Here is a 121,896-nt window from a genome sequence, read left to right as displayed (position 1 = left end):
AGTTTAGATCGTGGCCTTTCAAAACAGTGTGATTTATCAAAGTTATGTCACTGAAACCAATGTAAGGAAACACAAACATTGCACAAATAAGTTTAAATATTTTTTTCTTTCTTACTTCAGTCAGGAGATTAGGAGAAGGAGCAAGGGAGGGGTAGTATATGAACATGATGCTACGTGCTTTCAAATTATAGCTGAAGTTCAAAGGGAATTTAACAGAAAATCACAACAACGATGAAACTCATCTTTCTGTTTGTATTTCACCTTTTACCTTGTTTTGTTAGACACACACACACACACACACACACACACACACACACACACACACACACACACACACACACACAAGGAAAATCCATATCGTGTAGCGCTTGACTAGAACTCATAGGTTAAAGAAACTGTATGCATTACAGGATCCGAGTCATTTGACTTTACTTATTTTCTCTTTCATGTCTTTTTCATTTCATTTCACTGGCATTTCCAGGTTGGCTGCATATATAATGTCCTGTTACCAATCCTCTGTATAAGATGCTGACAGCTCATTGGTCATGCGCCAGAAGGTGACGCCGTCGTGTGTGAACATCTCATTTTAATTGTGCATTTATAGAGAGAGAGGAAGTGCTGGCAGAGGAAGAGGGTGATGAGCTCTGAAGTCACACGTCCTCTGACTCTGGGTAAATAATGTTCCCGGCTTGCACCTATCATTATTCCTCTCTCTCTTTAACACTTACTGTTTGTCAGTGGAAACTGGCCTCGCTCCTTTTGATCTCTCGCTCCTCTGCCCATTCAGCCTGCTCACTAAAAAACAAAACAAAACAATAAAACTTTCCCTTCCTTCAGGTCTGTACAGAGAGACAGAGAAAGCGCTCTGCATCAGGAACTGAGGTTATAACATACCCAGCAGACAGTGGGGCCCGGTTCAGGTAATCCACCCGGAAATATCTGTTGATATTTACTAATGTCTTTCAAGGCCTCTCAGCACAGCCGAAGTCCATCCCTCTTCATGTCAGACGGAGATAGGCTACAGCGTAACCTCACACAGAGTCTGCTGGTATTATGTGTTTGTGTGCCCGTGGGTGCATGTGCACACAGCTGGGGGCTGCAGCAAGGAGATTTAACTGTGTTTTTTCACACATTGGTGTCTGCTGAACTCAGCTGCCCATATTTGCATCAAGCAACCCCGATCACGCTGGAGAAAAGAAACCTTCGAGAACCTTCAAGAAAATCTGCTTGCTTGTCAGCTGGAGCTGAAAAATACACTTGATAACTCGACAGAGTAGAGCTGGAAACAAGCCAAATCACTGAGCGCATTTAAATGTTAACAAGATTTATTTCTAGAAAGTTAATGAAAGGGCAAAAAACTCTGTGTGATTGCTAAATTTTACTCTGTTGTTTGTTAATCCTGGATGAGGGGCCCCAAATTTCTGATTTTGAATGAATGAATGAAGTTTCTCCTTTGGATGGCAGATTCATGACAGCGTAAACAGCTGTGTCAATGCTCCAGTAAAGATTCAAATCAAACTAGCCATTGAGACTTTACAAATAGTCTGTTTGCTAAATCATTAAATAGAAAAATGTATGTGTGCTCTTTTTCCTTGCTGCTGTAAGTTGAAGGACTCGTCCTGCAGATATTTTTTATGTAATGTGTCCTAAAGAAACGTAATCCCAAATGAAATCACGTCTAGTTGTTTGTGTTTTCATTATATAAAAGAAGGATTAATCTGGGAAAAGGCAAAAAAGTATTTTATTAAGAAATACTTCAGGCTTTATCAGTTATTAGTTTATCAGATATGTAAAAGCTCAGTATGTAGCCATAAGAAACTGTGATTCCTGTGGTCAGCACTTCTCCTTCAAATTCGGTTGGGTCAGTTCCTGTAGTGTCAAAGCTCAGTCGCTTATCATTAGCATGCCAAAGGTCTCAAGATCTACTTTGGGGCACCTAGATGAAGGCTGGCTAGGCTGGGGGTGGAGGGTAGTGGGGTAGGGGGACATTTACTGTCCCCACTAATTCTTTTTATCCCCTTCAAAGGGACGGGTGATTAGGAGAGGAAAGTTTAGATTTCCTGAACTTGAAGTGGAAACGCAAAAGTGACAGACGGAGCTCAGGGCTCAATCCACATCTAGATAGCAGGGGACTAGTGTGTGTGTGTGTGTGTGTGTGTGTGGGGGGGGGGGGGGGGGGGGTTGTGTGCTGGGGGGTTGCTCACTCTTTGCTGGTTTGAGGTTTAAGGAAACAGCAGTTGGAAGTTGTCTTACTTGCAGCTTTTTCTTCTGTCTTTGTAACGCTACAGTGGAAATCAAAGAGAGACGTGAATATAATAAAGTTCACAGAGTTTCAGTCTACTCCACCAATGTAGGATGTTCAGTTGTACTGTACTGTATCAGTGGATTGTATTGTATCGTAGGTATTGTATTATGTCATATCGTATAGTTGCATTCATCACATTGAATGTATCGTTTTGTAAATATAGTATCATGCTGCATTGAATTGTGTTGTAAACCTCTAGATAAAAAAAACAAAACGGATAATTCATCCCAAGTTAATAAACTCTCACTGAGGACTGAGACACATTTCATTCTGTGTCTCTGTTCAGTTAGATCTACTAAAGGCCCAGTTTTTATGATTTGTAGCTTTAATTACTTCCTTTTAATCTTATTATTGATCATTTTAGTTGCTGCCATTAAATTATTGTCTGTGCACGCTGTGCTGTGTTGGTTATCAGAGTAAGAATTTATTTTGCTGTGCACCAAAAAAAATGCATCACACTTAGGTTTTGTAGTATAGATGCACTGCACTTTACTTAGGTACAGTATCGACAGTCTGTACTACTTTATACTATTAAAATTTTCCAAAAAGAAAATCAAATATATTTGTTTTCACTTTATTTATTTATGTATTGAGCAGCATTGTGCTTTCAGTTTTACACAGAAAGGACACGTTACTCAAACAGTTACTCAAACAAATTGATTAAACTAGTTTGTTCCAGCTTTTTACAGCTTTATGCATCTGGACCAGCTTTAAGTATGTGACTATATTTTCCACATGTGGAAAAACTTTATCAGTTAAGTTAATATAATAAGACGTTTTGCTGCCTCAACCTCATGGCTGGTTTAGACTTGATGAATCTTTCTAAAGGCTGTGACATGACTACATAAGTAGCTGATGCTGTTGCCATAGTGCCAGTCACAATAGAAACAGGTAAAATCTTGGAAGATTTTTCCCAGAACATGGCACATAACCCAGCATCATGTCAAATACTCACACTAATCCAGAAGCAGAAGGACAATTTAACAGTGTTCACAATTAAGAACAATTCTGCTTGTTTTAAGCAATCTATCTATGGTAGATATACATGTATACTGCTCACTGCCCCCTGGGAGTGGTATATGTGTTTTTATCAAGTTCAGGTCGTCTGCCAGAGGCCTGAGAGTTTGAGGGTTCTGTGCAGTATCTCAGCTGTTCCTGGGACTGCGCTCTTCTGGACAGAGACCTTTGAGGTTGTGCCTGAGTTCTGCTGGAACAACTCCTACAGACCACGTTGGTTCTTACCTTCCACATCTGGCTCAGTTGTGCCTTCAGCCTGTGGTACAGCTTAATTATCTTGTGCTCATTCTTTCTAATGTTGCTGTTTGTTGGGATTACAACATCTATCACAGCTGCACTCTTTTGCCCTCTGACCAGTCACAGAACACCCCACCCCCATAACAAACAAACAAAAAACATTTTATGTATTTGTATATGAGAGAGACAAAGAGAGATAAAGAAGGACACTGTATGTTTTCTCTTCCCAGAGCTGACTCATATGCCTGCCTGTGTTTACTTCTTTAGGCCAGTGCAGTCCTCTGGAAAATATGCATCCATATAACTGTCTCTTTGTGAAGCACCAGACCTCTGTAATATTTCTCACCTAGGTGAGTGTGTGCTGATGCCAGAGCAAGGCCTGAATCAGTTAACCCTCAGCTGTCTGCGCTGCACAGTGTGTGTGTGTGTGTGTGTGTGTGTGTGTGTGTGTGTGTGTGTGTGTGTGTGTGTGTGTGTTTAGAGAGAGAAAAGCGGTGAGAAACCTCAGGTAACTTTTCAAGCAAACTTCATATCTTGGAGCAGACGTTTGCTCACCTGCTCCTCATCCACACTCTGCCCGTCACCCGGGGAGGATGTTTTCGTCTTGTTTTATGTATCCACCTTCTCACTGGGCAACACATGACAACTGCGTGTTCTGGTGCTGCTACAGAACGCTCACACACGACGCTTGTCAAATGAAATCTTAATTAGGCGGCTCCCTGTGACGTGTGTGTGTCTGAAGGGGGTTAGCGGAGCCCGAAGGCCCGGTCGGTGGGGGATCTGTTCTGTATGCAGCCTCTTTTTAACGCTCTCTGTGTCTTTCTATCAGCCTTCTGAAATAAAAAGAAAGCGACTGTTGAATGATACGGGATGGAAAGGTGTGAGAGAACCCCTTTACATTTATGGCCTCTGTAGAACTGGAGGAAGTGGTGTAGTAAAGTGGAGTCACACTCCAAAGCCCTCACTCAATTCCAAGTACATCACAGACTGAGGACTCAGAGGCAATGAAGAAACAAACGAAAAGAAAAACCCCAAAAGGCTGAGCTCTACAGCAATCAACTGTGTTTTATTATTTTATATGTTAGAAACTGTTACCATAGGTTTTTCCTCACACCTCAAATACTAAAGATAAAACACTTTTTTTTGTTTCGCTTCAGTTGCTTTTGGATCTTTATGCAAATTATTGTTTTTTTTTAATTAGCTAATATATCATTTGTATGCTTAGCTGCAAATGCAATTGAAAAAATAATTTCAGTGTAAGTTTATGGGAATATCGATCCAAGCTGACAGTACAGTAAAAAACATTTTCTTAAAATGTGTTTTTAAAAACAAAACATCAAACGTTCCAGTTTTGTTCTTGCCTCTTCACTGAGGTCATTTATTTGATTCACCTGTGATCCTTACAGCACTGAGACAGTCAGCTTTATCTGTCTGTTGATGTTATTTTCTAAATGTAAAGCTGTCCTAAACACACCTGTAAAACCCTTTGAGACTAGTGTGTCAACAAAATGAAACAAACATTTTGAACCTGACCTTAATGACATTGTTCACTGTTTAATTTCAAGCTTCTGTTCTGTAAACGTGAATTGTTGCATTTTTACAGAGAAAATACCTCATTTAGTACTAAAGTACCTCAGATCATGCATTGAGTAATCTGTTTCACTTTCCCACCATTGAAAGCCACAGACACAGACACAGAAAAGTGGCAAAAATAAACCAGTATAAGTATAAGTACGGCTTTTTCGTATTATATTATTACACAGCAGAGATTATAATACTTAACCTCTTAATGCCCAGTTCATCATATTTGGTTTGTACAGTTTTTGTGAGTTTTTTTTTTAGATTTCTCTATTCTCTCTAATTCCCCCCCCCCCCAAATACTAAACAAATTGCATGAATAAATAAATAATAAAACGTGAATAAAAAATAAATAAAATATGATACAAATCAAAACGCATGCAAATTAACATTAATTTTTAAAAACATGTGTCAGAAGTTTAATAAATCATTTTCCAGCTGTAATGTTTATTATTTCATGGTTCAGGCATTAGAGGGTTAACAATGTGCATGTAGTACAACTGCGTGGTGCATCTTTTTATGTCGTATAACTAAAATATTATTTTGATTCTCATTAAAACGATTGTTAATTTTTTTCTGATTTAACTGTATTTAGTGTAAAAAAAAAATCAGAACGATGTCTTGTTGTTTAACAATTTTATGGCACCCATTGCATCATAGCAGCACACGTATAATTTTGCTATAATGCTATAATATTAATACTGAGTTTAAAAAAACTTTCTAATTAACAGAAATACAATTAGAATGAAAATAGTGGAGACCATCTATAATTATTTCCTGTTTTTTTGTTTGTTTGTTGTTATCTCGCGCTCACTCTCTCTCTCTTCCATGCACAGTTTGACTCCATGTATGTCAGAACAGAAAAACAAAAGTAAAGGAGCAATTCTAAAACTGCACTAACTTAATTACCTTTTCCCCATTTTTGTGCTCAAATTTTGCGTTGGGTGTAAATCTTGTGGTTTAAAATACATTACACAGTGTTTATTAAATAAGTATTTAACATCTAGGCCTTCTGAAATATTTAATATCACTGCCATGAAAAGAGTTTCCACGGCCCATTATGCAAATTCAGGCATCACTTGTTGGGCCATCCACACTTTTGCACGACAGCAGCGCAGAGTCTCCCCTAATGGTCCTCACTCAGTAAACACCGGTCCCCATGTGGATTTGAGACAACAAAAGATTAGCACTATTTGCAAATATGCAACTGAGTTCAAAGGCACGGCTCCCTCTCCTCGCTTCCCTTCTTTTGTTTTGCATGCACAGCTTTGAATGTGTAAGGCTTCAGCTGCAACAAGCTGCAAGATATTTTTGGGGGTTAAAGTAAAAATACCAAACTTTACCCATTAAGTTTTTCTTTTCTGACAGCGGAGTTATTTCGTTGAATTCGATGATCCAATAAATTTAATAAATAGATTTTTTACGTGGACTTTGGTTGAAAGAAATATGTGTTTCACGTGTTTCTCTTTCACAAGAAAGAAAAGAAACTGATAAATTATAAAGAAGTTCGGTGTGAAGTGGGGCGGCGTTTAGAGACGGAGAAGTCCGCTAATAAACCACGCCCCACATCCCCATGAGGTCCCTGAGGGCCCTTAAATGAGGAGGCCTGGAGGTATAGAAACCAATATCTACTCGGGCCTGTCTCGCAGTCTTTGAGACCCTTCCCTTCGGATTTAGGTCTGTTGACACACCTTGGAAATATGACTTCTTCCAACCCTGACCAGCGTCTGGAACATCTCCTCAGCGCCGTGGAGAGCGAGTTCCAGAAGGGCAGCGAGAAGGGAGACGCGTCCGAGAGGGATATTAAACTGACGCTGGAGGACGCAGACTTATGGAACAAGTTTAAAGAATTGACCAACGAGATGATTGTCACCAAGACGGGAAGGTAGGCCCAGCGTGTGGGGAGACCTGGTGGTGTTCTGTGGGAACGGGGCCGGGCGCATTTTACGCGCGGCGTTTTAAATGTGTTTGCAAATTTGAAATTAAATTGAAAATGTATAAAAACACGATTTTAAATCTGACACGTCAGCACGGGAGCGCTGTTTGTGTTGTTTCGGAGGCCTTTGCAGGTTTAAAAGATGTTAATTAAACTTGTGTTTCTGTAAACTGTAAATTCACAAACCACATAAATTCTTATTTTTCTTTTTTCAGGAGAATGTTTCCGGTTCTGAGGGCCAGCGTAACAGGTCTGGACCCAAACGCCATGTACTCGGTACTGCTGGATTTCGTCGCCGCAGACAATAACCGCTGGAAGTACGTGAACGGGGAGTGGGTTCCCGGAGGCAAACCGGAACCCCAGAGCCCGAGCTGCGTCTACATCCATCCGGATTCCCCAAACTTCGGAGCGCACTGGATGAAAGCGCCGGTGTCCTTCAGCAAAGTCAAACTCTCCAATAAACTTAACGGCGGCGGTCAGGTGAGAGAGAAACGCACAGCTAAAATTATTAGTTACAATAACAGTAACTTAAAAAAACAAAACTTTTCTTTTAAGAAACAATCATAGGATATGTTTAAAGATTTAATGATGTTCTGGTTTAGACACACCAAAATGGAGTTTAGTGCTTTTGTCAGAATGTTGGATTACTCTGGAGTTATTTCATGGCATCATAATGTAGATGATTTGTTTTAATATACGTAATTCAGTGAATGTTATTACTTTCACTTGACATCATTTGTTGTCTTCTCTTGAGTGCAAAAAAGATGAAATAGTGACATCAGTTCCTTTACAGATCATGCTGAATTCTCTGCACAAATATGAGCCGAGGATACACATCGTGAAGGTGGGAGGCATCCAGAAGATGATCAGCAGCCAGTCCTTCCCAGAAACACAGTTCATTGCAGTCACTGCTTATCAAAATGAGGAGGTCAGTGGTGTTAGAGTAGCCTGAGGATAAATCTCCATCTGAAACTGTTATCAGTGCTTACGTGTTTTACATATTGACTGAAATGCTAACAGCCGTTTGCTTCTTTCAGATCACAGCTCTGAAGATAAAGCACAATCCCTTTGCTAAAGCCTTCCTGGATGCCAAGGAGAGGTTAAGGCCGAGAACTCAGCTTACTCCTCAATGAGTCAAGTTAGCATGCTCTCATGTAGCATCTAATCCTGTCTTTTTGATTGCAGGAGTGACCATAAAGAAGTGTCCGATCATAGCACGGACAGTCAACAGTCTGGATATTCTCAACGTGAGTACTGGATGGCATCTTTGCATCAAGGCTGATGCTGGTTGTTACATGTATATATTTTAATTCTGACAGCTTCCATGCGTGACTCAGTTGTACACGTTTTTCCTCCACAGTTGGAGGTTGGTTCATTCCAGGCCAGAGTCCCATCTGCCCCAGCAGTAGCCCCCCTCAGTTCAGCAGCACAACAGGCCACTCTTCTGGATCCTACTGCGAGCGCTACTCCAGCCTGAGGAGCCACAGAGCGGCCCCGTACCCCAGCCACTACCCCCACCGCACCACCAGTACAAGTAAGACTCCTAGTCAACGTACTATATTGATGAAATAAATAAATGGAAGAACTGGAATTTGATTTGTGGTGCATTAATTTTAATTTCAGATAACTACATGGACAACACTTCAGGGACTCTGCCAACTCATGACAGCTGGTCTGCTCTTCAGATCCCCAACTCCACAGGCATGGGCACTCTGTCCCACACCACCAACTCCACATCCAATTCTAGGTGAGCTTATTTGGTTTTATGCTGCACTTTAGGCTGGGAAATTAGCACTGAAGCAATAAGTCACTCCAACCCTCTTCTTTCTCTGGTCCACAGTCAGTACCCTAGCCTCTGGTCAGTAGCTGGCACCACGCTCACCCCTTCAGGCTCGGCTTCGGGCTCCATACCTGGAGGTCTGACCTCCCAGTTCCTTAGGGGCTCTTCATACACAGGCCTGACCTCCTCGCTGCCTGTCTCCTCACCTTCCCCAATGTACGACCCCAGCCTGGGTGAGGTTGGGGTCGGGGAAGCCCAGTTTGAGAGTTCCATTGCCAGGCTGACTGCTAGCTGGACGCCTGTAGCTCAGACCTACTGAGCAGCTGAAGCTACCTGGCCATCGTCTACAGGGGTCGGAGGGATTTGGAGTAGGACCACAGACATGAACGCAGCTCCTGGAGAATATGTGGAAATTTCACCACGTCTAAAAGGATTTTGTGAAACAGCTTAGAGCAGAGGAGGGCATATAATTTCCCCAAGGAGCCACATGAGAAACTGGGACTGTTGTGGAGAGCCACACCGATTTGCGTATAGAGTGCGGCTCTCCACAACAGTCCCAGTTTCTAATCCAGCTCATTGGGAAATAATAATTGCCCACCCCTAGAGATATTTGAACAAGATGACTTGAATAAAGCTGAGAGAACTTTGAAATTGAAGACAATCAGTTTCCCTCTAAGAGATAAGCTTTAGAATAGCTGCACAGACAGAAATTATTGCTCTTAGTAAATCCTCTATGCTTATTTCATATTTGTTACATGGTTGTGCTGCATCACCACCTTGCTGACATCACACAGCTAAAGTGAACTGAAGAGTATCTTGATGCACGCTAATCATCCAGGTAAGGAAATCTCCCAAACTTGTATCCCTTCATCTGGATGGAGCGTTGCAAAGGTTTCGTCACTCATCCCAGTGACTTCTTCAGTCGTTTCACTTTTATTATTAACTGTATAAGAGGAAAGGTTCTGCTAATATTAATGTGTATATGAGTGTATATAGAATAAATTAATGTCCTGTGTTTTTTCATATAAATGTGCCTTTTGTGAGTCCAATATAAATGTTCTGTGTTCAGACTGAGCGACATGTGCCTTCTCTTCTACATCTTGTAAGGGAATAAAAAGATGCCCCCTACACAAGAGTCTGTATATATAAATCTATCTTATTTGTATCTGGTGAACTCTCTTGAGTTTTATTTATGTCATTTAATAATAAATTATAAATGTTTGTTTTCTCAAATATTTCTTCCTTTTGTATTCTTGGCACCTCATGTTAATGTAAAACAATATAATATATATATTCAGATTCACATTTCAGCACAGAGAGAAGACTATGAACAAATCCTAAGATGCAAACTCTTTCAATGGCTGCATTTTTAATTTCTCTTGGCTATTTGGGCTGATTGGGACCTAATGAATGTAAAAACAAAGAATTACATGAATTTTTTCATGTATTTATTTATTTTTTTTACCTGATTTTTGTTTCTGAGAAAAATGAGATCCACATATGAGGACATTCGCTTTAAATTTCAATAGACCAGTGGCAATATAATGTCCTTGTAAGTGGATATCAGGCCCTTGTAGAGCAAAATTTAGTATTTTGGTCTAGACAACCCAAAATGTGATGTCCACATATGTGGACGTCAGGTCCTAGGAGGCTTATGTAAACCATAAACCAAACATAAACCAGGCTTATGTTTGGTTTATGTAAACTACATAAACCAAACAAGTGCCATTGGCTGAATTGCTTTTTTATTGTTCATTACAGTGATTGATTAAAACACTGGTTTAATTAACAGAAACACTTTCCTAATGTACCAAACACCTGTTCTTATTTTAGACCCTACAGGTTTTGTTCTTGAGGTGTAACTTTGTGTCGCTTTGCCCTCAACTTTAAACCTTTGGCCCTGCAACACAACCTCTCTTTAAATATCACCGACCACATGCTTGTACTAAAAGTGAATGTGGCTTCTCTGGCGTGACTGAAATGATGACTTGATGGTCCAATTTCAGAAATTTATAAGGGGTATTTACCATCACTGGCACCCTTTTGTCATAATCTGCATCAATGTGCGACGTACAGTTAGCACGTTCAGAACTGCATGCGAGGAAAGTCAAAGAACATGGACCCAATATGCTAACACCTGAATGAAATACACTGGGATATGCTAATTAATGGAACCATTCATTCAAAGTTAGCTATGTAATACTAGCAGGGACACGGTGGAACAAAACCAGAATCTATTCACTGTACCAAGCTTTTCATTTGGCAGCATAATCTGAACCATCATGTTATAATAATGTGCATTGTGCACTATCGTCAGTTGATCCCACAAAGGTGGGTAACTGTAAATGAAAAAACGGCTTTCATAGTTTATAAATTATTCACATAGTGAATGAATTTGTGTTTATAAACAATAAGCAGTTTGTTAAATTTCCATAATTGAGTAAATACTCAAAAGTATTTTATGTATAAAATTATATACAGAGAGTCTCAAAATTAACAATAACTGGAAAACTGGATCTGAATAACAGCTGGGACCACAGCTTACATCAGAGTGTAAATTAAAAAAGAAGAAGAAGAACAGAAAGAAGAAAAACAATTACAGCTTCAGTGAACTCACACAAGAAAACCAATTATGATTCAGGTTTCTGGTTGAATCAACCCAATTCCAGGTTCGAGGGGCTTGCACACTCATGTCAGTGGTGTGTGTGTGTGCGTGTGTGTGTGTGTGTGCGTGCGTGTGTGTGTCAGGCCCATGGAGGTTTTGGCCACAGTACAGTGATGGAGTGGTCCTCACCGAGGTGCAAATGAAGGCTGGCGGGTCACGGGGCCACAGGCAAACAGCAATGAAGCAGCAATGTGACCCACAGCTGGTGGGGCAGATCGCAGCAGCAAAGGTCCTGTCATAAAATGTTGATGTCTCCCAACCCTCCACTTTACTGCTGTTCCAAATCCAGGGCCATACGGGCTTACTGCATGCAACAAATGGACACAGATGGACTTTTTCCAATTTTATTATTTATACTTGAATTCAATTCAATTCAATTTTATTTATATAGCGCCAAATCACAACAAAAGTCGCCTCAAGGCGCTTCATAGAGACAGAGAAAAACCCAACAATCATATGACCCCCTATGAGCAAGCACTTTGGCGACGGTGGGAAGGAAAAACTCCCTTTTAACAGGAAGAAACCTCCGGCAGAACCAGGCTCAGGGAGGGGCGGGGCCATCTGCTGCGACCGGTTGGGGTGAGAGAAGGAAAACAGGATAAAAGACATGCTGTGGAAGAAAGACAGAGGTTAATAACAGATATGATTCAATGCAGAGAGGTCTATTAACACATAGTGAGTGAGAAAGGTGACTGGAAAGGAAAAACTCAATGCATCATGGGAATCCCCGGCAGCCTACGTCTATTGCAGCATAACTAAGGGAGGATTCAGGGTCACCTGGTCCAGCCCTAACTATATGCTTTAGCAAAAAGGAAAGTTTTAAGCTTAATCTTGAAAGTAGAGATAGTGTCTGTCTCCCGAATCCAAACTGGAAGCTGGTTCCCCAGAAGAGGGGCCTGAAAACTGAAGGCTCTGCCTCCCATTCTACTTTTAAATACTCTAGGAACAACAAGTAGGCCTGCAGAGCGAGAGTGAAGTGCTCTAATAGGGTGATATGGTACTACAAGGTCATTAAGATAAGATGGGCCCTGATTATTTAAGACCTTGTATGTGAGGAGCAGGATTTTGAATTCAATTCTGGATTTAACAGGAAGCCAATGAAGGGAAGCCAAAACAGGAGAAATATGCTCTCTCTTTCTAGTCCCTGTCAGGACTCTTGCTGCAGCATTTTGGATTAGCTGAAGGCTTTTCAGTGAGTTTTTTGGACATCCTGATAATAATGAATTACAGTCGTCCAGCCTGGAAGTAATAAATGCATGAACTAGTTGTTCAGCGTCACTCTGAGACAGGATATTTCTAACTTTAGAGATGTTGCGCAAATGGAAGAAAGCAGTCTTACATATTTGTTTAATATGTGCATTGAAGGACATGTCCTGGTCAAAAATGACTCCAAGGTTCCTCACAGCGTTAGTGGGGGCCAAGGTAATGCCATCCAGAGTAAGAATCTGGTTAGATAACATATTTCTAAGATTTTCAGGGCCGAGTACAATAACCTCAGTTTTATCTGAATTAAGAAGCAGAAAGTAAGCGGCCATCCAGGTCTTTATGTCTTTAAGACATTCCTGCAGTTTAACTAATTGGTGTGTGCTATCTGGCTTCATGGACAGATAGAGCTGGGTGTCATCAGCATAGCAGTGAAAATGTATGCTATGTCTTCTAATGATGCTGCCTAAGGGAAGCATGTATAATGTAAACAGAATTGGTCCTAGCATTGAACCCTGTGGAACTCCATAATTAACCTCAGTGTGTGAAGAGGACTCTCCATTTACATAAACAAATTGGAGTCTATTAGATAGATATGATACAAACCACTGCAGTGCAGTACCTGTAATACCTACAGCATGTTCTAATCGCTCTAATAGGATATCATGGTCGACAGTATCGAATGCTGCACTGAGGTCTAGCAGGACAAGCACAGAGATGAGTCCACTGTCAGAGGCCATAAGAAGATCATTTGTAACCTTCACTAAAGCTGTTTCTGTGCTGTGATGAGCTCTGAAACCTGACTGAAACTCTTCAAATAAACCATTCCTCTGCAGATGATCTGTTAGCTGTTTGACAACTACTCTTTCAAGGATTTTTGATATGAAAGGAAGGTTGGAGATTGGCCTATAATTAGCTAAGACTGCTGGGTCTAGAGATGGCTTTTTGAGTAAAGGTTTAACTACAGCTAGGCCTTCAAGCCTGTGGTACATAGCTGATCATTAGAGATAGGTTGATCATATTTAAGATCGAAGAATTAATTAATGGCAGGACTTCTTTGAGCAGTTTTGTAGGAATGGGGTCTAAAAGACATGTTGATGGCTTGGAGGAAGTAATTACTGAAGTTAACTCAGGAAGATCAATTGGAGAAAAAGAGTCTAACTTAACATCAATGGTACTAAGAGTAGCTGTAGATAATATTACATCTGTGGGATGATTACTGGTAATTTTTTCTCTAATGATTAAAATTGTATTGGTTGGCTCAATAGAGCTCTGACTGTTTGTCAGCCTGGCTACAGTGCTGAAGAGAAATCTGGGGTTGTTCTTATTTTCTTCAATCAGTGACGAATAGTAAGATGTTCTGGCTTTGTGGAGGGCTTTCTTATAAAGCAATACATAAATAATACCCAATAATGTATAGACGGTTTTTGGTACATACCATAAATGTCACCTTTGCTTTTTTAAAGACAAGATAGATAATTTTTTTGTTTGTAGAAGTCAATATCATTTAGATGTAACGGCATGAATGCTATTTAGAAATGATCCAGCTTTCCGTCCATATTCAAATACTTCAAGGTCACAGAACTTAAGTTGTGTATCTGAAATACCTGATGCCAGACTCAGAATCAGAGAGACTTTATTCATCGCAGAGGGAAATTGAGTTGTCATAGCAGCAGCTCTCATATAATATGAAGTGTGGAAATAAATCCAGATCAAATTTGACTTCTGTATACGTACGCATAAAACTGTTACAAAGTTTACTGTCTGCAGTAGATTATTTACGTTCATGCATCTTCATCTCTTGGCTATATTTCATAAATGCCCACTTAATCCTGCTCTCTTATTTTATTTAAACACACACTCTCACATTAGCTGCACTTCTCATTTACACTGAACTTAGAGGAACTGAGTTCAGTGATTCTGCTGCCTACAAATTTAACAAGCTACAAACATATAAAGCTGTTTTCTCTTATTTCATTATAGTATTTAAAGGGTTATGTTTATGATCACAAATACTTCTTGAACATTTCCTTAATACTGAAAATCTATTGTGTATTTATTGTATTATCTATTTTAAAGCTGTATTTGTTGTACACAGAGCTCTCTTGAAAGAAAATACAGATTTCATTTCATTGACTGATTTTTAAATGAAGGATTTAATACTACGACTAATACTAATTTTACTACCACTACAACTATTACTAATAAAATTAATAATAATAACAGTCCTCCAAGCCTTTGCACATCCTCCTACGCTGTGTCCATGAATACACAATATCTGTGTTTCTGTGTGTTTGTTTGTTTCTTTGACCGTGAACTTTCAGGAACGATCAGGAACTGAGCAACCAAACTTAGCACATCTTAGGTCTCTGAAGGTTCTCATCTGTATCAAATCTCATTATGTTGCCTTGCAATTACCGAGCAACGTGCTAAAATTAGATGTTTCATACCTTTATGCACCTATAACATCTAAGAAAGGCATTGTATAATTTTTATTTGACAGTTTATAGTTATGCACAATATATTATGACATCATCAAGTTGCCTATCAGCCACATTGGAATGGGCTAAAAGTGTAAAGTAAGCTCCTAGAGGAGACAAGAACTTTACTGGTCTTATAAATATGTTATATTCCAGCAGCAGGTGATCAGACATCTGGAGAAGCTGAGCTGGTGGAGTCGGAAAACCAAAGAAAGAAGGTAAAAGACATTAAAAGACTGTAGCGCTACAGGATCAGGTGATATTTCTCTTCAGGTGAGACACAACGAGCCACTTCCTGGACAGAATGCATACATGTTTAAGCCGACTTTAGTATATGCAACAGATCATATTGATTTATAAAGCTGTAAATTAGCTTTGTCAAAATGTCATTTGACACTTTGACATGTTTTTAGACATTTTTCTCACTGGAGCAGTAAAAAACAGACATTTTGTGAGGATTTATGGTTATATTTGGCAACACTAGCATGAAACACACTCTGACTCTTATCTGTGTACAGTATTTATATATTTTCAAACAAAACAAATTAAACAAACAAATAAAAAAATAGCAAAAATTCACTGCACCCTTATTTTCATCTTCAGTGTGTGTGTGTCTGTGTGTTTATGAGCAGTTGGAGGATGTTTGCTGTTGGTCTTTGCTCAGTCTGAGTGGTAAACAGGTCCTGCTGGGCTCAGTGGCCCTCTCTGCCTTCTCAGTTAAGGTGTGTGTGTTTGTGTGTGTGTGTTGGCCAGAGGACCCTCTGCTGACTGAAGCCTTTGTCCTCCACGATGGCTGATCTGCTCTGTACACCCGAGCCTGCAGCCTGTGTTGGCCTTTGCTAATTGACAATTGGAGTTTGACTTTGCACATCAGCCTCCTCGCCGTCCCTGGAAGTGTGTGCTCCAAATACGCTTTACAGAGTGTGCTCAGCACCCAGGTGTGGAGGATGGAGAACTCTAAGTAACACATCCACATGCTGGATTGGCTCGGAGAGGTCTAATAATCTGTAACTTCTGTCAGTGCTGTGCTTTTTTGGAAATCGAATTTCCCAGAGGAACCCACCCGAGGGATTAATAAAGTTCTATCTTATCTTATCTTATCTTGATTATAAGGTTTTATTCGTGTAGAGTCTGATCCAACTAAGATTTATCAGAAAGAAGCTGGATGCAGACAAGAGGCAAAGTCAAACTTGTTTTTATCATCTATGAATGCACCATGAGCATCAAAATCTGACAGCCTCTCCTAATCCCATCCAATCTTTGTCCTGGTGTACCCTCACATATCCATCCTCCACTTCCAGGAATAATTCCACCAATTAGCCTTACGGAAGAAGGTGAAACAGTGCTCACAAACACCATGACTACAACGGTGAGTCACATTGTGCTACGGGCCTTGTGGGTGATTTACGAGAGGCTGCTGCCAAAAAAACAAGTCGCCAAGTCTGGAACAGCGAGTCAGTGCAGCGGTGAGGAGGTGTGTTTGCAGAACGCCCGCCTCGCCCACCCCAGAACCCCAACCCCGTCCCTCTGATGTCTGTGTGTCTTTGTTAATGAAGAAATTCTGGTACCTTGGTGAGACATTGCTGTCAGCTGAGCAGATTCTGGCTCCTCCGTGCCCTCAGCCCCTGCACAGTCCTACCGCCGCCCCACCCAACCACAATCCCATCAGGCTTCAGGGTGACTTTCTTTGACCAGGATGGAGCTACTTCAAAAACTAAAATGCTAATATTTAATATATATTTATATAAATATTGAATATACAAAGACAAGCAGAGGCAAAAATATGTAAATGAATCAGGATAATAATAATTTTCATACAATTATGAGCTCTGGCAGCTGATTAATAGACCGCACTGTATTATATAGGCTTCATTTTTAAAAATTTGATTGGTGAATCCAGTGCAAATAGGTGTAATACAAATTTTCAATAATAAAAACTGGGACCTGGCCAGCGACCAAAGTGACCTGAAGCTTTGTGAATCCCACACTTCACTGGTCACAGTGAGCTTTCCAGATTAATTATGTTTCTTCTTCTTCGTCTATAGTTTGACTGAGCTCAGACGTCACTTGGCTTAGATAGAAAGAAGAAGAGAGACATTTCTCACTAAAATATATGGCACCAATCGAATTCAACCTGCTACTATGTCAGGGTGTAAACTAACAATGGAGAGAGTGGAGACATAAAGCTGGGAACAGAATAAAAATGGCATTTAAAGCACAAATGAATATTTGACTGTTATTAATAATGAGGAGGTCTAGTTACCAAAAACTATTTAACTTGTCTAAAGTTCTCTTCAATCAGCCTCAAAGCTGAAAAGGTTATCACAGTTGGTGTAAGTGTTAAACAAGCCTGGTGCTTTGTAATTCAAGCTGGCCACTTTGTGATTTTGTGATTGCTACTTTAACACCATCCAGTCAACCATTGGACAGCCGTGACAGAATAAATGAAAGCCCAGCGCCCTGTAATTTTCCTACAGGGCACCGAGCTTGCAGGAAAAATACTGACAAAAATGTAAGCTCCGACATAGTTACCTGTGGTCCGCAGACAGCAGGCCTGATGAGGCTGCTGACTGCACAGTGTTTTTGAACTACATGAGCTATTTCACACATTAGGAGGAGCTGCTAACCAGCATAAGCTAATGTATGTTCCCTCTGGTAGCTGTAGTGATATTGACAGCCTCTCACCATCCTGACAGCCCAGTCCAGTTAGCTGTGGACAGTCACACAAGCTGAAGAGTCTTGTAAGCAAACTGGTCCTGAGGGAAGGAACATTTAGCAGAGGCGCATGATATCCAGCGTGGTCTCAGTAAGACAGCCTGCCTTTGACTTGTTGGTTATAGCCTGGCTAATAGTCCTCAGAGAGCAATGTGGTTTAATGAATGCATTTAATATGTTTAATTATTGCTCACTGCTATCAGCAGCACCGTTTGCATCCCAACAACTTCAGAAGTGCAACTTGGCAGATTGGTTAGATGATGGATTGCTGCAGTTCAGAGACACAAGAGTGGAAACACTTTTTTTTAGCTGCTCTGTAACATCTGTAACTGATCAGAACTTGCAAACACAATCACTCAGAATATAATTAGGGTGGCTGTAGCTCAGCAGAGAGCAGGTCATCTAATACTCAGGGAGTTTAGTTAGAATAATTATATGTATATATGGCTGCTCCAGTCTGCATGCCGAATACCCGTGGGTAAGATACTGACCCCAAGTTGCTCTCTGATGCATCCATCCGAGTGTGAACGTGAGAATGTTAGACAGCACGTCAGCACAGAAAAAAAGTTGCTTGTGTGAGTGAGGCATCGTGAATAAAATGCAATATAAGAGCCAGTCCAATTATTTTATCTTACAAGATGAAAGAGTTGATTTTTAAACATTTTTTAGCTCAAGCACACAGACGCTTATTTTTGCACCGGCTGCAAACAACAAACAAATATGAGCATTGACTGAATCATTTATTTAAAGAATTCTCTACCTTTTCATCACAGTGTGAATTCCCGGTTCATTAATCAGTATGTGGTCACAGATATAGTCGATATTTATGTGTCATTTACTACAAGTATAATGGGGTAGAATAAAGCTAACTTTAAAACATTTTATTATTAAAAAACCTTGCATGTAATTGGCTACACCTGCCCTTATTCACCGTTACCTCAGAATTAAGATTTTAACTATTTAGTGACTCTGTTGTAACAGTTAAAGCTAAAATCTAACGTGCCATCTTCTTCTGTTTCCTATCAGATTGATAGGATTTGTCCTCTATTCAAAAACTACCTAACACTCTTAACGCCTTTGATAGCGCTCCTGATGTTTCAGGAAGACACTGCCCTCTTGTGGCTGAAAATGAAACATCTTATTCAACCTTTGCATGATGTCGCTGCATTTCACTAGCTGGGACCACATCCTCATTTTAGGTTCATTTTAGAGAAGTGAATGAATTGAAAGAGGGGGTGAGGGTGGGGTACGAAGCAAAACGAACAGCTTGTAGCGCTTGGGGTTCCGAGATGTGGTCCCGCCCCTTAAATTCAGATAAATTAGCTCCAATAATTCATGCACTGGAACTGCAGCGTTACGTTTGGCTTTTCCAAGCTCACGAGCTTCTGCAAGCTCGTGAGCGTCCAAAATCTGCACAGCAGGAGGAGGAAAAGGCTTCCTGGCTTTATGATTGCACTTCTTCAGACTGATGGTTCAGAACTCAATTACATTTTAAATCCATTTATTAAAAAAAAAAAAAATCCAGACACATCTTTAAATATGGAAACAACATGCAAAGGAAGAACACTGCTGTTACATTTATCAAACTCTTGGATTTAAACATGAATCTATGCACTTCAGACATGCACGTCAGCACAAGCATGTCCAGCAGAGAGATGAAGGGGGAGTTGGTTGGTGCCTGATGTCAGCTCTGGTGTCATTTACATGAACCGTGAATCTAAAACCTCTGACAACAGAAAGCCTCAGCTGAATTTGGCTTTAGAGAAATCCATCTCTGGGTGCTGAGCCATGAACCTGCAGAGACAGAAGGTGTCAGAGTCAGAAACAAAGGGAAGGTGAGAAGGCGAGGTGCAGTCAGCCTGTGAAGTCAGTGAATGGGAGATTCGTTCATTTATGGATCATGACGGTTGGTTAAACTTTCTGGGAAGGAACAGAGCAGGTTACATCTGTTTTCTCACATTTCTATGAAGTGAAATTATTCTAAAAACCTTCTGTATTCCAGGCTGGTCAGAGGAAAAGCCTTTGTTTTCTGCTGCAAAGCGAATGTTTATTTTAATTCTGCTAAGAATGAAAAGCTGTACGCTTCGTCTGAGATGACACCTTCACACAACATGTTTGATTGGACAGACACAATTTGACCTTTGTGTCACTAAAGAAACTCTGAGACCAATTACCTCCACAGCGCTCCCTATGGTACTATTGTTTAACCTTTATAAAATTAAACAAGATCCTCAGAGGCAGCTTTAACAAGCTAGAAGAGGAAGTGGGCTCCAGCAGACAGCAGAGGAGCGAAAGGGGTCATTCCCAACAAACAGTAATAAGCTGCACATGAACCACTGACTCATACAGTCATTGAAACATCAGTCTGAAGTTTGTTTGTTTCCCCCCCACTCAGGAAAATTCCTACATATAATTTTTATAAGAGGAAAATTAGCAGTACACAATCTATTTCTTTTAAGTTAATTTTAAACAGAGTAACAGGAAATTGTGTCATGTTAATTGTTACCATCCACTGTTTGCCTAAAACAAAGTTTCCATTTATTAAACCGATTGCTGTGAAATTTAAAGCTTCATATATCATTATTATTTGTGTACAAAAACAAAACTGGGTTCATGCACTCATAAATCAATGAGCTCTTTGTGGTTAATCATCATGACACAATGACAAAAATCAACACAACTGAATTCATTTTATATTCAAAATGAGCCGAAATGTGTGACAGAGCACATAAAGATCAAGCCTGGGGGCCATATTTCCATAGACAAGTATCGCCCTCTGGTGGCCATTACAAAGATTGCAGGTTTAAGGCTTAATTTTTAAGATCCAGAAGCTAAGTCTATCTTTTATAGTGTCTGCGGCTTAAGTTTTGTTTTTCCTCTAAACACAGCAAGTGCAACTTCATGGATTGTCTCTCTCACCAGCAGAAGTAAGGCTGTGCCATTTTTTTGTGTTGGAGAGTGGAGGTGGATAAAGCTCCAAGTGCATGTTAACTTCCCTAATGTACGGATTCAAACGTGATAGACTCTTGATCTTTACCATACCACACATGGACCTGCAGCCTACTGGGATACATACTGTTTAAATATTACTGCCTCAAGAAAGACACCGTGTTACTTCAGCTCTCCATTTGTAACATTGTTTCTAGGCAATTTCACTGACTGGGATATACTTACTTATATTTTATTGCTAATTTCCAAAGTATACTACAAACTTTTTTACTCAGTGGTATCAGTTCATTTCACTACACTATCAAAACATGCCTGCAGGAGAAACATCTTTGCAATTTCACATGAAGGGAACCGATTCTTTTCCCATCTTTTTTCCAATTTTTTCGCCATCTTTAAAATGTGATTAACTTAGTTTCATGATATTTCATTTTTTATCATCTCTCCTGCAGCTTTGTTTGGATTCTTCTTTAATTTTAAAAACTGGTGCCCATTTTACCCACAGAGTGGCTCAAAAGTAGACGGCTCCATTATTCAGGTGTTTATTAGCGTCTACTGTAGCCTTCAGACACAAAATCTGCACCAACACTGAAACCTACTTTTTAAGAATATCTTGTTTCTTCTGCTCTTCAGATGTAGGTAGGCCCATTGATTTTTGCCTTTGGTCGTACATCATCTTCTCCACCATACCACGCGTCTCTCCATCCAGATCTGACAGCTGTTCAACAGGAAGCGCGCACAGTGAGGAAGGAGCAGAAACAACCACACGTGTCAGTAATCTTTTAGTTCCTTCTACAATAAACAGTTCGTGTGAATGTTTACCTTTGAGTTCTCAGGACAGACTTTCTTGGTGTTAATTTCAGGATCTGTAGTGACGATCTTGCTCCACCACTCCATTTTGTTAATCTGAAATCAAAATACGATTTGACGCACTCTCTCTCTCTCTCCAGTTGACTGAGTAATTCCACAGTGTGCCACACATCTACATGTCTTCTTACCTTTTCCAAGTGGACAGTAACCACCTTGCCATCATCGATGAGCCAGGAGCTCTCCTCTACCTTCACCTCGTTGTAGAGCTGGCCATCAATAACTGGAGGATGTCCTTTCAGGCCCACTTTGATGGAGCGCCGCTGGATGTCCACCACCACATCTTTGCCCTTAATGCGGAAGTTCACGCTAAAGGGCACTGCCACCTGTGGGAGGAGTTTAATTATTAATATTTTAATTATACACGCGCACATGTGTTCTTATAAGCTTATAAAACTCTCGTCTGCACAGAAAAAAAAGAAAAGAAATTCCACTGCTCTCCAATAAAACCTTTTTCCACTCAAAACTGTCAGGCTCAACTTGAATTTTAGGCTTTTCCAATAAGTGGTAGTACCTGGTAACAAGCACTTTTTTTAGTACCTAATGAGCTGGAGTGATCTCGGTAGATCTGATAATGTGATTTCAACAGATTGCATGCCACTGATTGGCTAGTCAGTGGTACCGCACGATCACTTATGACCGTGTCGCCTTATGAAAATTAAAACTGCCCTTGAAACCCAGCAACGAGGAATATGGCCACACAAGAAACAACACCGTGCTGTCTGAGTCACGCACCGAGCAGGAAGTATAAGATTACGTCGACGCCCTCCATTTCTGCGCTTGTGTCGCGTACAAATAATGCCCCAGAACTTTCTCGCATGTTGCTATAACAACCCCAAACACATTAGGTGGTACTCAAATGTAATGGCAATGTTAAAAGATATTTAAGACAACTTCCAGCACTTTTATTTATCCAGTGTTCTGTATGCATTCTGACTCTTTCCACAACACTCTTGGCATATCTGAATAAAGCTGGAAGGAATAATAATGTAGAATTCACATAACAAGTGTCATGATCTTCCCCTTCTGCAAAGGCCGATGAAAAACAAATACAAATGTGTTCTGGCGCATGCTGTTTAAGGAAACACATCGCCTGAAAGAAAGAGGCGCAGGGCAATGCACAGGAAACATTAAGAGGGTTTTAATATGCATCGTATTGTGCTATCCAACTGGCAAACTCAGGCAAAGGTGACATTCGTGAGCTGTAATAACAACATTATGATGGAGCTGTTACGTATGGTGAGAATACAACTGAAAGCTGAGAGGTGAGAGATGTTCAAAGAACCATTCAGATGTTCAGTAAACACAAGCTGAGAAGAGGTGAAGTCCAGCATGATGCTGAAACCAGAAAGAACTCACATCGACTTCAGACAGGGACTGCGTCCACTTGTAGTTGGGCAGGTCAGCTCCATTTCCTGAATTAGGCTTCAGTTTATCTTTGTCCTTCTCATCCTCCTCTCCTTCAGAGTCAGACTGAAGGAAAAGAAAATGAACATGAATGAGAGTTAATTAAACAAAACATTAAGCGCACCCCATTTTACTGCTCAGTCAACACTAAGTAATAAGGTACATGTCAAACTCCTCACTCACGCCTTTCTCTTTCTCGGCTTTGTCAGATGACATCTCTGCTGCTGCTGCTGTATTCTCTTCTTCCTTCTTTTTCTAGCATAAAAAATCCGGACATAAATTAACAGACATAACAGTTCAGAGTGTAATTGACCGTTTCAGAGACACACTGATGACAGAAAATTTTGAAATCAGCATTTCACCTTGTCAAGCTCAGTCTGAAGCTTCTCTGCTTCCTCGTCTGTCAGCTCCTGGATTCTTGGACCGTCGTCATTCTTCTTTTTCTTCTCCTCCTCTGCAAGCTTGGCCGCTCTTTCAGCTTTCTCTCTCTTTTCTTTCTCTTGTTTCATCTGCTTCTCTTTCTGGGCCTTCAGTGCTAGCTTGCTGTGGTGAGCAAAGGCATCCTTGACGAGCTGAAGAACACAAGGGATTTCATTTAAAACTGAGGGACGGGTGGAGTTGTGTGCTTATCACTGAACTCTTGAATGTGACACGAGGTATAGATCGAACAGCAATGCTCACCTTCTCTGCTGCACCTGAATCTCCACCAGTGAAGAAATCAGTTTTGCGGCGGAGGAAGCTGAAAAATGTGTTTACTAACTGTTGATAGAAAATAGGTCAAGAATAAGTTACAAAATCCATATAACAGATTACAGCTTTGGACTTTATGTCTGAAATAAATTACTGCTTGGATGGGAGAGCCTTCCTTTTCTGTGCTGGGTGTCTGCCTGTTCACGACTCTTAAAATACACCATTGTTACCAAACATTCGTTGCGCTTTAGCTTATGCATCTGTTTCCAGATCACATCCTTCACCTTTTCCTCATAACAGCAGATCTCTTTTAGCAAATACATTTTCTTCCAGAACCTTCACTCATCCGGGACACAACGTCACGTTACTACAGTAAGAAAATTACTTGTAACGAACATTACTTTTAACAGCTTCTATCAGGACCATGGAGCATCTAATAGACATGCTCAAACAGAACTAAGTTCATTTTTTGCTAAGTTGTGCTGTCTCCTTAGTCACATGTATGCCAAATTCACCAGAACACTCCGCAGGCAGTAGCTAAGATAGTCCACGAAAGCCATGATTATTAATAACAAAATCATTTTCTAAACTTTGCAAAACAGTTTAAAACATTATTTTTTGTTCGTGTTTGTGACTGTTTATAGGCATGGTGTACATACTAGCTTACAGGCTAACCACGTTAGCGTTAGTACAGTAGCTTTAGCATGTTAGCACGGCGATGCACTGCTTTACCTCTTGCACCCCTCCTTCGTGTTGCTGCGCCATAACAAGCAACATGCCGTCATATTTTTCTTCATCTTCACCCATGCTGACTGACTGAGATGCGGAATCAGGACCGACGCAAAAATCAAGCAAAACAAGTTCTGTTAGAAAGAAAGCAAAGCTGTTCTGTGAGAGTCACGCTGAACACTTCCTGGAAACAACCCCCTTCTTGCTCTTGTTTCGACCAATTGGAGCAATACACTGTTACTGATAGCTAAAACACCCAATAAATGGAAGGCGCTGTTTTAGGGCGGGACTCGGGCTTATTTGAAGAATAAGAATATTCTAGAGAAGAGAACGGAGCCATGATTGAAACTTTAAATTTATGCAGTTGAATGCTAATCGTCATGTTCATTCAACATATTGGATTAAAATAATAATAAAATCTAGCCTGCTGCCGTGTTATAGCGGATAGATAGAAATAATAGGTGCAATTTGCTGGAAAATGGAGGTTTAAGCAGGTACTTGTTCTTCTTTTTTTTAAAAACAATCACAGACATAAACAAGTATGAAATATCCCATAAAAAGCAAGATGAAAATATAAAAAGTCAAATTTCCAACCTTAGTTGTTAAGACAAAGTTACACTGTGATTTTGGTTATGCAACCTGTTCTATGATAAAGAACCACCTCATCACTAACATTCCATAAACGCTATTATTTTTCTGGACAGTGTAGTTAATAATCCAGCCATCCATACACCCATTTACTTTCTTCCACTTATTCTTGGCTGGGTCATGAGGGCAAAAGCCTGAGCAGAGAAGCCCAGATTTCCCTCTCCGGGGCCACCCCCTCCACCTTATCCAGGGGCATTCCCAGGCGAGCTGAAAAAATAATCTCTCTAGGGTGTCTTGGGTCTACTGGGGCCTGCTCCTGGTAGGATATGCTTGCCTGTAACACTACCCAGGCACCCTCGGCACACTGGAGTATCAGCTCTACTGTGAAGCCTGCTTGAATAACCAAACTCCTTATCCTATCTCTAAGGAAGAAGTCAGACAACTTTTTAAGAAAGCTTACTTGTGTCACTTGTATCTGCGATCTCATTCTTTCTGTCACTACCCAAAGCTTGTAATCTTAGGTAAGAGTAGGGATGTAGATCCCCTGTTAATCAACAGCTTTGCCTGTTGCCTTATCACAACAGACCAGTTTACATCACTGCACCTGCACTACTCATCTTACTCATGAAAAAGATCCTGATATACTTAAACCCCTCCACTTGGGGCAGAATCTTGTCCCTCACCTGGAGTGGGCACTCCACCCTTTTCCAGCTGAGGAGAATGGCAAACTTGCCCCCAGTGATGGATCAATCATCCCGCTCGACTTTACTTCCTCTACAGAAAATGTGTAAATGGTATTAAGGAGGTCCTTAATACCTATATCAGTTGAAGTTGGCACCACTCCACTTGCATTATTCACATGTGAGCAGAGTAATGATTTCCCCTCCTGAATGTTTGTCAGAATCACTTCACCGCAGACTGAAAGTCTTTTTCCATGGCCTCACTGAACTCCTTCCACACGGCGTCAAGGTGTGGTTAGCTCACTAATGCGTTGACGCCGTGCAGCCCCACGCATGGGCCGATCTGCGTTAATCGCTAACGGAGATTTGCCACGTTAATGCGGTTATGATGTTAACGTCATTTTAACGAGATTAATGCTGACAGCACTAGTGTAGACACAGCAGTGGTTTCCAATAGTGGTTCATCTCTTAAATGCCTTTTTCTATGCTAGAATGATTCATAGGTTAGCCTTAAGTAACTTAACAAAAACAAAACAAACAAACAAAGAAACAAAAAAACCCACTGAATGAAACAATGAAAAACTAGAACTATAGCTCAGGACCACTTTAAAAGTTTGCAGCAAAGGCTGGCATAGCAAAAACAGCATCAGTAGTGCTAAGATAGGTCAATATAATATAATATAATATAATATAATATAATATAATATAATATAATATATTTATAGGCTCATGTGATTATTGGTTGAATAATTTTATGAATTCCCCTCTTGTATATTCAGTAGCTTTTCAATACATATAGAAGAACATAGCACATAGCCGACAGTGCATACTGTCATTTTGTCTTGTTTCAGTGTTTTCCATAGGTTTTCTTTTTTCTGTAGGTAAGCACCATACAGCACACCTCATCTTCAAAGTATAGTAGGTAGCTAAAAAGTGGTGCATAGACTACATAACGGTGTCTTGGCAGCGATAATTTCGCCTTAATGGAGACATAAGTCCAGACATACTTGACAGCTAATGAGGTTGATCCCCGGTTGTTTGCTTCATATTGCTAGGTGACTGTGATCTCAAGAGCAATCCATTATTTGAAGACAACAGAGGAGGAAATGTTACAGATGGGGGAGTAGGACCACAGCACATTAGATTCAAAATATAGAGTGTGCCTATTCCCGTTAATCATAGCTTTTAGCATAGTCAGATGTCACATTTAATGTTAAATGCACATATCCTATTAGACACTATTTGTTTTGTTTTCTGTCTTTTCACTACCTAAGCAATTACCTGGTTGCCAAGAAGGGGGCTCTTGGCAACCATGTGTACTCACCTTCCCCTAGCTGTGCTTACATCACTCCTTCCTTTCGTAAGTTAGCTGTGTTTTCCTGTCAATTTCTTGTATGAAATTGTTATTATTTTTAGTTTCTCTCTACTTTGATTTTCTTGTGTCTGATATCTGTTAGATCTGTTTTATGTTGCTCCCTTTTGGATTTATTTGATATGATTAGTGAACATCTGTGCATGATCTTAGGGCTTAAAGATACAGTGTGTAAAATACCACTGCTAGATGTCAGTAGGTTGCAGATTGCAGTCAAGTGAATTTTAACTTCTTACCCTTCGCAATGTAAGTGCATAATCCTTGCTACAGTGTAGGGGAAACAACTGCTGTTCATCTGTGGTCAGCGTAGGCTGTCTGTCTGCTGTTTACCTCAGCTGTCAGTATGCTGACTGTCCACACCTATTTATTGTGGTGGAGGCTGTAAAACATTCTGAAAGGAATCTAAAAGGAGTTGATGAGTCAGTGAAGCTCATTTCTGTCTGATGACAGTGATACAAGCAATGTTACTTTTGCTGCTATTCACTGGCGTTACTGAGACTTTCTCTGAAGTGGATATAACATTAATGTGCACTTAATGAATAAACTCTCATAATATGTGTAAATGTTATCAAACTGTTAACTTGAGGGAAAGTGTGATTTTTAGGACACTCGAGCCTAACATTAGGTGGCATAGTGTTAGCTTATAACCAGCTGTGGTTATTGTTTAGACAACCTTTTTATTAGCTGTCTGGAGATGGGAGTGTCACATGCCTAAATGAGTTGGCAAGAAGTTTTATTACCTGCGCCAATATCAGGATAATGCATGTTTTCATGTGCTGGTGCCCTGACTTTAGTTCTGGAGATGAGGCTTGAGGTAAGGATTAAGAGGATGAGGTTGAAATGAGGAAGGAAAGAGAGCAGTGGTGGAGAAGGAAAAAGACCTAAAGAGAAAGAGATGATGAAAATATACACGCACAAATGTTAAAGGGTCATACGGAGTTTTAAAGCGTTATTTGTGATCTTTTGTGTCTAGTTACATAAAACGCGATTAGATGGAAATGCTAAGTCTCATCCACTGTTTTTATGAGGGTGGTGAACAATTTGTTGGAAGACATAATTATACACTAATCATTGTATATTTATGAGTACAACATTTTTTTTTCTACGAAATAAGCAAATCTTGTAAGCAATACAAAAATGTTACATTTATTAAGAGAGCTGCTTTTTGTCCACAAAGACTGTTCCTGAATGTAGTGTTCATCCAAGTGTCACGAAAATCACAAAAAATAAACCCATTATTACTGTCAATGGCTGCTTATGTCAATATTATACTTAAACAAATAAACAACAAATGTGAAAACACATGATCTTATTCTTAGCTAGGATTATGCAGGAACTCCAGCAGAAAAAGAAAGAGAGGAAATACTGTCAAAAATAATGCACGCTCTGACTCCCTCATGTGGCCATACTCTCAGTGACAAACAAAACGTCTGTTTTTGTTCCACTTCATAATCTTTATTGGTTTAAAAAAAGCCACATCTGATATCAGAGATTAGTTCCTGATACAACATATTTCTGCTGAAAAAAAAGAAAAACAAAGAGAAACACCTAAACATTCGATCTGCTACAGCTATAATGTGTCATTAGCAACAAAATGCAAAAGACTTCACCAAACAATTCAACCCTTTCAGTAAAGTAAGAAGTATAGTTCGATAGATATAGTCAGCAATTCATTACTTCTTTTAAATTTTGGTCTTCGTGGTCCAAACCAGAACAAGTTTCCCATCATTCCATTCTAACCATGCTGGGGTTGGGCACTACAAAAACCTCAAGTATTCTGGAAGATTTTACAGAAAGATTACAAAAAAACTTTATTCTTTACACATGTAAGTAAAACAGATCGTGGGTGACACATTGCAGAATACGTGAACTAGTTTACCATTTGTATTAAGTTACTACAGTTATGTTCCTTAACAACTGTAACCATAAACTGATAATGCTAAAGGGCAAAAAAAAAAAATGGATTGAGTGACTCAGCTGGGAAAATCCCCGTCAGGACCCGAGGGTAAATACAGCAAGTACATTTGTTGTCATGAAAACACACCTTCACTTCATGAGTCAGCTTGAGATAAACATCGCTAATAAGTTACAGCGCACGATACAACCTACAGTGTCACTGCAGATCACGCTGGCTCACATAATATTTGAGAATTGAAAGCAAACGGTAAAACAGTCACAATCAAAATGTATCCAGCACACAGTTAAGATACGAGCTTAAGAGTTATCAGCTTTGTATGAACTTCATGTTTTGAAACAAATAATAAACTGATTTGAAAAAACACATTCCATGTTGTCTGAATATTAACTAATGATATGAACTATTTAAAAAAACAACACCTGAAGGCTTTTTTTTTTGCAGCCTTCAACTTGTATTTCCAATTGGACGTAACGAAACACAATACAATTACAATGAAAAATCTACTTTTCCTCTACATAGAAAGTATGCAGTGACACCAACCAGGTGCTTCACTTAGAAAATTATTCAAATTCCGGAAACTATCAGAACTTTATGTAGACTCATTAACTAAATATTTGCGACATAGCCACAAAACTGAAAGCAAACACATACTCATCAAATCAACAATAATGAAGGCATTTGAAATGTGCAAAACAACAGAAACAACACCAACGACAAACTTTAAATCTAAGAGTAAAATCAGAGCAAGCTCGTAGGATCCTAACTCCTTCAAGGACGAGGGGACGGTTATACAACATGTATGATACAACACCTAAGAGCTGCTGATGACGTCTGCCTGCAGGACAAGCTCCCCATTAAGCAATCCTTCAAACACAAACATAACATTTATGAACCAGAAATATCTACACACAGAGCCCTGAGTTCACTGAAGTCCTTCAGACAATGTGAAATTTCACATTTTCCTTTTGCCACAGCAAAGCCACGGTCTCTGCAAACAGCTTGGCTCAGCAAGGCACTCGTGTGCAAGTAGGGTCTCCTTTCGACGTCCCGTATGTCACCTTTTGGACACAGTTTGACAAATAAAGAAAAATGTGGTGAGTGAATCATGTTCTCACATAGGTGCGGATCAGCGGGACACCTGAAGAATTTGTCTCTGTGTGTGAAGTGGAGTATGATGTCGGGGAACTAGAAGTGTGACCTGCAAGAACACAGAAAGAAAAGCTATCATGAGCATGAACATGCAAACGTGGCAGACTCATTTTGCTTCCTTGCATATCATACAGACAATACACATAATGTTTGTGTGGCAGTAAGAGTAAAGTCACCAAAGCTGATACTTTCAATACCGATCCAAGCAAACAACAGTACTTGTTTTTTGACACACAAGAGTAAAGTTCGCTGTGTGGTTTCCTGTTGTTTGTTTTGCTTCACATACAAATGGAAGAGGATGCACTTAAACCACTGTACGGGTTATGCAAAACACAAACCTGACTATGTTTCATACTGTTCCACTCATTTACAGGCAGCACTCACACTGCAGGGAAGGACACAATCAAATAACAACACTGGCAACCACCAGTGCTACCCTTCAGCTTCCTAGTAGACATACCAGTTTCAAAATGCTACGTCACCTTGTTTGTGAGTTATTGCATTCGCAAGGTTTTCAGAAAATTGGACCTCCGACCTTGAGCTCAAGGTTGCTGAGATTCAAACTCATCCAAGATTTTTAATAGATGCACCTATTGTATCAATTTGAAGGTCCTACATCGCTTGTTTTCAGGTTATTGCATTCACGAACGTAGGTGTCCACGCCACCTGCTCACCCAGAGCGGTGCCTTTCACAGGTTAAAGACCACTTGCTGTTAAAGGTCTTAATAACTGCTTAGTTTTGTAGATTGTTGTTAGTTCCTTTTCTCATTTCTCAGATCAGGTGTGAATCACCATCTACTTAGAAACATGAGTTCTTGGTGTCAAAAGGCCTGTGTTCACTTTATGGCTATAGAAATCTCTAAAATTTCACAGAAGTCATATTTTCAATAAACTACTCTGCTACTCTTGGTGTAGTGGTGTAAGCTTTCTACACAGGAGTGGAAATATATGTATGTGAATGTTTCAATATCTCAGCAAGTGCTACTACTGCTTAGTTCCACATGTGACGGTGTCGGACCCTTCCATGGTTCTGTCATCTGTACATTGTAACGCACTTTTGTTAAAATTTTGTTGAAATTTTTAGATGGATGGTCCTTTAAAAATTTCGACCGTGGTTCAGGGGGTTGGGAAGCTCATCTTGTAACCGGAAGGTTGCCGGTTCGATCCCCAGCTCTGTCTGTCCTGGTCGTTGTGTTCTTGGGCAAGACACTTCACCTACTGCCTACTGGTGATGGCCAGAGGGGCCGATGGCGCGATATGGCAGGCGTGCTTCTGTCAGTCTGCCCCAGGGCAGCTGTGGCTACAACCACCAGTGTGTGAATGTGAGAGTGAATGAAAAGCGCTATATAAATGCAATCCATTATTATTATTAAATGTGAACCTCTTCCAAATGTTCTTGAATTGTGTTTCTTACCTACTTAATACTTGTATGTATATTTTTTTATATAAAAGATGAAAATTGCTTGCTATTGTTATACAGATAAGCATAACTTCATGATATGTTTTGTAGTTTTGCTTCCGGCTCAAACAACCAAGATATGATTGAAGTGCAAACTTTCAGTTTTAATTCAAAAGGTTTAACAGAAGTGCTGAATTAACAGTTCAGAATTTACAGCTATTTTTATAGGACCTCATTTTTAGAAGCATGAAAATAACTGCAATTGACTAACAGTCAGTTTCATCGTCATGTGAAGCCTGTTTTCTTGTTGTTTCATGATCAATCACACAGATAAAAGACTGGATCTTTTTCACTGGATCTGTCAATATGACATCCAAAGAGCTTCGGAAGACCACAGAATATATGTGATTTCAGAACAAGTAACCAAGTCAAAAACACTCAAGGTCTTACAAACGAGAGATGTCTTCATGAATGGAAATGCAGATAATTTACAATAAGGTGCAAACCACTGGTTACATTCAAGAACAGAAGTGCTAATTAGACATTAAAAACCTAATAAAAATTTAAAAAAGGACAGACGAAACCAAGATTAACTTGCACCAGAATGATGAGGAAAGTATTAAAAAGGAGAGAATCGACTCATGATCTAGTGATCCAAGGTATACCACATTATCTAACATTGTGGAGGCAACATTTTGCCATTGCCATGAATGGCTGCCAGTGGAACCAGAGTTTATTGATGATGTGAGTACTGATAGAAGTAGCAGGACGAATTCTTAATTGTACAGGGCTATGCTCTCTGCGCAGATTCAAATTCTGCAAAACATACACATACTCTGTGTTGCTTAATAAACTTTATTTAAATGTTTCAGATGAAGCCAGCTAAAAGATCTAAAAAACCAAAAACAAAACAACACATCATGCCACGATCTGAAGTTACTTTAAGAACAGATAAGAAACACAGTCATGGACATTTATCATCTATCAGTCTGGAAAGGGTGACAAAGGCCTTTTTAAGACTTTGATACTCCAAGTTCCACAAAAGGAGAAAAATTGCAAAAGTGGTGATCCTTCCCAGGAGTGGCCAGCCAATCAAAATTACTCCAAGATTGACTCACAAAAGAAAAAAGTTTAAAAAACTGAAAGTCAGTGTTCATGATTCCACAATATAAAAAAGAGAAAGGACATCAAGTTTTGGTCCGCAGACTGAAAAGAACACAAAGACTTGTTTCACATTTACTAAAAAAATATCCCGATGATCCCTAAGACCACCACCAGGCCCTGGCTAGGTGGTGGAATCGAACTCAGGCCCTTCTTGCTGTGAGGCAACAGTGCTAATAACCGTGCTACACCTTTTAAACCAAAATCTGTTAAAACCAGCGCCGCTCAACAAAAAGTAGACCATGACTACAGAAGAGCTGTACAACATATCATGATCAGACCCTTATTTAAAGTCAAAATATATTTTTGTGCAATTTTTCCAACATTACTATTATTAAGAATTAATTTGTAAAACACAATGGAGGCTCTGTCATGGTATGGGACTGCATTTAAGCCTGTGGTGCTAAGAATTTTATCAAAATTGTAGGAATTATGAACACTTAAAAGTACCTAAGATACCGCCATGTAAAACCATCTGAAAATCATCTAACAGGTCATGACTTTATTTTTTGTTTTTAGCACACCAACAATCACAAACCCACTGCTAATGCAGTAAAAGCATTAATGGAGTCACTGTCAGTCATGGATTGGCCTCCTCAGAATTCAACATTATTAAAGCAGCGTGAGATCAAGTTGATAAGAAAAAATTGAATAACCAATAATAATCCAAATATGAGCTTTGGAATGTTTTTCAAGAATCCTGTAGATTAAAAATGACAAGAACAGAGTTTAGGCTGTTTTAAAGAATAAAGACAGTCATTCCAAACTTGTTAGAAGGGTACACTCTGCTTTTGCTTTCCATAGGGTATTTGCATTTACCCATGTTTCAATAAATCGCTGCACCTATTTTCCTCAAAAATATAAAGAAATATGAGAAAAGCTAAAGCAGTGCTACACAGTACTGCAGTTCAGATTTTAATTATTTTTAACTGTGTTTTAATTGTTTTTAAATATTCTTTTGTAAGTATAAGTGACATGATGCATCATAAACCGCTTTTCGGGGCATTCATACGGTAATTTAAATCCCATACATCAAACAGGAACTTTTGGCTGTAACGAACCAAGTTGGTTGAAATGTTTGTTGTGAGTTTACCATGATTATAAGTTAGTTATTTGTTATCAGTTATTAGCTAGTTATTTGAATTAAAGGAAATTAAGGGAATCACAATCACAATCTGCTGCAAATCTCATTCCACCTAATCAATGTACAGCACAAAGCTACTGTATTATGTGCAATTTTATCTTCTTTGTAAGAAAAAAACAAGACTATTAAAATACTGAAATAAGTTCAGTCCAGAACCACTTTTGCCATTTATCTCCATTCACTCCAATCAGTTCATAGTGGATAGTCTGAGCCAATAGCGTGAACCCCTTGTTGGTAAACTGTGGTCATTTTGGGCAAAAGATTATTAGAACTCTTTAGGATCCATATTATTTTATGTTCTCATCACACTCATTGCTGATGCCAGCAAATTTGCCACTCTGGCTAGAGCTACAAAAAACAAACAAGCATAGGTGGAGTAATATTTATCAATGGCAGCCATCTGGAAATGTTTCCAACAGCCCAGCACCAAACACAAACAGTTCCACAATATGTAGTACAGCGGCTATATTTTCAAGGATACAAATATGCAATAAGCTCACTCTCAAAGATGGAAAGAATGGTAAGAAAGAGAAGACAGGAGAGGAATATAAGGGAACATTTTCAAAGTGCTCAGTGACATCTAATAAATCTGAAATGTAATGTTTAGGTACGGTTCTGAAGTATGCTGGAGTTTTAAAATTAGATATTGGATCAAACATGATGTATAGCTGTAGCATACATTTTTATTATAAGGCTGGATCAAAATATAGACCGTTCAGTGCAGTTCAGTGCAGGCTAAAGTACCTAGTTTGCAGTGTTGTGGTAAAGTTTACAGTAATGCATGTTGTACTGGTGCAGGGCAAGCTATGGTTTTGATGGTCAATGTTACACCAAGCCAAGTGAAACTGTGCTTATCTCTTTAAGCTTATCTGTGCGATTATGTTACTGAATTCAGTTAACACTACAGAGAGCAATAAAGCTTAGAGCTTACAGCACAGCTCAGGTGATCACAGCCTGTATGCAAAAAGAACAAATCTACTGTAGCTTACAAAACAAATTTTTACACGTCTTCTTTCTAGTGAATTCCCCCCATTCTTCATTTTTACACTGTACCCCGCACGTAGAATCTCACATTAACCCATGAATAAAGCAATTAGTACAACTTTGATACAATTTAGGATGTTTTATTTAGATATTGACTATGTGCACGTTAGCATATGCTACTTCCGGTGCAGAAACTCCTGTGGGGAGCTTTGTTTCCGGTGTCTTATTCGCGCCTGGTTTACGGTCCAAAACAAGTTAAGCAAATGAATGAATCAAGCGGCGATTTACATTTCTATAGATGTCTTGGGCATTTACCCAATATATCTGTAAATGATGTTCATCGACTTGTCGATATTTTTTCCCCGCGGCTCAGAGCAAAAGAGAAAATGGATTCAAATGTTATATTTCTCAGCTGTCCCTCGTTTATCGCGGGTGTTATGTTCTAAAAATAACCAGCGATAGGTGAAATCAAGTAGCCAATTTTATTTTTTGACGGTGCAAAACGTTTCGTGGACATCCAGTACTGCACTTCAGAGTCACACTGCTAGCGATCGATGCAGTGATTCTGTACTGTACAGGAGAGACGTCACGGAGGAGATCGTCTGCAGCGATCAGGACGCAGGACACAATGTGACGTAAAAAAAAATAAGCATGCAAACTTGCACTAAAAAATCTGCGAAACAGCGAGGTGAAAGGTGAACCGCGTTACAGCGAGGGACCACTGTAATTTTTAAGGTAAGTCACAACATACCCTTCGTACATACTAATGTATAGAAACCCTTACCAGCAATCATTCATTTTTTGTGTGGCTTTTTTCACGGTTTGTTAACATGCTGTGTAGGTGTGTACTTGACTAGCTGATATCGACATAACGGGAAACATCTGGTTTGACTATTGTTCACCTGTAGTTTGAATGCTGAACATTTGCCTGTTTAAATCATAATAACTGTCACTATACAGAGATGTGCTTCTGAATGTGGACGATGTGTCTTCTGCTGCAGTGATGCAGTTCTGCTTGTGTTGAGTGATGTAAACAACTGATCGATCAAAACTCATTAAACGTCAAAATTGATCATTAGATTTTTTTATGACACAACAGTGGTGAGTGTTCCCACCTTCTCCTCTTTGTAACTTAACACGATCTTTCCGTTTTTGAGTTTTGGACATGATTTTGGAGTATATCTTCGCAGTAGCGATTGACCGCAAAGTAAAGCTACCGGAAATGTACAACCCCACATCCGGTCTCAAACCAGGAAGTTAGCATTTTCTCGTGCACAGGGTCAATTGTAATTCCCACTGATTCCCTTTTATTTGATTTGTGATAACAAACTTAATTACATATGAATTAGGTCGTGAAAAAAAGAGAATGAAAGGAAACAAAGGTGTGAGAAAATGTCAATCTTAGTTTTGCCAATTGCTAAATGCTTTTAGAAAAAACAAAAACAAAAAAACAACGTATTCCTTAGTCTTCGTAAATATTTAACTTAGTGCTAACCTATTTCTAAACAAATCTTTTCTATTGCCTGAACTCAGTTATCAGTTAATGACAAAAACACATAATTGTGAAAGACAGATCATGAAAAACATTGATTAGTCAAAAATCACAAATGTTAGCTTTCTTTTTTTTGGTTATCTAAATAATCCAACCACACTGCCAGTGTAATTTATGTTTGGTAGCTTGTAGTTTGATATGATTTGTTTTTAAATTTACTTCAGTCATAAAGTGCACAGATGAACTGTTAGTGTGAAGCAGTGGTTCTCAAACCTGTTCTGGCATGTCCTGCTTCAAAACATTCATGCCCCAATAATATTTTTTTATGAATCATTAACAATAAAAACGGTTCAAAATGAATTGTAAAATCACTTAAATACTGACCTAATTTCACTTCATACTGTTTACCTAGCTGTCAGTGCCCCACCTGCAGGGGCTCCACGCTCACTGAAATTGAGTGAAGCAACTCAATAGAAATGACGCAACTGCTCCAAAAGCTACTTTTTGACTGGTGCAAAACAGCAGATGTCTGTTCCTGACTTACTGAGAGATGAAACTGCACAGCTGCTCACACATATGTGACAAAGTGTGACTGTAACATTCACTGATGCACATTATTTTTTTAATCCATAAAGGCTCTAAAACAGAAAAGTTACAGAAAGTATAAATGTAAAGAAAACTTGAATGGTTGAATTGAATCCTGTGCCCCTCCCACATCCCACTTCTAGTATATAGTAAGTAGTACATAGAAGAGCCTTAGCAGGCCTCATCTATGTAACCTCATGGTGACTGAAGCATCTATAATCAGTCTTGAAAATGAATAAACCACTCTGAATGTTATGTAACACCATGACTGCAATGTCTGTCAGCAGAGTGGCGGATTTTACTTGCAGTTTCTATTTACTGGCACTGAATGGCTTATATCGTCTATTGTACAGTGAAGCTAGTCTAATAAATTGACTTTATCAGAATAGCTCGTTTAGGACAGACTTTCAACAAAGCAGAATAGTGCAGATTTCTTACCTCCATTGTTCCTCCAAATCTCCCTGGCACACTGATCAGAGGAGGTCAAATCTGATATTTGGATATTGGGATTTGATTTGTAGTCATCTTAGATAAACAGAGAAAATGAGATTGTTACTTGATGGCACTGAAGCATTTCCTAGATGCCGGCAGGAACACTGATATTTCTGTAGTAAAGGAGTCGGTCAGGACTTACTGTTGTTGCTCAATGAAAAGGACTCGCTCTCCCTCATCGTCTCGTTTCCGCTGTCCGACAGTGTCCTCTCATTCCTGGAGATGTGCGGCCTCTTCTTCGTACTCTTCCGAGTGCTAATGCGGATGATTCCACGCACTAGCCGACACTCGGCCTCCTGCTCATCCATTTTATGTTCCTCAGCCAGTGAGTTGATGAGCTGGTTGATGGCCTTGCTCTTTTTCAGGAACACCGAGTCTGAGGTGCACCGGGCCAGTTCTTCAATCTGATATTCAGAGTAGAGCTCCAGCAGCTTCTTAGTAATCAGGGAGTCCACATTCTCCTCCCCATCCTCCCAGTCATCAATCCTTATAGACTCATGCAGCGACTGGTGGCTCGGCAGTGTCTGAACACCAGGAGGTGGCACGTATGGCAAAGTGGGAGGATTGGTTTTAGCACCTAAATACTCTATTGTGCTGTCCACTTTGACTCCAGCAATGTGGAGATCCTCCAACCAGGGTTCTTCTGCAGTGTACTCTTCTTTGTTGTCTCTTGAGTTCATAGCTTGGAGACTCAACCTCTCTGGTTCATCTGGTGAACTCTCCTTTGGTGCCAGGCATGGAGCGAGGATGGAGTTCTGGCAGACCCTGTACAGGCCGCAAGTAAGTATGCTACATATAAAAGTCCTACAGCTTCTCGGAGAAGCGCATGGATTGCAGGTTTGGGTTGCAGTGGATGGCTCAGCTGAGCCAGGAATGAAGCCAATGGTCTCATACTGTCTGCCATTAGCATCCTTCAGGTCAGCTTTGTGGACTCCTTTCGGCTCTGGGTTTTGTGCTCTGTCTTCAACTGGGTCCACACAACGTTCTTCATAGGACGACCCCTGGCTGTTGCTCCGGCTGGACCGAAGCCTGTGGCCTGCGCCACGTCCTGAACCATGCGTAAGGCTGCTGGAGGTGCCAGCAGACATGATTGACTGCATCAGAAAATCCAAGAACAAAAATGAGAAAAACATTGAGGTCATCTGAGGTTCAATTAAATGATGAGACAGGGTTGAAATAGTACAGCTAAACAAAACGCTTCTTATAAATCCACATTGTCAAGCAGGAAATAAGTGTGCTCCTAAGCACCTGAGGGCATTTCTCGTCAAAACAATCGTGAAACTAATATCCGCAGGTGGCAGGTAATGCAGCCCAACAGGTTTTACGGAGTATGTGTACACACAGTCAAACACAATTACCCGTTCTTATATCAAATATACTGCATGACATCATGGAGATCACAAAATACTCATTGAAACTCCAATGAGTACACTTTCTGGTGATTCACACCTATGTTCATTTCAGAATTATATAGTTTTATTTCCTTTTACTCATTAAGAACACATAACAATGATGAAGGCTACTCTGTGGATATGGATATGGATCATTAAAACAACCTGAGTAAAGACGAATTATTTCCCTTATTTAAAAAAAAAAAGTGTAATTATAAATTATAATTATTTTACATTTGTATTTATTTATTTATTACATGAATCTTATTAGAAAACGACAATGTTGCAATTCTTCAGTAGTGTTTGGCAACCTGTGTTGTGACGATATACGCCTGGACATTTATCAACAGTATGACTTAGCTTTTAAAAAAACAAGTCAAACGGGACTATAGTATTGCGGTTTTGTCTTTATCTAATCACAAACTCGATTTGACGGTAACTTTAGGAACATATGAGCTCGAATTTCGTCTCAAATACAAATATTATTTTCACTTTCATGGCGACTTGTCATTGCGGCAGTTTCCTCCATTTGAGGACTTTCTCACCTAACATTACTCACAGTTTACACGGTGCGTCCACCGGCCGTCTCCCGAATTAATGCTAGATTCTCCACTTTATGGTACGCATTTATTTATTGTAATCCATTTCGAACGTTTCGTGTATGAATTTCGCCCCAAAACGCCAGTTTCAACAAAGTTTTCGACCAAATCTGTGTACCTGAGCGTCAAGGTAGAAGAGGCGCACCAGGTAGCTACAGCCAGAGGTTGGTCTTCCGGTTGTAAGTGACTCACAAAATAAAATGTACATCAAATTGCCAATGTAATTTTGTATCGTGCACGATAATAGCGCATCACGGGCGTCTTAACTTTTCTCAGGAAGGCAATGATAAAAAAAAACAACAACAGTTAAAACACAGTTATACCCAGCCTACCATTATAAAAGGTAATTTTTACAGTTTTATTTTTTTAACAGATTTCCGGTGGTTATTGTCCTTATCTGTGAACCAGCGTCAAGTCACCTACACTGGTCATTGAATTACCGGATATTCCACATGAAAGTATACTGATATTTTTTTTTACATATATTTGAGAGAACAATTTAGTAACAACAGTGCGAGTAAATAAAGTACATCTTTAACCAATATTTTCGTATGACTTTTATTATTATGGTACATAAAATATAATATTGAATGTTGTAGTTTATTTAGAAAGAAAACCAACCGGAAATACTACATTTCTTTGCGTTTACTTTGACAACACGGCTCGTTTTATGGCAACGTAGCTAAACAGCAGGTAGTCACGAATGTGTCAGGACTCCTCCTAGTAGAGCGATATGCATTAAAAATAACAAAGTTTTTGTGTTACATGTCATTTACTCATAAAGGACCGCCGGAGCTTAGCATAAAGGCCGGCAATAATCTATAAGTCGAGGAAGCTAACAAGCTAGCAGTGGTAATAGCACTTTGGATTTACTGTTGTTAAATAACTCCGCAGCTGGATGAGCTTGCTAGGATGAATGGGAAAGCTAAGAAGCTAACGATGGTCATTGTGTTATAGGTTGGATTTGTGCTGTCTTTTTGGAGATAAACTTTTATAAATAATAAATTAGGAGTTATGAGAATAAACAGATATGTAATTTCGAGCACGGGGTCTCGTGGTTATTTACAGCTGGATATCCTCGGTGTGGGATTAGCTTATTTTCTCCTTGGAAAGACGACATTCGCTCCTTTCAGCTACCTCAAAATACACGGGAGTCGGTGATGCTGTCGGTCGCTGGACAAATGCACCGGGTGTCCGAACTAGGACAGAGCGGCCAGACTCCGTTATAAACAATGAAAAACTGCGAGTATCAACAAATAGACCCGCAAGCACTTCCGACGCCCACCCCGACCCCTCAGCCTCATCATGGGAATGACACGGAGAAGAAGAAGGAGCCGAGAAGACCCAGGAGAAAGTGGGAAGTTTTCCCCGGAAAGAATCGCTTCTACTGCGATGGACGGATCATAGTGGCCCGACAGAGTGGGGTCCTTCCCCTTACCCTGGGTCTCATCCTCGTCACAAGTGGTTTATTTTTTATATTTGAGTGAGTTCGTCTTATATTATATGGTTCTGTAATACTGATTGCGAGTTCCGTTCAAAAGTTGTCCACAGATGATACAAAGCTGCTTTTTAATCGATATTTTAATGAACTGAGCCCTGTCTGGCGCATCAAATCTGTTTTATTTATTTATATTGTTTGTCTGTTTGTTTGTTTTTTCCAAAAGCAAGAGACTCGCTAACATACAGTTGGACTTAGCAGGATGATATTTAATGATGCAGATTGCTCAAAAAAACAAAGCAAAACAAAAAAAAAAAATACTGACCAAAGCGCATTTTTGACCCTGCACTGTATCGATATTTGTTTTAACCTGTGTGTTGCAATTATGTTTATTTTTAATGTTTTTTTTCTTAATATTTGAAGCTAAGTGCACATTTTTAAGAAGTAGTGCTTAATAATAGAAACAGGATTCTTTCTGCCACAGTAGAGTGAAAATGTGTTCAGTCTTCTGGGAGTTTTATGGCAATTAAAAGAGTTGAATGTTAATTAAAATTAGATCCATCAGTGAGTTAAAGAAAAGAAGAAGGTAGGCTCAGTTATATGTGACAGAACATTGTCTGCATCTTTTCCCAGTGTGCCTTGGTAATTACCCCTGCCTGTGTTTGTTTCTCAGTTGTCCATTCCTGGTCAAACACCTGACCAGCTGCATACCTGTTATTGGAGGAGTCCTCTTTGTGTTTGTGCTCATCACCTTGCTCCAGACCAGCTTCACCGACCCCGGCATCCTGCCCAGAGCAACACCAGATGAGGCTGCAGACATTGAGAAACAGATTGGTAATGTCTAACAGCTGCACTAGTAACTATGAGGTTGTCTGCAAGGCCTTTGAATTTGACGTCCCGAATTGTTTCCTACAGACTGACATTCTGTTGGAAACACTGCTGGATAATAGGAGGAGTGGGGCTATATGCACTTGAGTGTACTGTGCGCTAAACATCAGTCTCTGGGGCTGAAAAGGCTTAAATGCCCAATATCTGCAGTTCCTCAAATAGCCACTGGAGGCAAACTCCAAAAACAAGCCAACCCAATGGTGGCACTGAGAGGTCAAATGGACTGCAACTCAAGAAAAAGCCTGCATATAGAAAAATGCAGTAAAAGCACTCAAAATAAAACACAAGTGTTTCTGAGAAGGTGATAACGTGACAGACTAGCTGTGGCTGTAACGAAAACCAAAACATGCGATTTATACACATGAATCATGTGATTAGATAGCAAGATACATTTAAAATTGCCTCTATAGTTCCCCCCCTCATAATAACTCCATGGTGGATGGTTTTTTGTATACAGTGCTTAACAAATGTATTAGACCAGCTGTCATAAAAACAGAAAACACAAATATTTTAGAAATTTGTCAAAAACTTGTTAAAAAAAGTAAAAACATAATATTATTTATTATCCATATTTTTATATCCAAATCAGAGAAGAAGTCAGAAGTGAATCAAACATTAGATTCAACCATTAAAACAATTTTTTTTTCTGTTCAGGAATTCAACTAAATAGCTAATTTGGCATCTCAATAAAAAAGAATAAAGGTGGATTAACATTGCAGAAATACAAAAAGGGATTTTGGTAAGCAGCTGTGAGGCATCTGTAGCATAAACCTTACACTGGGTGGTGTAAGGCTTTCTAATTATCAGCATACTGGTGGTGGAGACATGACCCTCTTGATTGATATGTCTTCTGATACAGAGAACTGTAGTCGATACATCTCGCCTTCACTACCTTTTGGTGTGTTTTCTGGTTGTTTCATATGATTGTTTGATAAATAATGTGCCTTCTTGTAAAGTACAGCCCGTCTAAGAAGTTTGTGCTTCGGATTGGGTGAGTAATATTTTAGTCTGTGCTGTGCTAGCAGATATAAGTGTGTTTGTTGTACGCGTGCAGTTTATGTAAGTAGCCTGCTAATCAAGCATGCTAGCATTAGTTGGTAACCTAGCACCCTGTTATACAGATTTTGTCAAACAAGAATGATAAGAATTGTTCTTAATAAATCAGCCATGTTGGTAATGATGGTGCTCACTGACACATATGGAAAAGGAAAAATTAGTCACCAAATATACTTGGTTGGCCTAAAATCTGTGTGCAGGAAATGCTGTCCAGTGTTGTCACATTTTTTCTCTTTTGGGATATTTCTGCACTGTGTTTTGGCTCTAAAGTTTCGTATAGGACGGGGAATCTTACCCATAAACCAGTACTGCTTAAACACAGGTTATTTTATTCCAAGTTATTGAAGAGTCAGTGGCCTTGACTTTGTTTTGATTAAAACACCATTCATAGTTTCAAGAGAATGAAAGCGCTGTTCTCGTGTGGCTAATTATTTATTCTGGAATCACACATGCGTGTACATTTTAATGGCTCAGTCACAATTTAAAATTCTTCAGGTCATTTTAATGATGCGGAAGTCATCAAGACATAAAAGAACACAAGTGGAATTTGCTGTGTAATAAACGTCATGTTGGCACGTTGAAAAGTGTCTGCTGCCTTCTAATTTTGGAGTGAAGTTTTCACTAGATTTTATACAGATTTATTTTCCCCAATCTTTCACACCTCAGACCTGTTCAAAGCTCATCAGTTATGTTCACTGTCAGTTTTATGCCATGCCAATATTATTTTTACTTTCCATATGACTTGCATCGTTATAATGACCTGCATGTCTAAAGCTGGCTTTCTGTGCACTTTGGAAACTCCTACTCATGACCAGAGTTTAGGCAGTGGTGATGTAAGATCCACATGTTATCCAACTGAACTGTACTACAGCTATTTTTGAAATGAAGATTCTGGCGTGACTGTTGAACATTTATTTGGGCCCCAATGTTTCAGGAAAGATTCTGGAAAGCTCTCTTGTGTAGCTTCTTAGTTTGAATTAGCGCACGGTTTAGTATGGTATGGAATGGATGACACCGACTATTGTAAAAATAAAAATAAATAAAAAAAACCCCCATAAGGAACCATCTGTAAGTTGCGCAAAAAGAATAGTGGGTATTTCTTTTCTTTTTTTTTCTATTATTTTTCTCATGTTGGTCAACCTCTCAGGCACAGTGTCCAAGTTACTGGGAGAGAGTTTTTGCAGGTTAGTCATTTTGTGAAAGATGACACATCATTTTCCATCTGCTGTTACGAGCTGCACACCTGACACCAGATGTCTTTCTGCTCAGGCTATTATTGGGCTATAATCCACCCCTCGCCCTGAGTAAGAGTGGATAAAAGCGCAAGTTGTTACAACCCAGTGAAGTGGTCAGACCTGATTTTACAAGGATGTGAAGTGTGACAGAAAATGATTATAGGTTGAAATTGTGTACATTAAAACAGGATTCATATGTACACTATGCTTCATTGATTGACAGTGGGAGTACCTGACATCTGGGGTGTCTTTGCTAGTGGGATAGTCAAAGCAGTAACAGCTAGCCATTAACAAGGCAAGCTAATTGAGCTTTAATGATCACTTAGCATGAGTCACACTAACTGCCTGTTGCTAATGTTCTCCATTTTGATGCTGAATTACACAAACTTCCTTTATATTTTAATAACACGATGTGATGGATGGATTTGATTAGCTGCCATGGTGCTGGCATTGGAGAACTTTCTCAACTTTTAAGTGCAAGCACTGAAAGCAAAACAAAGGTCCAGATTCACAGTTTAGTTGTGCACTGCATTTAAAGTCAATGAGAGGTGTGGGGATTGAAGTTTGAAATGCAAATGTGTAAATCCCTGTTTTGTGTGCATGGAGACTCTCCAGGCACTCCAGGTTCTTCAAACTGCCCATAGACACAAGCAGTGTTCAGGTTCATTTGTGTTTCAAAATTGGCTTTAGGTTTGAATATGAGTATGAATGTTTGGCTCCATGTTCTAGCCCTGCGACACACTGGCCACCTGTCCAGGGTGCACTCCCCCTTTCCCTGTGGGTTCAAGTCTGTAGCAGTGATTGAGGGAAAACTTTCTGAAATGATCTTTTAGAGCAATCTTCAAAAGGTTTTTAATGAGAAGCTCAAAGTACTGACCAGAGATGCGTGCAGCCCTAATGATGTGCACACATTGCTGATAATGTGATGGTATCCATTCACACTTTTATCGTGCTTTAAAGTGGTTTGTGAATGTGACACTTGTAAGTTTGCTGCCATGACTTTGATGGAAGTGGAAACTCGATGCTTACTGCAGCAATAACTGCACACCTACCTTAGATTTAAAGCACAACACTGTGTCCCTATTTTCACTGTTCTTCTCTGTAGACAACACTGGAAACACCAGCTATCGACCTCCGCCTCGCACCAAGGAAGTGCTAATCAATCAGCAGGTGGTGAAGCTCAAGTACTGCTTCACCTGCAAGATGTTCCGCCCTCCGCGCACCTCCCACTGCAGCCTGTGTGACAACTGTGTGGGTGAGCTGTGAACACACAGCGACACTGACATTTACAACCCATAAATAATAAAAAGAGGCTTCACAGAGCTGCAGAGAGCGCACTTTTATATAGCTCAGTGCTCTAGAGTTTTTTTTAACATTCCTAAAATGTGAGTTGATCACTGTCTTTCAGAGAGATTCGACCATCACTGCCCCTGGGTTGGGAACTGTGTAGGGAAACGTAACTACCGGTTTTTCTACACCTTCATCGTGTCGCTCTCCTTCCTGACGGCGTTCATCTTCGGCTGTGTGACCACACACCTAGCACTGAGTATGTGGTTTTGCTCTGATCTGCAGGTGTTTCATGCTTGGGAAGTAGCCGGCTTCAAATAGCGCCTGCTTGTTTGTTTTGTTTCATTTGGACTGCCAGGCGCGGTTCACAACAGCAGAGCAGTTTAATGTCTGACAAAAGCCATATACGTGGATCAGCTCGGTCATTTCCCACACGAATTAAATTTTATCATCCTGAAATCCTGCTCACTTTCCTCTTTTTCAGGAGCTCAGGGCGGGAAGGGCCTAGTGTTTGCGCTTCAGGAGAGTCCGGGGAGATATCCTGTACCGAATAAGATTTTTTTACTCAAAAAACACAGTCAGTGACAGAAGTCGGATGAAAATCAGTCAGCTTGCATATGTATATATAACATATACATAGACACCATTGCCATCTGTGATCATTTTTCTTATTTGTACTGTTTTTAACCGTGTTTTTCTTCACTTTATATTAGGAAACAAAAATTACTGTAATCCGTAGGGAAGTACAGACTGAGGCTTTCTGGGCTGATATCAGGTTCTAAATAACAATTTGGCAAATATCCAGTGCTCGAATGGGGATATGTTTTAGTTGATTAGCTGTTGTTATGTCTTATATATTTCTTGGATCGTGCCAGTGAAACAAATTTGGCACAATTTTCAAGCCTTTTGTTTTTTCTTATGTAGCCAGTGTTTTGATAACTTTCCTTTCCTTGACTCAGTCTTTCACTGCAGTGGAGCTGGTGATATGTTTCTTTTCAGTTTGGTCCATTTTGGGCCTCTCAGGCTTCCATACATACCTGGTTGCTTCCAATCTTACCACTAACGAAGACGTGAGTACCCAAAGCTGCTTTTATGACTCAGTTTGTTAGACGACATCATGTTATTTTGTTCATTTTGTGATGCTTGTTAACTCAAAGAAAATATATTCTGTATGTAATTTGTAAATATATTTAATATTAATTTTCTGTTAGTGTGGAAGTATATTTAACATTAGAATACTTTTAATTAACAATAACAATAGTAACAACAACACAAATATTAATACTAATATTTTGTTAGTAGTAAGGGAAATCTTGCAGATACTTTTGTATTCACAAAGTGAACAAACTCTACTTCCAAAATAATGTTTGGGGAAAAACATGTCATATGTTTTATATCAGAATCAGATCAGAATCAGAAAGACTTTATTTATCCCCAAGGGGCAATTATATGTGATTTGTTTTTATTTTTTATATTTATATTTTTTTAGATTAAAGGCTCCTGGTCAGGGAAGAGTGGAGAAGATGTTACAAACCCATACAGTCATAAAAACATCTTTATCAACTGTTGCTCGGTGCTTTGTGCGCCCATGCCGCCAAGGTTGGTCCTCTTTATGAATTACTCCTTCCATCATTAAATCTTTAATATCGAGTCCAAGTAACAAAGAGAGATGCTTGTGAGGATCCTTGTATATTAGTTTTAGCTATTTTATTACTAATGGGCTGTTTAAGATGGTGCATATTTCATTTGCAAGCATGCATACTTTATGAAAGAAGCAATCACTGATAATTTTAAATAAGTTTGTATGAGTTGATAAAGAGAGCGCAGTACTAATAAACCTGTAGCAATAGCAATCAGCTGGATTGTGGCTATTTTTGAATTACAGAGCTTCAGTTCATTGTTTAATTGCAATTTAGTTTTATGTGTGTAAGTAGCAGCAGTTTAGTTGTCTCAACCACTTACTATTACAAGATAAAGAGTCTCAGATGGAAAACCAGACAGCCAAGAGAGTAAGTAGTTGGAGATGGCGGGGAGGAAGAATTCCTAATTCTTAATCTGTGATGTGCGTTCTGCATTCATGACAAAGATGACAAGATATTGGTATTAATGGAGGAACATCCTCGCCTCATAACCTGAACATTCGTATCTTTCTGTGCCATTTCAGCTTGATTGACAGACGGGGTTTCCTGCCGGCAGATGAGTCTGCCCAGACTGGCAGTGCTGACATCGAGCTGCCCACCCTGGCCGCTAAAAGCGAGATAAATGTGGTAGGAGCTGCTTTTGCATTGCAGAAATCCCCCTCTCCCGTGCCTGCACCCTGTGACTGCCACCAAAACTCTTTCTGTGCCTGAGAGAAACCTCGTTGCCTGCTGTAGCCCCAACCCAGCATCTGTCTGCTGCCTGTTGTTGACTGTCATGTAAAGGTTTGGTGTATTAACACTCTAGTCAGAGGTTTATCGCACAGTATTATGCCTCTTATTGGAAGTTAAAGGGATAGTTGAACGTTATGGCGCATTTGTTTGGTTTGGTTGGTGGAGTTTAAAAAAATGTTTTTTCTATTATTCTATTTCCTATTCTAGTAAAGAGCTGCAATGTTTTTAGCTCAGTTTTACTTATTAATTTATTATGATTATGAAAAACAGATAGGGTACTAGTTAGGAGTACTTACTTGCCACTCAACACCTGTTTTGGTTTTAAACCGAAAGCTGAAGGACCTAGAAGAACATCAAATGAAGAGAATGTATTTGGGGGCTTTTGAAGCAGTACAATCACAGTTTGAAGACTGCTTAAACTGGGTTACTTTATACATTTTTAATATTTTATGACATTATTACATATCAACATTATTTTGAAACTGAGTTGTCCTATCTTTAAGAACTCCTTATTAACTAAATATAAAAAAAAATTAGAGAAGTCTGTTTATGGTCTGTGTGTTTGAAAGATGAGAGCAGTAGTGGTAGACAAGTATTTTGGATTTTTAAATTGCTAACTGTCATTATTGGTGTTCCTATACTGGTTAGACTCTACAAAGGACAAACTGTTCTATTTGTTATATTCTACTAATTCTAATGGTTGCCAAACCATGTTTGTATTGATATATACTGAGGTGTCAAAACTCATCATTAAGGGTAGAGGGGGATGTCATCAAATGCAAGAGTTAAAGGAAGAGTCGGGGGAGGGATATAATATTTTTATAAATGATCGAGGGGGCACAACCACACATGGACAACCATTCACACCTATGGGAAATTTAGAGTTTCCAGTTAACCTATCCCTACTAAGTGCATGTCTTTGGACTGCGGGAGGAAGCCGGAGTACACGGAGAACACCCACGGAAACACAGGGAGAACATGCAAACTCCACACAGAAAGACCCTGGGCCCGATCTTCTTGCTGTGAGGCAACAGTGCTAACCGCTGTGCCACCGTGCTGCTCATACATGATTTATGACTTCGTAGAGTGACCACTAGAGGTATGTTAATTGTCACGAAGTCCCTGCCCTGAGGTCTGCTGCTAGCAGGACTCTTTGAATTGCGCATTACTGAATAATTATTAAGTTGAATTGTCAAAGACGCAGACAATTAAATTAAAAAAAAGAAAAAAACTCATAAAGACCAACAGTAACCAGTCACCCAGTAACACCTCTTAATCTTGTTTGTTTCTTAAAAAAACAAAATGTTAACGTATTGATTTATAATTTTTGTTGAAGGCATATCTTAGAAATATAGATGACAAACATGAAAAAGTAGCTCTAATGTCCAGGTTTAAATAAGAGAACTAATGATGCTTTGGCAGGTGCGTATTTTAATTCAGGAAATAGTCAACTGGGGTCCTGCTGCTGTTTTTTTTTTTTTTTTTTTTTTTAAACTTGAACTACTTTGTTAAAGTGTAATTTAATATGGTGTCTTTAGCTGTTGTTCAGCCATGTCTACCTCATGGAAATGCACACATAAAATTCTTCTTGTGCTATTTTTAATAGAGAGTACTACTCTCTGTATGCACATTTTTCCTCAGTGTTTACTTCTATGCAGTATCGTGTGCCAGCTCCGGGTGTTTAGAGAGCAGGAGATGTAAGAAGTGTTTCCAGCTCCTCCTCACAGAGCATCTCTCTTGCTGTTCTCTCTGACAGCAAGGGATATAAAAAGATACTTGAAGTGTTTTTAAGCCAGTTTTGTTTACAAGACTTGCCCAGAGTTCAGATAGAGTTGCAATCTGAGCCTCAATATATTCACATATCGCGTAGTACAGTGAGAGTCAGTTGAAGCTGGAGTCTTGTGTCTTTGAGTGTGTATAAGCTAGCCTTTTGAAGTCAGTTGAAAAGCTGGTGACGCTGTAAAGAAAGCTATTTCTGTAACAGCGGTTTGTAAATTTGAGTGTGTGCTGTTTGTTTTCTCCTGTCATGTCTGTCTGCATATAAAAGGTTAAAATGCCAAAAGATTTGTGACGAGGGAAGCTCCTCATGTCCTTCATCTCTTGCTTCCCGTCATGCCTTTGTTTCATTTTTACGTGTTTTTTTTTTTTTTTACGACGTTTCAGTTTTTAGTATCTGTAATGTATAACATTAAATTTTTGTCCATGCAGTTCATCATGTGTTGTCATTTTTCATTTTGTTTCCATCCATCATCACCGTTTTCCTATCACAGTACAAGGAGACATACTTTTCTATATTTTTCCTACGAGACAAACCCAGAATCAGTCCCTCCCTGTGTGTCTGCTCACCCAGTGCTGACTCACTGTTCTCTGTGTGGTGTGTCTCTGTGTCTGCGTCCCTCCACCAACACTAGGAGGAGAAGTGTCTGGACTTTGCTCTGTCCTGCACTGGCTGATTAGCCGCTGTTAGAGCAAAGAAAAGCGAGCCTTGAGCTTGGTAAGCCTGTATAGAGAAAGGGAGAGTGAGTGCAGACAGCCTGTGGCCGCCGTTGTCTTTGCATGCCCCTTTGCTGGGCTGCTTTACTCCCGCATGGCTTTAACCATTGCCAATGTTAAATGCATTGAAGTGTATAATTGATCCCAGTAAAGGGTGCATAGTTACGGATCAAACAACTCTCTTGTGCTAACCACCAGACTGTTTAAAGACTGACAAAAACAACTGTAGGAAGATGTTCATTCAGAGGTCAGTGAAACATAATGACAGCCATTAAACCAGCTTCTTAAGGAATGAACTGCAGGGCTTTAACAGTGCTGAGAGACTTCCCATGTGTGTATAATTTTTAGGTTTAGGGGTGGAAACAGTGTTGAAATATACCCATATGGTGACAGCACATTTTCTCGACCCTGAATTATACGTAGCGTATAAACTTTGAATACAAACTAGCATATGGAGAAAAAAAAAAAGGTTTAGCATTTAAATGAAAAATTTTCCAGAGCTTATGCTGTTAAAATTCATTCATTTGTCAGACTAATTTACATTCAAGGCTAAAGACATTTTGAAGCGAATTCGGGTGAATAGTTGCATTTAAAAAGTGCCCAAAGCAACATTTTATACTAAGAAATGATCAGTTCATGTAAAACGGGTTGCTCATAGTATCAAATATTATCACCAAACTGAACTTCCAGTCAGTTCTGTGCAGTTTACCAGCTCCTTTCAGCTCACTCTTTTGGTTTTACTGGTCTTAGTTTGGCCGAGCTAACTGCTACTTTCTATTTTCATTGTGTGTTAAATTGCTTTAGTAATAAAATGTACTTTTTAAAAGTACATTTTATGCTTATAAAGATCCCAGCCAATCTCTGTTTAATTCAGTGTTTTTTTTTTTATTTGGCGTCAGTTTAAAGAAAAGCATCTCAAGGCAGGTATGTTTATAAGGTAAAGGCTGTGTAACGTTACAGAGTGGGATAAAAACATCTGCCAACAAGCAGAAAGAAGTCAGGTTCAGGGTCTGCTGCTGTACTTGTAAACATTTACTGTTTTGAGCTACTGAACCTTTAATCTCAGTTCAGATTGACTTGGATGTGTCAGCTTGAAAATGTAAACTGTTAAATTGCAAAGAACCCACCACACAAATGCACGCTTGATAATGGATGCATTAACAGAGCCAATGCATCCAATCACTTCCTTTTAGCCAGCTTGTCCCAGTGGTCACTCATTGTATTACAGACAAGGGTTTTTCACATAAACCACAATTATAAAAGTTTATAAAGCATTTACTGAAGACCACTGACTGTAAACAATGCTAGGTTTTATCGTTTTGGTCGGGACGTCTTCGTCTGAAGATGGTTTAAAAAGCATAGAAGATGTTTGTTAAACTTCAACATCTCCCAGAAGAATCTTACAGTTTGTTTTCTCAGTGTAAAGCCTGACCTGAGTCTGATCCTTTGGGCAAGCGTGCAGGGATAGTGATATGGAGTTCTCTTTAATGGATCCAGCATGACGCGTAAGAAGCATCCACACTGGAAGAACTAGCAGTGATGATACCGTAAAAGATGGACTTATCTTCCTGTTCTGAGAAATGAAGCCTTTAAGAGGACGTGAAACACTACACGTAAAAAGGCTAATCTACATCACGGAGCCCTGCTCTCAAAAACTGTCTGTGAGTCTAGTCACGTTTGTTAAATTCTTTACAGCTAACGGCCAGATTTTCCCATTTCAGTGCAGGAAGCCAAATAATGAAAAGCCAATTACTGCGAAAGAGACAGACAGTGAAAGTGGACAGTATATCCTCGGTTTCTTAACGTAAAACTCATTGTTGCAGCCAGGGACAGCACAAAAGTGATCCCCTTAAACCACAGCTGTCAAACTCCAGTCCTCAAGGGCTGGTGTCCTGAAACCTTTCTGTGTACCTGCTGCAACACACCTGAATAACATTAGGTCATTAGCAAGACTGTAGAACTTGACTGCACGCTGAGGTGGCAATTCAGCCTTTTGATTCATGTTACAGCAGCATCTTTCAAACACATACACTTATTTAAAATTGCTTGAGTAGGGTTAGGGGTTGCCACCTCAGCATGCACTCAAGTTCTATAGAGTCTTGCTAATGACCTAATGTTATTCAGTTGTGTTGCAGCAGGGACATATTTAAAAGTTTCGGGACACCGGCCCTCAAGGACTGGAGTTTGACACACCTGCCTTAAACTCATTTTTAGTTTTGGTGTTATTTTTCTCTGAGTTATCGATTCTATGGGCTCAGTCACTCATTTTGGGAACTTGTAAATTTTGGTCATAATAAGGGTCAAAAAGCAGGATTATCCAGAGTGCGCTCATTGGCTAAGGACATGTGCTGTTTGAACGTGTTCTCCTCAAGGCTTCATAAAAGAATCTCACAAAACAGTCAGTGATGTCATAGTCACTATGTTCATCTTTTATGATATTTATGACAATAATGTGGGAACCAGAGGTAACAGAATATCAATGACATTCAGCAACTTTAACAGCGACAGGCAAAATAACTGCTGATGACATAAAGTGGGCAGGTTCTGAGTTAGACTTCTCACATTCTACTTGAATGGTGGAAACGACTACCAGCGAGAGTGAAGGATACGGTTGACTGACATATGATGGAATGCTTTTAATGTTCACTAGTGACCAGTCGTCAGTGATGAAGCCACAGGCACCAAGCAAACTGCTTCTTGTGTGGACGCCCTGTTAAAGTCTGAATATTCTGGCAGCTGCTACTTAAACTTCATCAATCCTTTTTTAGAACCAGCTCTTGCAAACTATCACGCTTTGTTTTAGTGCCATTCTAAAAGTTTGGTGTAATAAATAAACAGGCTTCTTGGGCTAAATCAAATATGAAATGTGACTGGCCAGGTTCAATGTGCATGCCTATGCATGTCTGTGGCATGAAATATTTTGGATATCCTGCTTGTTATATTTGCTGAAGTAATTTCAGAGACTGATGTGTTCCCTGTTAATATCACTAGCTTATTTTGTCACTTGTTTTATTACTTTTTTTACTTCCTCTTTCTTGCACTGCCCTTGCAGTGCACACAGGGAACTAAAGGTCTGCTAGAATCGGCTGCGCTTTCTCCGCTCCTGTCCACCTCGTGTCCTCAGGGGAAACCTCAGAATGCTCATTCCTGCCCAGAAACCAGCCCAGCGTTGAACTCTGACCCCACATCGGAGTTCTCTAAAGGCTGCAGGGGTAACCATACGTCCAGCTCCCATGGCGATACTTCTCGTCCACGTCACACCAAAGCTCGCTCAAAGAAATGCAGACGAGAGGCTCTGCATATTCCCAACCCTGCATTTGATGTCCCAGTTTCCCCTACCTCTCCGGACGCTGCCCCTGACTCCAAAGCCAGGAGCCACAAAGGAGGCAGCCTCACCCCGTTGCACTGACTGTCTTGAATGATGTTTTTCACAAGTCAAACACTGTTTGAGGCTTGCATGCTGTAACACAGTCAGATCCAAGCTATATGATTTTTTTTTTGTTTGGTTATTCCTGTTGGTTCTCTGAAACTCCAGGAGCGTTGAAGATGTTTGGTCACTGAGTAAGACAATCACAGTGGAAATAGGACAGATTTGATGAAGAGGATTCTAGATGCAACATAGCGCTGGTGTAGAGAAAAGTTCTAAGAAGGTTTGTGAGCCGTAGATTCTTGTGTAAAAAAACAAATTTACCAGCATGTCAGATTTCACCAAATTTGTGAAACAGCGGCTTTAATGTATCAGGTGGATGGAAGCTCTGAATTGTGTATATCTATAAAGAGAGGATCCTTGAAGGGAAAATCCACCCAAAAATGTTCACATCTCAAGCTGTACAGGCAGTGATTAATGGAACAAGTTGCAGGACTCGTTGACTAAAGCACTGTCCTCAAAACACTTTCATGTGGAATCACCCGTTTAGCTCACTGGGTTAAGCAGGCAACCCATTTGCCTCAAGACATGTCTTCCCCCTGGTTTTCTCCCAGGCTTCCTGTCTTCTCTTTGCTCTCCTATTGCAATATAATCCATATAATCTGGTACAGAATTTATATGGAGTAAATATTTAGTCACCACAGCCACCACAGGTGGGTAAGGTTTGGCCACCCCTTCTGCCCAGTAAGTGTGAAACGGCAATGTCTGCAAATAAGCCTTTACTGTGCAGTGGTTGAAATATCTACTTTATTCATTTGGATTGTTGTAGGGCTTTAGGGGTATGCCTGCTCTGTTCCACCACCTGTCATTGTCTGTTCTGCTAATTTAAATCTCTGAACTGGATCTCTGGGCTGTGTTTGAGGAGGTGATTCTTTTTGGAACATTTTTAATTAATTATTAATACTCTTAATAAGCTTTTGTTTCAGTTTTACTATAGGGAAGTTATTCTTCTGTTACTTGACACTTTTAAAAACTTTTTTTTTTTTAAAGTTTTACATAAAAATGCTTGTTATGCATGAGTCCTCATGGCATACCTTTCTATGGCAGTCATGCCTAAATGATTAGGAATGATTTGGTACATCTGGTAAGCAATCATTTGGTACTACAACAATCTGTAAAATGGGGAAACAAGAACTAGAAATAGGTTCTGAGCTCAACCTGCCCACCTCTTTAAAAACTATCTGGCTCTGTGGCTGCTTCCACTGGGTTTCAGTCTAACAGAACCTGAGGGTACCAAATGCAGAGATGGGGATATAACTGAACTATGCACTTGTTTTTTCCCCCCACATCTATAATAATGCAGGCAAAGATTTGGTCCACTGACCTTAGTGACATTGAATATTGGATTAATCATTCAAATCTATATGTAAAACACCTAATTTTTCACTGAAGGTGATGACTTTGTGTTCTAAAATAAGCAAAATGTGAATGTTGTTGTGTGGATTTTTCCGATGACCTTGCACAAACAGCACAGTGGATAAGATGTAAATCAGTTTAGTGGTGTGTACTGTTGTTCAGATCTTCGTGCTGTAAAAAGGAATTGAGTGCAACTGCATGGTCATGACTAAAAGGTGTATTTTATGATGTTTCTTTAAATGCATTCAAACATTGCACCATCTCAACACACCTTTTTGTAGGAAACCAGTGTTGTGTTTCAAAACTGAAACAGCATTACTGATTCCCGCTTGTATTCTTGTCACCATCACACAATGATTTAAAGCTCCTTTTCACATGTCCACCTCCTGCTCACACACCTTGTGTCAGTAATAGCAATACCTTCTGTCTTCTCCTTTCCCTAAAATTGTTTTTCTTTGTGCACTTTGACAAATCTGAGACTTGTGTGAATGGAGGATGTACTGGTTTGTTCTCAGGTGAAAGCTTTAGGTTAGGTATTCAATATGCAAGTTCAATGTGACATGTGTTCACACACATTGTGACCCGATGGCAATAGCTGCACAAGAGTGCAAAGACCCCAACTATCATGTACACACTGTCCGTCTATAGTTCACCTAAAGAGTGTCTGTGCAGCATCTGCTGTGTCAAAAGTCACCCCAACACCCTCAGTGACATCACTAAGTGAATGCGAGTGATGCATTTATTAGGAGAAACATACTGTACTGTATTTGTACCAACTGTAAGGTAAATTAAGCCAATGCTCCTGTCAAAATAAAGGAAAGAAAAATACAACTCACTGAACAATCTGTGTATTTTTTAAGCTGACCACAAGGTGGCACTGGTGGTCCGTGAGCGTGAACTGGAGTCAGTAAATCAGTCAGTGAGCCACTGTTTGGACAATTTGGTGTTTTGTTTCCTCTTAGATGTTTAATAAAACGGAAAATAATCAAAAGATTTTTCTTTTTTCCTCTTTGCAATGGAAAAAAAAGATCACAGTACCACATCTGTGCAATTAGTAAAAAAATAAATATACTGTAGAGAATTTGGTGTAGAAAACATTAAGTCTGATTTTCAGGTTCATGTGGAGCCATGTGCTACATAAAAGTTTATTCAATACAAAGTATGAAACTTTTTTGTATTGAATGAGTAAGTTCTGTTTTTCAGAATCGTGAAACAAGCATCAGAAGCAAACAAGCTTCTTTTATTTAAGTCACAATTCTACAGAAGGAACACTACAAATATTTTAAAATATGCTTAAAGGGCCAAAAGTAAAATACTCATTTTCAGTTTATTTATTTTATTGGATTATAACTGATTCCTTGATTTAAGTATTACTTTAATGTGTCAGTTGGAGAGGACTGTAATGATATATCCTATATAATCTTCCTGTTAAAAGGGAGTTTTTCCTTCCTACTGTTGCCAAAGTGCTTGCTCATAGGGGGTCATATGATTGTTGAGTTTTTCTCTGTATGTCTTATTGTAGAGTCTACCTTACAACATAAAGCACCTTGAAGCAACTGTTGTTGTAATTTGGCACTATATAAATAAAACTGAAATGAATTGAATATGCTAATGGGTAATTTTCTATACTTATAAATGTCCTAATATCCTGTGATGTGATGCTGTATATTTTAAAATCTGCAAAAAAAGTAAAGAAAAAACTATGCTGTGGAGTACCAAGTAGAATATTTTTCATTTAGTATAGTAGAAGTGGAAAGTAGAATAAGACAAAAAAAAAATGCACAAGTTATTCTGTTTCACTGCCATTCAATGTCTGGTTTAGTCATATAGCAATAAATCACAAAACAATCACCTCAAAGTGCTTTCTACTGCATGGTAACCCTACAGTATTCTGAAGAAAATCCCAACGATTAAATCAGCACTTTGCAATGTAGTAAGAAAAAACTCCCTTTTAGCAGGAAGAAACCTTCGGCAGTCCTAAGCTTGGGGAGGGGAAGTCATCTGCCACTACCATTTGGTGGGTGAGGAGAAAAGGAGAAACAAAAAGTGAGGATAGGGATCCAGAACAAAACACAGACTACAGTAAGAGAGAGTGAAGACAAAAGTTCAATGATGCACTTAACAGCAGAAAGCTCTGCCTCCCATTCTACTTTTAGAACTACGAGTCAGCCGGTAAGTCAGCCGAAGTGGTCTGTTGGGATAATATAGTACAATGAGAAGGATTTTAAATTTCAATTCTGGATTTAACGGGAAGCCAGCAAAGATAAAGTAATTACAGGGGAAATATGATCTCTCTTTCTAGTCCCCGTTAGTACTCTTGCTGCAGCTTTTTGGATTGACCAAAGATTGACTGAGAAAGCGGCATGAACTAGTTTTTCAGCATCACTCTGTGGCAGGATTAAAGAGATTGAACAGATGCAAGAAAGGAACCCTATATATATTTAATGTGTGTGTTGAAGAACATGTTGATTAAAAATGACACCAAGACTCCTCCAGTGTTACTGGAGGCCAAGGTAAGAATCTGGAGAGATACCATATTTCCAAGATCTTTAAGACATGTCTGTTTATCTAACTGATTTGTGTCATTTGGCTTCATAGATAAAGCTGGGGATCATCTGCATAGTGATGACAATGTATGTTGCATTTTCTAAGTTTAGTGAAGTAGAACTGGTCCCAGCATAGAACCCAGTGAAACTCCTTGACTAACTGTCATGTGTCTAGAAGACTCTCCGTCTTCATGCGCAAATTGGAATTTATGAGCTGGATGCAATTTCAACTATTGCAGTGCATTTCCTTTAATACCTGCAATGTGTTTTGTTTAATGTGTTTGAATTATGCCTGGGATTTAAAGCTCGCTGATTTATTGCTTTCTTTTTATCCAGAGTCGTACACAGTAAGGATGTAAAACTATTAACAAGATCATCTATCTCTGTTGGAGTAAAGTTGGATTGTTGCTCTGGTTCACGTTGTTAATAGACCTCTCTGCACTGAATCTTACTTGTTATTAACCCCTGTCTCTCTTCCACAGCATGTTTTTATCCTGTCTTCCTTCTCTCTCCCCCGCCCCACCCCTCCCTGAGCCTGGTTCTGCTGGAGGTTTCTTCCTGTCAAAAGGGAGTTTTTCCTTCCCACTGTCGCCAAAGTGTTTGCTCATAGGGGATCATATGATTGGTGGGTTTTTCTCTGTATGTTTTATAGGGTCCACCTTACAATATAAAGTGCCTTGAGGCGACTGTTGTTGTGATATTCTTTGTGAATATCTGTAACAAATAATTTTTTTTTATAGTAGTTAATCTTTTAGGTGGTCTGGGAGCAGATAGTCTCTAGAAGGGTAGGGTTTTGTGTCTAATGGCCATTATTCTGTTTAAATGAATTAGTCTCTATTAAAATTAATTGTTCAGTTTGTGAGTCCATGCTTATTGTAAGTGGTAACTGACTAAGGAAACAAACCTGAGATTAACTAACTAATTAAGAAATCAAGTGAAGACGTAAAGGCATATTAAATTTATATTGCAGTTCTCTAATTTGCTCTCATGTTATGGTGTTATGCAGTGTAAGATTAACACTGTGAGACATTAGTGTTGGGACACCAGGGAAGGCTGGACACACCTCTGAGCAAAACACAATGAAACAATGCTTAAAAGCCAGATTATCCAGTTGTGTCAGAAAAGGACTGGAGTTGAGTCTAGAGACAGAGAGAGAGAGATGAATGCAATTGTTGCTGTGTCTTCCTCTTTGTCACCAGCTTCCTCTGATCAGCCCTGGCTAACCTGTAGTTATATTTTTCTATTATCTTCAGCAGTTAATTGAATAAGCACATTGTAAGGTAAGGTTATATAGGAGATTTTAATCGCTGATCACTAAGACAATGATTAATTATAAAGGAATGCCACACTAATTATAAATGACAGAAAATATTTAATAGAAGAACAGCAGGTTGAAGCTGTGCTATGAAAGGAACCCAATCCAGATTAGTCAAGTGTGACATGCTTGGAGCAGATACCAATTGACCACTTTAGCCAGGGCCATGCTTGCAGGTACCTGATTGTCAGCACCTGGAGTACCAGAAGGTTAATAGGAGGATAAGCTGTTCATGGGCAAAACCCACAAACTCAACTTTGCTGTTCAACCCAAAAATCTATTTTCCTTTCAAATGTGGCACCATTTATGGTGAAATAAACAGCCTTTCTAACTGAATAAGATTTATTGTAAAGAAGCATTAAGTTTATATTATATTCCAGTCACCTTCAGGTCTTTCTCCCTTTGCATCTGGCCATTTAGTATTGCTAGAAATCGCTCACACTGTTGTGCTGATTCATGGTCAAATTAATTTAGATATTATGTCTGAATGAACATACAAAATCTGTAAGCATGGAGAGTTTTTGAAACAGATTATTTCTATTTACCATTTATAGCCCATTTGTATTCCAAGTTATGTTAACACAGAGAGTATAAAAGATGTGACGTCACCTAATGGAGCTGTCAAGTCCTGTTTTGAAGCCTTAAGATAAGATTTGCGGCGATCACCACCTTGGTTGCTAAAAGCCACATTTGATGAGAAGGAGTGATTCTAACTATGTAACTGCAGGTTATTAGCTAATGACTTTTGACTGACAAGTCAAACAGTGTGTAATTACATACCTCCAAAACCAGTGACTGAGCCCATAACCTTAGCAGGCAAGTATTTATAGAGGTCAAAATTAAAAGCTGTTTTTGCAGACTTTTTGGAAACTTGACATGTTTTTGTCAAAAATTTCCAAAGTGCTTTTTAAAACAAAAACAAAAACAAAGGAAAGATGGATATACAAAGTTCTCACAAACATTTCCAAATGTCAAGAACTGGAGTGAGAAGTATCATCAAGAAATTCAAAGAGAGCCAAACAATACACAACAAGCCTGGCAGAGGTAGGAAGCAAACTATTAGAAAGAATGTGGATAGAAACTTAGTTATAGATGTGAACAACTGCTGAGACACAAGATAACGACTGAGCCAAGTTCGTCTCAAAGATGACAATCAAAAGAACCCTGCACAAAATTGGACTATAAGGTTGCAGAACAAGAAAAACCTCTGCAGATGAACCACCTTCAAGCCCACCTGAAGAATGCTAAAGACAACCTGGAGAAAGATTATGCATACTGGAAGCACACCTTTGGGTCAGGTGAGACAGAACTATAGCTCTTTTGTCACAGAGATGCTGCTTATGTTTGAAAGCAGCATCTCTTTCAAACTATAAGCAGTCAGCTGACAGAAAAGTACAAATGGACATGACAGGACTTTCAGAACGATCTAAAAATAAATGAATGAATAACAGCCACATTGAAAAAGGTCATTGGTGCTTTATGAGATGAACAGTACTGAACTGTAAAATCATTGTCCCTGATCTTTGTAAGAGCTCCCAATCACTGTGATTTCAGCGTGAACGAAAATGCTAACAGAAGACTGATTACTGTTTCTGAATTTTGCAGACATGACCAGACAAACACTATCATCTCTTTAAGCCCTAGGCCAGTTTTAAAAATAGACTTTAACCTGAAAAAAAAAATCCCCTAAATTCATTCAGTAACAGATGCAAAACTGTGAGGGCCACAATGAGCAATCGTGCCAGGCCAGAGTTCATCTAAGGATATTGTTGATGAAAACTATAAATCGGAAATTCAAGAATTTGATGTACGTTGATTTAATGGAAAAGGTAACTCCTAAATTTAGGAAAGGTAAAAAATCTTTTAAAAAATTCTGGGATCCAAAAGTTCCAGACTCGAATGTTAATGGTAAATAGGCTGGTACTGGTACCACAGGCTGAACAGAGGGGACTGTATTTCACTCTCCAAGGCACGAAACAGTGGAGGTTGGTAGCCTTGAGATACTTCCAAAGGAGAAAAGCTTGTTGTAGAGAATATCCATGTTATGCCCAAACTCCAGCCAAAACAACTGGGTGCTCCAGGTGGAAGGGTTGGATGAGACAACACGCTGAAGGGCAGCTTCCACGTCCTGATTCAGGTGTTCTGTCTGGCCATTGGTCTGAAGTTGGAAACCAGAAGATACACTTATTTGTGCCCCCAAAGCTGTACAGAGCACCTTGCAAGTGAACTGATGGCCCCGATCAAAGACATTGTCACAGGGTATACCATGAAGTTAGAATACATGTTTAACTAGGATTGCTGCAGTCTGGAATGCTGTTGGAAGTTTGGGGACTAACTATAAGTTAGCTGCACTTTAGAAGGCTAGTCAAAATCCAACAGTGATCAAGGCAGTGTGAGCACAGGAAAAAGTGTGAATGAACTAGAGGCTGAGCTAACGATTCAGGGATGCATTTCTCCATAGCCTCTCTTTCAGGATGTCACATCCTGTTAAGGCAACTAGTGGAGAATGATACGAGATAGGAGGTCTATGGCACAGTCGCATGCCTGCCAGGAGGGAAAGCATGGTATTAAAGGAAAACTTCTGTTAAGTCATGATCTTCAGGGACAGTGGTGAAAGCTATAGTAGAGCCCTGTGCGGGCCTATTTTTAAATTCTACTTCTGTCAATCCCAATTCAAGTCCAGCTACCACAGGGTGGTATGACAGGTAAGTGTTCACTGTTCTCAATGCATGCAAGGCAGTAAATGTCTTAAAACCAAAGTAATGAGGCTGTTCTTAAAAAGAAAGTATCTGTGTACAAATGTAAGGAGTAAAAGTAAAAAGTTGGTGAAAACATAAATACTGATGTAAAAGATGAAAATAGTGGACATCAGCTGTTTAATATCTACATGATAATGTCTCTGCACTCCAACTCATAGGTAACCTGTTCGTCCTACATGTGTTCAACTTATGAGGGAAGCAGGGCTCCCCTCTCACGCTGTCCTCTGAAGAATGTCAAGACAAATTAGGTTACCCTCGGATAAAAGAAGCTGCCTTGTTTAATGAGTTCCTCGGAAGAACAAATAAATGTTTATGGAGAATCTCCCCCTCCTGTGTCGTGTATGGCAACATCATGAAAACACTTAACTGTTGCCAAGGAGATCCCATCACTTTTCCTAATGAGTGTGGCCTTTGTGTGTTGCAGGTTAAAACATTTCATCACCCTTTACTATGAATTCACTTCTTGGCTCTGATAACATCTAATCACCCTCTTTGGCTGACTTAATTAACTGTATGCTGTGTGGTCAAATATTTATGCTTGTTTGAGGTATGTCCTTTCTATGTTGTGATCAGTGTTGGGATTGTTATAAAAAAAACAACAACACCCACGCACTTTTCTTTACGACATTACTTAATTATTTCCAGAAAAATGTAATACATACATTACCTTCTCGTTTCTCCGTAAAATGATCTGAAACACACAACAACAATATAAACATATAGGTTGTAGTTACACACAACAACACAAATCCTAATGAGGAAACACATATGATATTTCTCTATTAATATTTAGGTATGAGTATAAATGTGACAGCAAAAAGTAAAGAAGAAAACCAGAACAAAGAGACATCACAGCGATCGGCACGGCGATTCTACCTAAGAAACATGAACAGGAGAACAGGAGAAATCGAGGGTGCAGCCTGACTGCTCATCCGTTTGTAAGCAGTTCAGGGTCTGACTGCTGGGCTGGCGTCAGCATTCGCTCGCTTTTAACACCACTCTGGGTTCTTGGCTAGCTTAACGTTAGCATGTGAAGTTGCGTTAGCAGCATAATGAAGCTTGCACTTTACCATTGCACTCTTGTTCTTTTGTGCAATAAAAATAAAGTAATGCTTAATACACACTGTAGACTGCACCACTATCTGGTACATGAACTGAAAACAGCTGACTGTAATGGAAGTTCAAGTGGAACAGATGAACCGAATCAACAAACAATTCCAAGGAACTGAGCTACTGGGAACTGGTTATCTGCAAGAACCAGTTCTTGATTCCCATCCGTAGCCTCAGAAGAGTAAAATAACTGGTAACTCATATTCACCAAGTTCTCAGAAACACGAGTTTGAGATTTCAGGTTAAGGTTCATCTGTAGGCCTGTATTGAGTCCCATATAGCTACAACCTGTGTCAGGGAAGTCTTGTTTGCATTCATACTGTTGCACTGATGTGTCTACGTTGCAGTGCCATTACGAGTAAAGTTACCCATATGGAAAAGAAATAGAACAAACTTATAAAAGACTTGCATAAGATGTGGCCTACTTCATATAGTGTAGCGGTCCCCAACCTTTTTTCGCGCCATGGACCGGTTTATGCCCGACATTATTTTCACGGACCGGCCTTTAAGGTGTCGCGGATAAATACAACAAAATAAAACTAGTACCGGTACCGAAAAAAAGAAGATTTATTCATAACACACGTGAAAAGACCCAGGAAAACTGAGTTAATGATAAAAACGATAACAAAATAACGCTGAAAACCGATAAAAACCCTGAAAACCATACATTTCACACCTGAGCATCAACTCTCGCGGCCCGGTACCGGTCCGAGGCCCGGGGGTTGAGGACCGCTGATATAGTGAATCATATAAGACTTATATGATTTACTCATGAAAGTGGCCACTTTCTCATTACTTTCATATATTGTTTTAGTAAGTATCCAAAACATACAAGTCTCATTTATATAAATTTTAAATAAAATAAGTAAGGGATGTTATATCTGTTTTCACTCTTGTATGCTTTTCATACAAGTTTCACACAAGACAGATACAAACTTTATGAGATTTATATATATCTTTTCCATATGGGTAGGCTCATCATTTTGGATTTGGAGGTGATAAATATTGACTTTCCTATAATAAATACAGCACAGAAAGATAACTTTAGAAAACATTAAGTTTGGAACTTCATCTGAGAAATCCACTGTTCATTTAATCCCATTGTAGACTGACTGACTGAATCTCTTATTTAGTGTTTCTTCATTGATTGGCAGACTGACAGCAGGCAAATGGAAACTGTGAACCTTGAGAATACGTGCTAAATAAAAACTCAAAAAAACTTGAAGCATTTGTGACCATGTAGAAGAGAACAAGAGCCATGTGTTTTATTTCTCAATTCGAACTCATGGTTTACTTCCCTCTGAATAACCCCCACCCCCAAACATTTCTCTCTCTCTCAAGTTTCCCCCTCACTGAAACAGAATTACTGTGTCAGGTTTTTTCGTGATGCAATTAGTATAAAGTGTGGGCATTTTTACAGCATGGGTTGGCATTGCCTCACCCACCTCACCACCAACCTTTCAGCTTCTAACACTGTGTGGGGTCCACCAGCGTGAAATCCTGGTGAAAGGGTTGGACTGTGTGTGTGTGTATTTTTTCAGGGAAAGGTTCCTTCTTCTCTGCTGTAAGGTTTCTGCTTATACATACATAGATGCAAACAAATATATGTATATATACAAATTAAATCTGTAGAGAGAAATGTTTAAAGTTAAATTAACATTTTATATAAAAGTGATGCTAGTAATGCAGCAATTATGACAGTGGAGTACCCCTCTATATAATCATCATCATATCATATCAGCTGAGAAAAAAATTAAAGGTATGTTTTTTGCGTGCACAATAATGAAAGAAATCATTCTGCTGAGCTTTTTTTTGAACTCGGAAGGTTGTTGGGATGGTTTCTGCAATGGAAGCTCTAAATGGACCTGAGCTTGGGTCAGGCCTTTCGTGCAAGCTCAGCCAAGAAGCAGAAAATAAGAGCCTTAAAATAGAGAAAGCACTGCAATTCTGTCAATGGGCCGTGTTGTGTAAGTAAAAATAAATCAGTGGGAAAATATAATCAAAGGGCTCACCGCTCTTTATTCATTTTTGACTCCATGCAAGTCAAAATAAAGCAACATTGAGAGTGAATTGTTGGATTTCTCACAGTGTTCACGGTGCTAAACTCACAGCTGACTTGCTGAAAGAAGAGCTTGTTAAAGCCAAGCTAAAAACTGAGAAAAGGTAGGAGGACATAATAATGACCAGTTATTGAAGTGACCAAATTAACACTTACTCTTTATTTAACTTCATTAAAATGGCCAAAGTTGCTAACAAACGTACAATCTAATAGAAATCTAATCTTTCTGTTAGACTGACTCCAGTCTAAAAATGTTACCTTACTTTTAATAAAGTGAGAAAAATCTAAATTAAGGACAACGTCTATGAGTCACTGTTGGCCATCTGCCATGGAAATAGCAGGTTGGAAAGTACACCATGTGTTGTGGTGAAGGTGGCAAATGGACAAAGGCATTGGGCTTTAAATGATTCATTACACGCTGTGAGTCACATTTTAATTTGAGTAAAAGGTTTTGTTGTTTCACCATAACCAAAGCCTCTCCCTAACCCTACCCAACATTGTTTTAGTTGTCTAAGCATAACCCTAACCTCGCCCAAGCTGCAAATTCTGTTGCTTTAGTTGCTCAACTTAACCCCAAGACTGACGTGTTTTACTCAAACTAGCATTGTACTTGCTTGCAGTCATCAAACAGCAAATGTCATGGAGATAAATCTGTTCACATGAATTAGACCTAAGCTTTGAGGAAGATTACAGACTACTCTCATGGTACACATTGGCAAGCACTATCTAACCAGTAAAATGTTACAACTAAATGCAATAGTGTTGGCAAGGTTAAAAATCACTCCACTTTTAAATTAAATTTTGATCTACTGTGGAGCAGTGCATTGTTCTCAGCTGTAACAAAGACATGTACTGAACTCTCTTGCACTGTGATCTCTTACTCTTATGGGAATTTTAGCTATTGCAATATTCTTACCATTAAGCCACACCAGGATCTAAGGATCAAGTTTGTGTACACCTGGAAGTCCTTTTGCAACCAAAGGAATCACGCTTTGTTTGTCTTGACAAAGAATAGAGGTTTAAGACAATACACACATAGGCTTCACTTTTCAGGCTAGTCTTTCTTTAACACACAACCTAAAGTTTATGCAATATTCACTTTATTCAAGAACATTAATTTACCCTTCACATATGACATAATATAAAAGAAAGAATTTGCACTCAGAGAACTTTTTTCTAAGCTCCATAAGACGGTCCTCTGAGTTACTGCTACTTGGGGAGGTCTTTATGACATTATTCTCCACGTTACTGTTCACACAGTTGGGTGCCATGTGTTCTGCCCACAAGAGTGTACCTATGGAGCATAACTATGGAGCCCTAATGATAGAGGACCACCCCTGAAAGATGCTGCTGTGCCATTAAGTCATGTTCCATATGCAAAACAGCATAAAGGTATATTGTTGTAAGGAACATTTAATAAATTCTCTTTCAAATTAAACACTCTTATTACATTTACAGTGTTTCCTTGGCTTATAAAATCTCCAAGGTTGGTTACATTAATTGCTCGTTAAAGTGCACACAGGGGTACATTTTAGTGTCGTTGAAGGAAATAACTGTAGTATGCAATTGTAAAGTTTCATCATTTCCTATTTGGAAAGATAATTCAAAAAAGTTTGTTAAGAATGAGAAACTTCTGATTTTAACTGACCGTCACAATCTAAGTTTTGTAGCTCTGATTTCATCCAGTAACCCTTCAAAATATCTGGATTACCAGTGCAAGACTTCAAAGATCCACAGTTTGTCAATCCTGTGACGTATATGGCTCGCCTGCAAGCCAAGTCCAACATCAAACGAACGGACTCCAATGAATTTATGTGCCTGTAAAAGAGGTTTTTGGGTTGAACGTAAACGGCCTGACATCTGTGTTCAATCTTCACTGTGGCATGTAATGAGGATCACGGTGCCTTTGTTCTCTTCTAGAGGAGAAAGGAAGCCAGGTTGGGGGGCTGAAGCTCAGGTAAGCCTGCATATGTGCCTCAAAGCTAATGGAAAACATTAGTTAAGGGGTGTGGAGAATCGAGGCTTTGCGCCTGAACCGGGGACCTTACCAGAGGCCTTTAAAGCCATGTGGCTAAATCATCAGGACTTGGTTCTGAAGGAAGGTTTGGGCACAGACCACATATAAAAACAACATGTGACTTTCACATATATACTGAAAGTTTGACCTGCTAGCAGCTAAAACTGTAATGTGCTACAAGTTTAAGGTCAGTAGGTCAATCTCAATTAGTACACCTTGTGAACAGGACTGAGCCAAAGTAGGAGCTAACGAAATGTCAAGAGTGTTTATTTTTCCTCACAAAGCTTTTATGAAAAGCCTTCCTTTATGCTCTCACATACATGAGCCCGGTCTAAAAGCCAAATATGAAATGGTCACAGAAAACGCTCTGTACCTTTTCATGGACCGTAGATATTTTACATCTACAGATTTTCTCGAAACAAAGTGGGGATGCCAATAGTTACCATGGTAACTAAGAAAACAGCTCTTAAAAAATTTAAGCATTATATTTTAACTCAAACTTTTATCTTTTTTTAAACTTAATGCAGTAGTTTTAATGCTTAAGTAACATTTTCAGTGTCTTTTAAAAAAAATAATACATATGAGCTGTGAAGTAATTTGCTCCATCATTAACCTCTCCAATCTCTAAATTCAGGTTTGTCACCCTTTAAAAATGGAAAATATTATTATTTTTTTTAATAAATAGCTATGAATCAGAATGTATGAGATACAACAGATACCCAAATACCAATACGCTGTTTCAGATTTCTCCCACCTGCTGATGAGAACTTTTGTTTGCAAGCCACTGATCCCAGCTGGCATTGAGGTGCAAGTCTATCACAGACAGGAAAGAAACCATTCACACTCACATTTACATCTACTGCACGTGTGATTCTGTCAGTTTGAACTGTGCGAGGAAATCAAAACGCACAGTGGGACTATATAAAATCGATGCCACTCAGCATGTTCAATTCAAAAAGCGTCTTGCTGTGAGCTGACAATACTAACCTCTGCACCACTGTGCTGCCTCTAAGCCTCAGTTACAGAAAGCTTGCACATGAAAGCTGAGAGAGCGACTTTCATGTGCAAATCAAAATCAATTCCAAAACGAGTAAAATCTAGTGGGAGAAACCTTTTGACAGATACAACAACTTTTTCGGGGATATATGAGACACACTAAATGTGGAAATTATTGAGTTTTAGGGGGATGGTTTGGGGATTTGGTTACTGGCTGCTGAAAATACCAGCAAAAATGAGAATTTGACATTTGTCAAAGTGTGTTAAGATTCACTGAGGTGTACCCTCAGTTTTTACCACTAACATCCACTGGATCTTAATTTGTCAGATTGCTCTTTTTATTGTGACTTTAGTAGTTTTAGAATCCTTTTCATGTGGTAGCTCTGCTATTTTGTCCAGACCACATATAATTTCATATGCAAGTGCAGTCTTCAATTGCAGCTGCATAAATAAAACTGAGATGCTCTGGATCACCTTTTCACTAAAGGGAAATCGGCACTTGGGTGGCTGTCGGTCAGCGGTTCTATATGCTGACCAACAGCCAGGACTCTGAATTTGCACTGTGTCCTTATAAAAAGAACCACTTATGGCCTATGGCTCCGAGAAACATTGAAAGGCTGTCTTTTTTCAATTGCGGACAGAAGGGACTTAACATAGCAAGACCTTCATATTCATTTAGAAAAGTGCATATATTAAAAATAAAGTAAGAGGATGCTTGGCGTTTTCTTACAAAGAGTTGCTTTTAACTAATACACTGTGAAAGTTGTGGGATTATAATATTATTTTATGCCATGTTAGACCCCTAATTAAAGATTGTGAATTATTAGGTAGTTTTAGTTTGCATTATTCTCCTGAATTAGAAGAAGCTGATAACTATTGCATTTGTTAAACTGATATGCATTACATTAGACTGCTGATTTATTGTGAATGAATGATATTGTTTTATGATGCATTATACTGCTGAGTTATAAGAAATACTGTTCGCAGAAAGTCATCGCCTTATTTGTCTGATTAGAAGAGAACAGAACATACTGGAGTTTTCTGCCCCATCTCAGCAGGAGCAGATAAACAGGGAGCCAAGGTCGTAGCTTAGGCGCTGTGTGAGAGAAAGAATGTGAATGTGTCCATCTCCCACGCGTGTGATCATTAAAATCATCGTTTGACTTGACCCGGCCGGACCAGTGTTGTTATTTTGGTTTTTCCTCTTGTATCCATCCCAATATTTGAATCCGTAACAAAGTGTATGCATAGTTTTATCTAGAGGCTGACCGATATTTGACTTAAAAAAGATACCAAAATTCAATGATTTCAAAATCACATCATCTGATACATCAGCAATTATGCTTCATATATTTATTTCTTTATTTGTTTACACTCTGCCGAATTCTGCTCAAATCATTAAACATATTTGAAGGTTTCTTCTTCTTTCCGTTTTAGGTTTTGATTTATCGGTCACCATAATTACCAGTACTCTTACGGTAGTTGTTATTAATCTCTGTCTCTCTTCCACAGCATGTCTTTTATCCTGTCTTCCTTCTCTCTCCCCGACCGGTCGCAGCAGATGGCCCCGCCCCTCCCTGAGCCTGGTTCTGTCGGAGGTTTCTTCCTGTTAAAAGGGAGTTTTTCCTTCCCACTGTTGCCAACGTGCTTGCTCACAGGGGGTCATTTGATTGTTGTATTTTTCTCTGTATGTACTGAGCAAATTTGTATGTGAAATATGAACTGGTTCAGCTAACTCTTAACAAACAAAAAATTACTTACTTTTTAAAAGCAATCTGTTTAATATAAGGTCAGGTCAAGTCAGACACAGAAGACAGTGAATGACAAGCTTGTAGTTTTGTGATTTGTTGAATTATCTTCTCTTGTAAGCCAACTGTCTAATAAAGCTTGCTGTCAAGCTCCACGTAATTTTTGTTTTCAAGCTCTTTGGGTTAAATCTATTCAGTTCAATTCAGTTTTATTTATGCAGCGCCAAATCACAACAACAGTCACCTCAAGGTCTTTATATTGTAAGGTAGACCCTATAATAATAGATACAGAGAAAAACCCAACAATCGTATGATCCCCTATGAGCAAGCACTTTGGCAACAGTGGGAAGGAAAAACTCCCTTTTAACAGGAAGAAACCTCTGGCAGAACCAGGCTCAGGGAGGGGCGGGGCCATCTGCTGCGACCGGTTGGGGTGAGAGAAGGAAGACAGGATAAAAGATCAAATCTACCTGTTATAAATATCTACCAATATTTGAATGAAGCACTTTTGACACTATTGTCAAAGCTTCCCCCTATTGGATGAATGACAGCCAGTCTTATACACCTTTGGGAAATTTTCTTCCTCCTACTGTATAAACACTTTCAATAAGAAACTACGCAAAGCTATTTGTGATAGGCTGTATTTAAACAGAATTAGGACAATAAGAAAAACAGGAATTCTGAAATGCAATGCGTTATGTGAGTGCTATCATGCACATTATTATGTACCAAATAAAGCAGCTGCCCTTTCAAGACAGCTCTTGAATTACAATCAGTTATGGTACATGTTAAATGGCCTGTATTTGTATAGCGCTTTACTAGTCCCTAAGGACCCCAAAGTGTTTTACACATCCAGTCATCATCATAATGATCACGTTGCTCCATCTGCCACTATAAAGTTAATCCCATCTGAATAGGGTTTTAATGTGATAGAAAGCCCTAAAAACCAGGATGTAACCACCCCACAGGTGGTTATAATATCAAACTCTAGGTGTTTTGAGTAATTGGGTGGGAATACTGGTGCAAGCCACAAATACTATACTCCTGGAGATGGGACCAGAAGCAGCAGTCTTCCTTCTTCAAAGGCTTTGGCAGGTGTGCCCAGATCAGCCTCCAGCATCAGCTACTGAGCACTGGGGTGAAACTGTAGCTGCAAGAGGCCAAAGTAGACCTCCTGGTTGTTTGATGCTATAGGGAAAATTGGTTTACCTCTAATGGAGCATTCATTAGTTTTTACTGGCATATGGCACCTCATAAAGCATGTTTTGATCTCTACTCATCATGTGGTGTGAAGGGAATTCTCTGCGTTTTGCCCGTTTTCAATTATTCTGGATTTACCTTGGACATTTATACATATTTTAATTGAATAAAATTAAGAGATATTTTAATTAACTTCATACATTTGTGTATGTTTGTGAATCTACAGAATGCTTTAAACCTGCCTGGTGAACAAATAGAACTGGGTCCACTCTCAGACATAGACGTGTGGTACTTTTTTGACCCATCACTTGATAATTTATTTTATTAGATTTTAAGGTGGGATTAGTTAAATTAAAAGAAAAATTATTGTTACATAACGACAGGTTTTTATTCCTTATCTGCCTGTGCCTTGGTAAAGAAGTTAGCTCAGTCATCTCACAGTAATAAGGTTAAAGTTTTCATTGGGCCTTTATTCTCTCTGGTCTTGTCTGAGTGGTAATTCTCTAGATGCTGGTGATGGCGACAAGATTAAAGAAAGCATGTATGTTTAAATTGGGAAGCAAATAAAAACTGATAGCTCAAGGCTCAAGTTTCTACTTTAATGTCATATTTCACATCATAATAAAACTCTAAGTTTATCTGTATAATATAAACTCCATTAGAGCCATAAAAGGATTGGCTAGATTACAAGATAAAAATAACCTTTTCATATGTTTTCAATTATGTTTCAAAAAAACTTTACTTTCTCCTGGAAAAGTAGCAGCGCAACTTTATCCCAAACCTGCACTCTAAAAAATATTCGTTGTGTTTGTCGGTAGAACTTAACAAAAAAAGCATTTTTCTGCTAAAAAAAGTAAGTTGCCTACATGTACACGTTTTAGTGAGTTGAATAATCAATGTTAGAAGTCAGTGCAACACAAAAATTAAAAAACAGCTCCTTAACTTAAATGTTTGAGTATATTGAATAAAATACTTTTGTCATCAATCAACAACAGAAAATATTAAGTTTGTGTAACATGTAAAAATGAGTTTCAACATCCTTCCTGTTTGAATTGAGACCATTCAGACAGACAAGGGCAACCCCGTAGCATATGTTCGTATCGTGCGCAACAGTTTCTGGATTCTTGTGGCTTCGTGGGAGAAGAGGTGTGTTTGCCCTCGACTGTGTTCGGTGAGTTAAGTAAGTACTGAATTCTAAATAGATGAATTACAAGTTATATTTGTACACTCTAAAATGTCATATTTAAAAAAAACTGAAATTTGATGGTTTTAATCGTAATTTAGCAGAGTATAGTTGTTGTTGTTTTTTTAAGTTTAGCTAGCCGTTTCTTTTAGCTAGCAAACGTTCCTCACAAATAAAAGAGTACAGATACAATTAAAACATGTCACTTGTCAGGGTACATTTGGTTAGCTGATAGACTATGTCGACAGCAGAGCATGTTCAATTTGAACCCGTATATGTTCAAATTAACCGGTCAGTAGCTGCCTGCATTTTTATCATGGTGTCAGAGTAAATTCGTGTTTCCACAAGATGGTCTCGGGTGAGGTAACTAATTACTGACAGAGTAAAATGTGGTGAATTTATCCCTGACTAAAAGTATTTCTATCAATTGTGTTGATGTTCTAAGCTCGACTGGGAATTCTGCCTGAGATTAAAGTTGGTTGACCTAGCAAAAAAAACCCAAAAAACAATATTGTGTGTGTGTGTGTGTGTGTGTGTGTGTGTGTGTGTGTGTGTGCATACGACTTGCATTTGCTTTCTGTAATTGTAAGCATAATGTAAAGTGTGGGATTGTGGCATGTCCACAGTGGTATTTAAATAGTTTAAAAGAAATTTCTCTTGCACATTTGGATTTGACACCTTATTACAAGTTTAAACTGCAGTCTGTAGATGTCAATTTTAAAATTCAATTTTGTTCAGTCTTTATGATTAATCTTTTTCAGTGTTGCATTGTAGTGTTTTAGAGAAGGTTTTATACTTAAAATAGCTTGTTAACTCAAAAGCTTCAATAATTCTTTGCATTACAAAAGGTTGCAGTAAATTTCAAAATGCATTGGACTTGCAAAATTTGCAAGTTTGAAACATCAAGAAGGAATGAGCTCTTAAAGCATTACAGGCTTAAACATAGCCATGGGGGACTGTTTATGCCTTGCCTGTACTGGGATTGTAACTGCTCATTTGAACATATGCTTCTCATAGGAACCGAAAACACACTCCTCACTCATTGGATGACTTCAAGCCTGAGCTGATACAGCGGTGTGTCAGTCGTTTGAATGCAGGAGATGATCCTCTTGAGGAACATAATGAAAATCCATTGTGTGAAGATGTAGCAAATGAAGAGGATGAAGAAATTGGGGAATTGCCTAATTTAATTGAGAAACATTTAGCCCACCTACTACTAAAACTGGAAAGTATATATAATGTACCTCGCAGGTGTATTGATGAATTAGTTGTTACAGTTACAGTTATAGTTCATGTCATTCTCTGATTCAGGTCCTATTCATCAAAAGCACAATTGTGCTGTTGATGAAATTTAGGTTACATTTACTTTTAGTCACTTTATCCTATTGCTAGCAAAGTGGGCATTTAAAGCAGGCCAGTGTGTAACAGTTTAAATTGAAGTTACAAAGATTAAATCTTTATTTCTTTTAAAAACATATTTAAAATCAATATTTGGCACAATGCAAGTCACATAAATGTAATAGTTTTGACTTTTCACCTAATAAACTGTAAGTTTAAGTTTTGTTTTGCTTTTTTTATTCTCCAGAGTTCGGTGGAAATGAAGAGAGAGGTCGCAATCCGTTGCCTGAAGGTGTATCTGAAAGAGAAGGAAGAGGATCTCTTCAGAGAACAGCTGGTAGGTGAATCTCGCATTCTTTTGTGTTTTATTTTTAAATGGCACATAAAATGCTGACATGTTTCCATTTAAACTACCTACTTGCCAGGATGGTGAACAACAGTTCCCAGAAGAAGTGGTAAAGATTGTAGTCACCAGACGTGCAGCAGTGTCTCTCAAAGCTGTCGCTAAAATTGTGATTGAAGGAACAGCAGTCCTGGAAGACCTTGATGTGCCCAGAGTGTGTGCCTTAATGATGGGGCTTATATACACTCTCAATCTGAGCTACCCAAAACAAGTAAAGAACACTAGAGGTATTTCTGGAACTTGATGGGCTTAAACCAGTCCACGGGTAATGTCTGTTAAGTGCAAACTTCTGTCATGAAACGAATGTGAATTGGACTGTAGTATTCCGATGTGCCTCTTACGTTTTTGTATGCAGTCCCAGATGAGTGTAGTTTTGAGAAAAGTTTGTAATACATATAATCTTAGCTTTGGATTGTTCTGTTGTTGAACATTAAAATCTTTTGTCATTTCCTTGATTCTGCGACAAGTTGAACAAGTTGATACCAATTTATGTTAATGTTAACGTACATGAAGTACTTTTTTTTTTTAGTCATTTATAATTAAAGGGCTGCTGTAATGTTTCATTTATGTTGTATTGACACAGAAGTGTATTACTTTGAAAATGTTTTGTAATAAAATAATCAATTGGAATAAGTGAAATGGCTTTGTGTGATTTTTAGAAAAGCTACTATAGAAACCTAAACTAATTGGCATGGATAATTGTGAGTAGGATATATGTAAAAAAGTTCGTTGGTGTAACTCAACTAATGTAATTTCTCAACTTAATTTTACCAGAAATTTTAAATTAATATTAGGTTGAATAAACTTAATTATGCTTGTGGAGGTCAAGGTAAATCATGTTGGTTTGTTAAACAAGTTGAGTTAGCCAAACCTAAAAATTACTTGCTGAATTTACTTAATAATATGCAAAATTTGTAACTTAAAAAGCTGAGTGGAAATTGTTACCTTACTTTTTTAAGTTGAGGCAACAAAATATTTTTTAGAGTGTGTGCCACTATTTCAAGAATTTAGCAACATTACATATGATTCAAGTAAATATATAGATCATTTACATGCTGTATGGAAACATCAGAAAAACATCAACCTACAGTTCTGATATGCAACCAAAGCACAACAAAAGAGTTGTGGTGTAAAAACAAACTGAAAGGCACTACACCCTTATTTGTTTAATGGTTAACTCATGACTATTAACATTAGCCACTGTAAGAGCATTAGCAGGTAACCTGCCTTAAGTTGTGAGTGATAAGAGTCTCTTTCCTGAGTGACCTTTTTCAGCCACTCCTTGAAAGGATAACAACAGCATTAAAATTCCTCTGTTTGTATACAGTCTGTCTGAATATAGATTTATTATGTCACAACTTGTTAGAGATGTTTTTTTTTTTCTAATCCAGCTTAAGCATGAGCAACTCTTTAGCTGAGATCCCTGGAAATCTGCTTTGTTTGTGACATAATACACTTCCAAAAACCAGATACGTGTTTTATTATCAAAGGTTAACCCTGTGAGGTCTGAGTCATCATTGATGACTATTCTAACCCTTGTTCTGAATCTTTACCCTAACATTTACTTTATTGAAAAAAAGAATACGATTATAGTTTTCAATATGTGTCAGGAATTATTGAATTTAATTCATATTTTTGGGCCCTGATTGTGAAGATATGGGAGAATGATTAAAATTACAAAACTACCAAAACTTAGTAGTTTTGTCTTAGAACTACCAATTAACCTAATCCCACTAAAACCTGATATTTAAATCTATATAGATATATATAGATATATATATTACAAAATTTAAAAAAATGAAACGAAAGGTATGATCACATCAGACTTACAACAAATGATTTCTAAAAGGACTCATGATGTTGCTTTTCTCATGACAAAGATGAGAAAACAACATCAGTACACCTCCAAAAGTTGATTCTGTTCATCTGGACGTAGCGGTTTGTGGGAGAAACGTTTCGTCACTCATCCAAGTGACTTCTTCAGTCTCAGCTGACTGCAGGTTTCCCCAATCTTATAAACAGTACATTTGCATAATGACTGAAACCAGCCCACTGAAGGAACAATGGGCTGGGAGGTCAGTTCCTTAATCGTAATTATGCAAATTCTCATGACCATTGATCAACAACCACTGACCAAAGCCCACTGATCAATGAGTACCATTCACAGAGAGTTGGGGAATGGCTGCAATCACAGCATTGTAAGATGGCGAAAGATGTACCCTTAGGCCCCCTCCTCGATTCAGAGATGGTCTTTCCCTTTTCACGTAAATGGCCTCCTTGACTCCGTGCTCAAACCAGCGTTCCTCCCTGTCCAGGATGTGTACATCCTCATCCTTGAAAGAGTGTCCACTGGCCTGTAGGTGTAAATAGACTGCAGAGTCCTGGCCTGATGAGGAACATCAGTACACCTTAAACAAGACAGGAAGTGGCTTTAATATTCAGGTAAATCGCTACGCATGTTAAATTTTTAACTAAGAATTCCAAACTGCTTTCTCTTACTTTACAGTTCCTTCCACCTACATACAGGACATGGAACAACTTTACACTACACTGTAGTCATTTGTTACATTTTTAAATAATACATTTTTAGCATTGAACAGTTTTTAAAGCAGTAGGTCCAAGAAGCTGTGATTCACAGTGTTTTTAGGACAATTAAAGGCAAAACATGGGGCTGATCTGTGATACTGTGTGATACTGTGAACCACAACAGTGGTAACTGCTTTTGTCACTACATATACTTCACAATGTTTCATGTAATAAAAATAAAACAAGAAAGGAAATTCAACCTTTTATCAATAATGAATAATCATTCTGCTGCTCTTAGGGACCATGAGCAGCATTAGCACACATTTTTTAGCACGCTCAACTGAAACAGAAAACATCATGAGTTCAAGGAAACATGTGAAGCAAAATTGATAAGAATACACAGAAATCTGACTGCACTAAGTCTAAGCTTCTTAGTAATATGGTGTTAGAACTAGGCCTTATTCTGGCTGCCATGGTAATGCTTGCCAAGTCCCTTTACTCCATTGGGGACCTTTCTAAGCAAAACTGACTGTTTGACTGGTGCCTAACATTGAGGCATGCAGGCTAACACTAAATGAGATAACAGGGTAAGATAGCAGGGGTAAGTAGATACATAAAAACAAAGGTACCAGTAACAGAAGATATACTTTCTAGTAATCCAAGACCATGACAGACTGCTTTCCAAATTTGTGGCAATACAGAGCAAAAGAAACCCCCAATAATCCCCTGTAATAGCTATATTTAACATGAGGGGAAAACAAGCTAAGGTGCTCTATATTGCATTTACAATATGCTTCGTCTTCTGCACCAGTCAACCTTTTAGGTCTAAGTCATCATTTGTGATGAACATAACCTTATGGGTTGCTAATGGACGCTGAGAGGTTAAACAAAATTATGACCTTTTGGTGTTTAAACACGAGGCTTTCTGAGTTTACTATGTGCTGCAAGCCCATGAATTGTGAAAATTATGATCAGATTTAACAGCAAACAGATGAAGGGAAGTGTTTCAATAACTTCAATTCAATTCAGTTTTATTTATATAGTGCCAAATCACAACAACAGTCACCTCAAGGCGAAAGTTTGTTATTGTAAGGTAGACCCTACAGTAACACAGTAACAGAGAAAAACCCAACAATCATATCACCCTCTATGAGCAAGCACTTTAGTGAAAGTGGGAAGGAAAAACTCCCTTTTAACAGGAAGAAACCTCCAGCAGGGCCAGGCTCAGGGAGGGGCGGGGCCATCTGCTGTGACCGGTTGGGGTGTGAAAAGCAAAACAGGATAAAAGACATGCTGTGGAAGAGAGACAGAGATTAATAACAAGTATCAATGTAGAGATTCAATGCAGAGAGGTCTATTAACATATACTGAGTGAGAAAAGGTGACTGGAAAAGAAATACTCAATGCATCATGGGAATCCCCCAGCGTTATGGAGCTAGCACCCAGTGATTCTTTTGTATCAGCTTGTTTTTTCAGTCTCAGAGTTTGCTACTCAGTGTGTACCCACCCTTTTTCCATGAAAAATAGATATGGTTATCATTAAGATAATCAGTTAAGAATTAAGCCTGTAACCTGAATCATTGATGTCAATGGTGTCAATAAATCCTTATTGGTAAGTCAATAAGGAATTTGTCCTTATTGACTTACCAATGAACATCATTTTTGTTACAGATCATCAAGGTTACACTGTTACAAAGTTTTCTCTAACTATAGTTAGACTAATGTGAGCGTTTCATAGAGTGTAGTTTGTCTTATTTGGCAGCAGCAGTAATAATGGGTGTATTTTTTCATTCCCAGTGAAGTTGTTTTCTCTACCCCAGCAAAAATGTTGATGATGATGACTTTGAACAGACACCAGGGTTGATTGACATTGGTGTAGAAACAACAAGGTATTGTTTTCAAAGGTCAGCCAGTTGTGGACTGGTGGTAGGTGTTGTTGAGTAACACCGATGAAATGATGACCCTTTTGGATTTTAGGTACAAAGCCTTCTTGAGTTTACTATGTGGCTCAGGTCTGGGAATAATGAACATACTGATTAAAGTTGACAGCAATGTGAAACAAGGGAAGTGCTTAAGAAACGGTGTCCTTTTGGTTCACTTGTGTCGACACTGCCTGGCAAGTCTTCTTTTGGCTTTACGAAAATGTCTCGGAGCTTAAAGGATAATGTAAAATGACAGGGAACTAACAGGGGTGCTCATTGTTCATAACAGAGATGAACAATGTACTTTTTTATATAAGAAATGGCCAGGAAACGTCACTTGGTGTTCAAAACAGTTGGTCAAAGAAAAGCTGCTGAGATACTGGTTTGTTGGTATTAAATGTAGCTTATGTAACTGGGAAATCCACAGCATGTCTTACATAACAGTGTTCATGTCACTAATTCATAGACCACACTGGGTTGGTTGTATTATTCACGATGTAGAAATGTACCCAGTTTACATTCAGTATCTCTTTGTTTGCGTCTGACTGACGAAAGCAGTTTCTTTTTTGCTTTGCCACAAGCAAGAATCGACTCATTTTGAAACAATGCAAGAGTGGACAATACACTGTCTGGATGCAGTAATACTTCTGGCATGTTTAAATGCTTATAAAATAATATGATTTAACATGGTAACGAGGATGAGTTTTATTTGGTTTGCTAAATTTTCCCCACATTCACTGAGGAATAAAATAATTTCTTTAATGCCATTTGTAAGCTAAAGGAACTGTTTAGTTTCGCAGTCCTTTTCTGATGTAGGAACAAACCTAAAATCCTTCTTAGATTGTGTAACAAGACAGATTTTGTGTAAGAAATCTCCTATGATGAACAGCAGATGTGTCTATTTTAATGAGATAAGTGCTATTTTTGTCTGCTGCACCAAACACAAAACCATTAAACCAATGTGAGTATCAACCAAAATGCTTAAGTTGTAGGCCAGAAAAGCAAAACAGTGATCTGGGACAAACTATAAAGCTTTGTCCAGTGAAACTCCAGAGTTGGGTGTGAGTTCAGCAGCTGCTTGTCCTATTTGTACCTTTCACTGATCATAATTCCAAATGATGGTCCTGGAAATTCAAATAAGTTAACCGAATTTTTAAAAACGGCAGCTGGCTGCCTTCATTATTTTAAGCTGATAAACAGTCAAATGTCGTCACAGTCAAACATGTAGATAAATAAAAATGTGTATAAAGTGACATTTCAGTTCATTTTCCAAAGGTTGATTCTGTTCAACGTTTCGTCAGTTATCCTTCTTCAGTGAAGAAGAAGTCACTTGGATGAGTGACGAAACGTTTCTCCCACTGAAAATGCTACGTCCAGATTAACAGAATCCACCTTTGGAGATTTACTTACCTGGATGATTGAGAATGCATCAAGACATTTCAGTTCATTCATCTTTCCCATATAAATAAGCTAGAACTGAAGTCAGAACTTTTATATGTTGAGTAAACAAACACCAGTGATTTTTGCCTGGCCAAACACAAAGGCAGAACTTAACATGGCATTCAGAAAGGGATGACGCATGTTAAGGCAGGTAAGACGATGATAAAGACTGGAAAAATGATTGGTCCAGATGACACGATGACAGATGAGAAGAAGTGTACTGATACAGAATTTCAAGAACAAGGTTGATGTGCAGAACTGTTGTAGTGAAGATATGGGAAAGAGGTGATGAAGCTTAATTCCTTAATGCAGAGAAAGCACACTATAGATGTGATGTTGGGTTTGAGAGTGTTGATGGAGAAGTATGGAGAGGGTCAGAGGGAGTTGCACGGTGACTAGAAGTTGAAGCATATGACTGGATGCCAAGACAGTGGTAAGGTGGCTGGTAGGAGATACAGATGGATCCAAAATCAGGGTGGATTTATATCAGGGATCAGCTCAGAAAGAAGGTAGATTACTTTAAATAGGTGGGGTCAGTCATCCAATGAACAGTGGACAAGAGAGGTGAAGAAGAGAGTGTAGGAAGGTTAAAGTGGCTGGAGACGTGACAACCCCTGAATCTTTAATAGATTAATCTATTTATTAAAATATTAAATCAAATCAAATCAATTTATTTATATAGCACTTTTCACAGGATAAAAACCACAAAGTGCTTCACAGTAATATAAAACAGAAATACATAAAATACATAAAATTAAATTATCAACATTAAATTACTTTGAGATTTAATCTGTTAAATAACTTCAATCTCTACCAAATTTTCTATAAATGTCCTGAATTTCCTAAAAATTAGTAGGAAAAATTAGTTAAGATGTTGATCTAAGTCCTTTATTAAGTGGAGTTGGAAGTGTATGTCAAAATCCAGTAAATAGCAGTTAAAAGCTTATTGTTTGAGACAATATGGTGTCAAACAAGATGTGTACAGGTATATTAAGGTTATTAAGTCACCAAAATATATTCAGGGGTAAGAGGCCAGAAATCCAGTCCACACAGTCCTAAATCAAATCCTGTAGTCAGTGGTATTTTCACCATCAATGGGACTGCCCTATAGTTTCCATGCTGACATTACACAAACACACAGGCTGTTAGGTAACCAAGGTACCAAATGCAAATACCAGAAGGCTAGTTGAGCAACATATCTCATCACAGATAAATGCCTGAGAAATGGCTGTGATGTAACCCAGAAGCCCCTGCAGCTGAGCTGAAAGTAGAACACATTATTATAAAATTTTCATACCACAAATATGTTTACCCCCGATAAAACATTTGAATTTGTTATAAATCCTAGCCTAAATGTTTCTGTAATATTATTATAATGAACTTTACGTAAGGATAACTGATTTTTGAAGGATACATTATGATTGACAGGGCAGTGATAATGATATTTGCTACTATAAATGTTAATCAGAGTTGATATCAGGCTAACGAGATAAGCAAATCTGCATTTGTCACATTTTACAAAAGGCTAGTTTGAAATGCCATCATCTAATCAGTCAACACAGTGTTCTGCTGTATTTCTTTGTGGCTTTTTCAAACACACATTCCTTCCTTTCAGGGACGAAAAGTCAGTGCAATTGAAAAACATGGACTACAGACCCTCTATGGTGACCTTTTGTGGAAAAATAACAAGTGTGCCAATTTGGGAAGTCAGAGGCTTTTCTCACTAGCAAATTCCATGGAATGGAGGAATAGTTGCAAATGAATTGCAAGATGACGCTTAAGATGCATGTGTTCTCACAGCACTGAGCTATGGCTTCATATTCTATAGAAACTCACACATATCTTACCCTGTAGTCAAAAGTGACACTCCAGTTAAATTTAATAGCACTACCAATATAATATAAGTTTAGGTTTGTAATACTGAATGGCAAAATATATATTGTTCATCAATAAAATAGCATACGATCAACAATAGTGTCCAAAAATAATGAACTTAGTAAAAACAGCAGCAATCTCGGGTGGTGCCTCTGCATTGGCAAAATGGGGTTCATCCCTTTCTTTGAACCTCAGATTCAGGAGGTTTTTACCTGGTCGTGGATTGCTGGAGCCGCTCATTAGCCTCTCGAAGATTTTTGAGCGTGCGTGGGAGTTTGACCAACCAGTCTACATGTGTTTTGTGGACTTGGAGAAGGGATTTGACAGTGTCCCCCCCTTCCTGTTGGAGATGCGCCAGTATCTGGCTCACTGTCACAAATCATTCTGTCCCTGTATGACCGCAGCCAGACCTTGGTCCACAAAGGCAGCAATACGTTGGACTCCTTCTCCGTTTTTGACTCTGCTGGGCTGCCCTCTGTTAATAATTCTATTCATGAGTTTTTCGACAGAGCCAGTGTCTTGCAGGTTTTAGATCTCACCCTGGGTCAACATACATGAATCAAATGATCAGTTCATTACCAGGCCTCTGAAGAACTTCAAGACATGTTGAGGGGGTAATTTAGCCATTTAAATCAGCTGTGTTGGATCAAGGACGCATCTAAAACCTGCAGGACACTGGCTCTCGAGGCCTAGAGTTTGACACCGCTGGTCTTGGGATTTCATCTATGGCTTTTGTAGATGATGTGGTTTTGTTGCCTTTATCATTTGGTGACCTCCAGCTTCATAATGCTTCATATCTGTATGTGAAGAATTAGGAATGATATTTAGCACCTCCAAGCTTCAGTCTATGGTTTTTTACCAAGAAAATAATGGAGTGTCCACTCTAGGTCAGGGACACTTTATTGCCCCAAGGTAAGGAGTTCAAGTATCTTTGGGTCTTGTTTACGAGGGGGGGGGGGGGAGAGGGGAGCTGGAGATTGACAGACTGGGCCTGTATTGGCTTTGATTCAGTACTCTAATGTACTGGTCTGTTGTGGTAAAGAGAGCTGAGTGTAAAAGCAAATGTGTTGATTTAGCGGTCTATCTACCTTCCTAACCTCTCCTATGGTCACGGGTGAAAGAATGAGACTGCAGGTACAATTGGCAGAAATTATTTTTCTCCAAGGTGTGGCTGGCATCTTCCTTAGAGATAGAGCAAGGAGATTAATGATTTTAAAGGTCCTCAGAGTTGAGCTGCTACTCTTTCAAATAGAAAAAATGTGGTTGAGGTGTTCAAGGAATATAAGTAGAATGCCTCTGGGGCATTTGTGGTTGAGGTATTACAGTCATGTCCTACTGGGGTAGACCCATGACACCATGGAGAGATTACATCCCTTGGCTGGTCTGGGAACATATTAATGTTCCTCCAGATGAGCTAAAGGAAGGCGCTAGGGACAGTGAGGTCTGGGCTTCTCTGCTTAGGTTGCTGCTTCAAAAAACAAATGTGTCACTTATTTTCAGTCCAGTCCCTGTACCTACCCATTTTGATGTTCTTTTTAGGTCACTTAACACAGGCCTATTAATCATTCAAGCATAAAAAAAGGCACTTAACTCAAGGGATGACCCAGTGATGAGTACAGTAAGAGATGAGTTACAGGCTCCCCGCTCAAACACACCTGTGCTTCATCAGCTCGCAATCAAGACCCACTATTTATTTTCTTCGTATTATTGTATAGTCTTTATCTTACAATATAAAGTTTTGTGAGGCAACTGTAGTGATTTCGTGCTATGTAAATTGAATTAAATATTTAAGGACCTGCTCTAGCCTTCGCTATTTGCCAGATTGTCTGCTACCTACTACTGATAAATTGGCTGTGTTTCTTTCTTTATGTTTTGCTTCCATGCATTAACCTCGTTGTCTCCCTGTCGTCAGTCCATCCTGACCTTGGCCAATATTCCACTATTAACCTATTAAAGCCAGTGATGTATGTGCCCTTTGATTACTTGCTGCTCAGAACCTTTGTGTTCATTATCAGAATCAGAATACTTTAATAGTCCCTAAGGTAATTAAGTGGATTACAGTTGCTCCCAGACAGTAACAGTAACAGACTAAACCAATTAATTAATACAATATATTATAAACGTTACAAACTTAAGAAATAGAACTAATATATACAAATCACTCAATTATAAATATCAAGAACATTACAGAGGTGATATATATATATGATTGACATTTAACTCTAACCTGTGAACTTCATTATTCCGTCATTTGTTATTTTACTGTAGAGCGTGTGCAAGAGGGTGTAACTATAGCAGTGTTTACAGTTTACAGGGCTTTCTCCATTGCCACTCCGAGACTCTGGAACAGTCTTCCCTCTTTTATAAAATTCTCTTTGTCTTTGGAAATCTTCAAATCAAAGCTGAAGACCTACCTATTTTCAAAGGCTTTCGGATCTCTCTGACACCACTTTTATTTTGTTTTAGCTATTCTGGTCTTTTATCTCATTTGGATGATGTTTGCATGTGTATACACGTATACACGTATTTTATGTTCACGTATGCTTGTGCTTGTGTGTGCGTGTGCACACTTTTGTATATGTATGTGCATATTTGCATGTACACATATATTTTTACAAACATATATGGATGTCTCACAATGTTTTCTATAATTTTTTCATCTTATCTATTTTAATTATTTCTATTTGATTATATTATCCCTCTGTTCAGCACTTTGGCCGACACTTGATGTGCTATATGAATAAAGATGATTTGACTTGACACTTGTGTTGCAAAACTGTAATAACTGGCAGCTGGCAGCTCAACTCTGCAAGAGTCAAAGATCTTCAATATCAGTATGTGCAAGTAAGTGTAACCTACACACACTTTCAGCAAAAATTCGATACTCATATTCCTCCTGTTAGTTTAGGGTAGTAGCCGCAGTTGCTGCTTTTACAGTACTGTAAACTATATTGTAATGTAAATACATACGTAACTTGGAGTGCATATACTGAAAATACTCTTTCTGTATCACTTGCACTAAATTACTTTATATCTATTTTAGTATTTGAACTGGATTCCCTGGCGCTCTATCTTAAATTGTTTGATGCAGTGTCTAATCAATGGTCTGTGGTAAATATATTTTTACTTGCAGTGTGTATGATCTGAACACATTGTTTGATTTTGACCACACAATAACTGAATTTGAGGTGATGGTTTGATTTTGAAAGAAAAATCTGGCCTTTTGTGAATGTAGTTTTAATTTTGAGATTTGTGTTTAAGATTTTAAGTGAACTGTCATCATAAGCCATTGTTCAAGAAGGGAAAAAAAGAGAAAAGGCTGAGGTGACCCAAATTACACAAGAGTTGGACTGAAAATCAGTAGTAACAGGTCTTATACAGTAATGAATCCAAATTTGAAATATTTGTTTCAACTCTTCAAACCTACGTTCAGAGCAATTTAGGAGAGAAATACAACAGTGTGTACATGATGGAGGCTCTTTCATGGTTCGGGGCTACATTTCAGGCAGTGATATTAAGGATATTGTCAAAATAGATAGAATTATGAACACAGAAAAGTGCTGTCATATTTTGATCAAGCATGCAATACCACAAGCAAGCACATGCAAGTGTCAGATTGGTAGGTGTTTCATTTCACAACATGAAAATGATTCCTAGCTACTGCCAATGCAGTAAAAGCATGCCCAGATATAAAAATACACAATCGAAGACTTCAGTCATGGATTGTCATCCCCAGAGCCCGAACCTCAAAACTTATTGAAGACGAGTATGACTATCTTGATATAAAGTGGAACAAAAGGCGGCAAACATCCAAAAAAAGTAGTCAAACCAAATATTGACTTGAAAATAAAGCATGTATGTTTGTGCATTTCAATAAATCTTTGCACCCACTTCCCATTAGAAGGAATAGGGAGTGACTCAAGACGTTTGCACAGCACTATACATCTTTTTCATGAATATCCTGTCAAGTCAACTGGCTTCCACTAGCTTCTGTAACTTAAAGGACATTCTCAGTGAAGACTTCCTTTGTGGTTTCACATCAATACAATACAATACAACTAATACTGGGAAATAACCAACTAAATTTTGAGTTGTTTACATGTACTGCATTTAAAACACAGATTTAGCTATTGTGACATTAATGTCACACACAATTGGCTGTTCATTTGAGGCCACTTGAAATAAGCAAAGAAAAAATAAAGAAATACTATTCAAATTAATTATATTATTTCAAACTGCAAATAGTCCATACATTATGTGAATAATGTATGGACCCATAAAAGGCTAGAAAATGAGTTGTACTTTAGGTATCAGCAGCTAGTGTTTAAATATAAATAAATAAATAGGAACTATATTCATGTGTACTGTCAACAATAAAAAACAACACTTTTTGTAGAGCTGGTGATAACAGTGCAGTGTGTGGTATTTGCTATTGCCGGTTGAGTCAATGCAGACTGACGTACAGTATTTACATTATGCACATGATATGCAAATCATGGCAATATTTTTCCATGTTGTCATTCTGCTCTAAAATGACACTGGGGCTTCCCTGTGTTTTTTCTGTCATGGTAGGAGACACACAAATTGCTCTTAAGAAAATGAAACAACGACAAAGCAAATTAAGGTCACAAATCCCTTTGTGTCATCCCACAGGGGTCAAAAATGAATAATCTCTCTAACACGGGTATGTTGGTCAACCTAAACATCCAGAAATGTGTGACTCTTCATCATGACCTTATGTTGTACATAATGGTATCACCAAAACGAATTAGGTCATTTTCCTTTGAGCGTGGAGTGAAAAATGGTCATGTCCTCCACTGAGCAAAACTCTTTTCACATTTCCTCTAAATCTGAATTCTAATGTAGTGGTTCTAGTTAAAAGCAACACCTTCTTGCAACACCAATTACAGAAAATAAAAACAAAACAGATGACAAGTTTCTGTCCGGGAACAAAGGAGGGCTAGCGAAGGGGCTCTGATCTCTTCTTTGACAAGGATGACTTGGGGGAGCAGTTTAAGATGAAATGCTATTAGCTTAACTTTCAGACAGATTGCCATGAAAATGTGTGCATATACCTGGAATCAATATAGAATACATGTATTAGAAGTTCTGAATGTCAATTTTTCTTTGTTTTCTAGATGTCTGAAAGAAAAGAAAATAGTTTGGGGTAGATGCATGGACCTCCAAAACCTTTGGCTATCATTTAAGAGATCATTGCCGTTGCTATTTAAGGCATAACAATGGCTTTATAACTGTGTAACAATGTTTCTCTAACTTTAACAAAGTAGTTATTTTAACAAAAAATTAATTATCTTTCCTGAGATGCAATTCTGCCATTCTGTCGTTGTATCTAAACCCAACCAAACTTTAATCCCACTGTTTACCATACAGTCGCATGAGGGATAAATGATGCTAGTCTGCTAACAGCGGGATATTCAGAAAATAGTCCTAGAGGAAAAGGCCAGACAAATGTTGTGATGTGAAGCATTTGTTCATCTTTTAACACGGGGTCAAGAAGTTTCGTTTTCTTTTCTTTTGAAAATAACTCAGGACTTTGGCTTTAAAGAAGTGTTATGATTGCTAATGTTACTGTTTTTAATTGTTTAAGCTTCACAGTATCAAATCAAAAAGGAAGTCTGTTGTTTTTTTTTACAATGAACTTTCAGCTTACTCCATTAAAAACACTGAATTTGAATATGATGATATTATGATTTGTTTCCATACATTTTAGTTGTTATATATTTATTTATTGTTGCAAAATGCATTTGAAGTAAACTTCCTTTGTCTTTTCTCCTTCCTATTAAACAGACCAGTGTGAGATGAGGTACTGTATGCAGTTTGGGTAAAGTCTTGAAGCCTGACGTGAGCAGTTCAAGGTTGTGTTTTTTTTACTTGCACATAGTAATTACTATACTTCCTACAGTCATTGAACATGCCATGTGACGCAAGGGAAGTAGGTGTTCACGGGTCTGTGTGCAAACGGAGTGCAGTCTGTATGCTGAAGCATTATTAAGGCTCTGGCCAGCCAATGGGGTGGCGCCCGTTAATCCCTGCTCGGTTAAAACCCCGGGCGAGTCCAGAGGAGGCTCTAATGTGCACAGACAGTCAGTGGAGACAGAGAGCGACGCAGGCGCAGGAAGTTTTGTTCTGGGAATGTGCGATGTTCTAAAAGAGTTAACACATTTTGGAGCTTTCTGAAAGTTTTTCCACAAGAACAGACAGAGAGTGAGAGAGGGAGACGCACTGGGAGCTTTTCACACCCACTGTCGCCCTAACATCACCGGCTCTTCCTCGTTTGAGGAGAATTGCTTCAAGTTGTTCTAACAGTGCAACGACACTTTCTCTGGACGTCCCGTTGCCTCCGGTCGTCATGTCCTCCGGTGATGTCTCGGAGCAGAGTCGGCGGGTGAGCGTGCTGTCATGGGATCAGGTTCGGCGTTTGGACTCCATCCTTGGAGAGAGCGTACCGATCCACGGCCGAGGAAACTTCCCCACGCTGTCCGTGCAGCCCCGGCAGATCGTTCAGGTGAGACCCCTCTCACTAGCTCTCTCACTAGCTCTCTCATAGTCGTTTTGCTATCTAATAAAACGCACTGAAGCAGAAGTGACAGAGAAGAGGGAAAAGTACATCTTCTCTTAGTTTCATGTATCCCCATATCGCCCTATTCTCAACAAACAGAGAAAAAAAAAAAAGAAAGAAATTAATGAAAAACTGTTATTTTGATTAATTTGACACAAGGTGTGTTACCTTTTTGGGTGAAAGGCAATTTTAATGCTCTGCATATATAAAGATATTCCGCCACTGTTGCTCACAACTGTGTCATATGCCATCTTGGTAATAAAGTTTTTAGTAATTAGAAAATAGCAGTTTACAGTAGTCTGCTGACAGTGGGTGAGTGCAGTATATTTATTTTGCAGTGACTGTGGAGTCAATGAGATTTCACTTGCTCCAAAGGTACACAGTAACATAACTTCTAAACAAGCCCGGCTAATCAAAATCAGGCCTACATATTGAAATATTCTGTTTGCTCCACATTCTGCTGTTTTTCTGCAGTAATTAGGATTTGTGGCAGAACTGATAAAACTTTAAAAGATACTCAATCACTTACAGTCAGACACATTAGTGGAGATGATCTGACACTGTGACTGCAGTTTTCCACTAACTCACTAGTGCTTCTCCTCCGCAAGTCCCTTTTTCACAGTTTCTGTGAGATAATGACCACACCACAGTATATTTACTAGAACTGGAACATGTGGGGATTTGCGTGGGCTGCAGTTTTTCCGGACATTAATAGCCTGTAATCCTGGTTCATGTGTTGCTTGAATGATTAATATTTTCTACAGTGTTCATATGGGGGAGGGAAGACCTTGCGCGTGCACACACACACACACACACACACACACACACACACACACACACACACACACACACACACACACACACACACACATTTCAAAGACCCCTATAATCAAAGAGGCCTACCAATGTAATCTCTCCCCTGTGATGCCTTTCTTCCATTACATAGTCCTCTAGTCATAAGGGACCTTAACCATTTTTTCTTACAATGAGCCTGCATTCTTTTTGTGGAACTTTCGGATTAAATTCTTAAGAAAATTTCTTATCCAGAATATTCTTTATCTATTGTGTTTGAGTGCTAAGACGTTGGCATACTCAATACTGCTTAACCCAAAACACCAGTAAAGTTTTTTTTAACTTACTAAAACTATAGACTCTATGTAAAAGATGGATGTAGCAATTGTGACATCACTCATTGATGTCACAATTCTGAAAACATGAAGCTCATCTACAAACAACGTGCCTCCGTCCAGCTAAACTCTGCACTATTCCACTGTCAGTTTTGCAAATCTCTGAATGCAGTTTGCATGAATTTGCGCACATTGTTGACATAGGAACACTGGCTTACAAAATGCAACACGCTAAGTCCCAGTTAATTCAGTTCGATTCAGTTCAATTTTATGTATGTATTTTATGTATTTGCAAGCGCTTTGGTGACAGTGGCAAGGTTAAACTCCCTACTAACAGGAAGAAACCTCTGGCAGAACCAGGCTCAGAGAGAGGCAACCATCTTTTGAAACTGGTTGGGGCGAGTGGATGAAGACAGTGATCAATAATAACTAATAGTAGCTTGCCTCCACCAGTGTGTGAATGTGAGAGTGAATGAATAGTGGAATTGTAAAGCGCTTTGGGTGCCTTGAAAAGCGCTATATAAATCCAATCCATTATTATTATTATTATTAATAAATAATACAAAGAGGTGTATAAACACATAGTGAGTGGAAAAGGTGACTAAAGAAGAAACTGTGCAGTTGTGCTTGTTCAGCCTCAATTTGAAGAACAATTCGATCATGTGTCATTGTGTGAAAGAGGCTTCAAGTGACGTATACAGGTGTTTTATAGAGGAAGAGGCAGAGCGAGAGGCGGAGGAGGCAGCGGAAAGCAATTCTAAAAATTCTCTTGTTAGTTCAGTTGACATAAATATGCTTGTGTGTATTGTTTTGTTCCGTGGAAGAAATAAGTTTTGATAAGATGGTTTTGAGTGGTGTGTTTCATTTTACACTAGATGTGTAGTTTGTGTTCTGAGTTTTGAGAAGTGGAGCCACGGTTTCTGGAAATGTGTTTAAGAAAATCTGGGAAAGTACTTAATGTAGCTGTGGGAGGTGGCGTCATAACATCTTTGAACCAACACATAGCTGCTATTGCTGCTGTTAATAAAATAAAAACTAATTGAGCAGATTAGGATTTCAAGTAAGAACAAAATTGTTTAAATGTGTAGTTAAGAAGTCACACACATCCAGCTCAAATCTTTACGAAGCAGTTCAAAAAGTATGGAAGAACCTGGCAAATGCTATGGCAGCTTAGCTGATCTTATCCACTGTGAGTGTGAGGTCTATTGTTTTTTTGGCCAAATGTGAAATGTTAAGATGTCTGCTGGTAGAAGCTATAAAGTGGGCTAACAACTGTTTGATCTGTTACTCGCAGATGAAACAGCTCATTTACAGAAATATATCAATTGAGTGCAACAGTAAATCCCTGAAACCACCTTCTCTGTGGCAGCTGAACCTGTCAGGATTAACCTTTCTGGTGGAAACCATGAAGGCACTGCATCTATAAGTGTAGACTGATTTGAAATTGTGTTCTGTATGACCATGCAGATATCGTGACAAAAAAAAAAATGAAGCGACACAATGCTCCCTGTTGAAAGACTTAATGTCTGCAAGTTGATTTTTATACCATGTGGCCATGAATGGAAACCAGTGGCAGTGTGGTTGGAGGGGGAAAAAGTTTTGTGATTTAAGCCACTATCAAATGGTTGACAGTAATGCGGGGTGTTTCACAGTAAATAGGCTGCAACATTCAAAACCACTAGTTTGCCACTTTTTCAACCTTCCCATCAGACAAAGTCATCCCCCTAAGTGATTTTGTAGCCACACTAGTATTTTGTTCTGTCATACTGGGCGAAGTAACTGATGGATCACAGTCCCAAAGGGTCACAGGACAATCTCTTAACAGTGTATTTGTCTAATATCCACATTAAAATAACATCTGTTTGTGGTCTGGTTGTGAGTGAACCCTGGGAGCAGTGAAGGAAAACTTTTGCCATTACTCACACTTCTGTGAACGTTGACAGCTCAAAGCCAGATCCTGTGATATCCCTCTCAGCGGACTAAACCTACACACACCCAGTGTACTACATACCGAGGAGCATCATATCACATGATGAAAAACGCAGATTACGTGACGCATGCATCATAGTTACGTAAATTGTTGAATGGGTTCATATGTGGAGGCAGAGGTATGGGTTCTTATTTTTCATGAAACCTTGAAACATTACTCCACTCTCCAGACAGTAGCGAATGGCCTGGGTTTGAAGCAGAATATGAGGATGGGATTAGTGCCTGTAATAACAGTGGGCTTGAGGGTTGGGCATGACAAAGTGTTACTGTGGTAAATGGAGAGCAGTCGCCTGAGCCGCTGTTGCCCTTGCCAGACTGTAAACCAACTCCTCAGTAGGCTATTGTTGGGACCGAGCAACATGAAGACACCACATGCTCCCAGTTCCCGTAGAGGAGGTAACCTGGGAACATTCATTTCTAGGCTGAATGTTTTTTTTTTAGTGTTGATGGTATCTCTTTGGCTGGGCTTTCCATTCATGAGTTGGAGTTTCTGTCTGCTCATTTTAATTTCAAATTGAAAGTTTGCAAACTAAAACTTCCCATCATTTCTTTTGTGGACAGGGCAATAGCTATATCTGGAACACACAAGGTGTAGATTTTATTTTTACATTTTAAAACCCATACATTTAAAAATGTTTAAGGGTACTCTCTGTCATTACTCAAACTTTATAATAAATTGTTCATCACCCAATGCCTTTTTCTAGGTTGTATTTGTAAATATGATGCATTCTCAATGAATTACCTGGTACAGTAAAGGTTACATCAAACCATCTTGTGGTACAAATTAAAATTTTATAAAGTGAATCTATCTTTTGAAACCTATAGTTCATATACTCTGGTCTGAATCAGCTGTGTTTGTAAACTTGTAGCTTTTTCCTGTAGTTTGGCTTCTTTTGACACGAGAAAACTGCAAGTTAACCAAAATGTGTGAATGCAAACCACAGGAAGAAGTCAGTGAGTTCTGGATTAGCTGATAACATGGTTATGGTTCCATTCATGGCCAACAGGGTTAGTTGCTACAGCTAGTGTACTCTACTGCATCCCAGAAAGCGAACTCAGGTGTATGCTGCTCAGACTTGGTAGCTAGGTTGGATCGAGGTTGGATCAAGTTATCACGTTATCTAAAAAAAAATCAACACTCAGGAGTTCAAAGACCAAAGTTTCTTGGTATTATTGTTTTGGTTTGCTTGATTTTAGAGTTAAAATGCAAATACACAGACTACTTTTAAGTATAACTATATTTAAAGTAGCTAAAAATAATTACAATGCCATAGGCAAGGATAGCTTGTTATAAAATACGGTTGGCAAAAAACAAACAAACTAAGTGTTAAACATAATGAAATTTAAAAAATACAGAGTTGCGGGTGTATAAGTTTTAATTACTAGTTTTTCCACCTCAAGTTTTCATACTGAACAGTTTACTTGCTTACACCTAAACTATTACGATTCTGTTCCAGTGCTGTATCCGAGTCTTTTAATTTGTGATTTTATATGAGATAAGTCAGATGGTTGTGAGGTTAGTAAGACTGGTTTTTACTAATAAATCCACATACACTAGAGTGGTTCTCACCAGTTTAATCTTACATGGCTGGCACAGACATCTAATACAGCAAAAGTCCCCCCAAATTGGTCCCTTGGATATATTCCTATCAAATAAAGTTTGAGTGGACTGAGACATTAAAACTTAAGTGAATCCTTGAAACTGAATCCTTCTTTGAAAACTTTTATCAAAAGAGCATCATGTTTCAGCACACAACCCATTCTTGTCTAAGAGCACAGGTGAAATGAGCCCCCGTGCATAAGAAATTTGAGGAAGCATTTCAAGTCAGAAGTAAAACCATCATCAGCATCCCCCGCTGTCTGCCAAGCTACTGTACTACTGACTGGCTGGGTTAGTCTTGGAGTGGATTTGAAGGTCAGGGACTCATAACTCCTCATTTGATGTCGCCATTTACTTGGCACAGGGATAATCTGTCTCACTGCCCATTGGCGTCCAGGGGACTATGTGCTGGCAACTGGCTGGGTCATTTCAAACAGCTATAATAAAAACACACTTTGTCCACAGCTTAAATGAAATAGTCAAGGAAACTATTAAGATGCCAGAAGGAAAGTGGAAAGACTGTCGCCAAGGCGTTGTCAACACCAGACAGTCTGGTGTGTTTGCAATTCTTTTTGTAATGTGTTTTTACATCACTGTAAGTGTTAGGCTCTCATCAGGTGCTGGTGAGTCATTTGGGAAATGTACCATCCTGTTTTATGAGTGGTAAAGGATGCATTCTGTGGGGCTAGCACAGCTGTACTTCCCCATACACTACTTTTGGGACTCCCAAACAAACACATTATAGTGTGCTGTTAACTCAAACCAACTGTTTAAGTGTGAGGTCAGTGAAAATACTTTCTGTGGGTTTCCCTTGGATAGGTTAAAAAAATCTCTGCAGTCTTGTCCACTGGACTAAAATCCTGCATAATTTCTCTCTGCAAAAATATTCTCTCTACCTTTTCTCATTAGATTTTGGAGTAATGGGGTTTCTTTAGTTCATTTAATAGCACAATATACTATATATATTTGGCTGCTCTTGAAGTGTTTGCTTGTTGTTTCGTTTAGGTTTAGGTAACAGAAAACTAGAAGTATACTGGATTTGTGGTCAAACTGATTGAATTATTAGAAATATGTTGCTTTTTTTCAGAATCTGTAGTTTAAAAGTTTTTAAGAAACTACCATTCAGTTGTCAGGACATGTAGCATTTCATTGTCTGTGTATTAAGCACAGTGCATGATACTGTATGTTAGATTGCCTTGGTATAATCATTACATATTTAGTGGCTCCATAGTATAGTAGTTTACACATTTAAGTAGTAAGCAAAATATCCCTGGTTTGATTCTGGGAGGAGACACAAATCCTCCAGTGTTGGGTTAGAAAGGACCTCTGGTGTAAAAATCAAGTATCCAAAACTACTGGCTGTGGTAATTGCTTGTGAATGAGGCAGTAACTGAAATTAGCTTTCTTTTTAAATAATTTTATTTAGTTTGTTTAATATAAATAAACAAGTTTATGAAAACACCAATTTGGGGTTTTAGGTGGAGTAGTAACAAGTTTACTCATCCAGTTCTTCTTATGTGATCTATCTCTAGCTAATGTGCTGATTACCAGATGTGGTCATTAAAACAATGGCTTCAGGACACAACTTGACCTAATTCACTTGGAATTAGGTGGAATAAACAACAAAATGCATGTGGAAATATGAGTTTTAGGAATCTTTGAGGATTATTAAATTCACTGTGGGTTGGATTAGACTGTGTGCGTAGCTAGTTAAGGGTTTTAAAGTGTTTTGTCTCTCTGATCGACTAATTTATGGTTCTAGTGAAAACAGTAGCTAGGAATAAAAAACAAAACCAACGACTTTTTGATGTGTCAGAATCATTTTTTTTTTAATTTGTTCCCTGAATGACAAAATATGGGAGAAAAGTTTAATAAAACCAAAAATGACATATTCTGATACATTCTAATATTCTTGTCCAGGGTTAGAGTTCAGCTTAAGGCTTAGAGTAAAATTTTAGCATTCAGTATGTGTGCCCTGTATTTTTTGCAGGTTAAACGTAGCATTATGGTTATACTCTCTTTCAGTATATAGGATTACCTGACTGGATAGGCATTGCTTGTCTCTACGCATTCAGTGAAGAGACATCACACCATTGAACAGTAACATCAGATTCCCATAACATAGTGAGAGCGTTTTAATGAATTGTGAACAGCTGTGCTTTGGATTTCTTCAGACTTGGCCTTGTTAGTTGCCCCCCCCACCCCCTGAGTGTGATTTGAGTGATGTAACAGACAGGAAGCACAAAGATCTTAACTGCCTGTAGTTCTGTAATTTTCCCAAGAACCACAGCAGTACATCTGTACAGTGTGTTCCAATAACATTATAAACACCTTTTTCAATTTGGTCCACATTCATGAGTTTAAAAGTTCAAAGCTCAACAGTTCCTTTTATGAGTCACTTACACCTGTCAAGCACAGACATGCCGCATCTTTTCCACATCTAATCTCTGTGGAGCAGCTTTTTGAGATAAAAAAAAAAGCTACAGTCAGCTGCTCCCTGAAGCGTAATTTATGGTGCCACAAATATCTGTCCGCGTACACGGTTCTAGTTGCACAGTGAGCGGAGAAGGGTTTTTAGATGTGCTCCTATTTTGTTCTCCAAAATCCTAACAGTGCGTCGCTGGATGTGCATGACCTATGTGCCTGTTGAAGATACATTAGTTGACAGGTGGGTTGGAATAGGGTTAGGGGTCACAGCGGAGTTCACCAGGAATGGGAAAACCATGAAAAAAAAAGTTGGTTTTACTCGGTTTCAATTCTTGTTACTTGTATATTGTAACTTTGCTTGTGTCTGCAGCTGGCTGATAGACTAACTACACCCCAAGCAAGAGTAGCCCACACACCGGTTGTGGTATATATTTTGTACACTGCCTCCATCACCAAAAAAGCTCTCTATGGGTAGACGGACCGTCCTCAGACTGCCTGAGGACTGTAAATGTGTTACCCCTGCTGAACCATAAATCCCGCTTTATTCACTAGAGGTCACCACGGTGAGTAACTCCACGTATTTGATTTGGCAGATTTTTACACCAGATAAACTTTCTAACACAGCCCCTCAGGGGACTGGTATCTCGTCCTGGGACTGAATCTGGGATCTTTCACTTGTTAAGTGGAATTTATGGTGCAGTGGGGGAAACGCATTCGCAGTCACCTGGCAATCTGGCTTTGGCCCGTCTACTTATAGAGAGCTCTGTTGCCAGAGGGAGGTTTGTGGGTGCTCTTGCTTATGCTGTCGCTGGTCTGTCACTTTATAATGTAAATGGAGGTCATCTCTTTGAGTGAGAGACTACACCAATAAGTAGTCACTTAAGTGCCAGTTGCTCTTTAAAAAAGCTGCAGCGTTTCGTTCACTCCAGAGATGTGTTCTTCATGTAAGCCCTAAACAATAATAAAACATAGCAACTACTTTATTATGCAAGGAAAGATTAAAAAAATATATAATTAAACTTAATCAAACTCAATTACAAATTTATGCTTTATTGTGCGTTCTACTTTCACAATAAACCTAATAAAGTGTTTAGTCTCTCATTTTGTGTCTTTTCTCTGTGTCTTTACTTTCAGGTGGTCAGGGCTCGACTGGAGGAGCATGGCGTGATGGTACGTGATGTTAAGCTGAATGGTTCAGCAGCCAGCCACGTACTTCATGAGGACAACGGCCTTGGCTACAAAGACCTGGACCTGATCTTTGGCTTGAGTTTGACTGATGACAAAACCTTCCGGCTGGTGAAGGACGTGGTGCTGGACTGCCTGGTGGACTTCTTGCCCGAAGGGGTATGCAGAGATCGAATCACAGCCCTTGCCCTAAAGGAGGCATATGTTCAGAAGCTGGTGAAAGTTTGCAACGAGACAGATCGCTGGAGCCTCATCTCACTTTCCAACAACACTGGCAAAAACGTGGAACTGAAGTTTGTGGACACGCTGAGAAGGCAGTTCGAGTTCAGCGTCGACTCCTTCCAGATTACTCTGGACTCATTGCTGCTGTTCGACCGCTGCTCGGAAACAGCCATGTCCGAGACCTTCCACCCTACAGTCCAGGGAGAGAGTATGTATGGAGACTTTGAGGAAGCTCTGGATCACCTCCGCTCCAAGACCATCGCCACCCGCAGTCCAGAAGAGATCCGGGGCGGCGGCCTGCTCAAGTACTGCCACCTGCTGGTGCGCGGTTTCCATCCATCTTCCGCAACTCAGATGAAACAGATGCAGCGCTACATGTGCTCGCGCTTCTTCATCGACTTCCCCGACATAAGCGAGCAGCAGAGAAAGCTGGAGGGATATCTGCAGAACCACTTTGCGGGCATGGAGGACAAGCGCTATGAGTATCTGGTGACTCTGAGACAAGTGGTGGATGAAAGCACTGTGTGTCTGATGGGACACGAGCGCCGGCAAACGCTGGCTCTTATTTCTGCCCTGGCGTTGCGTGTAATGGCCGAACAGAATGCCATCCCCGCTCTGTCCAACATCACCTGCTACTACCAGCCTGCTCCCTATGTCAGAGACGTCAACTTCAGCAATTACTACGTGGCGCAAGTTCAGTCACCCATGGCTACGTGCAGTAACTCTTATCAAACATGGCTGCCTTGCAGCTGAGCAGTGTCTTTTATCACTGCGTGGAAAGTTTATGTTTCTTTTTTGAACCTTTACTTTGATGTAAGCAGAACATTCATTAACCGAAATGTTCACTGTAAGGGGTCAGTGTTGTGTCGAACAGCCTTGGCTGTAGAAGACAATCCATTCTTCTCAGTGTGAAGCTATTTACTGGGTCTGTGAGCTGTACATCTTAAGTTTCTAGCTCTGCTGCCTTCACGGAATAGGTCTTTGTTTTGTTAGATGAACTTGCGTTTCAAAACAGGAAATTATATTTTCAACGTGTGCCTGTGATTTGTTTTGAATTTTTAAAGGATAATTTGGTAGGGAAAGTGAAGATCGGAAGGAAAGGAGGGAGGCAAATGACATGTACTAAGGTTTGGCCAGACAGGAAGGAATCTAACTGCCAACTTATTGCTCAGGGCATTTTCATCTAAAAAACTTTTGTGCCCTAAACATTCAATTTATAGGTCACACAGCTATTAGCAACTACACAAAGTTTAACTTGTTATTGACCCAGCGCATAAAAGAATCTTCTGTCTTGCTGTCTGATCATCTGCATATTTACAGTACAGCCCAATTCACTACCTTATTGTTCTGTTTACATATTTTTCCTGTTGTGTTGAATGATTCTCACTAATGTCATTTTATTAAACGATTTTTTTAAACAAGTGATGAAAAGAAAGCCAGTTGCACAAATTTACATATGCTCAAGCATCTAAACCTGCTGCAAGTGGGAAATGTTAGCAAATCGACTGAATTGTGTTAGAAATGCGACAGCTGAAGACATAAAACAAGTTTCAGTAATGTATAGTTATAACAGCGATGGAGCTCTTGAAGCTAGAACATGATGGATGCTGATACATTGGGATTTTAGGGTGTCATGTGCTTGGTATCCCTGTAACAATGTAGCTTTGTTATTTTGACCCCCAACTTTGTTGTTTTGCCAACTCTTGTATCAAAAATATTCCACTAAGTTATATCAATTAACACTGCTGTAAAAAAAAAAAAGAAATCTAATATGAGCCATTATAATTATACCTTTTTGTTCTGGTATTTCATAACCAATGTGGATGTATATGGAAAAATATGAAGGCTTTATATATGAACGTTTTCAGTTTGTGTCTGATGTAGGCTCGGGTCTTAATGAAATGTAAATACTGGTTACGAAACCAAACTTTTTTTTTTTTTTGTCATTTTTTTGTTCTGACTGTGGTTTCAGCTGACCTGACTGGGAGGGAAAAGGACCAAAGACATTCTTTGTGTAGCATGACAAACAAGGACTGTATATGGTTTCAAGTGCCTGAATATGACCTTTGTAGTAGTTGTTATGTATGAACTGTTTTTGAATCTTTTTCATTCAGGTTACTGTAAATTTCTATATCTAGGGTCAGGGTACTTGTTTCATTAAAAAAAATATCAAAAGTTTAACGATGGTGATACTTTGGTCTTTCTTTTCACATTCTTGGAAGAGAAGTAAGATGTGGATGATAAGATGTTGACTCAAATTTGTCTAGAGACGTGCAGAATAAATGCATACTTTATCTCCGGTCGGTGTATCGCACTTTCTCAGTTTCAGTTGCTGCAGATCTCCCTCTGTGTATGTTTTGCGATCTTTCTCAATCACACACAAAACAGCTTGTGTGTTGTCTGTGTTCCATCAGCTACACAAAAACACTTATTTGTTCAAGCTCTGTGCCTCCCTTTTTTTGCCTCCCTGAGCAGAGTTTTCCCATGAGCCTGCACCTGTGCATTAGTCACGTCCCGCCAGCTGTGAATCTGACAAAGGTTTCCCTTTGCCCTATAGTCTCAAAAATGGAGATCTCTGTTACCTTGGATGAGTTGAGCTCTAATAGGTGCTGCTGAGAGCCAGGTGGTAAAATGGAAGTGCCGCCTTTTCAATAATGTCATGATATACTCGATATACTCCTCACCAATAATTCTCTCCTATGATATTTTGTAATTACTTTTGCATAACTGGGGACGACTTCTTGGTATTTACTTGAGCATGAAATGGCAAATAGCTTGACACACCTGCTAAATATTTGTGGGTAAACAAGACATAGTACTTGGTCATTAAGGAAGTGCTGGAACAAATTAGTGAAGTCCTTGGTTATAAGTTCAATTGGAAGAAATGCATCTGTCAGAGTGATTAAAGAGGCGAGGTATAAATGCAGCTAGGGAAACAGCCAGTGAGGACAGCTAATCCTCAGTGGATTAGCTGTCAGAATTTTCTCCAAACTGCTACACAAACAGTCAAGGAAACATGTAGTAGGACTCCAACAGGGAGCTCCATGGGATAAGCATGCGTGAACACGGCAACTGAGACGGAGCTTGCCTTACCTTTAACAGCCCAACGATTTCTGCGTCTGGTGGCCAGACCTCAAGAGACTTTTAGAGAGCTGGGAGGAAGTGTGTAAATGATAATAAACAAACTACAGCAAGTTGTCAAAGTTTAATTTGCTCAAGATTAAGGCTGAACTTGTAGCCCTGTGAGCATGACTCTGTTTATGAAAATGGAGGCCAGTCAGTCTACTGCAGATGGATTGCTTTTAAATTTCATACATAAATTCATATATAAGCACATGCATCAGCGCTATAGAGTTTGATGATCTAAATTTGGCTGCAGGCTGTTGACTTCAAACTTATGAAATTTAATGCTGTTTTGCTTGATTCTTTGGTTGCTTTTGATCTACTTAGTGACAAAGAGATGTCTGATTAGCCATCATTTTAGAATCTCAAACATAGTTTTTACCTGATTATACCAAAACTTTGGCCCAGATGTGAAATTTTGTAAATTTAGGTAAGGGGTATAATAATAATGTATATTTTATTGATCCCCATGGGGAAATTACTCTCTCTGCATTTGACCGATTCACTCAGTGAAGCAGTGGGCAGCTACTAAGCAGGCGTACTGGGGTGCAGGGTGTAGGGACAGTACCTTGCTCAGGGGTACCACTCAGTGGATTTGAACCCCCGCCCTTCCGCTCATGGGGGGACCACTCTACCTACTGAACTATCCCTGCCCCCAAATCTGTATCTGTATTGGTGAAGGTGCAGGCACCAGTCACAAGCTTTCTGTAATAACAACTAGTCCTAACGATTCTTAAACTTTGCCAATAGGTTGCAAACTATTAGTTGGTGTCCTGATGAAAACCATCATTGTAGCATTGTATTAATCAGAAAATATTTAAAGGTATAAAGAAGTTCTAGACAGGTTTACCTACAATGTGAACATGAATATGCTAGCAGTATTGCATATAATTTAGCATGCTAATGTTAGCAATGGAGTCCGGTGCTTTTTAGCCTTGTACGTATTTGCGGATAGCATGATGTTGTCTGAACAAAACACTGTCAGAGATTGTTACGTAGTGACCAAAGCAGCACGAGGTTTTTAGTACGTACCTCTCTGCAGCTAACTTGATGACCAGTGTTGGTCAAGTTACTTGAAAAAAGTAATCAGTAACTAATTACTGATTACTTCCCCAAAAAAGTAATCCAGTTACTTTACTGATTACTTATTTTCAAAAGTAATTAATTACTTAGTTACTTAGTTACTTTTTAAAAACACGATTTACAACCTGAAGAGGTGATAAAGCGATATATCTTTCAGCCCAATTCTACTTTTTCTACATAATCCATCATACAAAATGTAATCAAATGGAAAAGTCTCTTTTTTTTAACTTGTTTTATCAGTTTTAATCTTTTAACTTTATGCATCAAGCAAAAATTTAATTATATGCAACATTCTCTGAGTTGAATAAATGAGTTTAACATTTAAACCTATTTTCTGCACATTCCAGCACATAAAATAAAATATTTTTTTTGTTTACACTCACTCTTTCAAATAGATGCAAGTAAAACACAGCAGAACATAAATAAAGTCAAAGACTCAGCGGTCCTGTTGCTCTATTTTCACCTGTAAAGCAGGACTGCGGTAGGCGGAGGTTTACCCTGGTGCAGGTGTGCAGCGGTCAGTGGAAGAATACGGCAGTGTCTCTGTGAGTTTCCCATTACATCGGTGCGCTCTCGGTGCTTGCTTGGAAGTTTAGGGGTTTTTTTCGCTGTAAAAAGAAGTTTTCTTCCCACGCACGATGGACGCTAATGTTTTTGTCACTTTTTATGGAATCAAACTCAAAGTAAGGTCAGTACTTCCACGCTGCACGCTCATACTCTCTCCCACAATCGATATGTGATCCATTGTTGATCTGCACACAGCTGTTGTCACTAATGGCGCACTCGCTTTACGTCACTGTCGTGAGACATTCTCGCAAAAAATCACGGTTTTAGTAACGCAGTAACGCAGCGTTCCTACGGGAAAGTAACAGTAATCTAATTACCGTTTTTGCAATAGTAATCCCTTACTTTACGCGTTACTTGAAAAAAGTAATCAGATTACAGTAACGGGTTACATGTAACGCGTTACTGCCCATCTCTGTTGATGACTGCCAGCAACCTCTGTTAACCACTCGGGTTGCCAACTGTCCCGTTTTAGCTGGGACATCCCAAATAATGAGCAAAATTATTTGTGTCCTTTATTCTGCCTTAAATATCCAGTATATTGACCGTTACCTGCAACGCCACTGACCAAAAAAACAGCACGCTTAAAAATACCAAAGCTGATTTTGGCCGCAGTCGTATCACACAAGTGCTTCGTGTCCAGTCACGGCCAGTTTCGCACACATGATATGTGATTGTGATTTGCCGTTTGGTCTCCATAGCATAATAAACTAATAATAATAAACTGGATAACTGATATAACTGTATTTACAGTAATTTATTTGAATATTTTTTATTTTTTGCTAATTTCTTAGAGGAAACGCCCATGTGATTTCTGTCATCATTTACTGTATTTTTCTTTATTGTTTTAGATGATGTATTGATTAAACTGAATAAGAACATTTTACTGCACTTTTATTATAAGAACATGAATATACAGCACATATTTACACTATGCCCAGCTGGTTGTGCATTTTGCTTCTGGCATGCCAGAGTGTGTCTTATTTGATAATTAAAAACCCTAGTAACCCTAGTAACCACTCATCAATCAGTTGGGGGATACACACTTTTCCCTAGTGATAGGTGGTTACTAGGGGGTCACTGACATTTTAACAAACGGTTTCACAACGACCGCCAGCAACCACTTGCAACCAGTCAGGAATTAGACATTTTTTCCTCATGGAATTTGGTTCCCAGATGATCACAGACAGCTCACTAGCACTGCATGACTGCGTTAATGCTGTAAGTAAGTTCAAACATGAGTTATGGGACTTAAATGTTGTTAGGATTTTCACTGAGAATAAATGTTACATAAATATCAATCTTATCAAATATGCAGCCTCTGACTGGAGAGCCTAAGTGGCAGGGAAACAAAGCTGAACCGGCAACCTTCCGGTTACAAGACAAACTGCCAACTCTTTGAGCCACGATCGCCCCATCAAGAACATCAAGCAAATTAGCAAGACCCACTGCTTGGTATTTGTTGGTACAAACAGTTAAAATATGCTCCTTTTATTTTCAAATAAAATTCTACAAATGATTAATTTCGTGTGGAATTTTATTTAGATAGCTTTAAAACTCGTAGTTATAAAACATTAAAACAAACCATGGTGGAGTCTTTAAATTAATTTATTCAGAATCAACGGCCAGCAACTTTCTTCAAGAGGAGCAGAAAAATCATGCACCTGAGATTTAAGGCAGTGTAAGCACAGCTGTGTTTTTCCTGGACAAAGACCACAGATAAATATGACACTGTGGAAAGCACTGTGGTTCATAGTGTTCCACAGCGCCCACCAGCTCTAAGCAGCTTGGCCTTCTCAGCTCTGTTTTCTCCGGTCTACGTGGGTGGGCCTCCTGGGATGAACTCTCACCACAGACATTGGAACTTAAAAGGTCTTGTTATCATTTTCTCCTCCCCTCCTTTGTCAGTCTTCTGCAGACAGTAATCTCTATCTGACAACTGCAATGTGAATGTTGCTCAGAATGTTTGCCGAATAGATTGCGGAAATGTCTTTTTTAGCGGTGATAGACACCACCTGTGGGTGGATGGGAAGGGTCAAGACAAGCATAATACCAAGAGTGGTCTCCACTGTACAAGACGTCACTGTTATCAAATCTCAGCTCCCTATCTCGACATACTGGCTGTCAGAGGGGATTGTAGAAGAAAAACAAATTTGTCCTCAGTTGAGACGATACATGGGTGGCTGAATCCTCTAAAAGAATGAATGCAGTGAACTTGAAGGAGGAAGTTAAAGGAATATTTATCTTGGGAGGTGGGGTTTAGGGAAAACTAGAGAGGAAGTCGACGAATCCAAAGTGCTTTCCCCATTTCAATGGTTGCATTGCAAATTAAATTCCAAAAAAGTACAATCACCCCCAACTGCAGCATAATAAAACAAATTAAATTCTTTAACTCTGGAATGATTGAACTGGACTCATACTAATTTCAGTCTTTTACAGCTGAAGAATGAAGGAAGTGGTGCTGAAATTTTTCCCATAAAGTGGTTTACTGGACTGGGTGGCATTGCTCCATCCATCATCATGTCGTTAGCAAGCAATTCCCAGGAGCTCACAAGATTTCTATTTGTAGCATCTGTGGATATTCAGAGCGGCTTCACCATGGTGATGTTTGTTTGCTGTCCTGAAATCCAAACAAGTTGCCAATTTCATATAGTGGGCTGTAAAAACTATGCATCTAACTTGGGTTCTTGGTGCACTTTTCGTACCACTGATTGAGTTAAAAACACATTTATTGGGAAATTTCTGTCCAAGAGAGCGTAACTGTTTGACATTTAAGTGACAATATAAAAATCCAGCAATTAAAAAATAATCAAGTCTAGGTGACCCATAAAGGCAAAAAGTACACTTTTAAAAGTTTCACTAGATTTATTAATAGTTAAATCCCCTGTACAGCACTCTTCATTTATCTTCTTAACATGGACAATGTTGCCAGAGACCTATTTAAGACAAGGTTTAGAAAAGCTTTTCATCTGTTTTTGGAATTTCCCCATATGTGAAATGCCCAGTGAACATGATGGTGAGCCTAGTATCTAAAACTTAGCTTGTTTAGCATGTAGCCAAAATTCAAGCCCCTCTGACAGCAGGTAACAGCTTTTAGTGCTGGCAAACTTTCTACAGACTTTGGAAACCTGGATTTGGGTCGTTTATCCCATTCATTCGGGCTGTTTGGTCCCTACACAGATCATATGTTGGGTTTAAGTCTGGCCTTTGCTTGAGCGACTTAACACGATACCTTTTATGAAACCACTCCTTTGTTATGTAACTAGGCTTCTTTTATGTAGACAAAGGTTTATGTATAAAAGGTGCATTCTATACCATGGGACCAAAAATGTGCTCTGGCCTTCTGCAGTAGTAATTATCCTTACAATGTTTGTAATCTGTGGTTCTAGAAGTTAAGAAAAAATGCTAAGTGCACCTCAGTTAATCAATACAAGTATTTATTTCCTTTATGGCAAAATTTAAATTTTCAGCCTACACCCTCTAACTTCCAGAAAAGAGTATACTCCTTTTCAGTTATCTTCAGGCCTTCCAAATTAAACATTTTTAAGTCTGATTTTATTCATATTTCCTATTTAAAATGTCCTTTTCTGATATTAACGATCGATCTATACTCCCATATGATGTCATTAAAACAGAAGCAGATGCCCTAAATCCAACCACAAGCCATCCAGGTAACTTGAAACTTTACAACGCATTTCCTGAGGGCCCCCAGTAAGACATCTGCCAAAGCTGAAGCAGATCAGATGAACCAGTGTTGAGATAAGAGCTGAGCAGATGCAGTTATACGCATAATACAGAGCTTCCTTTTATTTATTAGTAGGAACATCTTAAATCATTCTGTTTTGTAGAAGCATTTCCATGTTGTCTTCTTCTTACACTATAAACCAGTCCTGTAAAGGAAAAGGACACCCCCACACATCTTCCTCCAAACCAAATGAAAATGAAGTAAAGGTGACTTTACCATTACTTTTACTCCTATGAAACCACACAGTAGTAAAGATAAAATAATATAATAATAGTGCCAAACTCCCCATAAAGACCAGTTTAGTGATGAATCAATCACCAGAGTCAAAGCAAGTCATAATTTTCCTGTAGTCACACACTCTGTAATTCCTTCAGTAGCCAGATTTATTCTTCCAAAATAAGCAGAACACAATTCTCCCCGTGTGAGTGCTCTCCTTTCACCACTTTATTTGTACAAATTAGTGAGTAAGCTATAATTTACAACAACATCACAGACGGTGAGCAAACGCCGCTTTCTGTGTTTTCATGACAAAAAAAGAGCTGGAACACAGAAGGGGCTGAATGCTGAATTCTGTTGAGTCACTCCCAGACTGCAAATAATGAACTGTATTTTTAAGAGAGTCCCAGACCATCCAGGGTGTAGACTATAAACAAAATGAGCCTCCGTGTGAGTGAACGGCACAATTTTGGGAAAGATGTGCCGAATGGAAATGACACGTCTCGGAATGGCGCAGTGTTTTCTTTTAATACGACATGGTTGCTTTCAGCTCACAGGCATTCACAAGAGCGCTCATGTGAAAGTAACAGTGTGATACCAGCATCTGCTCGGACCAAACACCAGCCTGCTTTCATTTGGTTCGGAGAAAGATGGGCGGGGGTGTTCTCTTCCCTTATCCGACCGGTTTCCTGATGGCCACTGTAAACACTGGCTCTCTCAAAGGTCACAGTGTTTGTCACTCTTGGGCCCCCGTGAGGAGCTCTGCTCTCATAAATATTAATGGACACTGTACCGAATGGGGCCTCTGACTGTTAATATGGGGTGTAGAGGATGGGAGGTAGGGCTGTTCCTTTTTAACGCTGCAAGAGTCTCCTCCACTGTGGGGCCACGAGAAAACAGAGGGGAGGGACCTGGGAAAGTCTGGCCCTGATCCTGCATTTGGATCTTCCAAGTTGAAAGTGGCCTGTTTCGATTGCCAGGTGCTCACTTTGGCTCTGAAGATGAAGCCAGTGGTAATACACAGTTTCACTTCAGACTATATCAGCAGTCTGTTTGAATAAACAGTGTCTGTAAATTCTCCCCCAAGTGATTGATTAGCCTCCAGCCGCTGCAACTATTCAGCACACCAAGCTGGGCTAGTACTGTATAATAAGCCTTATTTATCAGTTGGCCTCAGACAGCTTATGTAACTGTTATGTAACAGCATGAGTCCACACAGACAAGGTATACCATGCTTTCCCATTAGGCCTGAGCTATATAGCACACCCAACCTTCAAATAAAGAAAACCTCAGCACATCTGGTTGTCTTTGAATTCAACCGCAACCAAATGATACGCAGACAACTGCCAGGATGGGCAAAAAATAAGCTTTTTTTGGATGAAAAACAACTTGAGTCTGTGAAGTGTGGATAAAAATTAGGTAAACTTTAAAGGAATGATGGTTTGATTCATGATCAAACAAAATAATAATGAAAAAAATTATTTTTGCAGCTTTCTGAATATAAAATATGCTCTCTCTGAAATTCAAAAAGAAACCACCCAAACCGGATGGAATTTGTGAGGTATAAGACGTGTGAATCAATTCACATAAAATATCAAACATGAGAATATATATTTTTCAGGGATATTGCACATGCCTCCTGCTTGCTAGCACTGGGGGCTCATTTTTCTCTCGACTGGATATCCACACACTCTGTATCCACAGTCATAAAAAGAAGCAATATTTCACCAGCAGTGTTTTTGTTTCCTTATGAAATATGGCTCAGTGAGCAATGGCACCAGGCCTCTGTTCTGACAAGAAGCCAGTGAGGGTTGATGGATGGACTTCAGTTTGACTCATTGCAAGTGAGAGGGAATGACATCTGATCTGATGAGGTGGAAAATGACAGGATTGCTTCTGTTTCCATCAACCTCCAACCTAAGATAAGATAAGATAAGATAAGATATCTCTAAGTTATCTCTTATCTTATCTTATCAAATATTGAAGAGTAACTACTTTATTATGACACCAATACAAAATTAACTACTGGATTGTTGCAAGTAATAATTTAAAGGGAGGAAACTGTAAAAGCCAGCAAGCGATCATAAGGTAAACATCCTTTTTTGCAATCAGTTGAACTACAGTTGAAGTAGTAACCATGATATTTCCATATATATAATAATCTGTTTCTTCACTCTCTAAGAATAGATGAACTATGACAACACAAAATTTATACTGACAGTCCATGAAAGTGTTTCCTCTGCTCTGCACATGTGCGTGAGACATTTAGGGCTGAACAGATGAACAGTGCAGACTTTCACTCTATGTAAATGGGAAACAGAATCTTAGTGTTCGTCATACTTTGACAAATGAACTCTGGGAACAGTAACGTCCACCGCTCAAATATTTAAAGTTCTTCCTGTTTTTCACGTTATTCATTTATATGTTCATATTTAAACACAGCCAAAGTTGTAAATAATGAGATCAGCATATGTGCGGGTCATCCATCCGAGGAAAAAGCTTGCTCATGTGACCTGCTCATACTTCCCATTTATTTGGGAACATTTCGCTCTCTTCACACTGCTCTCAAAGCTCGACTTGAAACAGTTTCTTTTAAAAATATTCTTGACACTGTGCTGTGTGACTGGGAACATCTGTCCCTAATATGGTCCTCTAAAGTTCCACAACTCTGGCTGTGTGCACAGCAAAGAAGCTCAACCAAACAAGACACCACCTATCCAGTCAGCTATAGCAGGACAACCAGGAAGTACTGTGTGCTGTCCAAGCATTAGCTGCAAAGTGAATTGGGTTGCTGTGCATAGGAATGGATTTGTGAGTCCTGTTTGCAATTGAAAACAGGTTGTTTAAGACTGAGATGCTGCACCGATACCCAAACCAAAGCAAAATCTAACGGATAACAAATCTAACGGATAAACAAAAAAAGCCCAATATATATATGTATATATATATATATATATATATATATATATATATATATATATATATATATGTATATATATATATATATATATATGTACAATAGCAGCTCCTTTCATCTTCAGCCATCCTCTTCCTTCTCCAATCCCCCTCCTCTCCCTTTGCACATTAATCCTCTCTCTCTTTTTCCTTTCTTGCCTTTCTCAGGTTGATCAAATATTTGGTCTTCATGGGGCCTGAGTCTGTTTATTTTTTGGAGTGCATTTTCAGCAGCGGTCTGGCATGTGTGGTGGCTCAACAGTGCCGTCTCAGACATCCCAGTGTTTGGCTTAGCGGCTGGGGACGGAGGGAGAGCTGGTGTCCGAGACTCCGAATGTGTGCCGGCAACGCAGGCTGTTCTCCTTTTGCAGGGCAAACTGGGACCTGCGAGCCTCACACACACTGTGGCCATTCACTCTCCCAGCACACAGGATAGAGTATGGATTGTTGAAGGCCAGTGGCAATGCCAGGAATGCTGAACCCTAGTTCCTCCCTGAGAAAAAAAATGCCATTTGGTTCTCTGTCACTCTCCCTCCCTTTCTCACTCCCTCTGTCTTTGAAAAGTTGCAGCAGTCTGATGAGAGGGATCACTAGTGCATAAGCTGACCTGTTTCCTCTTTCCTACAGATTCCAGCCTGGCCAGTCAGAAAGGGCCTCCCAGCCAAAGGAATTCTAAGGAGAGTCACTGCTTTCCACACTGGTATTTCCTGACCCAGTCTCACATCCCAAGTGGCTCATTCATAGTTATAGCAATGAAAAAACTGAGTACTATATAGAGATGGACACAAAATACTAAATACATCCTTAATCCGAGCTAAACCACGACTTTCCTGCTTGAGGTGAATTCCCATCATTTCTATTTTTAACAACTTTTCATGTAAACTTTTTTGGCATTTTGTATTAGTGAAATATCCAGATGTTTATTGGCTCGCACTTTTGCTCTTAATCATGTCTGTGATGATCCTTCGTAAGTGTGTATTATCATTTTGATTAGCCGCAGTGAATGTAGGATGGGGATGACCTTTTGCGGCTTAAATACTTTCTCCATATGCGGAACCACGATCATCGAGACGTGTGGACACCTCCATCCCTGCAGCTCTAATTTATCCAGTTTCAAACCCCGGAGGTGTGCGTGACTGTGTGTCCGCTCAACAACTCAAGCCACTGTGAGTGTAATAACAGCTGATGGGTCATAGAGGATATGAAGTGTACTCCAAAAGTCATCAGTGGAGGGACAATAAATCGTAACATGTTGAAAAGCTGAAATGGATGAGTACTTATTTATGAAACACAATGGAGACGTTCTGAGGTACAACCGCTATTAGGTATCAGGGATTTTCCTTCACTTGTGGGACTTGGAGAATTTTGATATCCCTTCCAGAGTGGTGAAAGTTAGCCATGGAAGGAAGCCACAGAAGGTTAAAAGAAGATTTCCTTACTATTCAAGAAACGGAGGCATCAAGGGCCCAAGTGGAGAAGTCGGGAGTATCCAGCCCATCGTTAATCAGAATCATTTTACGCCGATAAAAGATTATACCATCCCAGATAGCTTTGGTGAACTCTCAAGGAGCCAAGTATATCTCAGAAGAAAGAGCTTAACCATCCCTTTTTCCAGCCTGTTGTGAAAATCAGTTCTCTGTGTGTCTACACATGCCAGAGGACACCCCCAGGGTGAAATCCCATCCCTTCCTCCCCATGGAGCTCTTGCAATGACTTCTCGGAATATTCTCAGTGAGTTTTAATGAACAGATAATAGCTGTGTCTCTGTGATCTCAGTAAAAGAAGCCTCCATCATCTTCTTCTTCTTTCTTGGTATTTTAGTCAAACCATAATGTGAGAAAAAGTTTTCTTTAACTGGAGTCAGAAGGGCAAACTTTTCCCCCAAAGCAAGACAGAATTGGTTAGAATTGTCCAAATGTTTTTCTTGGGAAACAAACAGCAGTGAACATACTAAAGGGGGAAAAATATATCAAAAAATCTCTTTAGGATGTGAAAAAGGTCACCTGGATGACTTACATACTTACTTACTTAAACATTTACATATGCTATGAGAGACAAGAGCCCACTTCTTTCTCTAGTGGTAGAGAAGGAAGATTAGCTTCAGTTCTTTGTGAGTTTCTGCTGTTTAGGTGAAGCTTCTTTTTTACTTATTTCAATATTCTTATCAACTTTGTTTCCAGTTTCCAGTTGATGGTCACAGACAGGGGACTACAGCATCTGTTCTATCCCAGCAACAGTGAATTTCACAGTATGGAGTCTTGCCACTGTGATATAATATGCATGCAGTTTGTTCAGAAACACTGTCATTATATTCAGAAGTGGTAGTTTGCAAAGTTAGATGAGATGTTCCCATAACCAGCAGCGGCAAAGAGGAGAACATTTCTCCTTTGTTTGGTTTTAAGAAGGAACAGATTATCTTTAAAGTCATTGTAGGTAATGTTTTGATAGTGTTGCACAGTTTTTAAAGACATTGTAAGATATACAAATATATGTCAGTAAGTGAGATGGGAGCCTTTTCTTGCCTCACATGGATGTTTAGAAAATATTTCAGAATTAGTGTGATTATGGCCAACTTTGTATTATTCTAGCTAGATTGGTCTATACCTATTCTTTAGTTATGGCTAACCAATAGCCCAAATGAAAGGAAAGGGAGCATAAACACTCTTGACTCAAACCTTTGGTTCACTGCTCCGTTAAACGACCTCCACGCCCTCTGCAATTCATCTTCCTAGCTGTTTAAAGCTTGACCTTCTAGCAGGCTTCCCACATCACAGACCGAGTCCTTTCCCCCCACAGTGACATGAAAGTAACAATTATTTTCTCTTAGCACACTTTAATTACTTGCCGTCTTTTAACCTAAACCTCACCGCACATCCCACCTAAAGGGAAAATCGGGCAGCTACAGAGCAGAAACATCCTCACTTTTTTCAAGTCCAAGAAGACTGGCCAACAACAGATCTCCTCCTGCCTTCAAGAATATTAAAGAAAGTGTCAACTCTTGCACTGTTTCTTATATCGCTGCCGAATTCCAGGAGTTATTTGGTGATGAAGTCTGTTTTACTTTTCTGGTTTCCCCACCGTGCCTCGTTATGTCTTTTTTCTCCTCTGGCGCTTAATATCCTACATTTGTTTTCAAAGATTTGCTCTAAAGCACAGACACTTGTGTTATGTCTGCAATACAGTCGGCTTAGTTGAAGCAGCTGTACATTAGAAATGTAGGTATACAGTTCTTCCTTGAAATCCATGAGAAGACTAAGAGAAAAAGTGGACTTGATCAAATGCATTTAGCACTGTGTGTTGTGTTTTGCGAGGGTCAGTAACAAAATGCTGCTAATGTAGTAACAGAAGTATGAAACATTTGAGGTACGTTCCATTTTCTTGATCTCACATGAATGGTAAATGGCCTGTATTTATATAGCTCTTTACTAGTCCCTAAGGACCCCAAAGCGCTTTACATATCCTGTCATCCACCCATTCACACACTGGTGATGGCAAGCTACATTGTAGCCACAGCCACCCTGGGGCGCACTGACAGAGGCGAGGCTGCCGGACACTGACGCCACCGGGCCCTCTGACCACCACCAGTAGGCAACGGGTGAAGTGTCTTGCCCAAGGACACAACGACCGAGACTGTCCAAGCCGGGGCTCGAACCGGCAACCTTCCGATTACAAGGCGAACGCCCAACTCTGGAGCCACGATCGCCCGATGAAAAAACAAACAAATACTCAAAACAACTGGTTGACTCTCATTGATTCTGATTGGTAACTTAATAACACATCACCGCTGAATCTTATTAATTAACGTCTCTACTGCAAGGCGACATTTGCTCATCAGAGCCAAGCTAATGTCGTTAAGCAGTGATTATAGTCTGTTGTGGACAGTAACACAGACAGGTTGGTCATTCCAATTATACACCTGAAATGGTGCATGTGTAATGCAAAGTCTCTGCAGATTAGTCCATGTGGTCACAAAGAAGCTCCTCAGAGCCTGTCGCTCACTGTCTGATAATGAAATCTATGTCACTTGGACCCAAGCAGACTTGCAGCCACGGTAACAAATAACACGTTCGTTGGTTAAACATTTTACTGCATATTACTGCAACAACATATTGTGAGTTAATTTCCAAAGTTGCCAAACTAGATAATTAAAGCACCTCTTATAATAGTCATTTTAAAAGTCATTTTATTTATGTCCTGTTAGGGACCTATCTTCACTGATCCCTGACAGGGGCAAATAAAGTTGATACTGCAGCACTGAGGATTCTTCTTTTGTAAATAAACACTTTTATAGAAATATTAGAGAAAACAAAACAGGTCTGTTTCTACTTTATTTTATATATCTACTTTCAGGGTAAAATCAAAGTCCTACATACAAAAGACAAGTAGCAAAAGATGAGCAGTGTTGAAGGAAAAGTGCGGCTTGAGTTTTTGTGAAAATAAAATAAACCAATTCCATAACTGCACAACCTCAGCTAATAAAAATTCAAACAGAATCCAAATAAACCTGAATGAAATGATATGCAAAGTTTCACAACTCTTTACAGTCCTCAGACCTCACAGAGTGCTACATATTTTAGATCCTTGGAAGGAAGTACACTAGAGGGTTAAGTAAGGGAGGTGGTTGGCGCTGCCACTGATTTCCATTGGTTTGGAGGAAAACTGACTTTCTTTTTATAGCACGGTGTCCAGGCGGGGTCACAGAGTATGTGTGGCTCAGAGCATTCACTGTGTGGGAGTGTGGCACTTGTTCAGACAGAACTGAAAGAGACACAGCGAGAGAGAAAAATAGACAGAGCGGTGGTGGTGAGATCCAACAAAGAATAGAAATGCTAATGCATAAGGCATTTTAGTTCAATCTCCCCAGACACCCTCTGTCATTTTGTAAAGGTGTCAGCCACAGAGAGGAGAAGCGCTAATGGGAGTTAAACAAATGGAATGAAACAAATGGACAGAAGGCTGCCAAGCAGTGACAAGCCAAGCCACTCCTCCATCAGAGCCTCAGGAAATATCCCCGTCTCAGTCCCAAATCTTAATTCAGCCAGCTTCTCTGAGAGCTTTTCATGCACAGATGTGCACGTCTACATGCGCATGTGTGCATGTTTGTTATCTTCAGACAAGTCAAACAGAGTGATTTACACTGGAGGAAAGTCTGGTTTGCAGCACTCTGTTTTTTCCCATGCCAATATCAGCAGCATCACAGATGACAGAGCGCTCTGAGGGATAGACGGCTGCTCGGCAAAACGCAAGTTAACACACGAGCTCTTCTGTGTCATACCAGGGATTCCTCTGCTCGGCAGCTGGGTGTTGAAGACCTGAGCACCAGGGAAGCCCTGTCATCCAAGGCAATATAAATATAAATAGAAAAAAAAGGCTCAGTTGGCAACTTTTATACATTAAAAGAGAATAAATGAGAACTTTAATAATAGAGGCCAAGTAATATTTCTACTAAAAAGAAAGACTGGACTTGTAATTTTTTGCTATATATACCAATTCGTGCCCTAAGTCCATAGTTTCATGTCTTGAATCAGAAAATCAACAACACTAGGCACGTCTAGGTACAATAGGTACCTACAACTCAAGCTACATATTGTGCATCAAAGCGCTGGCACTTTTTGTTTTCTCACATCAAACACACCAGTGCTGGCCAAGTCATCTCATTTGGACTGTATGTTTTTTAAAGACGATCTGATCCATATTTATCCAAATCATTCTTTCTTTAAGAAAACATCTTGTTGCATGATAAGCTCAGACACTCAGCTGCTTCCCCAGAACATGCTTTGGGTCGACTAGAGGCTATGTCAGTATATTCTGACATATCATCTAGGGGTTTATTTCTTGGAAATGCTGTCAATGAGGTGAGATCCATATAAGTGAATGCATATGGAAACAGGCATTCTTGAGTTGAAATGCCTTTGAACTGGTGACTGACAAAATGCTGTCTGTAAATGCTGCTAAAATACAAGCGTGTTTTATTTTCTTTTTGGCAAAAGAATAAAGATTTTTTCACGTCTAAACTCTGGCTAACTCCTTCACAAGACTACATGCTGTCAGTCATCAGCCGTGTCCATGCAAAGCACTGACAAAAAAGACATGCCCTGCTTTTTACCCTCCGCAGGCACAGCTGGATCATACAGTACTCTTAGTGGGAAGGCTCGCCTACATTATAGCTTACAGCAATGTCAAAAAGACTTCTTCATTGTCTCTTTCAGTCAGAGTACTACCATGAATCCATCTGCTTTATGGCACTGTGGCTCACAGGACACTGGAAAATATAATGGTGGCCACCAAGAAGATACAGTTGCAAAACAAGGTGTGAGTCCACCTGAGGTTAGCGAGGGAAGAAACAGGATTCCAGCACGCTGCTGCATTAGCACTTAGGGAGGAGAGCTCACATCAGGCCTTTGCAAATTGAGTTTGTTTGTGAATGAGCTATTTAGCTGGAATTTTTAGTGGAATTCAGACATGTTGATACTGGCACATTCCTTGACATTCCATAGAGTACAGGCTACAAATATGGACAAGAGAAATCCAGTTTGAGTGGCATAACCATTCAGTGTTTTACATCTAAATGCCTATGCTCAAAAAGGAAACATCTTATGGTGGCAAGAAAAAAGTTATGTTTCTGTATATGCCACTGAATTTGTCATGCAAGTCCTAAGAGTATATACAAATGACCAAACAAATGAAATAAAAACATACTTTGGCATTTTTTAACGCCAAATCTTATACTGTATATAGTAGTACAGTATATAAGATCTATCTGTACAGTGCCATGAAAAAGTATACCCCCTTCCCATTTTGTTGATTTTTTTGCATATTTGTTACATTTAAAAGCTTTAATTCATTCATTTAATTCATTGAAACAAAATAGTAGGTAATTACAAAAGTGAGTAAATACAAAATGCAGTTTTCAAATAATGATTTCATTAAGGGAAAAAAGCTATCCAACCCAGCTGGCCCTGTGTGAAAACACACAGAATTACCTCCAAGAGCACATGAATGACTCATCCAGGAGGTCACAAAAGATGTAGATCAACTTCAGGCCTTGCTTATCTCAGTTAAGGTCAGTGTTCATGATTCATCAACAGGAAAGAAATTGAGGAAAAATGACATCCAAAGAGTTCCACCGATGAACAAAAAGGACACCGAGTATTTCTCAGAATCATTATTTGACAATTATTTGGCCAAGATTGTGCACACAATGTTTTATATCGGCAATCTATATACAGAAAGAGAGAAGATAAAAAGTAATGAAACTATACACTACACACAAAGAAGCTACAACTAGGCATGAATGTTAGACACAAATAGGCTGAACATGGTGCAACACTGGATGAACCTTAGATATTTATTTCAATAGTGCAAAAAAGTAGTGCATGTGCATATGACCTGGATGATATAACCGTGGTTATTTCACATATATTTTTAGGGTTAGGTGAAATGCCAAGTACACTGACTGAAAAAGTAGGATCTTCTAATATCTGAAACTGGGCACTGTAGCATGCGGCTGAAAACCAAACAAACATAACTCTACCTCTATAGCCACTTTAGGGTTAGGGGTAGAGTTAAGAATAGGTTAACACTCTGAATACCCAGTCATCATTGGTGACAACCCCAACCCTAACCCTAAGCAATCAAAACATGAATTTTCCCAAGCCTTGGCAAAGAAAATTACTATTATAACTGTCATACATCAATGACTATTTAGGTTTTTCCCCCCCCAAAAAGCATCAATTTAGTCTTTCTCTATATTTTCTAATATACAGTTAAGGTTAGGATTGTTCATAGTTATCACTTACACCTCAAAGAATTAATATTTACTAGAATTTTTATTAGTAAGCATACTCTAATTGAAATTTCATAACACAAGAACTGCAAGGCCAAAGTGTCTTACAGAAGACTTGACCTGAGAGTTGTTGTTGAACTGCTGAAGCTGGTTTACTACAGGGAGTGCAGAATTATTAGGCAAATGAGTATTTTGCCCACATCATCCTCTTCATGCATGTTGTCTTACTCCAAGCTGTATAGGCTCGAAAGCCTACTACCAATTAAGCATATTAGGTGATGTGCATCTCTGTAATGAGAAGGGGTGTGGTCTAATGACATCAACACCCTATATCAGGTGTGCATAATTATTAGGCAATGTCCTTTCCTTTGGCAAAATGGGTCAAAAGAAGAACTTGACAGGCTCAGAAAAGTCAAAAATAGTGAGATATCTTGCAGAGGGATGCAGCAGTCTCAAAATTGCAAAGCTTCTGAAGCGTGATCATCGAACAATCAAGCGTTTCATTCAAAATAGTCAACAGGGTCGCAAGAAGCGTGTGGAAAAACTAAGGCGCAAAATAACTGCCCATGAACTGAGAAAAGTCAAGTGTGCAGCTGCCAAGATGCCACTTGCCACCAGTTTGGCCATATTTCAGAGCTGCAACATCACTGGAGTGCCCAAAAGCACGAGGTGTGCAATACTCAGAGACATGGCCAAGGTAAGAAAGGCTGAAAGACGACCACCACTGAACAAGACACACAAGCTGAAACGTCAAGACTGGGCAAAGAAATATCTCAAGACTGGTTTTTCTAAGGTTTTATGGACTGACGAAATGAGAGTGAGTCTTGATGGGCCAGATGGATGGGCCCGTGGCTGGATTGGTGAAGGGCAGAGAGCTCCAGTCCGACTCAGACGCCAGCAAGGTGGAGGTGGAGTACTGGTTTGGGCTGGTATCATCAAAGATGAGCTTGTGGGGCCTTTTCGGGTTGAGGATGGAGTCAAGCTCAACTCCCAGTCCTACTGCCAGTTTCTGGAAGACACCTTCTTCAAGCAGTGGTACAGGAAGAAGTCTGCATCCTTCAAGAAAAACATGATTTTCATGCAGGACAATGCTCCATCACACGCGTCCAAGTACTCCACAGCGTGGCTGGCAAGAAAGGGTATAAAAGAAGAAAAACTAATGACATGGCCACCTTGTTCACCTGATCTGAACCCCATTGAGAACCTGTGGTCCATCATCAAATGTGAGATTTACAAGGAGGGAAAACAGTACACCTCTCTGAACAGTGTCTGGGAGGCTGTGGTTGCTGCTGCACGCAATGTTGATGGTGAACAGATCAAAACACTGACAGAATCCATGGATGGCAGGCTTTTGAGTGTCCTTGCAAAGAAAGGTGGCTATATTGGTCGCTGATTTGTTTTTGTTTTGTTTTTGAATGTCAGAAATGCATATTTGTGAATGTGGAGATGTTATATTGGTTTCACTGGTAAAAATAAATAATTGAAATGGGTATATATTTGTTTTTTGTTAAGTTGCCTAATAATTATGCACAGTAATAGTCACCTGCACACACAGATATCCCCCTAAAATAGCTAAAACTAAAAACAAACTAAAAACTACTTCCAAAACCATTCAGCTTTGATATTAATGAGTTTTTTTGGGTTCATTGAGAACATGGTTGTTGTTCAATAATAAAATTATTCCTCAAAAATACAACTTGCCTAATAATTCTGCACTCCCTGTATGTGTCAAAAATGTAACTCACCCCATAAGAGATATGCTAAAAGTAGAATCCCTCAGTAGAACTGAAAGATTCCATCAAATAGTTGCAGAAATATGGCAGTTCCTTTATCCCAGCTGAATGAAAGACTGAAGTTCCTACCTGCATCCTTGTTGCTAAGCTTCTTGCAATGCTAAAAAATGTTTGTGGTCACTGTGAACAGGACATTATTTGTTTATTCCAGACTACGGAAGTACTTTTAAACAGTATCAGTATATCAGGATTCGTATACTAAATGTCTTTAATGTCAATAAATAAAATAAAATTCTGTGACTACTTCACAAATTGCTGCGGGACTTTGTTGGAAGACAACATTCAAATCTTTTAAATGGAGCATTGTGGAAGAGTCTGCAAACTAAGTGACCCTCCTGTATTTTCTGTTTCCATGCCCTCCTCCCACTGAAAGGAGCTGCTGTGGATGTGATCTGTTGGAGAAGATCCAAAAAGACAACTCCAATGGAAAGAACAGGTAAGTCATCCATCTGTGAGATTCACCATAGAAATACTTGAAAAGACAATTAGACTGCTTGAACAATGAGATCTTTGTGACTCTGCCGCAGTTTCTTCCTGGCTCTGTTTTGGTCTCCATGTGAAATAACAGCAGACGTCAGAGTGAAGAAGGTGTTTCCGTATAGCATCAGAAGGCAGGCTGGCGTAAAAGGAAGGCAGACAGGTGCTGACAGAAAGGCTAAGAATAACACGTCTCAGTGCACTGAAAGACGTATCACAATGAGGGTATTCATCACTTTAATTGACTGAACACACTTCTAAACTGCCTGTGTGAATTATACACATTTTTAAGACTAAAGTTGGATTCAAACTATTCAAAATAGTGAGATAGATGCAAAAACAGGTACACAATATGCAGAAATTTAGAGAGGAAGTGATGTTAAAAATCCATCTCTTTGCAGGGAATTTGCTTCAGTGTAAAGGAGAAGAAGCTTTGATAACTTTAGACCCTCTTTTAGCTGTTACGTTTCAAAGGATTTCATTTGATCATGGAAGAAAGTACCAGGTATTTATGTAGGTGGATAGCTTAATATTTAAGCATCACCCTTCCCCTTGTATTGCACAAGCTAAAGCTGTATTGCATACCCCCTTGCCCACCCCCTCTGTTGTTAATATAAGCCTAGCTTCCAGTGTGAGGAATCATTAGGAGCTATTGTGGAGGAGAGAATTTTGTCAACATGCACTTTTTTGAGGCCTCCCTGCCAGGCTGACAGCTCTCCTGATTTCCCAGCACTCGCCAGGGGGGAGTTCTTATTACGGCCATGTGGGACATTTTTATTTGAAACACCTCTTTGCCTTCCATGTCCATGGCTGTTAAATCCAGAATCCTACCAGCAGTACTCTAGCTCCCCACTGGGATCAGGGGCTGGAGGGTCAGAGGATTTGTAGCGAAATTGAGGTCTGTAGCCTGGCTATAGAAAACCAGTGAGGGTATACAGCTGAAGATCCAGCACTATATCTGTTTTCTTGCCTCTTCAAAGTGTTCACAGAGCAAGGGGACACAAATAGAACAATATGTAGGAGCAAAGAGGGAGCGAGTGAAAGCAGTAATTGCCCAGTGCCTTTAGGTAATGATGTTTAATAGTCACTTTATCTGAGGTTTAATTTTAAAATGTTGAGTGAGCATGTTCTGCATGCTGTGATGGGCTTTTAAAGTATGCATTAGAAGTATATTTACCCTCATTTTGTACCCCGAAGCTGCGACTGGCTGAATATGAAACAATAAGCATTTGTTCAAACTTTTATTAACTCTACGAGAGCCTTTGGTGATTGTTTTTTTTTCTTTGAGCTTAATAAGCTGCCTTTAGAGTGATAATATCAGATTAATACACCAATCTATATATCGTGGCTGAGACTGCCAAAGGAGCTGAATAGCCTTTTTTTCTAATTAAAAACAAGCCTTCTGCAAATTCCACCCGGTGACCTGGGCACTTGGATTCCCAGCAAGAGCAAAGAGTGTTAGACCATTTTAGCATTACTGCTGGTTATCATTTTGCCTTGCACCCAGGCTTTTGGGAGGCAGTGTTTACGTTGGAAAATAGTTTCTGCCCTGAGTGCTTAACCTAACAAGGAGATCTAAGTTGACTGTTATCAGTCCTTAAAAGAAACATAGATACAGTGAAAAGAAACTATTTTTTTTTAATTTTTTTACAGAGCTGCTAATCAAACCACAACTGATGTTTAAAATCAAGGAAAATGTGCCAGCGTGTCATTAGTGTTAATGGAGCACACAATTTCAAAAATAGAAATAAGGAACTGAAAGGCCTACTATGGCTGACAAGGTGTGCTTTGTTAATTTAGGATTTAGGATCTCAACTGAAGTAACTGAAGCAGACTGATGCCACTTTTAAATTGTGATAAAAATTCAGCTTTCTATGAAAATATGACTATTTTCACACCACCCAGTTGTTATTCAAGTTATGATCTCTTGAGCTGAATCATCTTGGTGTCTAGGAACAGGGTAGTAAAAAAGAATAAATAATATAAAAAAATGACACTTGACTATACGGAATAGAATAGAATAGAAATATGCTTTTTTATCGCTCCCTGCAAATCAGTTTATAAGTTTTATGTAATGTGATTTTTCTGGATTTTTACTTGATATGCTGACTGTTGGCCCTTTTGCCTTCACTCTGGGGTCCATCTCATCCCAAACCATCTCAACTGGTTTCGGTCAGGTGAGTGTGAAGGCCATCTGGTGCAGCGCTTCATCACATTCTTGGTCAAATACTCCTTACATAGCCTGGAGGTGTGTTTAGGGTCATTTTCCTGTTAAAAAAATAAATAATGATCAGACTAAATGCAAACCGGATGGGATGACATGTCACTGCAGGATGCCGTGTGTATAGCAGTGAGACCAGTTTTCCTGTGCTTCACTCGTGTACGTTAGTTTGAAGAGGAAAAAGAAAAACTTCCTCGGGACTCCGATGTGAAAAGATACAACAAAAGTTTATCCCACAGCTTGCAAATCTTCTTACAGGAGTAATTAGGTTTAACATCTCAACAAAAAAAGCTCTGTTCTCCCCAGTCCAGCGTCTTGCCTACGCCATACTAACCCTTTTTCTCTCTCTCCCCCCTCCTGCACTGCATGCACTCATTTGCATAAATCCGTGATGCCGGGATTTTAACGATAAACCTTCAAGGCAAACATATTCACTGTTTTACTTAACCAAGCCAACACAGCAATAAGATAATTTTAGTTCAATTATAACCATGCATTTACTTGTTAAATGATTAATTACACAAACATGTTGACAACAAATATAAATACTAAAATATATGAACTATATTAACTTGGCTCCCACACCATCACACCTCCTCCTCTGTGCTTTATGGTGGGAACCGTGCATGTAGAGACCATCCATTCATCTTTTCTGCATTACCATTTATGCATCTGTATTATATTATACTCACACATTAAAAGTGAATCTCTGTCCAAAAAATGCACTCAGTTTACTTTTTACTCACTATGAGCATCATTCTTTATTCTCCCCCAGTAATTAAGGTTAGGATATGTATTTTTTTTATTTATTCCAATCCATTCTTCTTTTGCAGCATTTAAATAACCTTTATCAGATTTGATGATTTTGTTACAGAAATTTCAAAAAAGTGTTTTGCTTTTCTTTCACAAATGATTAAATTGTGTTAAAATGTACAAAACAGTGATGATCCTAGAATCACCCCTGCATGAAACTGACATGAAAAAAGAATCCGAACAGAAGCTCTTGCTCTATTTCCTGTGTAAATCTGTTGACACTTCATCACCTCCACGCAGCTGTCTGTTCTATGGCTTGCTGCTGATTCCTAATTCATACTGTAATACTTTAAAAGGACTGCTGTTACCCAGCAACAGCTCGCTCTGGCTCTCAAACCGGTGATTAGTATGACAGGAAGATGGTGCTGGCTAATGGGAGTAGATGCATGAGCGAGCATCACCTGAGGCCAGCCAAGTTAATAATTTCCATTGAGGGCAGTAAGATCTTGTACACAGGTGATGGTTAATATGCCCTCACTTGGGGGCATTTTC

General features: G+C 39.2%; 5 protein-coding genes and 1 long non-coding RNA gene across 10 annotated transcripts; 4 read left to right on the top strand and 2 right to left on the bottom strand.

The window, feature by feature from the left end:
- Positions 1-6,837: 6,837 nt before the first annotated feature.
- On the top strand, positions 6,838-9,266 carry tbxta (T-box transcription factor Ta). The gene is made up of 8 exons (XM_085446114.1): positions 6,838-7,022; positions 7,289-7,553; positions 7,867-8,001; positions 8,111-8,172; positions 8,259-8,320; positions 8,434-8,607; positions 8,697-8,820; positions 8,914-9,266. Exons 1-8 carry the CDS (start codon positions 6,838-6,840, stop codon positions 9,170-9,172), a joined length of 1,266 nt encoding a protein of 421 aa, XP_085302240.1. The 3' UTR covers positions 9,173-9,266.
- A 10,134-nt stretch (positions 9,267-19,400) lies between these two features.
- Positions 19,401-24,780, bottom strand: nudc (nudC nuclear distribution protein). Its single transcript, XM_085446354.1, has 9 exons — positions 24,559-24,780; positions 23,818-23,895; positions 23,499-23,708; positions 23,320-23,391; positions 23,089-23,202; positions 21,861-22,055; positions 21,685-21,768; positions 21,462-21,580; positions 19,401-19,710 (listed from the first exon to the last, which is right to left on the bottom strand). Exons 1-9 carry the CDS (start codon positions 24,631-24,633, stop codon positions 19,659-19,661), a joined length of 999 nt encoding a protein of 332 aa, XP_085302480.1. The 5' UTR covers positions 24,634-24,780; the 3' UTR covers positions 19,401-19,658.
- A 3,386-nt stretch (positions 24,781-28,166) lies between these two features.
- Positions 28,167-40,697, bottom strand: kdf1b (keratinocyte differentiation factor 1b). Of its 4 annotated transcripts, none has more exons than XM_085447131.1 (4): positions 40,647-40,697; positions 37,662-38,613; positions 37,466-37,552; positions 28,167-30,311 (listed from the first exon to the last, which is right to left on the bottom strand). In XM_085447131.1, exons 2-4 carry the CDS (start codon positions 38,605-38,607, stop codon positions 30,217-30,219), a joined length of 1,128 nt encoding a protein of 375 aa, XP_085303257.1. In that variant the 5' UTR covers positions 38,608-38,613; positions 40,647-40,697; the 3' UTR covers positions 28,167-30,216. The 4 variants fall into 4 exon arrangements, with proteins under 4 accessions (XP_085303257.1, XP_085303256.1, XP_085303255.1 ...); XM_085447130.1 differs by lacking the exon at positions 40,647-40,697 and adding an exon at positions 39,628-39,673; XM_085447129.1 differs by lacking the exon at positions 40,647-40,697 and adding an exon at positions 39,456-39,671.
- Positions 40,698-40,733: 36 nt separating this feature from the next.
- zdhhc18b (zDHHC palmitoyltransferase 18b) lies at positions 40,734-55,896 on the top strand. Its single transcript, XM_085447127.1, has 9 exons — positions 40,734-40,992; positions 41,621-41,781; positions 45,232-45,381; positions 45,535-45,672; positions 45,898-45,949; positions 46,381-46,483; positions 46,903-47,012; positions 47,578-47,680; positions 53,331-55,896. Exons 1-9 carry the CDS (start codon positions 40,742-40,744, stop codon positions 53,685-53,687), a joined length of 1,425 nt encoding a protein of 474 aa, XP_085303253.1. The 5' UTR covers positions 40,734-40,741; the 3' UTR covers positions 53,688-55,896.
- A 15,789-nt stretch (positions 55,897-71,685) lies between these two features.
- LOC146683580 (uncharacterized) lies at positions 71,686-74,368 on the top strand. 2 transcript variants are annotated; one of them, XR_014917708.1, is made up of 3 exons: positions 71,686-71,982; positions 73,012-73,669; positions 73,758-74,368. It is a non-coding gene; the product is annotated as an uncharacterized LOC146683580 (long non-coding RNA). The 2 variants fall into 2 exon arrangements; XR_014917707.1 differs by having other exon boundaries at positions 71,686-71,991.
- Positions 74,369-87,523: 13,155 nt separating this feature from the next.
- tent5bb (terminal nucleotidyltransferase 5Bb) lies at positions 87,524-98,809 on the top strand. The gene is made up of 2 exons (XM_085446304.1): positions 87,524-88,024; positions 96,356-98,809. Exons 1-2 carry the CDS (start codon positions 87,869-87,871, stop codon positions 97,379-97,381), a joined length of 1,182 nt encoding a protein of 393 aa, XP_085302430.1. The 5' UTR covers positions 87,524-87,868; the 3' UTR covers positions 97,382-98,809.
- The last annotated feature ends 23,087 nt before the right edge of the window (positions 98,810-121,896 follow it).

The sequence above is a fragment of the Copadichromis virginalis genome, linkage group LG22 (genome assembly GCF_057382275.1).
Source record: "Copadichromis virginalis isolate Kocher_CV1m ecotype Utaka linkage group LG22, C_Virginalis_male_GT1.1, whole genome shotgun sequence".
Taxonomy (NCBI): Eukaryota; Metazoa; Chordata; class Actinopteri; order Cichliformes; family Cichlidae; genus Copadichromis; species Copadichromis virginalis.
This window is presented reverse-complemented; position numbering and strand designations above follow the sequence as displayed.

Bases quoted from the DNA above. Each gene is read 5' to 3' on its own strand.
- kdf1b (XM_085447131.1), bottom strand. From the start codon at position 38,607: ATGTCTGCTGGCACCTCCAGCAGCCTTACGCATGGTTCAGGACGTGGC. The intron at 37,553-37,661 runs GTAAGTCCTGAC...TGTTTATCTAAG, and splicing joins CTTTTCATTGAGCAACAACA to ATGACTACAAATCAAATCCC. The intron at 30,312-37,465 runs GTAAGAAATCTG...GTGTTCTTGCAG, and splicing joins GATTTGGAGGAACAATGGAG to GTCACACTTCTAGTTCCCCG.
- tent5bb (XM_085446304.1), top strand. From the start codon at position 87,869: ATGTCCTCCGGTGATGTCTCGGAGCAGAGTCGGCGGGTGAGCGTGCTG. The intron at 88,025-96,355 runs GTGAGACCCCTC...CTTTACTTTCAG, and splicing joins AGCCCCGGCAGATCGTTCAG to GTGGTCAGGGCTCGACTGGA.
- nudc (XM_085446354.1), bottom strand. From the start codon at position 24,633: ATGGGTGAAGATGAAGAAAAATATGACGGCATGTTGCTTGTTATGGCG. The intron at 23,203-23,319 runs GTGAGTGAGGAG...CTTTTCCTTCAG, and splicing joins AAGCCGAGAAAGAGAAAGGC to TCTGACTCTGAAGGAGAGGA. The intron at 19,711-21,461 runs GTAGGTTTCAGT...CTGTCTCTGCAG, and splicing joins AAACAAGATATTCTTAAAAA to GTTCATGGCTCAGCACCCAG.
- tbxta (XM_085446114.1), top strand. From the start codon at position 6,838: ATGACTTCTTCCAACCCTGACCAGCGTCTGGAACATCTCCTCAGCGCC. The intron at 7,554-7,866 runs GTGAGAGAGAAA...GTTCCTTTACAG, and splicing joins AACTTAACGGCGGCGGTCAG to ATCATGCTGAATTCTCTGCA. The intron at 8,002-8,110 runs GTCAGTGGTGTT...TGCTTCTTTCAG, and splicing joins CTGCTTATCAAAATGAGGAG to ATCACAGCTCTGAAGATAAA.
- zdhhc18b (XM_085447127.1), top strand. From the start codon at position 40,742: ATGAAAAACTGCGAGTATCAACAAATAGACCCGCAAGCACTTCCGACG. The intron at 45,382-45,534 runs GTGAGCTGTGAA...ACTGTCTTTCAG, and splicing joins CCTGTGTGACAACTGTGTGG to AGAGATTCGACCATCACTGC. The intron at 45,673-45,897 runs GTATGTGGTTTT...CCTCTTTTTCAG, and splicing joins GACCACACACCTAGCACTGA to GAGCTCAGGGCGGGAAGGGC.